Source organism: Cryptomeria japonica, chromosome 9 (genome assembly GCF_030272615.1).
Source record: "Cryptomeria japonica chromosome 9, Sugi_1.0, whole genome shotgun sequence".
NCBI lineage: Eukaryota > Viridiplantae > Streptophyta > Pinopsida > Cupressales > Cupressaceae > Cryptomeria > Cryptomeria japonica.
The window spans coordinates 123,395,113-123,539,291 of record NC_081413.1 but is presented as its reverse complement, the minus strand read 5'-3'; the positions used below and the strand labels follow the sequence as shown (position 1 = coordinate 123,539,291).

The window sequence follows — 144,179 nt, the reverse complement described above, 5'->3', positions numbered from 1 at the left end:
TTAATATTTAACGAAAAAACCCTAGCCTAAAATTTAGGGTTAAGATGTTAGGATTTTAGGGTTTACGGTTTAAAACCCTAAACCCTAAAATTTAGGGTTAGAGTTAGGGTTAATGATTAGGTTAAAGGGTTTAGGGTTAGGATGAAAGAAGTTACAAGAGCTAATAAGGTTTTAGGGTTTAGGGTTTGGGGTTTGGTTTTAGGGTTTATAACATTTAAAGAAAAAAGGGTAGGATGTTAAGGTTTAGAGCGTCAGGGTTAATGATTAGGATTTTAAGAAAAAAACTATGGTTAGTGTTAGAATATTTAATCTTTACTTAGCTTAGGTTTACTTGTATTTAGTTTAGGATATTCCTTTGGAATTCCTACATGTAACTTGTCCTCTAGTACATGTGTGAGGACAAGTCATTTCTTTTATTTTCCTTTATTAAGGAATATTAGATTTCCTCCATAAGAGGATGTGGACACATGGCACACACATTTTATGAATGGTGGCATTCATATATTTGGGAGTTACTTTGTAACTCCTCTCCTCATCTCTATTTAAGAGATCTCTCCTCTCTCATTTCTTCTTAATGACAATATTGTAAAGAGCTTCTTGCTCCCTCTCTCTCTCTCATTTTAGGCATTGCCTCATTCATAATATCACAAGGGGTTTTTCTTTGCTTTTCCCCTTTCAAAAAGTTCTTGTGCCTCCTTCTTCACATTTGGGTGATGCTCCAAGGTTTTTGCTTTTCTCTTGGTAACAATTACTTCATCAATAAACTTTCTTGGATTTTATTTTTCTTTTCTTGCTCTTGTATTTCCTTTCATGGTATCAGAGCAGGTTTCTAATCCTTGTTTTAAGTTGACATTGATGAAGGTTACCATTCTGTGGAGTTCACCTTGTTGGAGGCATTCTTGAGAGGAGAAGAAGTTCTTTTTCTAATATTTTCTATTGTGCAGGTTTTGGTTTCAGATTTTAACTTTTTTTTCAAACTTGTTAACAAGTTTGTCTGCAGGTTTAATCTTCTATTCTAGTTTTTTTTATTAAAAAAAAGGGCTTTGGAAGGCTTGCCGCCAAAGTTTCTTCTTGTTGGTTTAAATTTGTGTCTTTGGAAGGCTTGCCGCCAAAGTTTCTGGTTTTTTTTTAAGTGTGAATAGTTTGGAAGGTTTACCGCCAAACTCAGCCTCCTTAATCTATTTGGTTGGCTTGCCGCCAAATCTGATTTATTATTACATTGCATTAGTTCTCATAATTTGTTTCTTTGAGAGGAAAAATTTAAGTTTTTAATAGTTGTTCTTATCAGAATAACCATTATCTTTAGCTTTGATATCTGTGTATTCTTATATCTCTATTATATTTTGCCTCTTCTGTTTATATTTCAAATCTAATCTGTAACTTTCTCCCCTTAGTCAAAATTTATTTCTTTAAAATATAGCCATTTCACATGACCTCCTGGATTACAATAGTATGGACATATCATATTGAAATTTCTTTCTAAATAACTAAAATCGAGCCATCCATTTCATGAGGACTCCTGGATTACAATACTATTAACAGATCACATCAAAATTTATTTATTCTACTACCAAAGCGGTTTTGAGCCTGATTTATCAGCACTCTTGAGCGTTTTAGCAATCAATTTCTGCGCACGCTTACTATTTGCTTCGACCTTCATACTCTCCGTCCGATTCATTCTTTTTTTTGTGAGAGAGGCTCACACTCTCAACCTCAGGATTCCTCAATATCAGCTTCAGACCTTCGCTCTAGCCACTCTATGTTTCTTGTCTGCACTCTGCGTTTCTTGTCTGCACTCTGCGTTTTTCTCTATCTGCACGCTTCTTGTATCTTTGATTGTGTGGGCCTTCGCTGCCTACACACCAGGTCTGTATCATCTCCACGCTCACAGGTTGTTATCCTTTCTCTCTCAGACCGCCGCCCTAACTTATTTCCTGCTCGGGCTCAAAGCATTGTTTTCCTATTTTTACTTTGTCTCTGCACCTGCGTTTTGTACGTTTCCTGCTTTGAAGAATTGTTTTCCTATTTTTACTTTGTATAATACAAGCATCAAAGAAATTTTAGTTTATTCTTCTTCTCAACTGTACAACGATAGTTGGTAAAATTAGGTTGGTAAAATTTTCAGCTGTTTTGGCTATAAAGATGCTATCTCTATCAGTGATTATAATCTGCTCAAGCAGTGTGTAAGTATGTTTCTCAGTGTTTCATTCAGTTCCAAAAAAATTCCTTTAATATCATGACTGATATTTAAGTTGCAAATCATTATTTATTTGACCATCGTGTAACGTCATATTCCCTGCAAATCATTATAATCTGCATCAAGATTTCTGCACCGTATTATTGTGTAACGTCTCTGCAATCATATTCCCGCCTTGCTCTTATATATATGACAAGTTTAAAAGTTTTTTTTAAACTTATTTTATTTAAATAAAGTTTATCCTTTCTTTAAATTCTTACGTATTTTAGTTTATTTTCAATAAAATTTAAAATAAAGTTTAGTTTAATATTAAATTTTATTGAACTTTTGTTTTTTTGTTTTTTTTAAAAGTTTTTAATTTAAATAGTTTTATTTTGTTATTATTAAGATTTAAAGTTTTTTATATAAAGTTTGCTTAAATAAATTTAATTTTACTATTAAGGATTTGAAAATAATACTTTTTGTTAAATAGTTTTTTAAATTGTTATTTTTAAAAAAAATTATTATTGAATTTTAGTTCAATTTTTAATCAAGGAGGTTAAATTTTTTTTTCATTTTTATCCAAGAGGGCATTTTTTTTCAATATTAAGCATAATTTGTTCATTATTTTGCTATCATGTCTACATTAATTCCGGAAATTAAATTAAATAGTTCCAATTATCATTCATGAAAAACACATATCTCGTTTATTTTTCGTTTCAAACACCTTTTGGATTTTGCGACTGATAAAACCTTTGAACCCGCTACAACTGCTCCTCAAGCCGACCTAGATAGATGGAAGGCTCAAAATGAGGAAGCACTTGGTTTAATTGGTATTTCAATGGTTCCTGATTTGTATGTTTTAATTGGAAATTGTACAAAAGCGCATGAAGCTTGGGAAATTTTAAAAACAACTTATGATAGCTCAAATGAATCCCGAAAAATTCAACTTCAAGATCAACTTCAAGATCTAAGGTATACGAATTTTAAAACTATGGATGAATTCTTATTAAAGTTTGATTCTGTTAATAGTCAATTAACTGGTTTAGGAGTTACTCTTGCTGATTTACGTTTAATTCATCTTATTCTTAAAAAATGTCTTCCTCGTCAATTTCAACAATTTATTACGAATATTCATGCTCAACTTGCTATTCCTAGCTTAGCTACTCAATTAACTTATGATATTTTTCGTAATTTATTGCGTCAAGAGGAAGCTAAATTAATTCAATTTGGTACTCTTAAAAGTAGTGAACATGCTTTTATGTCTAAAAATCAAAATCATAATAATAATTTTAGATCCAATAATAATAAACATAATCATAATCATAATAATAATCATAATAATAATCACAAATCTTCTAATTATCAATCTCATTCTAAATCCTACCATAATAATTCTCATAATAATAATCATAATAATACGTACAATAATCAAAGGAATAATTCTCAAACAAGACCCCATTGCACATATTGTGGGAAAGATGGACATATTACTAATAATTGCTTTAAGAAACAAAATGGTAAAAAGCCCATGAATCAAAATAATCAAAATAATCAACATAAACCTCATTATAAGAAAGGTAATAATAATGGTAATTCATCTCGTCATGCACTTACATGTACTTATAATGTTTCTCAACCACTTGAGTGGATTATTGATTCTGGTGCATCTCAACATGTTACTTCTCATAAAGAATGTTTTGAATCTTTGCATCCCGATACTTCTAATATTCCTGTTCAATTAGCTAATAATCATAGTTGTAAAGTTGAAGCTATTGGTGATGTGAATGTTCCTAATGGGAAATTACATGATGTTCTTTATGTTCCTGAATTAAAATCAAATTTGATTTCAGTTCCTAAACTTTGTCAAGATTATAAGATTAACTTTTATAGGGGCATATGTTATATCATTGATCCAAACACTAATCATGTTATTGCTACTGCTCAAATGGATAGTGATAACTTATTCAAGTTCTATGAATTTGCTCCTCCAAAGTATTCTTTGCTTACTACTATTGATTTTACTATATGGCATGAAAGACTTGGCCATCTCAATTCTGATTATATTTCATTGATGCAAAAAGCAAATATGGTTGATGGATTGCCTAGTATTGTTCCTTCTCAAATTGTTTGCAACGGTTGCATGAGTGGTAAGATGCATAGGGAACCCTTTCCTCATGGTCAATCTTGGAGGGCATACACTAAATTGCATCTAGTTCATAGTGATCTCTTGGGTCCCATGGAGAATCCCTCCATCCAAGGTTCAAGGTATGCACTTACCTTTGTTGATGATTTTTCAAGGAGAACATGGATATATTTCCTTCATAGTAAGGATCAAGTGCTTGATGTGTTTATTGAATTTCATATGTTTGTAGAAAGGCAATCTGGTTCTAAAATTAAGATTCTTCGTACTGACAATGGAAGAGAATATGTCAATAATGCATTTAATGCTTATTTGAAATCTTTTGGAATTAAACATGAGCTTACCGTTCCTTATACACCACAACAAAATGGTGTGGCAGAACGGAAGCATAGGACAATTGTTGAAATGGCTAGATGTTTATTGCATGCTAAAAATATGGATTACAAGTTTTGGGCTGAAGCTATGGCTTGTGCAACTTATTTAATTAATAGAACACCTACCAAAGCCTTAAAGGATAAAACTCCTGAAGAAGCTTGGTCTGGTAGAAAGCCTAATTTGCAGAATTTAAGAATTTTTGGTTCCATAGCTTATGTTCACAAACCTAAGGAGAAACGAAAAAAATTAGATGCTAAATCTTCTCCTTTTATTTTTGTTGGTTATGATGAAAATACTAAAGGTTATAGATTGCTTTTTTGATCCTATTACTAACAAGGTAAAAGTTGCAAGAGATGTTTGTATTGCAGAAAAAGGCATTCATGATTGTTCTAAAGTGGAGGATGATGAACTTGGTCAAACCAAAGTTGTGCTTGTGGAGGACCAACCTCCTTCTCTTAACCCTACTCCTAATGCATCTCTTTCTATTCCTTCTAGTGATAGTGATGATGATAATAATAACTCTACTCCTCATGACTCTTCTTCTAGTGATGAATCCATTACTTCTAAAAGAAGACCTAAATGGATTAAATCTTTAATTCAAGATAGTGATGAATATTTAGCTAGAATGGATAGACTTCAAGCTAGAAGAGTTAATTATTGTAATTATGCTTTAATGACTACTATTATGAATTCTAATGATCCTAAAACATTTGATCAAGCTAAAAATCAACCACATTGGCAAAAAGCAATGAAGGAAGAATATGATACTCTAATTTCTAACCAAACTTGGGATTTAGTTCCCTTGCCTCATGGTAAAAATCTTGTTTCTTGCAAGTGGCTTTATAAAACCAAATTGAATGCTAATAATCAAGTTAGTAAATTTAAAGCTAGATTAGTTGCTAGAGGTTTTTCTCAAATTGAAGGCTTAGATTATACTGAAACTTTTGCTCTTGTTGCTAAAATGCCTACAATTAAACTTGTGCTTGCTTTAGCTTCTAGAATGAATTGGCCTATTCACCAAATGGATGTTAAAAGTGCTTTTCTTAATGGTGATTTACATGAGGAAATTTATATGTCTCAACCTCCTGGTTTTATTAAAGAAGGTAATGCACACTTAGTTTGTAAATTAAAGAAATCAATTTATGGATTAAAGCAATCTCCTAGGGAGTGGTATTCAAAGATTAATGAATTCTTTCTTTCTCAAGGCTTTATTAGAAGTAAAAATGATCCTAACTTGTATATTAAACATAGTGAAGATGATATTATAATTATTATCTTGTATGTAGATGATTTGATTCTTACTTCAAGTTCCAATACTTTGATTTCTGATATTAAGTTTCAACTTAATCAAAAAATTCAAATGACTGATTTAGGTCTTTTACATTATTTCTTAGGAATGCAAATTTGGCAAACCTCTAAAGGAATTTTCTTATCTCAAAGTAAATATGCTCAAGATCTCATAGATAAGTTTAAAATGAATGATGCTCATCATGTTTCAATTCCTATTGAATTAGGCACTAAGTTAATGCTTGATATGCAAACTCCTCTTGTTGATCCTACTTTGTATAGACAATTAGTTGGAAGTTTAAATTATTTAACTCTTACTAGGCCAGATATTGCTTATAGTGTTGGTTTGGTTTCAAGATTCATGTCTAAACCTCAACAAACACACTTTAAAGTTGCTAAAAGAATTTTAAGATATATTAAAGGAACTATTAATGTAGGTTTGTTTTATGATGCAAATTCTCACTTTACTTTAAAAGGTTTTACTGATTCCGATCTAGGTGGAGATCCCAATGATGGGAAATCTACTTGTGGTTATTGTTTTTTTGTTGGTTCAGGAGCAATTTCTTGGAATAGTGAAAAGCAACAATCTACCTCTCTTGGATCCACTGAAGCTGAGTACAAAGGATGCACTAATGCTTCCAAAGAAGTCTTGTGGCTTAGAAGACTACTTGAAGATTTGGGTCTACCTCAACACGAACCAACTCACTTGTATTGTGACAACCAAAGTGCCATTGCCTTGGCTAAAAATCCAGTTTTCCATGCAAGGACAAAACACATTGCTCTCCAACACCACTTTATTAGAGAACAAATTGAAGACAAGCAAGTTTCACTCCTCTATTGCAAGGGGGAAGACCAAGTTGCAGATATTTTGACCAAGCCACTTTGTAAAGAAAAGTTCCAATTTCATTGTAAAAATCTTGGATTACAACCCATTGAAGGGTTTGATGTAAGCTCCCCAAGTAAAGCTTAAGGGGGGGTGTTAGAATATTTAATCTTTACTTAGCTTAGGTTTACTTGTATTTAGTTTAGGATATTCCTTTGGAATTCCTACATGTAACTTGTCCTCTAGTACATGTGTGAGGACAAGTCATTTCTTTTATTTTCCTTTATTAAGGAATATTAGATTTCCTCCATAAGAGGATGTGGACACATGGCACACACATTTTATGAATGGTGGCATTCATAGATTTGGGAGTTACTTTGTAACTCCTCTCCTCATCTCTATTTAAGAGATGTCTCCTCTCTCATTTCTTCTTAATGACAATATTGTAAAGAGCTTCTTGCTCCCTCTCTCTCTCTCTCATTTTAGGCATTGCCTCATTCATAATATCACAAGGGGTTTTTCTTTGCTTTTCCCCTTTCAAAAAGTTCTTGTGCCTCCTTCTTCACATTTGGGTGATGCTCCAAGGTTTTTTCTTTTCTCTTGGTAACAATTACTTCATCAATAAACTTTCTTGGATTTTATTTTTCTTTCCTTGCTCTTGTATTTCCTTTCAGTTAGGATGTTAGGCTTTTAGGGTTAGGTTTTAAAGAAGTTAGGGTTAGGGTTTAGGGTTTAGGGTTAAGATTTAAAGAAAAAACCCCAACCTAAAATTTAGGGTTTAGGGTTAAGATTTTAGGGTTTACGATTTAAAACCCTAAAACCTAAAATTTAGGGTTAGAGTTAGGTTTAAGGTTAAAGTGTTAGGATGAAAGAAGTTACATGGGTTAGGGTTATAACATTTAAAGAAAAAGGGTAGGATATTAGGGTTTAGAGCGTTAGGGTTTTAAGAACAAAACTATGGTTAGGATGTTAGGTTTTCAGGGTTTAGGTTTTAAAGAAGTTAGGGTTTAGGGTTAAGATTTAAAGAAAAAACCCTACCCTAAAATTTAGGGTTTAGGGTTAGGATTTTAGGGTTTACAGTTTAAAACCCTAAACCCTAAAATTTAGGGTTAAAGGGTTTAGGGTTAGGATGAAAGAAGTTACAGGGGTTAGGGTTATGATTAGGGTTTAGGGTTTTAGGGTTAGTGTTTTAAGAAAAAACCCTAAACCTAAAATTTAGGGTTTAGGGTTTAAAGAAAAAACCCTAAACCCTAAACCCTAAAATTTAGGGTTAGATGTAGGGTTTTAGGGTTTAGGGTTTAAAGAAGTTACACTAAACCCTAGTTTTTAGGGTTCATGGTTCATGGTTTAGGGTTTTTTCTTAAAACACTAACTCTAAACCCTAATCATAACCCTAACCCCAAACCCTAAACCCTAATCATAACCCTAACCCCTACAACTTCTCTCATCCTAACTCTAAACCCTTAATCCTAATCATTAACCCTAAACTCTAACCCTAAATTTTAGGGTTTAGAGTTTTAAACCGTAAACCCTAAAATCCTAACATCTCTAAACCCTAAACCCTAAAATCCTATCATACTAAACCCTAAATCTTATGGTAGAATTTTTTCTTTAAATCTTAACCCTAAACCCTAACCCTAAAAGTAACATCCTAACCATAGTTTTATTTCTTAAAACCCTAACATCCTACCCTTTTTTCTTTAAACCCTAAAATTTAGGGTTAGGGTTTAAAGAACCTAAACCTTAAAATTTAGGGTTGTGGTTAGGTTTAGGGTTTGAAGAAAAAATCTATGGTTAGGATGTTAGGCTTTTAGGATTTTAAAAAAGTTAGGGTTCGGGTTAGGGTTATAATTTAAAGAAAAAAACCTACCCTAAAATTTAGGGTTTACAGTTAGGGTTTACAGAAAAAACCCTAAATCCTAATCGTAAACCGTAATCATAAAAGGGTTTAGGAAATTTAGGGTTTAAGGTTTTTTCTTGAAACCCTAAACCCTAAACCTTAAATTTCCTAAATTTTAGATGGGTTTTAGGATTTAGGGTTTAAGGGTAAACCCTTTAACCCTAACTCTAAATTTTAGGGTTTAGTGTTTTGTGACTTCTTTAAACCCTAAAACCTTAACATCATAATCATATATTTAAGGGCTTTTACTTCAAACCATAAACCCTACAACATTAAACCCTAATCATTAATCCTAAAGCTAACCCTAAATTTTAGGGTTAGGTTTAGGGTTTGAATGTAAAACCTAAACCCTCTTTAAACAATAAACCTTAAACCCTAAAGGTTCAATTTTTTTCTTTAAACCCTAAACCCTAACCCTAAATTTTAGGGTTTTGTAACTTCTTTAAACCCTAAACCCTCAAACCATAACATCCTAACCCTAAACCCTCAAACCATAACATCCTAGCCCTAGGTCCTACATTTTAGAGTTCCACCTTGATTATATAGGGTTAGGTTCCCCCTAATCCTAAGTTTTGTAACTTCTTTAAACCCTAAATTTAGGGTTTAGGTTTTTTCCTTTAAGCGCTAACCATAAATCTTAAAACCCTAACCCTAACCCTAATTGTATCCCATAAGAAGGATATCATTCTAACATTAATTCTTTTTAGTGTTATCCCAAGATGTGAAATTCATTTTATTTTATTTATATTTTCTTTTAAAGAATTCAATTATTGTAACATTGATTATTTTTAGTGGTTGAAATAAAGTTCATTAATTCATTATTCAATTGTGATAAAGGATATTATTATAATGAATAATTAAAATGTACTTTTATTTCACCTTTGCAATCACAATTTTCCTTTTCAACATGTATATAATATGAACTAACTTAAATTTATAAAATATTATTTATTTTAAATGAAAATATTTACACATAAGCTTCCCTTGGCTTCAAGAATATTTATTCAAATATTCTCTACTAACAAGGCCAGCCACGTGAAGGTGGAAGCTTCTTTGGCCTCCCCTAATGGACCTAAGACCCCTAGTTGACCTAAGACTCCTAATTGACCTAAGACAACCACAATACGACACAACACACAAACACACTACAAAAAACAACACAACACATTTACATAATTATTTACCTAATTTTAAATATGCAACTTGAATGTGATGATTATGTTAAGTTGTCAATTTTATGTGTTGTTAGTTATGGAATATGAATTGCTAAAATAGTATGAGTTGAAATATTTATTTTATTATAATTATGGTGAAATTCTTATCAATGTGATGATTATGTTAAGTTGTCAATTTTATGATTTGTTGTTAATTATGTAATATGATATGTTAAAATAGTACAAGTCAAAATACATATTTTATTATAATTATGGTGAAATTCTTATGTTATGTAAATTGCATTAGTGATATGAATTAATGTTGTTCAAATGATATATTTGTAAGGGCAATTTATGATTGGTTTCAAGTCATTTACAATAATGTTAAATATGACAACGGTTTTTAAATTGCATTCATAAAGTGAGTAAATTTTGCTTTTGTAAGAGGGTTATTTATGACTATCCTTTGTGCACTATTTTATAAATTATTCATAAACCATTTAATAAATTCTTAAATAAAAATTAAACTAATAAAAAAAATGCAAAAAAAAAGAGATGCAAACCTTAAAGAATGGTCTTGGCCTATTGACCATTCTTTAAGGTGCCAGAAAACACGACCTCAAGGAATAACCATGGCCGATGATTATTCCCTTCAGTCTTTAGAAGGGGTTTTAAACCCCCTTCCAATATTTTTTATTAAGCACTATCTTTGTACATATTACAATGCTATCAAGTCAATATGCTTGACCAAAATTTAACTACATAAGTGATTGAAGCCTAATTCCATCTCTTGTTGCTTTTATACATCATGATGAAAAAGAATTCATATAGCTGCTCAGCTCACTTCAGAATCCTTGTTATCAAACTGCAGTTTTTTCACTGCAACATGCTGCCACCCTGTCATACCAATTCAACTATAAATTAGTCAATGTAATGTAGCAAGTGAAAACAATAATGGAAATAATCACCAATACAAAAAGATTCGGGTATTTTACAACTACCACAAATAAATAAAAATAGAAATCACAAAGGTAGAAATTGTTTGAATTTGAAGACAGTTATAAAAAAAACCAAAAATTCACAAGTGCATTTCCAAATACATGGAACATTTATACACTTTCTTTGTCATGTTTTGTTTCTTCAATATTTTTAGAGGATGCTATTACCAACATTCTTCACAATATCCATTCTTGAATTATGAAAATGTTTTGCATCCCTAAACCCATTTCATGTTCAGCAATCTTGGAGATGAACTTGATGACACTATGGCAGTCAACTCACAACAGACCAAAATATAATATTTTAATTTGACCTCTATTGTTGAATAATGGCCTCTTTGACAAATTTTCAAAATGTTATTAAAAGTAATGAATGTTTTGAATGCAGTCTCTATCTTCAAATCAAGATCCTATTAGACTATTTGCCATTGATGTCAAAATATATCAAAAGATCCAGTACGATACAAATATCCTAATATAGTGCAGATGCAATGATATTGGAATAAAGAATGATTAATGGTTTGTGTAAATAATGGTCAAACAAACTTCATGTAATACATATCTTCATTGTTCTCTTTGGTTGCATATGTTTTGGCTGTACATAGTCGTTCTTATGATTCTGGATCTGTATATTCTTCTGGTTGTACATAAATAAGATTGGAAGATATTATTCTCACGAACATGATACAACAATTAAGGAAATGATAATAATGAATGATTGAAAGAACTATTATACTCAGACCTGCATTGCTGCCTTAATGTTCAGTCATGTTCAGATTTGGAAATGCTTGAAGAGGAGATACGTATTGGTTTCCAGCATGAAAGTTTTCATTGATATAGTTTGCCTTATTTAATATCTTTCTCATTGGTTGATTGGTTATAATGTAACTACTTGAATAAGTTAGAACCATCACAAAGCTTTGTTTTAAAATGCTTGGAGAGAGTCGATAGTTTGTAGAGAATAAAAAGGTGTGATTTGTAATTGAACTGGAGAGAAAAGAATATTATTCTAAAGCATTCGCTGAATTCTAAAGGAATGTAACTGTGGTGGTAGTTCGAATAGAATACATAGTCATCAAGGACGTGGTCTTATCAAAATCATGGATAGTCAGATTGCATAGTAAATGTAATTTTAAACTACCATCAAGGTATCATTTTCTTACATAAGGAAGATAATATTCAGATATTCAGGTTACAATATCGTTGATCAGTTTTATAAAAAGAATAATATACAGATTTGTCTAATATTCAAAAATTTGTGTTTTTATTCACATATGAAAATGCAGTTTGTCTAATGTCTGTTCTAAGTTGAATCACAGGCAAAGTGAAATCTAAAGTTAAGTACTATGGGAAACAAATCCGTATAAATTTGTTGATCACTAAATGCTATTCATAGTTGAAGCTTTCTAAATGTTCAAAAATCAGAAGTTAGAAGTTTAATAAAATATTTATATAATATTAATATTTTGAAAGCTTCAAAAGATGTTATTTATAATCTGCAATTGTTATGAAGTTGAAATTCAGTAATGTACTTAGTGATTGGTATCACAAAAATTTGAGTTGGTGCTCAAAGATTTGAGATTGAAAGTGTTGGTGCACTTATAGAAAGGGGTTTGATTACTTCTTAGGGTTGGTACCTTTAAAGCATTGTAATTGGAATAAATATTGTGAGGCCGGATTAGGATAGTAGATCTTAGTGGCATTTCTCACCATGGTTTTCCCACATTGGGTTTCCACGTAAAATCGTGTGTGTTGTGCTCTTTTTGTTGCATCTTTTCAATTTCAATTGTTGTATCTTTTATATCTTTCAATTTTAGATCAAAAGCTTGATAAAAAGGTTGAAGTTGTTCAAAGGATTAAATTTTATGTACTATTGATTCAACCCCCCCTCTCAGTAGTAGTTCAGTGTTCTACAGATCCCTTTCAATCCAAAGATGTGAGTTATAGAAGATGGCATCATAGAAATCTACACCACCCGGGCTGTTATGCAGAACAAAAATAATGAATTGGGAAGCAAAAATAGTAATGAAAATGACAACATCAATAACAATTACAACTATGAAGACAATAGCACTAATAAATGCAACAAGAAGAATAGCAGTAAAGACAACATGAACAACATTAGCAACAACATAGGGAATACCTCTAATGAATTTGAGCCTAACGAGTTTTGGGAGTCTGTGAGAGAGGTAGTTATATATGTAACTCAGAGGCCATTGACTAGAATTCCTCTATTACCATGACCCTAGTTTTCAATTCTGTTTTGGCTTGTCTAGATGGGGCATGAAATAAGATGATGGCAGCAAAAGCTTATGATATTTATAATGAAGAAATTTGGTCATCTGGTCTATCTATTTATACTCCTGAAACAATCTAGGATGTGGCCAAACCTGAGATCCCAATTTGGGTAAGGGGAATGGTAGGTCTTGTAGTGGTAAACGTTCCTTATGCCAATCCTAGACAGCTAGTCTGGACTATCACCAGTGAAATTGATTTGAAAGAGTTCATGGCCTTGAAGCACCATTGTGGTTGTTTCATAGTTCAAGAAAATTCTTTGTAATGAGTAAAGATTAGCATTGTGTACAATCTGAGGCCATATAACTTAGAACTATGCTTATTCTGAAAAATAAATCATATAGTTGATTCTGTTTTCTCAAATCAATTGTTTCTGTTGTAATTGTGCTTCAAAATGTAAATAAAAACAAGGTTAAATCTTGTTGCTAACTTCTTCAGCCTTGATCATAATAAGATTTTGATTATAGATTGTGCTGGATTTACATTACCATTGTAATTCTTGGTCTATTCAATCTTGTTTAATAAAATGCCTAATCATGGTGAATTTTAAGTTTAATTAAAAAAAATTAGAACAGAAGTTGAGCTTTTAGCAATATCTAGTTTTATGTAGGTCTCTCATCGCTGCCTAATAATGATGACGACCTAAGCATTGATTAACAATGGCAAAGTACATACAAAATTTTGGGAGAACTTGTTGAGATCTTTAGAGTATACTTTCTCCCCTAGGGTTTTGGAAATTGCTGGTATTGAGCTGCAGATTGATTGAGTTGATCATGAAACGAGTGAGTGGAATGGACCTTTTTTGAAGGAGATTGAGATGAAACAGAGGTTGTGAATGTATGAAAAGAATGGTCAATTGGTAGGGTACGAAAAGGGAATTCAATGAAATTTTGGTGAACCGTATATGGTTTCCATGATGAAAGACTGTTACTGCCAATTATGCCATCATAACCGAGAACTCCAACATTCACAAAGACAAGTTCATAGGTATTACCATTGATTGAAATAGGGGATTTGCAAGTCATTTTGCTAAAGCATTTGTCACCAGCACCAAATTCAATACTGATTTGGTGAGGAAACAATTTATCAGGTGGAAAACAATTCCAGTGTGCTACATTTATACCTGCACCAGTGTTGGCACTTGATGGCTACAATCCTACCTTACATTTGAAGGGTAGTTTGTATGCATGGGGCAAAGTAGGTCTACTTGTCAATTATGAGGAAAAATGGTGTTTGTCCATGGAACAAAGATAATTGGCATCCTATAGATTATTGTAATTTGAGGGATGCAGTGAAGGTCAAATATAACTAGATTTTGGTTGTAACCAAGATCCAACCTTGTTGCACCATAGTCATTAATCTATATGTTGTATTCCTCTCTTTTTGGATCAGAAATGGTGGATATTTTATATCCACAAGATTTTCTCATTTCTAGCCTGAATTTTTTCTTTCTAGTTTTGATGTTTCCCCCTTGTAAACACCAATGTTATCCTATGGTGAGATGTTCATTTTTTGAACTACAGCTAGAATTGTCCTCTAAATATTTTCTCTAAAATAAATGCATCTTATATTAGAGATATAAAAATATGACTACTCTGAAAGCCCAATCCTATAAGGCAGAACAAAAGCTAACATTTTTTTACCTTACCGTAAGTTACATACATTCAAATATTGTGAGATACGCTCAAGCTACACTTTCATAAGCACTGCTAATTGCCCTTAAAACTCAACTTTCCTAAGCTTGACATCAAAGAGAAATGCATGTTATATGACATTAAATTACATGATGATTTTGTAAGGTTAACAAAAGGATTACATAGAAAATCACATTGTACAGGAAGTAACCCCAAAAGCTAACCTTGGATTTAATTTTATATTTTGAAGGAGTTTTTGAATAGATCTTCTTTAAAGAAAAACAAAAAGGGGATTTTCCCAAACAAAAGCCAATTTCATAAGAAGATCCAAAGGAACCAATGGTTCACAAATATGACAAACCCTTTAGACCAAATAGAAGTAGCAGAACTAAACCAATATTGTAATTTGAAATTTCTTAGTCGAGAATACCTTATAATTTCATACCTTATAATTTCTCAGTTACTTCTTCTTTTCTTACATTTCTTTACTTTGTAATCAGCTTTGTTCAATTAAAAAACAAGTTGTAACCTTTGTCCCTTAGTCCCAATTGCTAGAAACTCAACATCTTAGCTAAGCAGTCAAATCCTGCTGCTTTGAAATTAATGTCGTTAGGATGAGGGGATAAATCTCATAAAATGTATCTTATATTGTGTCTTCCATTATAGGAGACAAATGGCAAACAACCAAGTTGTATGCCAAAGATTTTTTACACTATGCCTAATCATTTAGGTGCCCCCTAAAGAGGACCTTAACAAAAAAGGGGACATCTAATTACATCGATAAAATCCAGCTTGTAATCCTTTTCAAAATGTCCCTAGCAGAATTACATCTTTAGAAGGCTTGACTAATTTACTCTGCCCGCCACATAAACTGCATAAAAAATCTATTGTACCAGTCCTGTGTGGTCTTGACTTGACTACTAGGCCTTAGTGAAGCATTAGCTACCTCAAGTCTTAGTCTAAGAAAGAACCCTGAAAATTCAAATATTCTATTGGTGCCTTGGAGATCATTCAAACCCCATGGAGCAATAGCAGATGTATGTCTTGCTTGACCATATAAGTCTTTTGTCACATGGTAATAAAAGTGGCTTCCATTGCTCTTCTTCCAACCTCTCCAATAAGTGCCTAATCCTTGAAGATGTAGTTTGAAAATAAAACTTTCAAAATTCACTTTGCAAAGCTCTTGATTATCCAACTTTTATGCCTGAATTAAAATTTGCCTAGTACTATGATTCCAAAATTTCCCCCCAACATGACAACAATTTTCTTTTTCCAAAAATCAAGTTAACAACACAAGCTGTCCTCATGAATCACGTTGAAAGAAATTTCCATATAATGCCTGATCTGACAATCTCACTATCCCTCATTGTGCTTTGAAGTGTGAGTTCTCCTTGCCAAGTGAATTAATTTGCTCAATTGGGATCACAAAGTGAAATGCCTTTTCCTTACTAGTTATGTCACGAAGTTAAAAGGGGCTTGTGACGTAAAGAAAATATGCCTTGAGGCATTACCATCCACTTCGCTTGCCATTTTTTTCCTGCAAAGTATACCCACCTTAGATTTTATTAGGTATTCCTGATCACTTGACCACTTTCCACAAAATTTGAGGACCTAAACACTTTCTTTGTATTGTTGATATAGTCTGATGATCCATTGATCAAATTTGATCATTCAAATTAGTTTTCTGGATTTGATAGTGTGAGCAATGTTTAACCATCAACATTTTGCATCACGTAGTTAAAACATGTGTTGTAAATCTTTCACAAGCTAGTTGTGAATATGATTATGTTAATCTATTGATTGTTTCCATCTTATCCGTTCACACGGAGCCTAAGAAAGGATTGTCTTAAATATTGACTTCTCTTTGCTTAATACCAAGGACATGTTGATATAATCTGTGTTCTATTGTTCTCATTTAATAGCAAGCACATGCATGATAGAGTAGGTGTTTTTATAAATGTAATTTGGGGTGATGCAAAGTTTTTGAATTACATTTTATAGCTTTCTTCTATAGAAATATTATTAAGGTTCAGTTCAATATTGTTGATAGTTTGAATTTTGTGAAAAAATTATTTGATTTTGAAGGCTCTAATGGGAAATAATGGATGGAGCTTTGTATCCTAGCATGGGAGATTGTATCATGTGGAAACAATATCCAACCTCAAGGGAAATATATATGCTGCATATTTGAGGTTGATGGTAGGATCTTCATGCTAAGGCTTCTTCCCTCTGGCTATTTATACATGAAGAGCTCACCTCCCCTTAGTGGCATTATTGGATGGAGAAGAAACTGATATGCTTGATTATTTATGCATAGATTCAATATGGTAGATTGTTCTTGTTGTCATGGCAATTGATGATTTGACTTGCAAGATCATGACACCCAAGGTATTGCTTATGATTTGAAACCCTTTAAGTTGGTCTGTATCTTTCAATTACCTAAAAATTTAGAGAAACAACAAATCTCCAAAAATTGAAAATATTACTCTATTTTATGAAATTAAAAGAAATTAATTTTTGTTTCTGGAATCAATGATGTAGATTCTCTTTGCATTGACATTTCAGATCACACTCCATCTTCCATCATCAAGATGAGAGAGTTGTAGGAGAAATCCTACCTACAACTCTCTCATCCTGATGATGGAGTATTTCTCCTACATCTCTCTCATCCTAATGATGGATCACAGAGTGTGATCCGAAACATTGATGCAAAAAATCCTACACAATTGAATCCAGAAAAAAAAATTAAGAACCACAATAAAGCGTGTCTTGATTAAAAGAACTTGTGATTTTAATACTATTTGATCTCCCTCCTTTGGATTCTTAACCTCATCATGGATAATCTGTGTATGTAGAGATCCATCCCTTGGGGGAAGCGTTGTTGGAAACTCATCACTAATAGCTATTATCACATAGGTGGTTGTGTTTGCAGAACAGTTTCGGGTTACTGAAGTATTTCATCAGGACAATTATAACTACTTTTTCTTTGGTAAGGTAAAACTATATGGAAAGTTAAGTGTACAACTATTGGAAGTTTGTGGGATTGTTTTGCAGGTGACTCAACAAATGCAAATTCTACTTTCATATGCAGATGCAATCATTAGCGCAACTGGCTCCAAGAATAGCTACATGTGTGCTCTAGGCAGTGTGCCTTCCTACATGTGCAGGGCCCCATTATATGTAATATCTCTCCATATGGCCAGTGAATTGATATTGTGGGTCACAAATCCCACCGTGGTTTTTCCTCGTTGAGTTTTTCCATGTATAAATTTTATGTGTTATGGTGTTCTTTTATGTGATTGCATTATTTATTTTAGTTACATGTATTTATGTTTACCAGTTGATGAATGAGTGCTTTGATAAGGCTAAAAACTCATATTCTAGTAGAACAATGATTCAGCCCCCCCTCTCACTGTTCTTGGATTCTAACAATCCCTTCACCTAAGGAATTTTTAATTCCTTTTTATCCCTCAAATTCCCATGCTCCCCTTTTAGAGAATTTTAAAATTCTCCTTCTAATCATCCAAGGAATATTTTTATTCATTTTGTCTTCCCTGGGTGCATTGGGAAGCCTTCCCAATAAACCTTGAGGAGTGTGGAGACAAGAAATACTTTTATGTCATATCTCTTAGACTCCACACTTGTCTTGTCAACCCCTCTTGATCCATGTGTTGGCTCACATGCAATCTTGCCCCTCCATCTTGGATCAATCCTAGCCCTCCTTTTCTTCTCCCCTTCTTCTATAAGTTGAGGACTCCACTCCTTCATTTGACATCTCCAAACTTTGCAAGTTCATGCTACCCTTTTGAATCCAAGAAATCATCCAAGCACCCAAACTATAGCCAAATCAATACTCATCCATCACTTAGCCATTTATCTTGCATACACATTCCATCCTCAATCCATCCATTTCATCATCCTCTAAATCATCTTGTTCACAATTGGATATCCAACCACATTCATTCAAGGAACACATCAAATCAAGTTGGATAAGGGGCACTATTTCAACCTCATCTCGCTCAATCCGAGGAACAAGTGAAGATTTGTGAAGGTATAATGGTGTTTATTAAGATTATTTGAATTTTTTATGCTTATTTGTGCTCAAAATAACCATCTATCTTCACACTAGTTTTCCCTTGGTTCAATCATATTTTTGAACTTTACAATATTTTAGAGGAGAAATAATAATAAATTAGGTTTTGAAGAGCTTTAGCAAGGTTTGGTCTTCCCTAGATGGAGTATAAGGATTAGGAAGCAATCTTATGTCATGTGAAAAATGGTTTTGTTCTTTCTATGAGGTAATGGGGAAGGAGGTGGAGTTGGAAAGGAAGGTAGCAACCCAACACATTATTTATAACAACATGGTGTGACATCCACATGACCCTAATTCCTTACTCCATAAGCCTGAAATCTTGTCTGTTATAATCACAGTTGGAAAACATCTTAAACCAAACCCTATAATGTGTTTCTAACTTTGATGGAGGATGATTCACAAGATAAATTCCAATAATATGTGTTGTCTAATCATATTGAGAAGCATAAAAATAATGAATGGTCGAGAAAGAATTAATCCTTTGATGAGAACATAAATCCTTATTAGTCTCACTCATTCTTTAAATATGATTTAAATAATTAGGAGGTGATTCATTAAGGAACATGATGATATAATCTTATTATGGTATAATTTTTTTTTGAAGTTTATCAAAGCATGGAAAATATAGGACTTATATTCTAGATAGAGTCTCAGATCTAAGGATGAATTGTTTCAAGCCAAGTATGTGAGTGAAATTTGAAGTATAATATGCTAGATAGGGGCATTGGGCACTGAGGTCCTATAGTACTCTAATGTAAAATAAAGCGATTCAAACAATCTTAGGAGATTTGTGGGCTTCCATTGTGTAAATCTTAGCTAAAACCAAATAGATAGAGACACTAGCCACTATATTATTATTCTTTTCATACATTTGAAGTCTACAACTATTATTCAATATCTAACCTATTTGACTATATCACTGTCTCGATTGTAATATTCATATCTAAACCTTCATATGTAAAAAAGAGGAGAAAATGCTTATGCCACATATGGGATTTTTGAATTCAAACCTCATGTAGGTGTTTCCACCTCCACAATACAAGGATGAGTGATAAAGAGTTATTGCCTCAAGGAGTAGAGATAAATAAATATTGATAATGCTAAAATTATAACGATTACATCATATTTGAAGCCTTATCTCAAGGATTCCACATAAGTTGTTTGTGAAGATCATACAAATGTGAGTACATCACATGATGAAAAATTGGAAACAAAATTAATTTAATTGTGCTTGATGATATACTAGATAGTGTTCTCAATTTTTTTTAGGTCTATAGACTTTGATTGTGTGATTTTTGGAGTGCCTAAATAAAGTACTTGAAATTAGTTATTATATAAATTAGATTGATTAACTAGGATTCTAAATGATAGAGGAAGTCACGTTTATATGTGATTTATACCTTTTCATCAATAATTATTCAAAAAGAGGGAGCAAAAAAATACCGCTATTTGACATTCAAATATTAAAATTTAGAGGAAAATTGAGCAGATAGGATCATTGAGCACCCTAGTCAGCATAACTAGGCTACATAAAGGTAAAAGGCACTAAGGGGTGAGACCAATGTTGCCGATTTAGACCTAGCTTGAGCATGTTTGCACCAAATCAAACAAGTTACCTCCAAAATAGGTGCTAAATATAGGATGAAATTGTAAAGGGTATATAATTTATAACATTACAATTCCAAATGAGGGCCTAGGTTTTTATGCATTTTTATGTTTCAAACCATTATGCTGAGCACAAAACATAGTTGCAAAATGAGGCCTTAGCTTTTTTTGTGTTTTCATGTTTAAAAAACATTTATGTTGAGCGTAAAATACACTTGTATTTTGTGCTCACCATATTGTGAGTATTAAAAAAAATAATGGAAATGATATATAAAAACCTACATAACATGATTGTATTATGGCTTGGTATTCCCAAGCCATAACATGAGAATGCTTGAAGTTTTCAAAATAATATGTTCATGTTTTCTTAATTTTTCTACGTTGGCTACTTTTTGGTACACCATTTTAGTTCACAAACCCTATACTAAAATATCTCTTACATCGTGCCTAATCAAATCACCTCATTAATGACATATCTCTAGTAGGTAGCTTTGTTACTCTCAACTCTCTCTTCATTGATGATAACATGATTTTAATTCAAATTACTACTAGTGATGACAATAACCTACATGATACCCTTAAATTTTTCTATGTTGCTTTGAACTCTCAATTAGATATGCACAAAATTAAATTTTGAATGACACATCCCAAGCCTCATCGACCTTTGATCCCAAAATAATAGTGAGAGATAAAACATGAAATGATAATAATATACCTTGGCATTTCTTTTGGAATTAAAGTTTCATCAAAAGATTTATGGAGGTGGTTTTTAAACAAGTTCAAACTCAAATTATTATCTTGGAAAAATAATTTCCTATAAATGGATGAGCATATCAAGGTGGCTAATAAAATACTCTTCTTTGGTCAAGTCTAAATCTCTTCTAGTGGGTTGCCCTCTAAAACTGCTACAATTAGCTAACACAACTTATACAAAGTTTTATTTGGTCCAAATGGGGAGTTAATTATTGGTCACACTATATTCTTCAAAAAAAGTAGAAGGGTGGATTAGGCATCATTGGTCCTCACACAAGGGGTCTTTCTTTTAGCCAAATGTATTGACAGAGGTTTAGAAGGAACTTTGCTTTGTAAACTCTTGATTTGATATTGTATTCAAATGGCTACTACTAGTGAAAACATGGAACACTCTACAATGGAGTGATAAGCTTCTCTTAAGCCCTATATTTTAAGATATATGGAATAGACCCTCTCAACTATATATGTAAAGATTGAAACTAATTTCTCATAAGTTATCTTAGTTTGATAAATCTTTTAGCCAAGGATTGAGCTTTGCAACTTCTTCAATTTAGTGGAATTATCTAATCCAATAAAATAACATACCATTAGCTATTATTCCAAGATTCAAATCGAAAAGCCTCCTCTATAAGGGAATCTAAACATTTAGCAATCTTTGAGATCCCTCATAATTCACTTGATAATCCTAGGGATGAATCAAACTATGTTTCAATTTAAACTACACAAACAAGGTTGATATAATGGAAATCCAACAAATTGTGCACCTCAACTTAGCTATTCTTATTTATTATAATTGTCAATCTTCCTTTTCAAAGTATTGGATGTATTCTAATGTTTGTAGACTTAGAACATTTAATCCCAAAGTTATTGTAGCGTCCTAAAATTGCGACACTTGCAATTTCGACTGCATTTCGGTCTTCACAATGGCGACGCAACACGCAACCTGAATGGAGACCCCAAAACTCGCTCACGACACCAAAAACTGCATTTTTCAAGCACCATTGGCCTGAACCTCCTTGCACCCCGCTGTCCCGGAGGTGGGACCAGAGCGCCCAGCGCCCTGGTCCTCCAGGACCATGGCACCCAGCGCCCTGGTCCCTGGGTCCTATTTTGGGCCCGGTTTCCTAAGTGATATCGGGTCTTTTTTATTGCAATTTGGAAATATACTTCCCTGGTCGGCCTAAGGTCGGGAAAATCAGTCTATCAGCCCTAATTGACAAGTATATAAACTACATTTTTCTCTCTCATTTGAGATAGATGAAGAGGATATGTGCAAAAGCGTGGAAACTATACTCAAACATTCAAGCATTCAAGCATTCAAGCAATTGATCATTTCAAGTCTCCATTCAAGGCTAAGTGTTGCATTCAAGTCAAGGATTCAACCATTGAAGAGGAGATCACATACAACATATTACTACAACATACAACATCTAAACCTTCGCACATAAGGATACCAACATCCTTAGAACAAGGTATTAGTACTTGTTTTACAGTCATTTACATTTACAGCACTTGCTCATTTCTTGGTTAATTCCAAAACCGGGGTTTGACCTAAAGGCAAACCCCTAATCCCTAACCCCCCAATCGTCTTCGCTTTTCTGTGTGTAGGTTGCAGGTACGCGGCTGAGATTGAGGATCTGGAATCCTTGTGCAGAGACGAATAGATCCCCCTTCGTTTCGCGGATTTTTCGGAGGACCGTGGCGCCGGGCGCCATTGTCCCGACAACTTTTTCTCAAATTTGCAGGACAGCGCCGTATCGACATTCTACTGCTAATTCCAGGTCCGCAGCTTCATCCTATAACCCGAACTCAGTTTATAAGCGAATCTTTATGACTTTCTATGCATCCTTAGCTTAATTTCCTTAATCAATATTCTTTACAAAAGAGGGTAGCCTTGCTTTCCTAACCCTTGAAATTCATTTAGCATCCAATCTTACATTGTGTGGGATTGAATCTTATGAGTTTCAACCCCTCTTTTGAATGTAAAGTCTCTCCCCTAAGTGAAAACCCATCGAATCCTAGCGAACCTCCCTTCTCTCTCCTCGGAGTTAGAAGAGGGGAGACCAACTAGGGTTCGACCGTGATTTTCCGCTTTACAATTATGTATAAATTATATCTTTTTCCTATGTCATAACCTTCTTTTTGGACCTTGATATGACTTGCTATTATTATTATTATTATTATTATTATTATTATTATTATTATTATTATTACTATTACAATATTAATTTTATGAGTAATGTTAGAAAGAAACGATAAATTGAAATGAGGTTGGAGTTTTTAAATAAAAAGGAATTTAAGTGGTGACACGCACATGAAGTCATACTTTATTTTAAAATTGCTTATTTTCTCAATATCCTAATTGAACACATGGTGTAGGAGAAATAAGAAGATTCTAGAAAAGAAATTTTAAATTCAAAATATTAAGGAATAAATATTATATTTAGCAAACATATGACATGGGAGTTACAAAATTATTCTATGACAAGAATAATTCAATTTTTGCATGTAACCCCCACTATGACAATTAATCATTTCGTGTGAAATTATTTTGGGAAAAGAATATGGAAATCAATTAATTTATTTTGTAGTAGGAAAATTACTCTCTTTTATATTTAATGAGTTTTAGATTTTCAAAAGGGGGAGTTCATTGTTTTTGAGAAAAAAGTAGTCTTTGAATTCTCTAATTTGTTTTCAAATCATGTTAGTCGTAGGATAAGTTTTGTAGAAATTTTGCATGAGATAGGATTATGGAGATTTTGGAGAAGATTATTTACCAAGTTGTGGGAAGAGGAATGAAGAAGGTTGACTGGAATACCAGAGTCGATTCAACTACATGATTTTATTCATCATCCAGATCCAGATAGGGAAGGAGTGAGGAACGTGTTGTTGACAGAGAGTTTAACTAGATTCGACTCAGCTCTTCCAGAATTTGTTGGGTGGAACACGAAAGCGTGAAGCATTTCAGCTTGGAGCGTGACAAGAATCAGAGCCTAGAAAGCTAGAAGGCGTGATCGACATTCTACAAGCTTGAGAAAGATAGATTCTCCGTTTAGTCGGGTATGTCCATCGAACTTCTGTTGGTGTATGTCTCAAAATCTTATTAGCAAAAAAAAAATAGATGATAAAATAGAATTCGATAAGGAGATGTAGTGAATATTGCTAGGAGATAGATGACTACATTAGATCACTTAGTTTGTTTAAGCCATGTGGATATTTCTTGATTACAATAACTCTTTGATTTATGCCTCGATTTGGAATTTTTATCCCTATCGAAGAGCTCCTTTGTGAATTGGTTGTGTTATTAAAGCATAGGTCCAAGCATCCTTTAATTTTGTTTGCATGACCCATTTCACTTGTCGCGCCATTACCTGTGTATCTGCGTGCATCAAGTCATTCGGTTCCACAAATTTGTTGAATTACCCTTTGATCAGGGAGTTGGGCTAACTTTCCCCAAACTGTATCATTTTACTTTTCTTTTTGTGCTTAAGACATTCAGTAATCGAACCCTATCTGCATTATAGATGGTCTTGCTGTGATCCAGTCAAACCATACAATTGATTGTTGCAGTTCAACAAAATATCAATTTACCAGTAAAAGATTCAAAAAATTATGTCAATATATTTTGTTTTTCTCATAAATTTTTAAGGATTGCTTAAGTTCATTTACTTACCAATCGGAATAAATTGATTGACAATATAATTTTGGTATCGATATGCTCGTATTGAAACATGGTCCACCACAGAACAACAAAAGGTTCACCTACAACATTTCATTTAACAACTGAATTGTTAATTGTTTAGAATGAAACAAAAATGATATATAAACAACCGACTAGCGATGGCGTAGAGACTAAATTCCAGTACATTACAAGGAATGGAAATGTGTTGTTGCAGTGCGATAGGAATGCTTTTCTTTCTTTGCCATTAATTTGCGATACAATAGTTATTTGCTTGAGATTCGATCTTAAAGATTAGAAAAATTTAAAACCTCGTAATAACTATTATTTACAGACAATGTGTTGTTCACATTTTCCAGAAAGTAGCAGTAATCTGAACAAATAAGAATCAATTTCATGATTTAATTTAGAAATTACCGAGGCTGTGCATTCAGAAAATTTAGCTTCAAAATGAGGAAAAATTGGAAATGTTAAGCATAGACATAAATTTTTCTGAAGAGAAGAAAAAAAAATACAGCAAAAATAAAACTTTCAGTATTATTTATGAGATAAATTGAATGTCATTGCATATCATGAGTTTTCTAAATCTATTCTGAAAACTATTTTTATTTCTTAATTTTGATTGGTACAATCATAATTGTTGCTCCTTAAAATTAGAGTGTCACATATATAACTATATATATAAACATTGTCACAACGCCCCTTGCTTCTTTTATATTAGGAAAAACAGAGACCTGTATGACCTCATTTCTCATATATTATTTTGCAAAGAAACCAAAAACAAAGGTTAGCATGGCCCACGTGAAGAGGAGTTGAAAGTCCTTATTAGTTTGTTTATGGATATATTTGCTTTGAATTTCAAGACTTATCCATGAATTTTAGTACACATGGGAAAAATTATGAACTTTTGGTATAAAATTGCCACCAAGTGTAATCAAGAAAGGTTCTTATAATATAGGGTTTGAATTACACTTTATAGAAGCAAGAGATGCAAAAAATCCCCTAAAAATTCAAGAAATGGTTGAACACCCTCAACATCTATTTTAGGAATTCAATGTAACAGGTCTCTATTTAGAGACCATAGTAATGATATTAAATTAATATCAAGAAGCATTTTTCACATTAGACCGATGGTAAGCTATAATCTCAATATTCTCACACTAGAGAACTTTGTAAAGTGGCACGATTAAATTGTAATAATTGTCTTAAATGCAAGTTAAAAGAAGAGCCATGCTTTTGAAATCACACAATTGTTGTCTTATCACTATGTGAGATTTTGTGATGCTAACAAAATCTCACACAGTGAATCTAGAAGGAAGACAATAATTGATATGGATTGAGGAAATATGATTAAATCTCTTAATCAAACAATTGATTGAAGAAGCATAAATCTCCTTACTACAATAACTTATACTTTTTGTAAAGTCCTAGCTCAAGGTTGCAACATTTTCAAAAGTTCAAAACAATAATGAAATGAAAAGGAGATGATGAAAAAAGAAAAGAAAAACATGTAAATGGTTTGCAAATTGGAATGAACTAGGCTAGAAGGGGAGTAGAATGACAATTGTTATCGGGGGCAAGTCAAACTACAATTATGGGGGGATCCAACCAACAATGTCATGATGCATCTTGATGGTTAGATAGTCGTCGCCCTTCCTCTACACTCTCCACACCTCTTCCTTGCATGTGGAGGAAGTGGGTGCCTTTCAAGCAATTGGTTTGTTAGCTATAACTTAAGTAAGAGAATGCACATGGATTTTAAAATCTTTTGAAAGTAACTATTGTCATTATGTCGAGAGGCATCTACAATGACATACAAACATTCTTTAAACAAAAAATTGATTTTGAATAAATTTGACATGTAGATGATAGGTAAATGAATGCATGCTTCAATTTCTCTATAAGTATTATTTTATTACTCTAAATAAAATAGAATCATTGCCACTTGTGTCTAAGTATATAAAACTGTTACATCTTATTTAGCTCTATGTCCTTCTTGACAACTAATAAACATTGAAGACAATTATGTGATATCTCTCGGCATTATTTTACGCATATTTTTTTAGAATATAAGTATACTAGTTGTTATTCACATTTAAATCCAAAAACAGTTGTCTTGTTAAATTTTTTATTGTATTTTATTTGAATTGCTAGGAATCTTTGCCTTAGTTATCTTATATTACATTTTTGATAGCATTGTTTGTTGATTTGATTTATTTTTGTTGGCACAATATTGATAATCTTTCTAATAGTAGATGTTTTTGATTGAATAAGTTAAATGAAAAATCAGTGGGTTTGTGCAGTTGTAACATGTCTTCACTAATAGTTAATCCATCACATCATTAAATATCAATGCTGCCATTGTATGTTGTTTTCAACATTTGATGTTTTCTTCCCCATTATTCTTATATGTAAAAAACTTATTAATAAATCATATAAATACATATAAAAAGAAATATTAATGATTATAACAAATCCACTATAAATCTAAATATGAAAAGTCCTAATTAATATTATAAAAATCATGTACATACAAATTTAATTAAAATAACTAAAACATTAATACCTAGAATAATTTGTTTAAATATTAATACCTAGAATAATTTGTTTAAATATGTATCACTGGTTCATTAAATTAATAAAAAAACCTTCCAAAGAATGTTTGAAACTCGAACAGAAGAAAATTCAGATGTTTTTCACGCCGATGAGAAAATGTCTGAAAATTAACATGGAGCGGGAATGCACAGAAAATAACAGAAAATTCCGATGTTATGGAGCGGAATGCACAGATAATAACAGAAAATTCAGATGTCACGGAGCGGATCAAATTGGAGTCGTTGAGAGAATGCCCTAAAAAAACACGTGAAAAAAAATTCAAATTTCATGGAGCGTAACTAATCGGAGTAAACCATGGTATTCAAACCATGTGAACCACTGTATTTCTCGTACTGAGTTCATTTTAAAGGGAGGGATGGTATTTATTCAAATTTCAAACCAATTGGAGTAACCATGGTATTCCAACCATGTAAACCACGGTATGTAAACCATGTAATTATTTGGGCAAAGGCAGCCGCCATTGTATGTGTCGCATTTGCATGTTTAAGATCATAACCCTAACCTCTGTCAGACCAATTAATGTTCTTTTATTTTTTTCTGCCAGTGCTTTGTTCTGTCTTTCTGTTATTTCTTTCATTATTTTTTTTCCCAGACAATGTTTTTTTCTGTTGTTTCATTATTTCTTGTTTTTCCTTTTTCTAGAGTGTTACAGTGTGCACACTAGTAGTCTGTCTGTCATGATCGATCTTTATCTATTTTTCTTTTCTTTTCTTTTTTTTCATATTTTGTGTGGTAGAAGATGAAGAGGAAAGGCAGAGGAGTTAGGGATCAAGAAATGGCAGCTGATTGAGGGAAAAACTCTTCTTCCAGGTAATTTTTCTTCTAAATTATATCTTTATTTTTTTTAATATTTATTTTTATATTTAATCTTATGTAATATTCTTCTTATATGTACCAGAGGAAGTGGAGGATTTCTTTACCCTGCCAAAATGAATAGGAATCGCAGATTTTTCTATGAAAACTAATGGATAATAGATTGTTTGCCCTGGCGGAATGAAAACTAATGGATAATAGATTGTTTGCCCTGCCCGAATGAATAGATTGTTTATGTATGGACAATTTTTTTTTTTTTGATTAGTAAAATGCAGCCAAAACTGCACAGAATTTATATTAACAAAATTAATATTTACAAGTTTACATTGTAACACTAGCACAGAAGACAAAATTTGTCACTGGGACACGTTTCAGTAACCATAGCTTATCGATTACATGATTTAGATGCCTTATAGTTACTAGCATGGAACAGAGACCCAACAATTTTCGACAGCACTTTCAAACCAGATAATCAAAGCTTCTATTACTTATGTATCATTTGGTACATAAAATTTGTCTTCAGCATTTCCATAAGAGTTGTTAGATTAGAAACCTATGAAATATATGTATTTTCATGTCTGTTTCCTGTGTTTATTTTTGGAGATGGGCACTATTGTCCCGGAAATCTGCTCCCATTACCTTGTCCTTTGCTCCATGATAGTTGGTGCACCCTGGGTGTAATGTCCCCATTTGGGATTGGCCTTTGGTTTAGTCTTTGGTAGTTTTTCTGATTTGTGTACTTGAAACATACTCCACCCTTTTGTGAATTTTTGCTGCTTGTCTGAGCCCTTCAGATTAGATTAAAAATAAAATAAAGTCTTCCCCAAATCTTCTATAAGGTCTTCCAATTCTGATTGAGGGAAAAACTCTTCTTCCAGGTAATTTTTCTTCTAAATTATATCTGTATTTTTTTTAATATTTATTTTTATAGTTAATCTAATGTAATATTCTTCTTATATGTACCGGAGGAAGTGGAGGATTTCTTTACCCTGCCAAAATGAATAGGAATCGCAGATTTTTCTATGAAAATTAATGGATAATAGATTGTTTGCCCTGCCTGAATGAAAACTAATGGATAATAGATTGTTTGCCGTGCCCAAATGAATAGATTGTTTATGTATGGACAAAAACTGCACAGAATTTATATTAACAAAATTAATATTTACAAGTTTACATTGTAACACCAGCACAGAAGACAAAATTTGTCGCTGGGACACATTTCAGTAACCATAGCTTATCGATTACATGATTTAGATGCCTTATAGTTACTAGCATGGAACAGAGACCCAACAATTTTCGACAGCACTTTCAAACCAGATAATCAAAGCTTCTATTACTTATGTATCATTTGGTACATAAAATTTGTCTTCAGCATTTCCATAAGAGTTGTTAGATTAGAAACCTATGAAATATATGTATTTTCATGTCTGTTTCCTGTGTTTATTTTTGGAGATGGGCACTATTGTCCCGGAAATCGGCTCCCATTACCTTGCCCTTTGCTCCATGATAGTTGGTGCACCCTGGGTGTAATGTCCCAATTTGGGATTGGCCTTTGGTTTAGTCTTTGGTAGTTTTTCTGATTTGAGTACTTGAAACATACTCCACCCTGTTGTGAATTTTTGCTGCTTGTCTAAGCCCTTCAGATTAGATTAAAAATAAAATAAAATCTTCCCCAAATCTTCTATAAGGTCTTCCAATTCTAATTGAGGGAAAAACTCTTCTTCCAGGTATTTTTTCTTCTAAATTATATCTGTATTTTTTTTAATATTTATTTTTATAGTTAATCTTATGTAATATTCTTCTTATATGTACCGGAGGAAGTGGAGGATTTCTTTACCCTGCCAAAATGAATAGGAATCGCAGATTTTTCTATGAAAACTAATGGATAATAGATTGTTTGCCCTGCCCGAATGAATAGATTGTTTATGTATGGACAATTTTTTTTTTTTTTGATTAGTAAAACGCAGCCAAAACTGCACAGAATTTATATTAACAAAATTAATATTTACAAGTTTACATTGTAACACTAGCACAGAAGACAAAATTTGTCGCTGGGACACATTTCAGTAACCATAGCTTATCGATTACATGATTTAGATGCCTTATAGTTACTAGCATGGAACAGAGACCCAACAATTTTCGACAGCACTTTCAAACCAGATAATCAAAGCTTCTATTACTTATGTATCATTTGGTATATAAAATTTGTCTTCAGCATTTCCATAAGAGTTGTTAGATTAGAAACCTATGAAATATATGTATTTTCATGTCTGTTTCCTGTGTTTATTTTTGGAGATGGGCACTATTGTCCCAGAAATCTGCTCCCATTACCTTGCCCTTTGCTCCATGATAGTTGGTGCACCCTGGGTGTAATGTCCCCATTTGGGATTTGCCTTTGGTTTAGTCTTTGGTAGTTTTTCTGATTTGAGTACTTGAAACATACTCCACCCTGTTGTGAATTTTTGCTGCTTGTCTGAGCCCTTCAGATTAGATTAAAAATAAAATAAAATCTTCCCCAAATCTTCTATAAGGTCTTCCAATTCTTAGCACAAGATAACTGAAATAACCTCTTTCAAAGATTTGCCATAATCTCGCAAAATGACTCCTTTTAAAATTGGTGTATATAATCTATCTCTTTTATATATGGACAATTGATTATAGTAAGAAAGATAATAGTTAAGAAATAGCCCTCTACCCTTGAAGTTGTAGCCCTAGTTTATTTATCCTTAGAATTATTATCTTTATTGCATTTGGCATGGCTTGCCTACTCTCCATGGTTCTACAGTGACCGTGGTGGGCATTACATTTTAGATATCTGTAGATTGAGACTCTGGTATAATGGTAATAATTCACTTGCTGGAGCGATCTGAGTAATTGCTTTGACTTAATGGTTTACTAGTATGATCGGTGAGCCGACTGCAGATGACTAATTCAGTACCTTCCAGTCAGATATGAGGGCTAGGGTTCTGTGGACGGATCTTGCAATTCTACAAGTCTGCAATCTCCTTATTTCCTGTGTGAAGAGGATTTAAGGATGACAGGTTGCTAGTAACTGGTTTGTCTCTGCCCTGAATGCCCAAGTAAATGTTGGATGTCCTGTCCCTGTAGTGTAAGACCTCACTGTATGATGTGACTACAACCAAGGTGATGAAATTGGCTATCTTGGTTTGCAAGTTTGTTCAAGCTATTTTAATAGCTATCTTCCCACTCTCCGAAATTTGGGAAAATTTTTGCCATCCTCAAAATTGCCCCTTGCCAACATAATTTAACTTCTCTTTTGTAGAATTTAGAAAATCTTTGCACACAGTTCTATGAGGTTGGTTATGAATGTGTTTGGAAGAAATGGGGCATCCATTTAGTTAGAGCATTTTCTTATATCCTAACCTAATTAGGAATAGCAATTTTTCTGGTAACTGATCTTGTAGGTTGACTCATTTGGTATGGCTTTCCTACTCTCCATGGTGTTACAGTAACTGTGGTGGGCATTACATTTTAGATATTTGTAGACTGAGACTTTGGTATAATGGTAATAATTCACTTGCTGGAGCGATCTGAGTAATTGCTTTGACTTAATGGTTTGATAGTATGATCAGTGAGCCGCCTGCAGATGACTAATTTAGTACCTTCTCAGTCAGATCTGAGGGCTAGGGTTCTGTGGACGGATCTTGCAATTCTACAGGCCTGCAATCTCCTTATTTCCTGTGTGAAGAGGATTTAAGGATGACAGGCTGCTGGTAATTGGTTTGTCTCTGCCCTGAATGCCCAAGTAAATGTTGGATGTGCTGTCCCTGTAGTGTAAGACGTCACTGTATGATGTGACTACAGCCAAGGTAATGAAATTGGCTATCTAGGTTTGCAAGTCTTGTTGGAGACTCTCACGCTAGGTCTGTTAAGATGTAGGCATATGCAACCTACTGCTGGGCCCTGCTGGAGTCTCTGAATAGTCATCATAAATTCAGCATATTACTTTTTAAATTTCATCTCCTTTTAGTTTGTTCAAGTTATTTTAATAGCTATCTTCCCACTCTCCGAAATTTGGGAAAATTTTTGCCATCCTCAAAACTGCACTCTGACATCTCCAACCATTGCTAACCCTTCCCTTGCCAACATAATTTAACTTCTCTTTTGTAGAATCTAGAAAATCTTTGGACACAGTTTTGTGAGGTTGGTCATGAATGTGTTGGGAAGAAATGGGGAATCCATTTGGTTAGAGCATTTTCTTATATCCTACCCTAATTTGGAATAGCAATTTTTCAAGTAAATGATCTTGTAGGTTGACTCATTTGGTATGGCTCGCCTACTCTCCATGGTGTTACAGTGACCGTGATAGGCATTACATTTTAGATATTTGATATAATTTAATTTTTTGATGTAATTATTACATTTTTATCTAATATTCATTGATTTAATTTTTTATTATTTTCGTATAATTTAATGTTTAGAATACAAATTTATAGACAAAATGTTTTAGATCTGACCACTTTAAAGGATGCTTTTCTTTTAATCTTAAAGTTTTTACAATGTATACTATTTATCTTGGAAACAAATGTTTTGATCTATTTTAATTTCTAATAGATTGACTCATGTTTATTTTTGTCTTCAGCCGGTCATGGCACTGACAATGGATTCACGGGTGGGACCATTTCTCAGAGTAGGCCTTGCTAAGCTCTTCACAACTCCTTCTGAACCTACTCACTGGTGAGCTGCACCATCAACTTAGACTTTTTCTTTTTCCTTTTCCTTTTCCTATTAAAAAACTCAGGGTGTGGAGCTTTGTCTTTTGCATGTACTTTTTATCCTCTTACAATAGCTTACTATCGCCTACAACTGGTCTTTATGATTGTGAGGCTTTAATCTCTTGACTGTCTCTGACTTTTAATAAGGGTCATTGTGTTTTTCTAACTGTAACATTGTCATAGTCTGTTGTGCAATTGTTTGGACACCTTCCTTAACATTACCAGTCCACCATGTTAGTCTACTCAGTATGTTAATGTGACTTGGCATTATCCTCTACTTGGACTATCCATGTCTGAGAAAGTGTCATACTTGTGTTTGCAATTTAACAACTCAAACTACCTTGCTTACCAACAGCTGACAGTGCCCTGTGAGATATTTAAATTCATAAAATCATTATCACTTCTTTTGTTGACATCCATCTTCCATATCAAGGCTCAAAACCTCTATCGATGAATTTGACTACTTTTTCTCTCTGTATCTAGAAATTAGAGAATTCTGCCTAGTTGATTGACAATATCCAGTGATCTCTACTAGGTGAGGATTTGGAGATAACAAACTAGGGTCTAACAAAACTATTGTCTTCATGACTGTGCTTGCCTTTTGTCTACTCTTTCACATGCATTCATAGGCTCTTTTGAATGATAGCAGTAAGGAACAAAATCTTTTCATCCTTATGGTGCTTCACTTCTAACCTTTCATCGTTCGCAAACCCCACCATTATATAGTGTACAAGCCCTTTGTATTATCACTGAGCTATCATGTATCTTCTATTGTGCACTTGTTCTTGGTACAATATTGGCGCTTAAGTGTTCTTGTCATGAAGATCTATGCTCTTTATCCCTATCTCGTGAGAATCCTTTGTCGTCCCTTGAATGTTCTAGATTGACTTGTGAGCATTGTCTATAACTGAAATATGATAATATTTATGTTCGTACTTTTATCTTGAACACATGCCATATGACTGTCTTCCTTATAGTCAACATGTCTCGCCAATTTTATCACTTCGACCACTCCATATTTTTTAAGCATTTAACTACCTTGCATGATTTAAAAGGTTGTCATTTTTGCAAGACTGTTTTAGTGAACTGGGTTAATAGGTCTTTGTCCAGACCTTCAAAATTGAATCTTTATTACTATCCTTCTTTTTTTGTGTTTGGTGGATATCTTTATTATGTATACCTTTTCTTGATCCTATTGTCATACATATTGGATCATTGTCATCTAGATCATGCTTTACTTTCATATGGAAATCCTTGCACTTAAATTTCATAGTGTCCTTATACGGTCCTCTAAGAACTATGTGTCATCTCTGCACCTTTTACTTCCGTCACAGACAGATATGACAATTTTAATGTCTTATTTCATCCCTAGACTATGTATTAGCTTCCCTAACTTCCATTTATAACTTTTGAGCTCCTATTAGCTTGGATTATACTTTCAGATTACTGACAGGCACAATTAAATTGGTTTACCCAATTCACATGGGTGCAGTCAAGCTTAGAGACATATGGTGGTAGAGACAAAAGTAGAACTATCTTCTTCTGCAAATTTCACAAGTGATGCTGAGTTTTCACTTAGCACAGAAAACAGTGGGGAACTCATGAATTTAATCACTCACAAGTAATGTTGAGTTTCAATTAGCACAAAAAAATTGGTGCAATCAGCCTAGAGATAGAAGATGGAGACAAAAGTTGAACAACCTTCTTTTTCAAAGTTCCTAACTAACAAGTAATGTTGAGTTTTATGTAATGTCCCCTAATTAGTCATACTTTAGATTGACCTAAATTTGCCCAAATCTAAAAGATAGGTAATTAAATTTTATGGGCATAACTTTGTTTACTGGTTTCCTGCAACAAAGATTAGAGAACACCATAATTTAGTTACCAGTCAATTTCCTTAGCCCATTAGGGTAGGCTAGTTGGATAGGGTGTCCAAGAAACCAATCCTCGTAGGCCCAAGGGCAGATACCATATCCCCCTCGGCTCCATACAGAATGTGTTAGGCATCAATCATGGAGTGGCGTACCCAGCGAGTTGTTCTATCGCCGTTCCCCCTCATCACAACCACCTTCTCTCTTAAGCCCAAGACCAGATGCTTCATCCCTCTTGAGTCCAAGTGGCAGGTGTCAGGCATCCACTATGGAATGGCGTACATAAAAGAGAGTCCCTCTTTACAACGAACCATTTATTATATTTATTCAATCCATCACGTTATTAAATATGTATATATCATACTAGCTGATATATACTCTAATGCTAACTCAGGAAATTCATGCTTATACATACCTGACACTGAACTTACCCGTCTTTATCCTTGCTGGCAGACTTCACCATTCCTTGCTTGCTATCCCCCCAAATTGGCACGGGGGGAAGGTATTTATCCTAACCCCCCATCGTGGTGGAAAGCCACGACGCTTCCTATTTGGTAGCACCCCTTTTGAACGGTCGCTACCCTCACACCCGATGGGATCCTCCATTTAATCAAGCCATCATTTTAGAGGAATGGCTATCGGGGACCAGTCAACAAATATAATATATATTTAATAAAATGGCATAATTCCATATTGTTAATGTATATAATGTATATTATTAATATATATATTGTTACACCATTTTAATACAATGTATATTATTAATATAATAACATTATTCAATATATAAATGTAAATTGATAATATGATATCTTTTTTTATATCAATGTAATATAGTATAATATAATTTTAATATGATTTAACATATTCTATGGCAAAAATTATATTAATTATTTCTGCTATAAATGGGGGACATGACAGTCCTCCCTTCCTGAGATTGCTTGTCCTCAAGCAATGATCGTTTTAATTAAATCTTCTCAATGTGAGGATCCCAAACTAGCCCTCGAAGATCTGTAGTCTTAAGATAAGTTTTTTCTCATCAATTGTATTAGTAAGAGCCGTCTTGGTTAGTCTTACGGGTATCTTTTGAGACGAGCAAGGGTGAACTTCCCATCTATTGAGAAGAGGATTAGAAGCGTGACACACATCTATGACCTCAATTGTGTAATGACCATGTTGGCTATGCCATATAAATAGGAGACCTTTAGGAATTAGTTCATTGAATCTCACCGTTTATATGATTGTTGTACCCTAACACAATTGTTTGGAAGGGAGTAAAATGCTATAACATTTGTAAACAAGCTTGATATCGTTTAGTCATACTCTATATGATGTTTCACAATGTGTGATAAGTAGTTAGTGAATAGAAGATCTTTTGGTACAAAGAGTTAAATACCACTTACGATTGCGGAAGTGATTTTGTGGAAGCCCCAAATGATAGATTTTACTCCATTATTACATATTGTTCATGAGAGGAATACATGTCTAAATTTCTTGTTTTATAAGTTGTTGGAGGAATATGTCTAAGTCAATAGTTAAGACATTTAAGCAGATAAATTTCTCAAAACATATAAAGGTTGTATTTGTAGAATGTAAAAGATATTTCATCTTGATTAAATAGGTCTAGATGATGATGTGAAAAGGTTAATAATAGCTATACTTAACTCAACATCAATAGTTAGAGTATAACTAGTCAATGAGAAATCTTAGTTGATAGTGTGAATATCATGGATATCGTAGTTACTAAATAGAAGTAAGTAATGAATAAGATTTCAATTTCTTAATTACAGAAATCTAGCATCACCCCCTTTTTGCCATACAGTTTGTATGCATATAGATTGCTATTGTTGGATATTGACATATTGGTAAACTTAGTTGGTAGATTGAGATCATATGTATCACAAATATATTGAATGGCTAAACATGTGTCCTTTCTCCTTTAATGACAATTTATAGGCAACTTTCTATACTTTTCACTTCATGGTTTGAGCAATTGTACTCTCACACATTCTTCCTTCATATAGGTTTTCATAGTATGGTTATGTTTCAATAATCCCTATGTTGTCCTTCCCATGTTATTATGAATATGAGACTCGTGTTTGCAAAAGAATGGCCTTGGTGATTTAAAACATGCACCTCATCTAGAGTACAGTACTCATAAAGTATACTCATAGAATAAACAATAACCAAGCATATTCAAGGAAGACACACACACACACAAAGGAAGTGATCATGTTGAAACATTTAAGATATGAAGCATCCATTTAAGACAAAAAGCATTCATGCTGAAAATACATGAAGCCATTGCATGAGATACAAAGTGCATCAATGGATGAAGCATGGCCATAAACACATGGAAGGCATGAAGCAATTAAATGCATACATGCAAGGCATGAAGCATAAAATGTATGTAAGACATGAAGCATCCACACAGGGTATTAAGTAATACACACAAATGCACACAAGGCATGAAGTCATGTAAATCTTTAAGCATAAACCTAAATAAGGTATGAAATAATACCCATAAATACATGTGGGTACAAGCATAGACGTCAGACATGTAAGGCATGAAGCAACACACATAGAGGTGCAAAGCATACATGGGAAAGGTATGCACGAATCCAATACGACAAGTATGAATCTGAGTCATACACACGAATACACATAAGTTGTAAAGCACAAAGTATACAAATGAAAGCACACAAGGCAAGAACCATCCACATAAAACATGGAGTATACACATAAGGCATGAATATATGTAAGCATGAAGTGTACACATGAATACACGTAATGCATGAAGTATACAAATGAATTCCCTTAAGGCATGAAGCATACACATGAATACACGTATCATAAAGTATACATGAGGCATGAAGTAACACACATAAATGCCATAGGACATGAAGTCTGCACATAAGACATGAAATAATAGACACATGTAAGGCAAGCAGCAACACACATGAATATACAAAAGGCATGAAGTAATGCACGTAAGGCATGAAGCAGCTACGTAAAGCACAAATCATACATATGAATATTGAGGACATGAATCATAAATGTAAACATAAGGTACAAGCATATATGAGAAAGGTACCCATGGAGTAGACATGCCGAAGACACATTAGTCATGAAGCATACATAAGAAAGGTATTCATGGAGTAGACATGTTCAAAACACCTTATTCATGAAGTAACACATAAATACACAAGATATAAAACACATATGCTGAAAACATGCTAGACATGGTGCAAACACAAGGTATGGATGATGAAAGTGTACATATAAAACACCCATGGATTAGGCATGCTCCAAACACAAATTAGACATGAAGCAATTAAAGGCACGCTCACGAAAATGCAATATTGGCCTGATCAATTCAATTTTTAATTTATTTAAGAAGAGGGCTGAATTATTGGTTCGAACTGAGTAGTCATTAAAGTAGGTTTGTCCAACAGGTTGGCAGAATCAAGCTCTAATACCACTGTAATTTCCGCTAATATGTCATACTTTGGATTAACCTAAATTCGCCCAAATCCAAAAGATAGGTACTTTAATTTTATGGGCATAACTTTGGATACTGGTTTCCTGCAACAAAGATTAGAGAACACATGAAACAATACTTTTAAAACTGAAACATATACCAATGAAATTATGTTAATGATATCAATTCTGCTATATTAGTTACTGTTTATAATTACAATTTGTTGGGTATAATCAGTTTATTATATAAAGTCAGATTGAAAGTCAGTTACCAGTGAATTTCCTTAGCCCATTAGGGTAGGCTAGTTGGATAGGGTGTCCAAGAAACCAATCCTCGTAGGCCCAAGGGCAGATACCATATTCCCCTTGGCTCCATATGATCCCCGTTCCCCCTCATCACAACCACCTTCTCTCTTATGCCCAAGAGCAGATGCTTCATCCCTCTTGACTCCAAGTGGCAGGTGTTAGGCATCCACTATGGAGTGGCGTACTTAAAAGAGAGTCACTCTTTACAATGAACCATTTATTATATTTATTCAATCCATCACGTTATGATAATCAATTACATCTGACATAATTATCATTTTATATTACATTTCAACAGTGCTGTGTATTGGATTGTCTAAAACAGTGCGAGACACGCAATGGATTTCAAAGAATCGATGTTGTTCAATTAATCAAGGAGACAAAGCTCCTTTAAATAGAGTTACAAAGACGATGTTTCTAAAAGAAACAATCGTTAACTAGAGGCGAAATTAGAAACAACTTAAATGACCATTAATAACACAAAGAGAAAGATATTATTCTAATACCCTCCCTTAATGGTCATCGTTCTAACTACCAAGAGAAATAATAGAGAAGGTTGCCCCCTTCTTCTCAGAACACGCTGCAACAGAAGACAAGAGCCTGCCACTAACTCTGTCACTTGAGATGAGTCTGCCACCAACCCTCCCAGAAACTGCAGAACTTCTGGAGATACCCAAAACAACACCAACCGTCCAACCTGATGTTGGAGAACTGTTCCTCCCTGTAACTAGAGACACACCAAGAACAGTTGTCACGATTTTGAGGAAAAAATCGGCAAACCCTCCAAACTATTACAGATGAGCAAGATGCCCGAAAATAGACTGCAAATAAGAGACTACTGCAGATGTTCGCACAACTCCAGGTGCGACGAAAAACAGACTGCAGCAAAGTACAATTTTTTTAGGAAAAAATCATAAACCTTAATGATTTTTTTTTTTTTTTTTTTACAGGGACAAAAAATATTTAAAAACCCACAGATAATTTTTTAGGACAAAACTATTAAAACCCACAGATTTTTTCAAGGGAAAAAATATTAAAACCCATCAGAATTTTTTTTAGGTAAAAAAAATTAAAAACCGAAACAAACATCGATGCCCATAAGCCATCTTCACGCTTTTCGACGCACGAAAATCAAGGTACTAAGAAGATGCTAAGTGCACAAAACCTGACTGCCTTCCAACATCAAGTTGGTCAATGACGCCATCTTGCATGTTTCCCAATGCACGGAAAACGAAAAACTGAGAAGACAAAGCTCCTTTAAATAGAGTTACAAAGACGATGTTTCTAAAAGAAACAATCGTTAACTAGAGGTGAAATTAGAAACAACTTAAATGACCATTAATAACACAAAGAGAAAGATATTATTCTAATATTGTCGTCAAAGTTTCCTGTTAGTGTTACTTTGTATTGCCATTAACCACTTATTGTCATTTCATTATAATCAGTTTGTTATTCCTTATAAGAATTTGCATAACTTGAATCTGATTGTATTATGTATTCCTGAGATTATGTGCAAATGTATATATTTATATGTTACGTCTGGCAGTACTGTTTTTTAATGCTGTTTGAATAAATAGATAAAAGTTACCTTCTTATTTTAATATGATATTAACTGTCGTTGATTTGATGAAGAATATCTTAATTTATATACGATGATGCACAAATCTGAATTTAAATATGTATATCATACTGGCTGATATATACTCTAATGCTAACTCAGGAAATTCATGCTTATACGTACCTGACCCTGAACTTACCCGTCTTTATCCCTGCTGGCAGACTTTACCATTCCTTGCTTGCTATCGCCCCAAATTGGCACGGGGGGAAGGTATGTATCCTAACCCCCCATCGTGGTGGAAAGCGACGACGCTTCCTATTTGGTAGCACCGCTTTTTGAATGGTCGCTACCCTCACACCTGACGGGATCCTCCATTTAATCAAGCCATCGTTTTAGAGGAATGGCTATCGAGGACCAGTCAACAAATATAATATATATTTTAATAAAATGGCATAATTCCATATTGTTAATGTATATAATGTATATTTTTTTTTTTTCGGTAATAGGCCTTGGCCAAATTGATTTTATTAATAAAATATTTTACATCTCCATTCGGTGTGGGCACCGGTAGGGAAGAATGGAAGAAGAAAACCTCCGGTCTTGCCCAGATCCAACTGGATCAGAATTACATAAAGTTTAGACATTTCTTGTCTTTACAATCCTCAATTTCCTTTTGAGGTAAATTACAATTATTTGGCAATTCTGCCCTTATAATTTCCAAACTTTCTGTTGAAAGAGTTCCTCTGTTTTCTTTCCTGCTGCTTGAGACCAATAGATGAGGGTTTCCATTTATGCGTCCACCTTTTATGTCCAAGTGAGCTATTCCGTATTGGGTTTGAATTCTCCTTCTTCAAGCAGATTCTTGTCCTGATCTACCAAAAATCAACCAAACATAGCTACCAAATACTACTAAATGTTAGCAATAACCATTCATTTCCAGATATTATCCTTTTAGAACTGAGCTTTCTTTAATAACATATAGTAGCCTTTTTGGTCTCTCACTTTAACATCCCCTACCCCATAGGAATGATAATGTAAGAGATCATCCAGGCTACAATATTCTTACAGATAAAGAGCTATGGCAATACCCTCAATTCCTTGTCATTTTAGGTCATAGCCTTTCTCAATTGAATATATTAAACAAAAATCTAATTAACTTTCTTATGGAATAGAAATCATAACCTAAAAATGCACATATAATATGCTTAGGCTCTAAAATTTAAATTTGTCTACTACTTCAGAAATAATTGCATGCCATAAACCTTGAGACTGCGTTGTTAGTTACCCTTAGGTTATCCTGTATCCATACATCTGCACTTATATATATATTCAGATGGATATATACATAAGTGTAAATGTATATTAATTACCCCTGAATAAGCATTTTTCGTTATCAATAGACATGTAAATCTTAATCGGTGAATTACATTCCAGAATCCCCCGAAACCATTTTCAGAGTAGACTTTTGTAAACAAACATTACCATGAGAAATTTACCTTACTTCTTTACCTTGTTTGTTTTTATCTCGCCTCTTCTTTTTCCCGTTTTGCCGAAACCTTGGGTGCTACGAATTCTGCCTTAATCCTTCCGTAGCTGACACTGAACTTACCCGTCTTTATCCCTGCCGGCAGACTTTACCATTCCTTGCTTGCTATCCCCACAAATTGGCACGGGGGGAAGGTATTTATCCTAACCCCCCATCGTGGTGGAAAGCAACGACGCTTCCTATTTGGTAGCACCGCTTTTTGAATGGTCGCTACCCTCACACCTGACGGGATCCTCCATTTAATCAAGCCATCGTTTTAGAGGAATGGCTATCGGGGGCCAGTCAACAAATATAATATATATTTTAATAAAATGGCATAATTCCATATTGTTAATGTATATAATGTATATTATTAATATATATATTGTTACACCATTTTAATACAATGTATATTATTAATATAATAACATTATTCAATATATTAATGTAAATTAATGTACATTATTAACATAATAACATCATTCAATGTAAATTGATAATATGATATCTTTTTTTATATCAATGTAATATAGTATAATATAATTTTAACATGATTTAACATATTATATGGCAAAAATTATATTAATTATTTCTGCTATAAATGGGGGACATGACAGTCCTCCCTTCCCGAGATTGCTTGTCCTCAAGCAATGATCGTTTTAATTAAATCTTCTCAATGTGAGGATCCCAAACTAGCCCTTGAAGACTTGTCTTAAGACAAGTTTTTTCTCATCAATTGTATTCGTAAGAGCCGTCTTGGTTAGTCTTATGGGTCTCTTTTGAGACGAGCAAGGGTGAACTTCCCATTTATTGAGAAGAGGATTAGAAGCGTGACACACATCTATGACCTCAATTGTGTAATGACCATGTTGGCTATGCCATATAAATAGGAGACCTTTAGGAATTAGTTCACTGAATCTCACCGTTTATATGATAGTTGTACCCTAACACAATTGTTTGGAAGAGAGTAAAATGCTATAACATTTGTAAAGAAGCTTGATATCGTTTCGTCATACTCTATATGATGTTTCACAATGTGTGATAAGCAGTTAGAGAATAGAAGATCTTTTGGTACAAAGAGTTAAATACCACTTACGATTGCGGAAGTGATTTTGTGGAAGCCCCAAATGATAGATTTTACTCCATTATTACATATTGTTCATGAGAGGAATACATGTCTAAATGTCTTGTTTTATAAGTTGTTGGAGGAATATGTTGAAGTCAATAGTTAAGACATTTAATGAGATAAATTTCTCAAAACGTATAAAGGTTGTATTTGTAGAATGTAAAAGATATTTCATCTTGATTAAATAGGTCTAGATGATGATGTGAAAAGGTTAATGATAGCTATACTTAACTTGTATAACTAGTCAATGAGAAATCTTAGTTGATAGTGTGAATATCATGGATATCGTAGTTACTAAATAGAAGTGAGTAATGAATAAGATTTCAATTTCTTAATTACAGAAATCTAGCATCACCCCCTTTTTGCCATACAGTTTGTATGCATATAGATTGCTATGGTTGGATATTGACGTATTGGTAAACTTAGCTGGTAGATTGAGATCTTATGTATCACAAATATATTGAATGGCTAAACATGTTTCCTTTCTCCTTTAATGACAATTTATAGGCAACTTTCTATACTTTTCACTTCATGGTTTGAGCAATTGTACTCTCACACATTCTTCCTTCATATAGGTTTTCATAGTATGGTCATGTTTCAATAATCCCTGCGTTGTCCTTCCCATGTTATTATGAGTATGAGACTCGTGTTTGCAAAAGAAGGGCCTTGGTGATTTAAAACATGCACCTCATCTAGAGTATAGTACTCATAAAGTATACTCGTAGAATAACCAATAACCAAGCATATTCAAGGAAGACACACACACACACAAAGGAAGTAATCATGTTGAAACATTTAAGATACGAAACATCCATTAAAGACAAAAAGCATTCATGCTGAAAATACATGAAGTGTAATGTCCCCTACTATGTTTTAAACATAATTAATCCATTTCAATATACTTATGACTCACACTGAATATATCAGGAGACATTTCCATCTTAAGTTAGAATCCAATCAGTGATATTCCACTGCTCACTCGATTAACTATAAATAAATCGTTCATCTGTCATACATCCATAATTCTTAATGCAAGTGTCAAACCAACTGTAATGTCCCCAACACAAAAACAGCTCCTTTCCCAAGTTCTTAAACACTGACAGCAGTAACATACTAACAAGGATTAGGCATATGAACATATTCTCCTACCATGTATTATCTTCTGAGCTCTTTCTGATTTACCGTCTAATAAGGTTATTTGTCTGATTAAGACATTATGTGTGTATATAACATTATTGATATTACATCATTACTATATATATATACTTATCCTTATTCCGGTTTGAATATTTACACATAAATAAATATATTAATTAAATAATATAACTAATTATTGAAGTATTTGCTAAATACCTATTATATACATTATTGAAACTATCACTACTTAAAACATTAGTTATGAATATTTTTAATGGCTGGTAACAGGGCAGACAGATCTGGTCTGCCACTGTTAGGAATTAAGTATTACTACTGTACATGTTGCAGTCTATGTAATATTATTATTAAATTCTCCATACAAACATATTCGGGCTACATATATTAAGCATACTTACCAATCACATCCCCTATGCATACCACCCAGAACAGGGATGTTGCTGCCTGTAACTCAATAACAGTTCTGATCTGATCTGATCGATGCTGCCAGATCATATATATTCCCTTTCCTAATCTACTCTAAACTCATAAACAAATCATTCAATTTTCCCATTGTTGTGCCAATTTATGTTTTACCTTACTTTTAATGGTTAAGTGTCTAATATTGCCAATTAATCAGTGATCTCTAAGAGTTGTGTTGCTTGGTACAAATGATTATATGAATATCTAAATATGTTTCACTAATGGCTTAGTAAAGGAATGATGAATTCAATCAATATTATCGCTAAGTGATCTTATGATGCCGAGATCTAAGTTTAATATAGATTCTGCTCTCAGTAAGAAATCTGATATGCATCACAATCTGAGAAAGGGAAGGATGACTAATATATCTACCAATCAATCCATCCTAAACGCCAATACTATGGTGTGGATTTGTGAATGTATATCTATATATGAACAGATCTATGAATTATATAGATAGTCACTGTCTTAGATTAATATTAATGTATTTGTATGCGAGACAATAGTCTCAGTCTAATCGCTATAACTGATTTTAATTCTTAATTCCTGTGAGAAAGATGATGCTGTCTCTTCTTATCGATTTATTTCACGGGTCTTATTGTCTGCAAGGATGGATTCACCACTCTTATTCATCGTCTTTGTCCAGTCAGCTATTGATTCCCCTAAATAGTTAATACCGTCATAGTTCCCGATTTCAGTGACTTCTTATATCTTGCCAGAGAAAGGGTTGCATCCTTCCAAACAGATCGCATCTCCCTATAATCATTCTTCGGTAATTATTATATTAATTAATAATAATTGTTTTATATATATACAACGATCAAGGAGGGGACATGACATGAAGCCATTGCATGAGATACAAAGTGCATCAATGGATGTAGCATGGACATAAACACATGGGAGGCATGAAGCAATTGAGTGCATACATGCAAGACATGAAGCATAAAATGTATGTAAGACACGAAGCATCCATGCCGGGTATGAAGTAATACACACAAATGCACAGAAGGCATGAAGTCATGTAAATCTTGAAGCATAAACATAAGGTGTGAAATAATACCCATAAATACATGTTGGGTACAAGCATAGATGTCAGACATGTTAGGCATGAAGCAATACACATAGAGGCGCAAAGCATACATGGGGAAGGTATGCACGAATCCAATACGACAAGTATGAATCTGAGTCATACACATGAATACACATAAGGTGTAAAGCACAAAGTATACAAATGAAAGCACACAAGGCAAGAACCATCCACATAAAACATGTAGCATACACATAAGGCATGAATACATGTAAGCATGAAGTGTACACATGAATACACGTAATGCATGAAGTATACACATGAATTCCCTTAAGGCATGAAGCATTCACATGAATACACGTAGCATAAAGTATACATGAGGCATGAAGTAACACACATAAATGCCATAGGACATGAAGTCTGCACATAAGACATGAAATAATAGACACATGTAAGGCAAGCAGCAACACACATGAATATACAAAAGGCATGAAGTAATGTACATAAGGCATGAAGCAGCTACATATAGCACGAATCATACATATGAATATGGAAGACATGAATTATACATGTAAACATAAGGTACAAGCATATATGAGAAAGGTACCCATGGAGTAGACATGCCGAAGACACATTAGTCATGAAGCATACATGAGAAAGGTATTCATGGAATAGACATGTTGAAAACACCTTATTCATGAAGTAACACATAAATACACATAAGATATAAAACACATGCTGAAAACATGCTAGACATGGTGCAAACACAAGATATAGATGATGAAAGTGTACATATAAAACACCCCTGGAGTAGGCATGCTCCAAACACAAATTAGACATGAAGCAATTAAAGGCACGCTCACAAGAATGCAATATTGGCCTGATCAATTCAATTTTTAATTTATTTAAGAAGAGGGTTGAATAATTGGTTCTAATTGAGTAGTCATTAAAGTAGGTTTGTCCAATAGGTTAGCAGAATCAAGCTCTGATACCACTGTAATGTCCCCTAATATGTCATAATTTAGATTAACCTAAATTCGCCCAAATCCAAAAGATAGGTAATTAAATTTTATGGGCATAACTTTGGATACTGGTTTCTTGCAACAAAGATTAGAGAACACATAAAACAATACTTTTAAACCTGAAACATATACCAATGAGATTATATTAATGATATCAATTCTGCTATATTAGTTATTGTTTAGAATGCCAATTTGTTGGGTATAATCAGTTTATTATATAAAGTCAGATTGAAAGTCAGTTACCAGTCAATTTCCTTAGCCCATTAGGGTAGGCTAGTTGGATAGGGTGTCCAAGAAACCAATCCTCGTAGGCCCAAGAGCAGATACCATATCCCCCTTGGCTCCATATGGCAGGTGTTAGGCATCCATCATGAAGTGATGTACCCAGCGAGGTGTTCTATCACCGTTCCCCTTCATCACAACCACCTTCCCTCTTAAGCCCAAGAGCAGATGCTTCATCCCTCTTGACTCCAAGTGGCAAGTGTTAGGCATCCACTATGGAGTGGTGTACTTAAAAGAGAGTCCCTCTTTACACAATGAACCATTTATTATATTTATTCAATCCATCACGTTATGATAATCAATTACATCTGACATAATTATCATTTTATATTACATTTCAACAATGTTGTGTATTGGATTGTCATCAAAGTATCCTGTTAGTGTTACTTTGTATTGGCACTAACCACTTATTGTCATTTCATTATAATCAGTTTGTTATTCCTTATAAGAATTTGCAGTATTACCATAATTTGAATATATATTTATATGTTACGTCTGGCAGTACCGTTATGTTATTTTAATGTTGTTTGAATAAATAGATAAAACTTACCTTCTTAACTTAATATGATATTAATTGTCATTGACTTGATTAAGAACATCTTAATTTATATTCAATGATGCACAAATCTAAATTTAAATATGTATATCATACTGGCTGATATATACTCTAATGCTAACTCAAGAAATTCATGCTTATACGTACCTGACACTGAACTTACCCGTCTTTATCCCTGCTGGCAGACTTTACCATTCCTTGCTTGCTATCCTCCTAAATTGGCATAGGAGGGAAGGTATTTATCCTAACCCCCCATCGTCGTGGAAAGCCACGATGCTTCCTATTTGGTAGCACCCCTTTTTGAAGGGTCGCTACCCTCACACCTGATGGGATCCTCCATTTAATCAAGTCATCGTTTTAGAGGAATGGCTATTGGGGACCACTCAACAAATATAATATATATTTTAATAAAATGGCATAATTACATATTGTTAATTTATATAATTTAAATTATTAATATATATATTGTTACACCATTTTAATACAATGTATATTATTATTAATATAATAACATCATTCAATATATAAATGTAAATTAATGTACATTATTAACATAATAACATCATTCAATGTAAATTGATAATATGATATCTTTTTTAATATCAATGTAATATAGTATAATATAATTTTAACATGATTTAACATATTATATGGCAAAAATTATATTAATTATTTCTGCTATAAATGGGGGACATGACATTTTAACTTTTATCTTAGCATAAAAATAGTGTTGAACTCACAAATTTCATCGCTTATAATTAATGCTAAGTTTCAATTATCGGAGAAAATGGTGTAAAAAAACCTTCATAACTGTAGGGTGTGATATTCTATCAAAATGTGATATAGTGTTATGGACAGCTGACTCAACTCATGAAAATGAACTGAACTACCGAGTCAATATCTTGGTTAACAAAAATTCTATAACCGCAGAAACGAATAAGCTATGACTCAAGCAAAACTTTTTGCGAAAGACTAGAGCTTATCACGAAGCAATTGAGGCACCATAAACAAGTTGATCAGTGCATAGAAACAATGGTTTTACCTCTGCCCCTAGGTATCAAGGGGGGGTATGTACTAACTGTACATAATCCCTAGGTGTAGTAGGATAATATTTTACCTTTTATATATCCTTGATACAGTAAAAGCTGAATAGGCATCTAGGAGATGAATTGAACAGTCATTAATATTGATAAATATGTACATTGTATCACATTTTGATGAATGGTTTGCGTTTCATTGAATATTTTGTTGTTGTCCTTTCCAGTTCATCTTGTTAATCTTTTCATCTGCATTTCATTTCTGGGCCGATTTTCTTTTCTTGTTCCCCTTGTAGATAATTTATTTTTGAGGATTGATGCTATTTTTCTCCGTCATGATGGGTTCTATTTTCTAGAGCCTGATGTGTGGTGATTTGATCAAAGTTTTAGATGAATTCGTCACCAATTTAAAAACCAGACAAGCCATTTCACTACACATTACAGAAATATAATCCTTTGATGGCTCATTGATTGTCAAAATGTGACATTGAAATTTCAATTGTAGATCTTTATACTTTTTTGATGATTTTAATCTTGTTTATTTTTTAGTTGCTTTAAAACCAATTTTTGTGAAGGTCTACTTGGTAATTAAAACCTAACAAGATTATGAATCTAGACTGCACATATTGTGACATATTAATGAAAAGAATAGATTTCTTTTTGTAATAAGCATTCAGGTTTTATTGTCATATGTGGATGACGAACCACTTTTGAGTTTGACAAAGTGGTTTGTATGTTTTCAGGGCCAGTTTTATGAAAGTGCTGAGGTTGGACCAGATCAAAGGGAGAATTATCTTCAGTGCCTTCAGCAGGTTCAGCAGCAAGGACACAATCCAAGTCTCTTGGGAGCTCAATTGTCTCATTTATCAGTGGCCAACCAGAAGCAATTTTCGTCTCAGCAACAACAATCTGCACTTTTGCAGCAGGTATATACCTTTTCCTAAGGAAATATATTGCAGATTCTTATGTGAATTTGAATCCTCTTAGTAAAGGTGTTGAATTGTCAGAAATACAATTATTATATCTCTTGGGATTTCAACCACCTTTAAACCCTCCCCTAGGTTCATGTACCCTATTGTCACATGAGTATGATTGTCGTGAACAATAAGGCCACATATTATCTTACTACCCTTTCGATCCTTTCTGTGATATTTGCTGCTATCTTGAGTTTAGAAGGTAACCTCATAGAATGAAACCTTGTTTTCCATAACTAGACTCGTCTATACCCTGCTCGCTGTACCATGATAAACTTTTATTGACTCTAGATAAAGTCTACATCCCAAAATAATAGAAAACAAATATCAATTTAAAATGTGCAAATGTATAAGCTCAACTAATTAATATCGATTAAATTTTGAACTACACAGTTGACAATGGAATAGCAAGGCCAAATAAAGTATACGAACCAAAATCAAGTGTGTAAAATGCAGGATGATATATTTAGGCTTGTGGCTTTCTTTTTGTTTTGTAACTTCTCCTTTTTTTCATATTTATGTTATGAAAACTGATTAGGTGGATGTCATTGTTTTGTTCAAGGAAAAAGCTTGTGGAGTGGGACGTCTTACTTCTTGGTAAATCACAAATGTTTTAGTTCATTGTGTTTAGATTTGCTCTATTTTTTAAGTATTTTGGTCTAGTTTTGGAATGTAATGACTGACAATCAACTATTAGGTTTGTTTGCTGGTTGTCATAACACAAAGAAGCTGCAATCATTGAAGTTGACATGTTTGGTGAGGTTGACATAAATGATTACAAACAGGACCTGGTATGTACATGTGTCTAATGTTTTAGATTGTTTTCATGATTAATTTGTGTGACTACCATGTTTTGTTCTATGCATTTCTTGTGTATACCCACCCTTTTTCTATGATAAAATTTTGAGTGTAATTTTATTGATTTGGGGTCTTTAATGTTGGCATGCATATTGTTATATTTTTCTTTGAATATGAATGCCATGCTTTGTTCTGTGTATACACACTCTTTTTCTATTATGTCAATCATTAAGTATTATTCCTTTAATGTGGTATTATCTTCTCCACACCAATTTTACCCTGATATTATAATACATTTGGAGGTGACTTCTGGATGACTTATTTTATGATGACAACTACACATACTACTAGCTGCCTTGGTTAATATACATTCTCAATCCGGGATAATCTACTAAGCAAAATAAAATTAGGAATTACAAAAAAAAACATCATTCCTATTCATTTTCCTCCCACTCTACTCTTCAAAACCATAAACTGAGTGGTAATACCTTTCCTTGCACTATTTTCCCCTCACGCAATAATATGAACATGATCGAAAATGAAGTAAATAGTATCCTGGATAATCTACTAAGCAAAATAAAACTAGGAATTACAAAAAAACACATCATTCCTATTCATTTTCCTCCCACTCTCCTCTTCGAAACCATAAGCTGAGTGGTAATACCTTTCCTTGCACTATTTTCCCCTCACACAATAACATGAACATGATTGAAAACGAATGTAAATAGTATCTATATATCTGTAGTAAAACTTCCTCCAGGCTGCGAGGATGTATTGGCTTTACATCAGCCACTCAAAATCATTTTAGGCGCTGCAATCGTAGAGATATGGCGGAAAGAGAGATGGTGAAATAAAGCCAAACAAACCAAGGCAACAAACAAAAAAATTTGTTTTTGTTGGTGCTGATTCCAGGTGCTCCTGCACCAACACTAAACTTATAGGAATTTGCGAGCATATTCACTCTTGCGTTTTACCTTTATTTTTTGGTTTATTTGATACTCCCCTACTAGATCAAAACGTTGACTTGGATCTCCCCTTAGACAACCGGATGTGTTTTTTTATGTTCTATACTACTGCAGCCATCATAGAGAGAGAGAATTAGCCAATGCCGAAACTACTTCAGTTTTATACTTGGTATAGGGACTTCAAAAGCAAAATAGAATTAAAATATACATTATATTATACTCAGCATAGCATATTATAATATAATAAAAAAAGAGAGAGAATTAGCCAATGCCGAAACTACTTCAGTTTTATACTTGGTATAGGGACTTCAAAAGCAAAATAGAATTAAAATATACATTATATTATACTCAGCATAGCATATTATAATATAATAAAAAAAAAAAAATCGAGTTCAGATTTTTCGACAGGGATTTTGATTGGAAGATAGACTGCATTCAAAATTCGTTACTACATTTGAAAAATTTAGTTTTAGTCACAACCTGATTGGGCCTAATGGCAAAGGTTGTGTACCCCATATAAGATGAGTAATGTCTTAGGAAACTCATACCAATTTGAAAATCTTTGTTAGTAGGGACTTAACAAACTACATTAACCTTTACTTTTATATGACAACTTGATTGCAATGAAACAAGCAGCTATTTAAATGTGTTAGAAAACTGAAAGAACCCTGGTATTATGATCTAAAATAGGGTATGTAGCTACCATAGTGTTATCAAGTTCATCACCAAGATTGTTGTGCATGAAATGGCTGTTACCATGTACCAGATTAGGGACATTTCAATGATCAATTTATTGGGTGCCACCATGTTGGTGTATTTTTGAAGGGTCATGTCATAAATATCCTTATTGAATAAGCCACTATAGAGTTGGTCCTCGTCTGCTGGTGGTGAGACTTGTTCCAGGAGCAAAGTGTCTTTCGGTGTGTTCAGCTCCTCATCAACATCTTGTGAAGAGACATTCCTCCATGCCTTTTCTTTACCTATCTTTTTCTTTTGCTTCACGCTCATCTAGAGATGAGCTTCAGATGATTCCTCTTCTGATTTCTCTTTTCTTGGAGGTGTAGTCAGTAATCTACCCTTCCTTGATTTGTTGGTCTTTGTTTATGTGGATTCTAGTGGAAGGGTTTCATTGTTGATGTCTTCTGGACCTCCGTAGAGTTGATGTTCTTTAATCTTCAGGTTTTGCCCTAGGTAGGCCCCATAGAATCGAACATGTTTGTTTTCACTAGTCCTCCGTTTATATCCACATGCACCACTTGCTGGCAGTAGAGAAAGAGGAAGTAAAAAACCGAGTTCTTCTATCTATAATGTTGAAAAGAGTGTGGGAGAAGCTAGGTGAAAATACGTGTCAAATTCTTTTGCTCTATAATGTAGGTCTACTGTCAAAGTGTGCAATGTTTTGATATTATGATTCAAGAGTTTGTACTATAGTGGAAGATTAAGCCTACCTAGTAGACCTTCTTGGTTGTGCTAAGCACATGAATTAATTGAATAGATGCCTCTACAATCTACTTGTTTGGGATGCATTTCTTAGTGTGTGTAGAGTTTTTTTACATTAGCACTAAAACACTTGGGTATTATGTGCTGCTTTAGAAGCTAATCGTTGGGATGATGTCTCAGTAATATGAAAGTTGAAGAATGATAAGGGACTTAACAAACATTAACCTTTACTTTTATATCACAACTTGATTGCAGTGAAACAAGCAACTATTTAAACGTGTTAGAAAACTGAAAGAATCCTAGTATTATGGTCTAACATAGGGTATGTAGCTACATTTTGGTCTATTGTGAGGTGATTGCCATAGTGTCATTAAGTTCATCTCCAAGATTGTTGAACATGAAATGGGTGTTAGGGAGATCTGCAAAACATTTTCCTCCCACTTGTATCAATTGTTGGGCAGTTTGGACTTGTAGCAGTTCCATCTATTTCAACAATCATTTCACCAGGATCTCCCCGACATTATTGGATAGCTATTGTTGCTCCACTTGTCCTGCGCATTTAGCTATTCTTGGAACCAATTGCGCCAATGATTGCATCTGCATATGAAAGTGGAATTTGCATTTGCTGAGTCACCTGCAAAACAATCCCACAAACTTCCAATAGTTGTACACTTAACTTTCCATATAGTTTTACCTTACTAAAGAAAAAGTAGTTATAATTGTCCTGATGAAATACTTCAGTAACCCGAAACTGTTCTGCAAACACAGCCACCTGTGTGATAATAGCTGTTAGTGACGGGTTTCCAACAACGCTTCCCCCAAGGGATGGATCTCTACCATACACAGATTATCCATGATGAGGTTGAGAATCCAAAGGAGGGAGATCAATAAGTATTAAAATCACAAGTTATTTTAATCAAGACACACTTTATTGTGGTTCTTAATTTTTTTTTTCTGGATTCAATTGTGTAGGATTTTTTGCATCAACGTTTCGGATCACACTCTGTGATCCATCATTAGGATGAGAGAGATGTAGGAGAAATTCTCCATCATCAAGATGAGAGAGCTGTAGGTAGGATTTCTCTTACAACTCTCTCATCTTGACGATGGAAGATGAAGTGTGATCTGAAATGTCAATGCAAAGAGAATCTACATCATTGATTCCAGAAACAAAAGTTAATTTGTTTTAATTTTATAAAATAGAGTAATATTTTCAATTTTTGCAGATTTATTGTTTCTCTAAATTTTTAGATAATTGAAAGATTCAGACCAGCTTAAAGGGTTTCAAATCATAAGCAATACCTTGGGTGTGATGAGCTTGCAAGTCAAACCATCAATTGCCATGACAGCAAGAACAATCTGCCATATTGAATCTATGCGTAAAAAATCAAGCCTATAAATGTTGGAGACTGATTATCATGTTCAAACCTGAAATAATGCAGAAATGTAAATTTATAACATTACTTGTATGTAAGCCTCAATAAGGTCATCAAGCCCTATGTCCTATCTGCTTAAAGTCTCTGCTATCCATTAGCAACAACCTCTCTGTCTCTGTTCCCCAAGTTCCATGATTGCATCAGGATTTTGTGGAACATAATAACAACTGAATGCACCTTTGTGGATTAAAATCATATTTTTAAGACATTTCATCATTATCATAATCCAAAACAGCATTAGTAAAATAAATAGCTGTTTAGAAAGGATATTGTTTGGATCTATCATCGCATTGTACTTAGTTCCAAGCATATCGGTTTCTTCTCCATCTAATTTCGCCACTAAGGGGAGTTGAGCTCTTCGTGCATATATAGCCAGAGGCAAGAAGCCTTGGCATGAAGATCCTATCATCAACCTCATATATGCAGCATATATATTGCCCTTGAGGTTGGATATTGTCCCACGTGATACAATCTCCCATGCTAGGATACAGAGCTCCATCCATTATTTCCAATCAAAGCCTTCAAAATCAATGAATTTGTTCACAAAATTCAAACTCTCAACAATATTGAACTGAACCTTAATACTATTTCTGTAGAAGAAAGCTATAAATTGTAATTCAAAAACTTTGCATCACCCCAAATTACATTTATAAGAACACCTACTCTATCATGCATGTGCTTGCTATTAAATGAGAATAGTGGAACACATACTATATCAATATGTCCTTGGTATTAAGCAAAGAGAAGTCAATATTTAAGACAATCCTTTCTTAGGCTCTGTATGAACAGATAAGATGGAAACAATCAATAGATTACCATAATCAGATTCACAACACGTGTTTTAACTGTGTGATGCAAAATGTTGATAGTTAAAAATTGCTCACACTATCAAATCCAGAAAACTAATTTGAATGATCAGATTTGATCAATGGATCGTCAAACTAAATCAGCAATACAAAGAAAGTGTTTAGGTCCTCAAATTTTGTGGAAAGTGGTCAAGTGATCAGGAATACCTAATAAAATCTAAGGTGGGTATACTTTGTAGGAAAAAAAATGGCAAGCGAAGTGGATGGTAATGCCTCAAGGCATATTTTATTTGCGTCACGGGCCCCTTTTAACTCTATGACATAACTGGTAAGGCAAAGGCATTTCGCTTTGTGATCCCAACTGAGCAAATTAAGTCCATGTCGAGGAGAACTTACACTTCAAAGCACAATGAGGGATAGTGAGATTGTCAGATCGGGCCTTATATGGAAATTTCTTTCAACGTGATTCATGAGGACAACTTGCGCTGTTAACTTGATTTTTGGAAAAATAAAAATGTTGTCATGTTGGGGGGAAATTTTGGAATCATAGTACTAGGCAATTTTTAATTCAGGCATAAAAGTTGGATAATCAAGAGCTTTGCAAAGTGAATTCTGAAAGTTTTATTTTCAAACTACATCTTCAAGGATTAGGCACTTATTGGAGAGGTTGGAAGAAGAGCAATGGAAGCCACTTTTATGACCATGTGACAAAAGACTTATATGGTCAAGCGAGACATACATCTGCTATTGCTCCACGGGGTTTGAATGATCTTCAAGGCACTAATAGAATCTTGGAATTTTCAGGGTTCTTTCTTAGACGAAGACTTGAGGTAGCTAATGCTTCACTAAGGCCTAGTAGTCTTGAGGTAGCTAATGCTTCACGAAGGCCTAGTAGTCAAGTCAAGACCACATAGGACTGGTACAGTAGATTTTTTATGCAGTTTATGTGGCAGGCAAAGTAAATTAGTCAAGTCTTCTAAAGATGTAATTCTGCTAGGGACATTTTGAAAACGATTACAAGCTGAATTTTATTGATGTAATTAGATGTCCCCTTTTTTGTCAAGGTCCTCTTTAGGGGGCACCTAAATGATTAGGCATAGTGTAAAAGATCTTTGGCATACAACTTGGTTGTTTGCCATTTGTCTCCTATAATGAAAGACAAGATATAAGGCTACAATTTATGAGATTTATCCCCTCATCCTAACGACTAAGATGTTGAGTTTTGTCATATTTGTGAACCATTGGTTCCTTTGGATCTTCTTATGAAATTGGTTTTGGTTTGGGAAAATCCCCTCTTTGTTTTTCTTTAAAGAAGATCTATTCAAAACTCCTTCAAAATATAAAATTAAATCCAAGGTTAGCTTTTGGGGTTACTTCCTTTACAATTTGATTTTCTATGTAATTCTTTTGTTAACCTTACAAAATTATCATGTAATTTAATGTCATATAACATGCATTTCTCTTTGATGTCAAGCTTAGGAAAGTTGAGTTTTAAGGGCAATTTGGCATTGCTTATGAAAGCTCAGCTTGAGTGTATTTAACAATATTTGAGTGCTTCAACAAGGCTAGATCTTGGTTACAGCGAAAATCTAGTTATATTTGACCTTCACTGCAACCCTCAAATTACAATAATCTATAGGATGCCAATTATCTTTGTTCCATGGACAAACACCATTATTCCTCATAACTGACAGGTAGACCTACTTTGCCCCATGCGTACAAACTACCCTCCAAATGTAAGATGCCATCAAGTGCCAACACTGGTGCAGATATAAATGTAACAGATATAAATGTAACACACTGGAATTGTTTTCCATCTGATAAATTGTTTCCTCACCAAACCAGTATTGAATTTGGTGCTGGTGACAAATGCTTTAGCAAAATGACTTGCAAAGCCCCTGTTTCAATCAATGGTAATACCTATGAACTCCTCTTTGTGAATGTTGGAGTTCCCGGTTATGATGGCATAATTGGCAGTAATAGTCTTTCATCATGGAAACCATATACGGTTCACCAAAATTTCATTGAATTCCCTTTTGGTACCCTACCAATTGACCATTCTTTTATACATTCACAACCTCTGTTTCATCTCAATCTCCTCCAAAAAAGGTCCATTCCACTCACTGGATTCATGATCAACTCGATCAATCTGCAGCGCAATACCAGCAAATTTCCAAAACCCTGGGGGAGAAAGTATACTCTAAAGATCTCAACAAGTTCTTTCGAAATTTTGTATGTACTTTGCCATTGTTAATCAATGCTTAGGTCCTCATCATTATTAGGCAGCGATGAGAGACCTGCATAAAACCAAATATTGCTAAATGCTCAACTTTTGTTCTAATTTTTTTTAATTAAACTTAAAATCCACCATTATTAGGCATTCTATTAAACAAGATTGAATAGACCAAGAATTACAATGGCAATGAAAATCCAGCACAATCTATAATCAAAATCTTATTATGATCAAGGTTGAAGAAGTTAGCAACAAGATTTAACCTTGTTTTTATTTACATTTTGAAGCACAATTACAACATAAACAATTGATTTGAGAAAACAAAACCAACAGTATGATTTATTTTTCAGAATAAGTATAGTTCTAAGTTATATGGCCTCAGATTGTACACAATGCTAATCTTTACTCATTACAAAGAATTTTCTTGAACTATGAAACGGCCACAATGATGCTTCAAGGCCGTTGATAGTCCAGACTACCTGTCCAGGATTGGCATAAGGAACGTTTACCACAAGACCTACCAGTCTCCTTACCCAAATTGGGATCTCAGGTTTGGCCACATCCTAGATTGTTTCAGGAGTATAAATACATAGACCAGATGACCAAATTTCTGCATTATAAATATCATAAGCTTTTGCTGCTAGCATCTTATTTCGTCCCCCATTTAGACAGGCCAAAACAAAATTGAAAACCAGGGTCCTGGTAATAGAGGACCTCTGAGTTACATATATAACTGCTGCTCTCACAGACTCCCAAACCTCGTTAGGCTCAAATTCATTAGAGGCGTTCCCTATGTTGTTGCTGATGCTGTTCATGTTGTCTTTACTGCTATTCTTCTTGTTGCATTTATTAGTGCTATTGTCTTCATAGTTGTAATTGTTATTGCTGTTATCGTTTTCATTACTATCCTAATCCGGCCTCACAATCTTTATTCCAATTACAATGCTTTAATGGTACCAACACTAAAAAGTTATCAAACCCCTGTCTATAAGTGCACCAACACTTTCAATCTCAAATCTTTGAGCACCAACTCAAATTTTTGTGATACCAAATCACTAAGTACATTACTGAATTTCAACATCATAACAATTGCAGATTACAAATAACATCTTTTGAAGCTTTCAAAATATTAATATTATATGAATATTTTATTAAACTTCTAACTTCTGATTTTTGAACATTTAGAAAGCTTCAACTATGAATAGCGTTCAGTGATCAACAAATTTAGACAAATCTGTAAGACCACGTCCTTGATGACGGTGTATTCTTTTCGAACTACCACCACAGTTACATTCCTTTAGAATTCAATGAATGCTTTAGAATAATATTCTTTTCTCTCCAAGTCAATTACAAATCACACCTTTTTATTCCTACAAACTATCTCTCCAAGCATTTTAAAACAAAGTTTTGTGATGGTTCTAACTTATTCAAGTAGTTACATTATAACCAATCAACCAATGAGAAAGATGTTAAATAAGGCAAACTATCAATGAAAACTTTCATGCTGGAAACCAATACGTATCTCCTCTTCAAGCATTTCCAAATCTGAACATGACTGAACATTAAGGCAGCAATGCAGGTCTGAGTATACTAGTTCTTTCAATCATCCGTTATTATCATTTCCTTACAAGAACTACTGTGTACAGCCAAAACATATGCAACCAAAGAGAACAATGAAGATATGTATTACATGAAGTTTGTTTGACCATTATCTACACAAACCATTAATCATTCTTCATTCCAATATCATTCTGGATCTTTTGATATATTTTGACATCAATGGCAAATAGTCTAACAGGATCTTGATTTGAAGATAGAGACTGTGATCAAAACATTGATTACTTTTAATAACATTTGAAAATTTGTCAAAGGGGCCATTATTCAACAATAGAGGTCAAATTAAAATATTACATTTTGGTCTGTTGTGAAGTGACTGCCATGCTATAGTGCCATCAAGTTCATCTCCAAGATTGCTGAACATGAAATGGGTTTAGGGATGCGAAACATTTTCATAATTCAAGAATGGATATTGTGAAGATATGTATTACATGAAGTTTGTTTGATATTTATTTGTATCATACACAGGGGCCATTATTCAAAACATTCATTACTTTTAAAATTTGTCAAAGGGGCCATTATTCAACAAACAAAACATGACAAAGGTATAAATGTTCCATGTATTTGGAAATGCACGTTTTTTTATTTATTTGTGGTAGTTGTAAAATACCTGAATCTTTTTGGATTGGTGATTATTTCCATTATTGTTTTCACTTGCTGCATTACATTGACTAATTTATAGCTGAATTGGTATGACAGGGCAGCATGTTGCAGAAGTGAGCTGAGCAGCTATATGAATTATTTTTCATCATGATGTATAAAAGCAACAAGAGATGGAATTAGGCTTCAATCACTTATGTAGTTAAATTTTGGTCAAGCATATTGACTTGCTAGCATTGTAATATGTACAAAGATAGTGCTTAATAAAAAAATATTGGAAGGGGGTTTAAAACCCCTTCTAAAGACTGAAGGGAATAATCATTGGCCATGGTTATTCCTTGAGGTCGTGTTTTCTGGCACCTTAAAGAATGGTCAATAGGCCAAGACCATTCTTTAAGGTTTGTGTCTCTTTTTTTTTGCATTTTTTTTATTAGTTTGATTTTTATTTAAGAATTTATTAAATGGTTTATGAATAATTTATAAAATAGTGCACGAAGGATAATCATAAATAACCCTCTTACAAAAGCAAAATTTACTCACTTTATGAATGCAATTTAAAAACCGTTGTCATATTTAACATTATTGTAAATGACTTGAAGCCAATCATAAATTGCCCTTACAAATATATCATTTGAACAACATTAATTCATATCACTAATGCAATTTACATAACATAAGAATTTCACCATAATTATAATAAAAAAAAGTACTATTTTAACATATCATATTACATAATTAACAATAAATCATAAAATTGACAACTTAACATAATCATCACATTGATAAGAATTTCACCATAATTATAATAAAATAAATATTTCGACTCATACTATTTTAGCAATTCGTATTCCATAACTAACAACAAATAAAATTGACAACTTAACATAATCATCACATTCAAGTTGCATATTTAAAATTATGTAAATAATTATGTAAATGTGTTGTGTTGTTTTGTAGTGTGTTTGTGTGTTGTGTCGTATTGTGGTTGTCTTAGGTCAATTAGGAGTCTTAGGTCAACTAGGGGTCTTAGGTCCATTAGGGGAGGCCAAAGAAGCTTCCACCTTCACGTGGTTGGCCTTGTTAGTAGAGAATATTTGAATAAATATTCTTGAAGCTAAGGGAAGCTTATGTGTAAATATTTTCATTTAAAATAAATAATATTTTATAAATTTAAGTTAGTTCATATTATATACATGTTGAAAAGGAAAATTGTGATTGGAAAGGTGAAATAAAAGTACATTTTAATTATTCATTATAATAATATCCTTTATCACAATTGAATAATGAATTAATGAACTTTTATTTCAACCACTAAAAATAATCAATGTTACAATAATTGAATTCTTAGAAACTAAATATAAATAAAATAAAGTGAATTTCACAACTTGGGATAACACTAAAAAGAATTAATGTTAGAATGAATGTTAGAGCTTAAAGAAAAAAAAACCTAAACCCTAAATTTAGGGTTTAAAGAAGTTACAAAACTTAGGATTAGTTGAACCCTAAAATGTAGGACTTAGGGCTAGGATGTTATGGTTTGAGGGTTTAGGGTTTAGGGTCTAGGATGTTATGGTTTGAGGGTATAGGGTTTAAAGAAGTTACAAAACCCTAAAATTGAGGGTTAGGGTTTAAATATATGATTAGGATGTTAAGGTTTTAGGGTTTAAAGAAGTCACAAAACACTAAACCCTAAAATTTAGAGTTAGGGTTAAAGGGTTTACCCTTAAATCCTAAATCCTAAAACCCATCTAAAATTTAGGAAATTTAAGGTTTAGGGTTTAGGGTTTCAAGAAAAAACCTTAAACCCTAAATTTCCTAAACCCTTTTATGATTAGGGTTTACGATTCTGTAAACCCTAACTGTAAACCCTAAATTTTAGGGTAGGGTTTTTTCTTTAAATTCTAACCCTAACTTTTTTAAAACCCTAAAAGCCTATCATCCTAACCATAGATTTTTTCTTCAAACCCTAGACCTAACCACAACCCTAAATTTTAAGGTTTAGGTTCTTTAAACCCTAACCCTAAATTTTAGGGTTTAAAGAAAAAAGGGTAGGATGTCAGGGTTTTAAGATATAAAACTATGGTTAGGATGTTACTTTTAGGGTTAGGGTTTAGGGTTAAGATTGAAAGAAAAAAAAATCTACCCTAAAATTTAGGGTTTAGGGATGTTAGGATTTTAGTGTTTACGGTTTAAAACCCTAATTTAGGGTTATGATTAGGGTTTAGGGTTTGTGTTTAGGGTTATGGTTAGGGTTTAGTGTTTGGGTTTAGGGTTATCATTAGGGTTAATGATTAGGATTAAGGGTTTAGGGTTAGGATGAAAGAAGTTATAGGGGTTAGGGTTATGATTAGGGTTTAGGGTTTAGGGTTAGGGTTTAGTGTTTTCGTTTAGGGTTATGATTAGTGTTTTAAGAAAAAACCCTAAACCTAAAATTTAGGGTATAGGGTTTAAAGTTTAAAGAAAAAACCCTAAACCCTAAACCATGAACCATAAACCCTAAAAATCAGGGTTTAGGGTTTTGTAACTTCTATAAACCCTAAAACCCTACATCCAACCCTAAATTTTGGGGTTTAGGGGTTAGGGTTATGATTAGGGTTCTAGTTTAGGGTTATGATTAGGGTTTGGCGTTAGGGTTTAGTGTTTGGGATTAGGGTTAGTGTTTTAAGAAAAAACCCTAAACCTAAAATTTAGGGTTTAGGGTTTAAAGAAAAAACCTTAAACCCTAAAATTTAGGGTTGGATGTAGGGTTTTAGGGTTTAAGGTTTAAAGAAGTTACAAAACCCTAAACCCTGGTTTTTAAGGTTCATGGTTCATGGTTCACGGTTTTTTCTTTAAACCTTAAACCCAAAATTTTAGGTTTAGGGTTTTTTCTTAAAACACTAACCCTAAACCCTAATCATAACCCTAACCCCAAACCCTAAACCCTAATCATAACCCTAAACCCAAACCCTAATCATAACCCTAACCCCTATAACTTCTTTCATTATAAGCCTAAACCCTGAATCCTAATCATTAACCCTAAACTCTAACCATAAATTTTAGATTTAGGGTTTTAAACCGTAAACCCTAAAATCCTAACATCCCTAAACTATGGTTAGGATGTTAGGTTTTTACTGTTTAAGTTTTAAAGAAGTTAGGGCCTAGGGTTAAGATTTAAAGAAAAAACCCTACCCTAAAATTTAGGGTTTAGGGTTAGGATTTTAGGGTTTACATTTTAAAACCCTAAACCCTGAAATTTTGGGTTACAGTTAAGGTTAAAGGGTTTAGGGTTAGGATGGAAGAAGTTACAGGGGTTAGGGTTATGATTAGGGTTTAGGGTTAGTGTTTTAAGAAAAAACTCTAAACCTAAAATTTAGGGTTTAGGGTTTAAAGAAAAAACCCGAACCCTAAAATTTAGGGTTGGATGTAAGGTTTTAGGGTTTAAAGAAGTTACAAAACCCTAAACCCTGCTTTTTAGGGTTCATGGTTCATGGTTTAGGGTTTAGGGTTTTTTCTTTAAACCCTAAACCCTAATCATAACCCTAACCCCTGTAAATTCTTTCATCCTAACCCTAAACCCTTTAACCCTAAATTTTAGGGTTTAGGGTTTAAAGAAAAAAACCCTAAACCCTAAAATTTAGGGTTAGGGTTCGATTTATAGCACTTAAACAAAAAAAGGGTAGGATGTTAGGGTTTAGGGTTTAGAGCGTTTGGATTAATGATTAGGGTTTTAAGAAAAAAAAAGTATGGTTAGGATGTTAGGCTTTTAGGGTTTAGGTTTTAAAGAAGTTAGGTTTAGGGTTTAAGGTTAAGGTTTAGAGAAAAAACCCTACCCTAAAATTTAGGGTTAAGATGTTAGGATTTTAGGGTTTGCGGTTTAAAACCCTAAACCCTAAAATTTAGGGTTAGAGTTAGGGTTAATGATTAGGTTAAAGGGTTTAGGGTTAGGATGAAAGAAGTTACAAGAGCTAATAAGGTTTTAGGGTTTAGGGTTTGGTTTTAGGGTTTATAGCATTTAAAGAAAAAAGGGTAGGATGTTAGGGTTTTAAGAAAAAAATTATGGTTAGGATGTTAGGCTTTTAGGGTTTAGGTTTTAAAGAAGTTAGGGTTAGGGTTTAGGGTTAAGATTTTAGGGTTTACGATTTAAAACCCTAAAACCTAAAATTTAGGGTTAGAGTTAGGGTTAAGGTTAAAGTGTTAAGATGAAAGAAGTTACATGGGTTAGGGTTAGGGTTAGGGCAGGCTGTTAGGGTTTAGAGTGTTAGGGTTTTAAGAAAGTTAGAGTTAGGGTTAAAATTTAAAGAAAAAACCCTACCTTAAAATTTATGGTTTACAGAAAAAACCCTAAACCCTAATCGTAAACCCTAATCATAAAAGGGTTTAGGAAATTTAGGGTTTAAGGTTTTTTCTTGAAACCCTAAATCTTAAATTTTCTAGATGGGTTTTAGGATTTAGGGTTTAATAACTCTAAATTTTAGAGTTTAGTGTTTTGTGAGGGTTTTATAATCATATATTTAAGGGTTTTTACTTCAAACCATAAACCCTACAACATTAAACCCTAATTATTAATCCTAAAGCTAACTCTAAATTTTAGGGTTACGTTTAGGGTTTGAATGTAAAACCTAAACCCTCTTTAAACAATAAACCTTAAACCCTAAAATCGTAACCCTAAAGGTTCAATTTTTTTTCTTTAAACCCTAAACCCTAACATTAACCCTAACCCTAAATTTTAGGGTTTTGTAACTTCTTTAAACCCTAAACCCTCAAACCATAACATCCTAACCCTAACCCTCAAACCATAACATCCTAGCCCTAAGTCCTACATTTGAGGGTTGGGTTCCTCCTAATCCTAAGTTTTGTAACTTCTTTAAACTCTAAATTTAGGGTTTAGGTTTTTTTTCTTTAAGCTCTAACCCTAAACCTTAGAACCCTAACCCTAATTGTATCCCTCAAGGATATCATTCTTAACATTGATTCTTTTTAGTGTTATCCCAAGTTGTGAAATTCATTTTATTTTATTTATATTTAGTTTTAAAGAATTCAATTATTGTAACATTGATTATTACGTTTAGGGTTTGAATGTAAAACCTAAACCCTCTTTAAACAATAAACCTTTAACCCTAAAATCGTAACCCTAAAGGTTCAATTTTTTTTCTTTAAACCCTAAACTCAACATTAACCCTAACCCTAAATTTTAGGGTTTTGTAACTTCTTTAAACCCTAAACCCTCAAACCATAACATCCTAACCCTAACCCTAACCCTAACCCTCAAACCATAACATCCTAGCCCTAAGTCCTACATTTTAGGGTTAGGTTCACCCTAATCCGAAGTTTTGTAACTTCTTTAAACCCTAAATTTAGGGTTTAGGTTTTTTTCTTTAAGCTCCAACCATAAACCTTAAAACCCTAACCCTAATTGTATCCCTCAAGAAGGATATCATTCTTAACATTGATTCTTTTTAGTGTTATCCCAAGTTGTGAAATTCATTTTATTTTATTTATATTTAGTTTTGAAGAATTCAATTATTGTAACATTGATTATTTTTAGTGGTTGAAATAAAGTTTATTAAAGATATTATTATAATGAATAATTAAAATGTACTTTTATTTCACCTTTGCAATCACAATTTTCCTTTTCAACATGTATATAATATGAACTAACTTAATTTATAAAATATTCAAGAATATTTATTCAAATATTCTCTACTAACAAGGCCAACCACGTGAAGGTGGAAGCTTCTTTGGCCTCCCCTAATGGACCTAAGACCCCTAGTTGACCTAAGACAACCACAATACAACACAACACACAAACACACTACAAAACACAAAACACAAAACACAACACAACAAAACATAACACAACAAAACACAACACATTTACATAATTTTAAATATGCAACTTGAATGTGATGATTATGTTAAGTTGTCAATTTTATTTGTTGTTAGTTATGGAATACAAATTGCTAAAATAGTATGGGTCAAAATATTTATTTTATTATAATTATGGTGAAATTCTTATCAATGTGATGATTATGTTAAGTTGTCAATTTTATGCTTTGTTGTTAATTATGTAATCTGATATGTTAAAATAGTACGAGTCAAAATACATATTATAATTATGGTGAAATTCTTATGTTATGTAAATTGCATTAGTGATATGAATTAATGTTGTTCAAATGATATATTTGTAAGGGCAATTTATGATTGGTTTCAAGTCATTTACAATAATGTTAAATATGACAATAGTTTTTAAATTGCATTCATAAAGAGAGTAAATTTTGCTTTTGTAACAAGGTTATCTATGACTATCCTTTGTGCACTATTTTATAAATTATTCATAAACCATTTAATAAATTCTTAAATAAAAATTAAACTAATAAAAAAATGCAAAAAAAAAAGAGACACAAACCTTAAAGAATGATCTTGGCCTATTGACCATTCTTTAAGGTGCCAGAAAACACGACCTCAAGGAATAACCATGGCCAATGATTATTCCCTTCAGTCTTTAGAAGGGGTTTTTAACCCCCTTCCAATATTTTTTATTAAGCACTATCTTTGTACATATTACAATGCTATCAAGTCAATATGCTTGACCAAAATTTAACTACATAAATGATTGAAGCCTAATTCCATCTGTTGCTGCTTTTATTAAGATCCTGATCCTTCTTATCAAACTGTTTTTCGCTGCAACATGCTGCCACCTGTCATACCAATTCAGCTATAAATTAGTCAATGTAATGCAGCAAGTGAAAACAATAATGGAAATAATCACAATAATGAAAATAAACTCCAATCCAACAAGATTCAAGTATTTTACAACTACCACAAATAAATAAAAATAGAAATCAGAAAGGTAGAAATTGTTTTGAGTTTGAAGATGGTTATTAAAAAAAACCAAAAATTCACAAGTGCATTTCCAAATACATGGAACATTTATACACTTCCTTTGTCATGTTTTGTTTCTTCAATATTTTTAGAGGATGCTATGACCAACATTCTTCACAATATCCATTCTTGAATTATGAAAATGTTTTGCATCCCTAAACCCATTTCATGCTCAGCAATCTTGGAGATGAATATCCTAGATGTAATATTTTTATTTGACCTCTGTTGTTAAATCATCCTAAATGTTGTTAAATCATGGCCTCTGATGTCAAAATATATCAAAAGATCAATATCCTACTATAGTGCGGATGCAATGACCATTGGAATGAAGAATGATTAATGGTTTGTGTAGATAATAAATAAAAATAGAAATCAGAAAGGTAGAAATTGTTTTGAGTTTGAAGATGGTTATTAAAAAAAACCAAAAATTCACAAGTGCATTTCCAAATACATGGAACATTTATACACTTCCTTTGTCATGTTTTGTTTCTTCAATATTTTTAGAGGATGCTATGACCAACATTCTTCACAATATCCATTCTTGAATTATGAAAATGTTTTGCATCCCTAAACCCATTTCATGCTCAGCAATCTTGGAGATGAATATCCTAGATGTAATATTTTTATTTGACCTATGTTGTTAAATCATCCTAAATGTTGTTAAATCATGGCCTCTGATGTCAAAATATATCAAAAGATCAATATCCTACTATAGTGCGGATGCAATGACCATTGGAATGAAGAATGATTAATGGTTTGTGTAGATAATGGTCAAACAAACTTCATGTAATACATATCTTCATTGATGTCAAAATATATCAAAAGATCAATATCCTACTATAGTGCAGATGCAATGACCATTGGAATGAAGAATGATTAATGGTTTGTGTAGATAATGGTCAAACAAACTTCATGTAATACATATTCTTCTGGTTGTACATAAATAAAATTGGAAGATATTATTCCCACGAACATGATACAACAATTAAGAAAATGATAATAACAGATACTCAGACCTGCATTGCTGCCTTAATGTTCAGCCATCACAAAGCTTTGTTTTAAAATGCTTTGAAGAATGATTAATGGTTTGTGTAGCTAATGGTCAAACAAACTTCATGTAATACATATCTTCATTGATGTCAAAATATATCAAAAGATCAATATCCTACTATAGTGCAGATGCAATGACCATTGGAATGAAGAATGATTAATGGTTTGTGTAGATAATGGTCAAACAAACTTCATGTAATACATATTCTTCTGGTTGTACATAAATAAAATTGGAAGATATTATTCCCACGAACATGATACAACAATTAAGAAAATGATAATAACAGATACTCAGACCTGCATTGCTGCCTTAATGTTCAGCCATCACAAAGCTTTGTTTTAAAATGCTTGGAGAGAGTCGATAGTTTGTAGAGAATAAAAAGGTGTGATTTGTAATTGACTTGGAGAGAAAATAATATTATTCTAAAGCATTCGCTGAATTCTAAAGGAATGTTGTGATCAAAATCATGGATAGTTAAATGCAATTTTAAACTACAATCAAGGTATCATTTTCTTACGTAAGGAAGATATTATTCAGATATTCAGGGGTTACAATATCGTTGATCAGTTTTATCTAAAGAATAATATACAGATTTGTCTAATATTCAGAAATTTGTGTTTTTATTTACATAAGAAAATGCAGTTTGTCTAATGTCTGTTCTAAGTTGAATCACAGGCAGAGTGAAATCTGAAGTTAAGTACTATGGCAAACATATCTGTATAAATTTGTTGATCACTGAACGCTATTCATAGTTGAAGCTTTCTAAATGTTCAAAAATCAGAAGTTAGAAGTTTAATGAAATGTTCATATAATATCAATATTTTGAAAGCTTCAAAAGATGTTATTTGTAATCTGCACTATGGCAAACATATCTGTATAAATTTGTTGATCACTAAACGCTATTCATAGTTGAAGCTTTCTAAATGTTCAAAAATCAGAAGTTAGAAGTTTAATAAAATGTTCATATAATATCAATATTTTGAAAGCTTCAAAAAATGTTATAATATCAATATTTTGAAAGCTTCAAAAGATGTTATTTGTAATCTGCAATTGTTATGAAGTTGAAATTCAGTAATGTACTTAGTGATTGGTATCACAAAAATTTGAGTTGGTGCTCAAAGATTTGAGATTGAAAGTGTTGGTGCACTTATAGACGGGGGTTTGATAACTTCTTATGGTTGATGCCCTTAAAGCATTGTAATTGGAATAAAGATTGTGAGGCCGGATTAGGATAGTAGCTCCTAGCGACATTTCTCGCGGTGGTTTTCCCGCATTGGGTTTCCACGTAAAATCTTGTGTGTTGTGCTCTTTTTGTTGCATCTTTTCAGTTTCAGTTGTTGTATCTTTTATATCTTTCAATTTCAGATTAAAAGCTTGATAAAAAGGTTGAAGTTGTTAAAAGGATTAAATTTTATGTACTATTGATTCAACCCCCCTTCTCAGTAGTAGTGTTCTACAGATCCCTCTCAATCCAAAGATGTGAGTTAGAGAAAATGGCATCATAGAAATCTACACCACCCGGGCTGTTATGCAGAACAAAAACAATGAATTGGGAAGCAAAAATAGTAATGAAAATGACAACAACAATAACAATTACAACTATGAAGACAATAGCATTAATAAATGCAACAAGAAGAATAGCCTAACGAGGTTTGGGAGTCTGTGAGAGCAGCAGTTATATATGTAACTCAAAGGCCATTGACTAGAATTCCAAACCTGAAATCCCAATTTGGGTAAGGAGAATGGTAGGTCTTGTAGTGGTAAACGTTCCTTATGCCAATCCTGGACAGGTAGTCTGGACTATCACCACTGAAATTGATTTGAAAGAGTTCATGGACTTGAAGCATCATTGTGGCTATTTCATAGTTCAAGAAAATTCTTTGTAATGAATAATGAATCCAGTGAGTGGAATGGACCTTTTTTTGGAGGAGATTGAGATGAAACAGAGGTTGTGAATGTATGAAAAGAATGGTCAATTGGTAGGGTACCAAAAGGGAATTCAATGAAATTTTGGTGAACCGTATATGGTTTCCATGATGAAAGACTATTACTGCCAATTATGCCATCATAACCGGGAACTCCAACTTTCACAAAGAGGAGTTCATAGGTATTACCATTGATTGAAACATGGGCTTTGCAAGTCATTTTTCTAAAGCATTTGTCACCAGCACCAAATTCAATACTGGTTTGGTGAGGAAACAATTTATCAAGTGGAAAACAATAACAGTGCTACATTTATATCTGCACCAATGTTGGCACTTGATGGCTACAGTCCTATCTTACATTTGGAGGGTAGTCTGTACGCATGGGGGAAAGTAAGTCTACCTGCCAGTTATGAGGAATAATGGTGTTTGTCCATGGAACAAAGATAATTGGCATCCTATAGATTATTGTAATTTGAGGGATGCAGTGAAGGTCACATAACTAGATTTTGGCTGTAACCAAGATCTAGCCTTGTTGCACCATAGTCATTAATCTATATGCTGTATTCCTCTCTTTTTGGATCAGAAATGGTGGATATTTGATATCCACAACGATTTTTCTCATTTCTAGCCTGAATTTCTTCTTTCCAGTTTTGATGTTTTCCCTCCTGTAAACACCAATGTTATCCTATGGTGAGAATTTTTGAACTACAGCTAGAATTGTCCTCTAAAATAAATGCATCTTATATTAGATCAAAGAACGTGAAAATTTCATTATATGACTACTCTGAAAGCCCAGTCCTATAAGGCAGAACAAAAGCTAACATTTTTTTACCTTACCATAAGTTAAAGAGATTCAAATATTGTTAGATACACTCAAGCTGAGCTTTCATAAGCACTGCCAAATTGCCCTTAAAACTCAACTTTCCTAAGCTTGACATCAAAGAGAAATGCATGTTATATGACATTAAATTACATGATAATTTTGTAAGGTTAACAAAAGAATTACATAGAAAATCACATTGTAAAGGAAGTAACCCCAAAAGCTAACCTTGGATTTAATTTTATATTTTGAAGGAGTTTTGAATAGATCTTCTTTAAAGAAAAACAAAAAGGGGATTTTCCCAAACCAAAGCCAATTTCATAAGAAGATCCAAAGGAACCAATGGTTCACAAATATGACAAACCCTTTAGACCAAATAGAAGTAGCAGAACTAAACCAATATTGTAATTTGAAATTTCTGTCACTTCTTCTTTTCTTACATTTCTTTACTTTGTAATCAGCTTTGTTCAATGAAAAAACAAGTTGTAACCTTTGTCCCTTAGTCCCAATTGCTAGAAACTCAACATCTTAGCTAAGCAGTCAAATCCTGCTACTTTGAAATAATGTCGTTAGGATGAGGGGATAAATCTCATGAATTGTCTTTCATTATAGGAGACAAATGGCAAACAACCAAGTTGTATGCCAAAGATCTTTTACACTATGCCTAATCATTTAGGTGCCCCCTAAAGAGGACCTTGACAAAAAAGGGGACATCTAATTACATCGCTAAAATTCAGCTTGTAATCCTTTGGAAAATGTCCCTAGCAGAATTACATCTTTAGAAGACTTGACTAATTTACTCTGCCTGCCACATAAACTGAATAAAAAATCTACTGTACCAGTCCTGTGTGGTCTTGACTTGACTACTAGGCCTTAGTGAAGCATTAGCTACCTCAAGTCTTAGTCTAAGAAAGAACCCTGAAAATTCAAATATTCTATTGGTGCCTTGGAGATCATTCAAACCCCATGGAGCAATAGCAGATGTATGTCTCGCTTGACCATATAAGCCTTTTGTCAAATGGTCATAAAAGTGGCTTCCATTGCTCTTCTTCCAACCTCTCCAATAAGTGCCTAATCCTTGAAGATGTAGTTTGAAAATAAAACTTTCAGAATTCACTTTGCAAAGCTCTTGATTATCCAACTTTTATGCCTGAATTATAATTTGCCTAGTACTATGATTCCAAAATTTCCCCCCAACATGACAACATTTTTCTTTTTCCAAAAATCAAGTTAACAGCGCAAGCTGTCCTCATGAATCACGTTGAAAGAAATTTCCATATAAGGCCCGATCTGACAATCTCACTATCCCTCATTGTGCTTTGAAGTGTGAGTTCTCCTTGCCAAGTGAATTAATTTGCTCAGTTGGGATCACAAAGCGAAATGCCTTTGCCTTACCAGTTATGTCACAGAGCTAAAAGGGGCCTGTGATGCAAATAAAATATGCCTTGAGGCATTACCATCCACTTCGCTTGCCATTTTTTTTCCTGCAAAGTATACCCACCTTAGATTTTATTAGGTATTCCTGATCACTTGACCACTTTCCACAAAATTTGAGGACCTAAACACTTTCTTTGTATTGTTGATTTAGTCTGACAATCCATTGATCAAATCTGATCATTCAAATTAGTTTTTTGGATTTGATAGTGTGAGCAATTTTTAACCATCAACATTTTGCATCACACAGTTAAAACATGTGTTGTGAATTTGATTATGGTAATCTATTGATTGTTTCCATCTTATCTATTCATACAGAGCCTAAGAAAGGATTGTCTTAAATATTGACTTCTCTTTGCTTAATACCAAGGACATGTTGATATAGTATGTGTTCCACTGTTCTCATTTAATAGCAAGCACATCCATGATAGAGTAGGTGTTCTTATATATGTAATTTGGGGTGATGCAAAGTTTTTGAATTACAATTTATAGCTTTCTTCTACAGAAATAGTATTAAGGTTCAGTTCAATATTGTTGAGAGTTTGAATTTTGTGAACAAATTCATTGATTTTGAAGGCTCTGATTGGAAATAATGGATGGAGCTCTGTATCCTAGCATGGGAGATTGTATCACGTGGGACAATATCCAACCTCAAGGGCAATATATATGCTGCATATATGAGGTTGATGATAGGATCTTCATGCCAAGGCTTCTTCCCTTTGGCTATATATGCACGAAGAGCTCACCTCCCCTTAGTGGCGAAATTAGATGGAGAAGAAACCGATATGCTTGGAACTAAGTACAATGCGATGAAAGATCCAAATAATATCCTTTCTAAACAACTATTTAGTTTTCTAATGCTGTTCTGGATTATGATAATGATGAAATGTCTTAAAAATATGATTTTAATCCACAAAGGTGCATTCAGTTGTTATTATTTTCCACAAAATCCTGATGCAATCATGGAACTTGGGGGACAAAGACAGACAGGTTGTTGCTAATGGATAGCAGAGACTTTAAGCAGATAGGACATAGGGCTTGATGACCTTATTGAGGATTACATACAAGTAATGTTATAAATTTACATTTCTGCATTATTTCAAGTTTGAACATGATAATTAGTCTCCAACATTTATAGGCTTGATTATTTATGAATAGATTCAATATGGCAGATTGTTCTTGCTGTCATGGCAATTGATGGTTTGACTTGCAAGCTCATCACACCCAAGGTATTGCTTATGATTTGAAACCCTTTCAGCTGGTCCGAATCTTTCAATTACCTAAAAATTTAGAGAAACAATAAATCTGCAAAAATTGAAAATATTACTCTATTTTATAAAATTAAAACAAATTAATTTTTGTTTCTGGAATCAATGATGTAGATTCTCTTTGCATTGACATTTCAGATCACACTTCATCTTCCATCATCAAGATGAGAGAGTTGTAGGAGAAATCCTACTTACAGCTCTCTCATCTTGATGATGGAGAATTTCTCCTACATCTCTCTCATCCTAATGATGGATCACAGAGTGTGATCCGAAACGTTGATGCAAAAAATCCTACACAATTGAATCCAGAAAAAAAAATTAAGAACCACAATAAAGTGTGTCTTGATTAAAAGAACTTGTGATTTTAATACTATTTGATCTCCCTCCTTTGGATTCTCAACCTCATCAAGGATAATCTGTGTATGGTAGAGATCCATCCCTTGGGGGAAGCGTTGTTGGAAACCTGTCACTAACAGCTATTATCACACAGGTGGCTGTGTTTGCAGAACAGCTTCGGGTTACTGAAGTATTTCATCAGGACAATTATAACTACTTTTTCTTTAGTAAGGTAAAACTATATGGAAAGTTAAGCATACAACTATTGAAAGTTTGTGGGATTGTTTTGCAGGTGACTCAGCAAATGCAAATTCCACTTTCATATGCAGATGCAATCATTGGCACAACTGTTTCCAAGAATAGCTACATGCGCAGGACTAGTGGAGCAACAATAGCTATCCAATAAAGTAGGGGAGTTCCTGGTGAAATGATTGTTGAAATAGATGGAACTGCTACAAGTCCAAACTGCCCAACAATTGATACAAGTGGGAGGAAAATGTTTTGCAGATCTCCCTAACACCCATTTCATGTTCAACAATCTTGGAGACGAACTTAATGACACTATGGCAATCACCTCACAATAGACCAAAATGTAGCTACATACTCTATGTTAGACCATAATACTAGGATTCTTTCAGTTTTCTAACACGTTTAAATAGTTGCTTTTTTCACTGGAATCAAGTTGTGATATAAAAGTAAAGGTTAATGTTTGTTAAGTCCCTTATCATTCTTCAACTTTCATATTACTGAGACATCATCCCAACGGTTAGCTTCTGTATAAATATTTACTAATGTAAAAAAACTCTACACACACTAAGAAATGCATCCCAAACAAGTAGATTGTAGAGGCATCTATTCAATTAATTCATGTGCTTAGCACAACCAAGAAGGTCTACTAGGTAGGCTTAATCTTCCATTGTAGGACAAACTCTTGAATCATAATATCAAAACACTGCACACTTTGACAATAGACCTACATTATAGAGCAAAAGAATTTGACACGTATTTTCACCTAGCTTCTCCCACAGTCTTTTCAACTTTATAGATAGAAGAACTCGGTTTTTTACTTCCTCTTTCTCTACTGCCAGCAAGTGGTGCATGTGGATATAAACGAAGGACTAGTGAAAACAAACATGTTCGATTCTATGGGGCCTACCTAGGGCAAAACCTGAAGATTAAAGAACATCAACTCTACGGAGGTCCAGAAGACATCAACAATGAAACCCTTGCACTAGAATCCATATAAACAAAGACCAACAAATCAAGGAAGAATAGATTACTGACTACACCTCCAAGAAAAGAGAAATCATCTAAAGCTCATCTCTAGATGAGCGTGAAGCAAAAGAAAAAGATAAGTAAAGAAAAAGCATGGAGGGATGTCTCTTCACAAGATGTCGATGAGGAGCTGAACACATCGAAAGACACTTTGCTCTTGGAACAAGTCTCACCACCAGCAGACGAGGACCAACTCTATAGTGGCTTATTCAATAAGGAGATTTATGACATGACCCTTCAAAAATACACCAACATGGTGGCACCCAATAAATTGATCATTGAAATGACCCTAATCTGGTACATGGTAACAACAATTTGATGTTCAGCAACTTTGGAGATGAACTTGATAACACTATGGTAGCTACATACCCTATTTTAGATCATAATACCAGGGTTCTTTCAGTTTTCTAACACATTTAAATAGCTGCTTGTTTCATTGCAATCAAGTTGTGATATAAAAGTAAAGGTTAATGTAGTTTGTTAAGTCCCTACTAACAAAGATATTCGAATTGGTATGAGTTTCCTAAGACATTACACATCTTATATACAATTCAATGAGGCATGCATCCTTCACACACCTCCAAATTTGAACATGTGTTCCTTGTATGGAGTACACAACCTTTGCCATTAGGCCCAATAAGGTTGTGACTAAAACTAAATTATTGCTCAAAAATTACTCTTCCCCCTTTTAATATTTCAATTTGACCTTTGTTGCTAAATCATGGCCCATTTGACAATTTTTCAAATGTAGTAACGGATTTTGAATGCAGTGTATCTTCGAATCAAAATCCCTGTGGAACTCGAATTTTTTTTTTTATTATATTATAATATGCTATGCTGAGTATAATATAATGTATATTTTAATTCTATTTTGCTTCTCAAATTTTTTTTTTTATTATATTATAATATGCTATGCTGAGTATAATATAATGTATATTTTAATTCTATTTTGCTTTTGAAGTCCCTATACCAGGTATAAAACTGAAGTAGTTTCGACATTGACTAATTCTTTCTCTCTATGATGGATGCAGTAGTATAGAACATTAAAAAACACATCCGGTTGTCTAAGTGGAGATCCAAGTTAACATTTTGAACTAGTAGGGGAGTATCAAATAAACCAAAAAATAAAGGTAAAATGCAAAAGTGAATATGCTCGCAAATTCACGTAAGTGTAGTGTTGGTGTAGGGAATATGCTCTACTGAGTATCATATAATGTATATTTTAATTCTATTCCACTTTTGAAGTCCCTATACCAGGTATAAAACTGAAGTAGTTTCGGCATTGGCTAATTCTCTCTCTCTATGATGGCTGCAGTAGTATAGAACATAAAAAAACACATCCGTTTGTCTAAGGGGAGATCCAAGTTAACGTTTTGATCTAGTAGGGGAGTATCAAATAAACCACAAAATAAAGGTAAAATGCAAGAGTGAATATGCTCGCAAATTCCTATAAGTGTTGGTGCAGGAGCACCTGGAATCATTATGTTTGTTGTCTTGGTTTGTTTGGCTTTATTTCACCATCTCTCTTTCCGCCATATCTCTATGATTGCAGCGCCTAAAATGATTTTGAGTGGCTGATGTAAAGCCAATACATCCTCACAGCCTCGAGGAAGTTTTACTACAGATATATAGATACTATTTACATTCGTTTTCAATCATGTTCATGTTATTGTGTGAGGGGAAAATAGTGCAAGGAAAGGTATTACCACTCAACTTATGGTTTTGAAGAGGAGAGTGGGAGGAAAATGAATGGGAATGATGTGTTTTTTTGTAATTCCTAGTTTTATTTTGCTTAGTAGATTATCCAGGATACTATTTACATTCATTTTCGATCATGTCCATATTATTGCGTGAGGGGAAAATAGTGCAAGGAAAAGTATTACCACTCAGTTTATGGTTTTGAAGAGTAGAGTGGGAGGAAAATGAATAGGAATGATGTTTTATTTTGTAATTCCTAATTTTATTTTGCTTGGTAGATTATCCCGGATTGAGAATGTATATTAACCAAGGCAGCTAGTAGTATGTGTAGTTGTCATCATAAAATAAGTCATCCAGAAGTCACCTCCAAATGTATTATAATATTAGGGTAAAATTGGGGTGGAGAAGATAATACCACATTAAAGGAATAATACTTAATGATTGACATAATAGAAAAAGAGTGTGTATACACAGAACAAAGCATGGCATTCATATTCAAAGAAAAATATAACAATATGCATGCCAACATTAAAGACCCCAAATCAATAAAATTACACTCAAAATTTTATCATAGAAAAAGGGTGGGTAAACACAAGAAATGCATAGAACAAAACATGGTAGTCACACAAATTAATCATGAAAACAATCTAAAACATTAGACACATGTACATACCAGGTCCTGTTTGTAATCATTTATGTCAACCTCACCAAACATGTCAACTTCAATGATTGCAGCTTCTCTGTGTTATGACAACCAGCAAACAAACCTAATAGTTGATTGTCAGTCATTACATTCCAAAACTAGACCAAAATACTTAAAAAATAGAGCAAATCTAAACACAATGAACTAAAACATTTGTGATTTACCAAGAAGTAAGACGTCCCACTCCACAAGCTATATCACATTTTGATAGAATATCACACCCTACAGTTATGAAGGTTTTTTTACACCATTTTCTCCAATAATTGAAACTTAGCATTAATTATAAGCGATGAAATTTGTGAGTTCAACACCATTTTTATGCTAAGATAAAAAGTTAAAATGTCATGTCCCCCATTTATAGCAGAAATAATTAATATAATTTTTGCCATATAATATGTTAAATCATGTTAAAATTATATTATACTATATTACATTGATATTAAAAAAGATATCATATTATCAATTTACATTGAATGATGTTATTATGTTAATAATGTACATTGATTTACATTTATATATTGAATAATGTTATTATATTAATAATAATATATATTGTATTAAAATGGTGTAACAATATATATATTAATAATATACATTATATACATTAACAATATGGAATTATGCCATTTTATTAAAATATATATTATATTTGTTGAGTGGTCCCTGATAGCCATTCCTCTAAAACGATGACTTGATTAAATGGTGGATCCCATTAGGTGTGAGGGTAGCGACCCTTCAAAAAGGGGTGCTACCAAATAGGAAGCATCGTGGCTTTCCACCACAATGGGCAGTTACAATAAATACCTTCCCTCCTGTGCCAATTTAGGAGGATAGCAAGCAAGGAATGGTAAAGTCTGCCAGCAGGGATAAAGACGGGTAAGTTCAGTGTCAGGCACATATAAGCATGAGTTTCCTGAGTTAGCATTAGAGTATATATCAGCAAGTATGATATACATATTTAAATTCAGATTTGTGCATCATTGAATATAAATTAAGATGTTCTTAATCAAGTCAATGACAGTTAATATCATATTAAGTTAAGAAGGTAAGTTTTATCTATTCATTCAAACAACATTAAAATAACATAACAGTACTGCCAGACGTAACATATAAATATATATATCTCCACATAATCTCAGGAATACATAATACAATCAGATTCAGGTTATTCAAATTATGGTAATACTGCAAATTATTATATGGAATAACAAACTGATTATAATGAAATGACAATAAGTGGTCAATGCCAATACAAAGTAACACTAACAGGATACTTTCATGACAATCCAATACACAACATTGTTGAAATGTAATATAAAATGATAATTATGTCAGATGTAATTGATTATCATAACGTGATGGATTGAATAAATATAATAAATGGTTCATTGTAAAGAGGGACTCTCTTTTAAGTATGCCACTCCATAGTGGATGGCTAACACCTGCCACTTGGAGTCAAGAGGGATGAAGCATCTGCTCTTGGGCTTAAGAGAGAAGGTGGTTGTGATGAGGGGGGATGGTGATAGAACACCTCGCTGGGTACGCCACTTCATGATGGATGCCTAACACCTGCCATATGGAGCCAAGGGGGATATGGTATCTGCCCTTGGGCCTACGAGGATTGGTTTCTTGGACACCCTATCCAACTAGCCTACCCTAATGGGCTAAGGAAATTGACTGGTAACTTACTTTCAATCTGACTTTATATAATAAACTGATTATACCCAACAAATTGTCATTCTAAACAGTAACTAATATAGCAGATTTGTCTTTGTTGCAGGAAACCAGTATCCAAAGTTATGCCCATAAAATTTAATTACCTATCTTTTGGATTTGGGCGAATTTAGGTTAATCTAAATTATGACATATTAGGGGACATTACAGAGGTATCAGAGCTTGATTCTGCTAACCTGTTGGACAAACCTACTTTAATGACTACTCAATTAGAACCAATTATTCAACCCTCTTCTTAAATAAATTAAAAATTGAATTGATCAAGCCAATATTGCATTCTTGTGAGTGTGGCTTTAATTGCTTCATGTCTAATTTGTGTTTGGAGCATGCCTACTCCATGGGTGTTTTATATGTACACTTTCATCATCTATACCTTGTGTTTGCACTATGTCTAGCATGTTTTCAGCATATGTGTTTTATATCTTATGTGTATTTATGTGTTACTTCATGAATAAGGTGTTTTCAACATGTCTACTCCATGAATACCTTTCTCATGTATGCTTCATGACTAATGTGTCTTCGGCATGTCTACTCCATGGGTACCTTTCTCATATATGCTTGTACCTTATGTTTACATGTATGATTCATGTCTTCCATATTCATATGTATGATTCATGCTATACGTAGCTGCTTCATGCCTTATGTGCATTACTTCATGCCTTTTGTATATTCATGTGCGTTGCTGCTTGCCTTACATGTGTCTATTATTTCATGTCTTATGTGCAGACTTCATGTCCTATGGCATTTATGTGTGTTACTTCATGCCTCATGTATACTTTATGCTACGTGTATTCATGTGAATGCTTCATGCCTTAAGGGAATTCATGTGTATACTTCATGCATTACGTGTATTCATGTGTACACTCCATGCTTACATGTATTCATGCCTTATGTGTATACTACATGTTTTATGTGGATGGTTCTTGGCTTGTGTGCTTTCATTTGTATACTTTGTGCTTTACACCTTATGTGTATTCATGTGAATGCTTCATGCCTTAAGGGAATTCATGTGTATACTTCATGCATTACGTGTATTCATGTGTACACTCCATGCTTACATGTATTCATGCCTTATGTGTATACTACATGTTTTATGTGGATGGTTCTTGGCTTGTGTGCTTTCATTTGTATACTTTGTGCTTTACACCTTATGTGTATTCATGTGTATGACTCAGATTCATACTTGTCGTATTGGATTCGTGCATACCTTCCCCATGTATGCTTTGCGCCTCTATGTGTATTGCTTCATGCCTTACATGTCTGACATCTATGCTTGTACCCCACATGTATTTATGGGTATTATTTCATACCTTATTTATGTTTATGCTTCAAGATTTACATGACTTCATGCCTTCTGTGCATTTGTGTGTATTACTTCATACCCTGCATGGATGCTTCGTGTCTTACATAGATTTTATGCTTCATGCCTGCCATGTGTTTATGTCCATGCTCCATCCATTGATGCACTTTGTATCTTATGCAATGGCTTCATGTCATGTCCCCTCCTTGATGGTTATATATATATAAAACAATTATTATTAATTAATATAATAATTACCGAAGAATGATTATAGGGAGATGCGATCTGTTTGGAAGGATGCAACCCTTTCTCTGGCAAGATATAAGAAGTCACTGAAATCGGGAACTATGACGGTATTAACTATTTAGGGGAATCAATAGCTGACTGGACAAAGACAATGAATAAGAGTGGGGAATCCATCCTTGCAGACAATAAGACCCGTGAAATAAATCGATAAGAAGAGACAGCATCATCTTTCTCACAGGAATTAAGAATTATAATCAGTTATAGTGATTAGACTGAGACTATTGTCTCGCATACAAATACATTAATATTAATCTAAGACAGTGACTATCTATATAATTCATAGATCTGTTCATATATAGATATACATTCACAAATCCACACCATAGTATTGGCGTTTAGGATGGATTGATTGGTAGATATATTAGTCATCCTTCCCTTTTTCAGATTGTGATGCATATCAGATTTCTTACTGAGAGCAGAATCTATATTAAACTTAGATCTCAGCATCATAAGATCACTTAGCGATAATATTAATTGAATTCATCATTCCTTTACTAAGCCATTACTGAAACATATTTAGATATTCATATAATCATTTGTACCAAGCAACACAACTCTTAGAGATCACTGATTAATTGGCAATATTAGACACTTAACCATTAAAAGTAAGGTAAAACATAAATTGGCACAACAATGGGAAAATTGAATGATTTGTTTATGAGTTTAGAGTAGATTAGGAAAGGGAATATATATGATCTGGCAGCATCGATCAGATCAGATCAGAACTGTTATTGAGTTACAGGCAGCAACATCCCTGTTCTGGGTGGTATGCATAGGGGATGTGATTGGTAAGTATGCTTAATATATGTAGCCCGAATATGTTTGTATGGAGAATTTAATAATAATATTACATAGACTGCAACATGTACAATAGTAATACTTAATTCATAACAGTGGCAGACCAGATCTGTCTGCCCTGTTACCAGCCATTAAAAATATTCATAACTAATGTTTTAAGTAGTGATAGTTTCAATAATGTATATAATAGGTATTTAGCAAATACTTCAATAATTAGTTATATTATTTAATTAATATATTTATTTATGTGTAAATATTCAAACCGGAATAAGGATAAGTATATATATAGTAATGATGTAATATCAATAATGTTATATACACACATAATGTCTTAATCAGACAAATAACCTTATTAGACGGTAAATCAGAAAGAGCTCAGAAGATAATACATGGTAGGAGAATATGTTCATATGCCTAATCCTTGTTAGTATGTTACTGCTGTCAGTGTTTAAGAACTTGGGAAAGGAGCTGTTTTTGTGTTGGGGACATTACAGTTGGTTTGACACTTGCATTAAGAATTATGGATGTATGACAGATGAACGATTTATTTATAGTTAATCGAGTGAGCAGTGGAATATCACTGATTGGATTCTAACTTAAGATGGAAATGTCTCCTGATATATTCAGTGTGAGTCATAAGTATATTGAAATGGATTAATTATGTTTAAAACATAGTAGGGGACATTACACTTCATGTATTTTCAGCATGAATACTTTTTGTCTTTAATGGATGTTTCGTATCTTAAATGTTTCAACATGATTACTTCCTTTGTGTGTGTGTGTGTCTTCCTTGAATATGCTTGGTTATTGGTTATTCTACGAGTATACTTTATGAGTACTATACTCTAGATGAGGTGCATGTTTTAAATCACCAAGGCCCTTCTTTTGCAAACACGAGTCTCATACTCATAATAACATGGGAAGGGCAACGCAGGGATTATTGAAACATGACCATACTATGAAAACCTATATGAAGGAAGAATGTGTGAGTACAATTGCTCAAACCATGAAGTGAAAAGTATAGAAAGTTGCCTATAAATTGTCATTAAAGGAGAAAGGAAACATGTTTAGCCATTCAATATATTTGTGATACATAAGATCTCAATCTACCAGCTAAGTTTACCAATACGTCAATATCCAACCATAGCAATCTATATGCATACAAACTGTATGGCAAAAAGGGGGTGATGCTAGATTTCTGTAATTAGCATACAAACTAGCCTACGAGGATTGGTTTCTTGGACACCCTATCCAACTAGCCTACCCTAATGGGCTAAGGAAATTGACTGGTAAGTGACTTTCAATCTGACTTTATATAATAAACTGATTATACCCAACAAATTGTAATTCAAAACAGTAACTAATATAGCAGAATTGATATCATTAATATAATTTCATTGGTATATGTTTCAGTTTTAAAAGTATTGTTTCATGTGTTCTCTAATCTTTGTTGCAGGAAACCAGTATCCAAAGTTATGCCCATAAAATTAAAGTACCTATCTTTTGGATTTGGGCGAATTTAGGTTAATCCAAAGTATGACATATTAGCGGAAATTACAGTGGTATTAGAGCTTGATTCTGCCAACCTGTTGGACAAACCTACTTTAATGACTACTCAGTTCGAACCAATAATCCAGCCCTCTTTTAAATAAATTAAAAATTGAATTGATCAGGCCAATACTGCATTTCGTGGGCGTGCCATTAATTGCTTCATGTCTAATTTGTGTTTGGAGCATGCCTACTCCATGGGTGTTTTATATGTACACTTTCATCATCTATACCTTGTGTTTGCACCATGTCTAGCATGTTTTCAGCATATGTGTTTTATATCTTGTGTATTTATGTGTTACTTCATGAATAAGGTGTTTTCAACATGTCTACTCCATGAATACCATTCTCATGTATGCTTCATGACTAATGTGTCTTCGGCATGTCTACTCCATGGGTAACTTTCTCATATATGCTTGTACCTTATGTTTACATTTATGATTCATGTCCTCCATATTCATATGTATGATTTGTGCTTTACGTAGCTGCTTCTGCCTTATGTGCATTACTTCATGCCTTTTGTATATTCATGCGTGTTGCTGCTTGCCTTACATGTGTCTATTATTTCATGTCTTATGTGCAGACTTCATGTCCTATGGCATTTATGTGTGTTACTTCATGCCTCATGTATACTTTATGATACGTGTATTCATGTGTATGCTTCATGCCTTAAGGGAATTCATTTGTATACTTCATGCGTTACGTGTATTCATGTGTACACTTCATGCTTACATGTATTCATGCCTTATGTGTATACTCCATGTTTTATGTGGATGGTTCTTGCCTTATGTGCTTTCATTTGTATACTTTGTGCTTTACACCTTATGTGTATTCGTGTGTATGACTCAGATTCATACTTGTCGTATTGGATTCGTGCATACCTTCCCCATCTATGCTTTGCGCCTCTATGTGTGTTGCTTCATGCCTTACATGTCTGACGTCTATGCTTGTACCCACATGTATTTATGGGTATTATTTCATACCTTATTTATGTTTATGCTTAAAGATTTACATGACTTCATGCCTTGTGTGCATTTGTGTGTATTACTTCATACCCTGTGTGGATGCTTTATGTCTTACATACATTTTATGCTTCATGCCTTGCATGTATGCATTTAATTGCTTCATGCCTTCCATGTGTTTATGTCCATGCTTCATCCATTGATGCACTTTGTATCTCATGCAATGGCTTCATGTATTTTCAGCATGAGCTTTTTGTCTTAAATGGATGCTTCATATCTTAAATGTTTCAACATGATCACTTCCTTTGTGTGTGTGTGTGTCTTCCTTGAACATGCTTGGTTATTGGTTATTGGTTATTCTATGAGTATACTTTATGAGTACTGTACTCTAGATGAGGTGCATGTTTTAAATCACCAAGGCCCTTCTTTTGCAAACACGAGTCTCATACTCATAATAACATGGGAAGGACAACATAGGGATTATTGAAACATGACCATACTATGAAAACCTATATGAAGGAAGAATGTGAGAGTACAATTGCTCAAACCATGAAGTGAAAATTATAGAAAGTTGCCTATAAATTGTCATTAAAGGAGAAAGGACACATGTTTAGCCATTCAATATATTTGTGATACATATGATCTCAATCTACCAACTAAGTTTACCAATATGTCAATATCCAACCATAGCAATCTATATGCATACAAACTGTATGGCAAAAAGGGGGTGATGCTAGATTTCTGTAATTAAGAAATTGAAATCTTATTCATTATTCACTTCTATTTAGTAACTATGATATCCATGATATTCACACTATCAACTAAGATTTCTCATTGACTAGTTATACTCTAACTATTGATGTTGAGTTAAGTATAGCTATTATTAACCTTTTCACATCATCATCTAGACCTATTTAATCAAGATGAAATATCTTTTACATTCTACAAATACAACGTTTATACGTTTTGAGAAATTTATCTGTTTAAATGTCTTAACTATTGACTTAGACATATTCCTCCAACAACTTATAAAACAAGAAATTTAGACACGTATTCCTCTCATGAACAATATGTAATAATGGAGTCAAATCTATCATTTGGGGCTTCCACAAAATCACTTCCGCAATTGTAAGTGGTATTTAACTCTTTGTACCAGAAGATCTTCTATTCACTAACTACTTATCACACATTGTGAAACATCATATAGAGTATGACGAAATGATATCAAGCTTCTTTACAAATGTTATAGCATTTTACTCTCTTCCAAACAATTGTGTTAGCGTACAACAATCATATAAACGGTGAGATTCAATAAACTAATTCCTAAAGGTCTCCAATTTATATGGCATAGCCAACATGGTCATTACACAATTGAGGTCATAGATGTGTGTCACGCTTCTAATCCTCTTCTCCATAGATGGGAAGTTCACCCTTGCTCGTCTCAAAAGATACCCATAAGACTTACCAAGACGGCTCTTACGAATACAATTGATGAGAAAAACTTGTCTTAAGACTACAGATCTTCGAGGGCTAGTTTGGGATCCTCACATTGAGAAGATTTAATTAAAATGATCATTGCTTGAGGACAAGCAATCTCGGGAAGGGAGGACTGTCATGTCCCCCATTTATAGCAGAAATAATTAATATAATTTTTGCCATAGAATATGTTAAATCATATTAAAATTATATTATACTATATTACATTGATATAAAAAAAGATATCATATTATCAATTTACATTTATATATTGAATAATGTTATTATATTAATAATATACATTGTATTAAAATGGTGTAACAATATATATATTAATAATATACATTATATACATTAACAATATGGAATTATGCCATTTTATTAAATATATGTTATATTTGTTGACTGGTCCCCGATAGCCATTCCTCTAAAACGATGGTTTGATTAAATGGAGGATCCCATCAGGTGTGAGGGTAGCGACCCTTCAAATGGGGTGCTACCAAATAGGAAGCGTCGTGGCTTTCCACCACGATGGGGGGTTAGGATAAATACCTTCCCCTCGTGCCAATTTGGGGGGATAGCAAGCAAGGAATGGTGAAGTCTGCTAGCAAGGATAAAGACGGGTAAGTTCAGTGTCAGGTACGTATAAGCATGAATTTCCTGAGTTAGCATTAGAGTATATATCAGCCAGTATGATATATATTATACATATTTAATAACGTGATGGATTGAATAAATATAATAAATGGTTCGTTGTAAAGAGGGACTCTCTTTTAAGTACACCATTCCATAGTGGATGCCTAACACCTGCCACTTGAACTCAAGAGGGATGAAACATCTGGTCTTGGGCTGAAGAGAGAAGGTGGTTGTGATGAGGGGGAACGGCGATAGAATAACTCGCTGGGTATGCCACTCCATGATTGATGCCTAACACATTCTGTATGGAGCCAAGGGGGATATGGTATCTGCCCTTGGGCCTACGAGGATTGGTTTCTTGGACACCCTATCCAACTAGCCTACCCTAATGGGCTAAAGAAATTGACTGGTAACTAAATTATGGTGTTCTCTAATCTTTGTTGCAGGAAACCAGTAAACAAAGTTATGCCCATAAAATTTAATTACCTATCTTTTAGATTTGGGCAAATTTAGGTTAATCTAAAGTATGACTAATTAGCGGACATTACATAAAACTCAACATTACTTGTTAGTTATGAACTTTGAAAAAGAAGGTTGTTCAACTTTTGTCTCCATCTTCTATCTCTAGGCTGATTGCACCAATTTTTTTGTGCTAATTGAAACTCAACATTACTTGTGAGTGATTAAATTCATGAGTTCCCTACTGTTTTCTGTGCTAAGTGAAAACTCAGCATTACTTGTGAAATTTGCAGAAGAAGATAGTTCTACTTTTGTCTCTACCACCATATGTCTCTAAGCTTGACTGCACCCATGTGAATTGGGTAAACCAAGCTAATTGTGCCTGTCAGTAATCTGAAAGTATAATCCAAGCTAATAGGAGCTCAAAAGTTATAAATGGAAGTTAGGGAAGCTAATACATAGTCTAGGGATGAAATAAGACATTAAAATTGTCATATCTGTCTGTGACGGAAGAAAAAGGTGCAGAGATGACACATAGTTCTTAGAGGACCGTATAAGGACCCTATGAAGTTTAAGCGCAAGGATTGCCATATGAAAGTAAAGCATGTTCTAGATGACAATGATCCAATATGTATGACAATAGGATCAAGAAAAGGTATACATAATAAAGATATCCACCAAACACAAAAAAAGAAGGATAGTAATAAAGATTCAATTTCGAAGGTCTGGACAAAGACCTATTAACCCAGTTCACTAAAACAGTCTTGCAAAAATGACAACCTTTTAAATCATGCAAGGTAGTTAAATGCTTAAAAAGTATGGAGTGGTCGAAGTGATAAAATCGGCGAGACATGTTGACTATAAGGAAGACAGTCATATGGCATGTGTTCAAGATAACAGTACGAACATAAATATTATCATATTTCAGTTATAGACAATGCTCACAAGTCAATCTAGAACATTCAAGGGACACCAAAGGATTCTCACGAGATAGGGATAAAGAGCATAGATCTTCATGACAAGAACACTTAAGTGCCAATATTGTACCAAGAACAAGTGCACAATAGAAGATACATGATAGCTCAGTGATAATACAAAGGGCTTGTACACTATATAATGGTGGGGTTTGCGAACGATAAAAGGTTAGAAGTGAAGCACCATAAGGACGAAAAGATTTTGTTCCTTACTGCTATCATTCAAAAGAGCCTATGAATGCATGTGAAAGAGTAGACAAAAGGCAAGCACAGTCATGAAGACAATAGTTTTGTTAGACCCTAATTTGTTATCTCCAAATCCTCACCTAGTAGAGATCACTGGATATTGTCAATCAACTAGGCAGAATTCTCTAATTTCTAGATACAGAGAGAAAAAGTAGTCAAATTCATCGATAGAGGTTTTGAGCCTTGATATGGAAGATGGATGTCAACAAAAGAAGTGATAATGATATTATGAATTTAAATATCTCACAGGGCACTGTCAGCTGTTGGTAAGCAAGGTAGTTTGAGTTGTTAAATTGCAAACACAAGTATGACACTTTCTCAGACATGGATAGTCCAAGTAGAGGATAATGCCAAGTCACATTAACATACTGAGTAGACTAACATGGTGGACTGGTAATGTTAAGGAAGGTGTCCAAACAATTGCACAACAGACTATGACACTGTTACAGTTAGAAAAACACAATGACCCTTATTAAAAGTCAAAGACAGTCAAAAGATTAAAGCTTCACAATCATAAAGACCAGTTGTAGGCGATAGTAAGCTATTGTAAGAGGATAAAAAGTACATGCAAAAGACAAAGCTCCACACCCTGAGTTTTTTAATAGGAAAAGGGAAAGGAAAAAGAAAAAGTCTAAGTTGATGGTGCAGCTCACCAGTGAGCAGGTTCAGAAGGAGTCGTGAAGAGCTTAGCAAGGCCTACTCTGAGAAATGGTCCCACCCGTGAATCCATTGTCAGTGCCATGACCGGCTGAAGACAAAAATAAACATGAGTCAATCTATTAGAAATTAAAATAGATCAAAACATTTGTTTCCAAGATAAATAGTATACATTGTAAAAACTTTAAGATTAAAAGAAAAGCATCCTTTAAAGTGGTCAGATCTAAAACATTTTATCTATAAATTTATATTCTAAACATTAAATTATACGAAAATAATAAAAAAGTAAATCAATGAATATTAGATAAAAATGTAATAATTACATCAAAAAATTAAATTATATCAAATATCTAAAATGTAATGCCTACCACGGTCACTGTAACACCATGGAGAGTAGGCGAGCCATACCAAATGAGTCAACCTACAAGATCATTTACTTGAAAAATTGCTATTCCAAATTAGGGTAGGATATAAGAGAATGCTCTAACCAAATGGATTCCCCGTTTCTTCCCAACACATTCATGACCAACCTCACAAAACTGTGTGCAAAGATTTTCTAAATTCTACAAAAGAGAAGTTAAATTATGTTGGCAAGGGGCAATTTTGAGGATGGCAAAAATTTTCCCAAATTTCGGAGAGTGGGAAGATAGCTATTAAAATAGCTTGAACAAACTTGCAAACCAAGATAGCCAATTTCATCACCTTGGTTGTAGTCACATCATACAGTGAGGTCTTACACTACAGGGACAGGACATCCAACATTTACTTGGGCATTCAGGGCAGAGACAAACCAGTTACCAGCAACCTGTCATCCTTAAATCCTCTTCAAACAGGAAATAAGGAGATTGCAGACCTGTAGAATTGCAAGATCCGTCCACAGAACCCTAGCCCTCATATCTGACTGGAAGGTACTGAATTAGTCATCTGCAGTTGGCTCACTGATCATACTAGCAAACCATTAAGTCAAAGCAATTACTCAGATCGCTCCAGCAAGCGAATTATTACCATTATACCAGAGTCTCAGTCTACAGATATCTAAAATGTAATGCCCACCACGGTCACTATAGAACCAGGGAGAGTAGGCAAGCCATGCCAAATGCAATAAAGATAATAATTCTAAGGATAAATAAACTAGGGCTACAACTTCAAGGGTAGAGGGCTATTTCTTAACTATTATCTTTCTTACTATAATCAATTGTCCATATATAAAAGAGATAGATTATATACACCAATTTTAAAAGGAGTCATTTTGGGAGATTATGGCAAATCTTTGAAAGAGGTTATTTCAGTTATCTTGTGCTAAGAATTGGAAGACCTTATAGAAGATTTGGGGAAGATTTTATTTTATTTTTAATCTAATCTGAAGGGCTCAGACAAGCAGCAAAAATTCACAACAGGGTGGAGTATGTTTCAAGTACTCAAATCAGAAAAACTACCAAAGACTAAACCAAAGGCAAATCCCAAATGGGGACATTACACCCAGGGTGCACCAACTATCATGGAGCAAAGGGCAAGGTAATGGGAGCAGATTTCCGGGACAATAGTGCCCATCTCCAAAAATAAACACAGGAAATAGACATGAAAATACATATATTTCATAGGTTTCTAATCTAACAACTCTTATGGAAATGCTGAAGACAAATTTTATGTACCAAATGATACATAAGTAATAGAAGCTTTGATTATCTGGTTTGAAAGTGCTGTCGAAAATTGTTGGGTCTCTGTTCCATGCTAGTAACTATAAGGCATCTAAATCATGTAATCGATAAGCTATGGCTACTGAAATGTGTCCCAGCGACAAATTTTGTCTTCTGTGCTGGTGTTACAATGTAAACTTGTAAATATTAATTTTGTTAATATAAATTCTGTGCAGTTTTTGTCCATACATAAACAATCTATTCATTTGGGCAGGGCAAACAATCTATTATCCATTAGTTTTCATTCAGGCAGGGCAAACAATCTATTATCCATTAGTTTTCATAGAAAAATCTGCGATTCCTATTCATTTTGGCAGGGTAAAGAAATCCTCCACTTCCTCCGGTACATATAAGAAGAATATTACATAAGATTAACTATAAAAATAAATATTAAAAAAAATACAGATATAATTTAGAAGAAAAATTACCTAGAAGAAGAGTTTTTCCCTCAATCAGAATTGGAAGACCTTATAGAAGATTTGGGGAAGATTTTATTTTATTTTTAATCTAATCTGAAGGGCTCAGACAAGCAGCAAAAATTCACAACAGGGTGGAGTATGTTTCAAGTACACAAATCAGAAAAACTATCAAAGACTAAACCAAAGGCAAATCCCAAATGGGGACATTACACCCAGGGTGCACCAACTATCATGGAGCAAAGGACAAGGTAATGGGAGCAGATTTCCGGGACAATAGTGCCCATCTCCAAAAATAAACACAGGAAACAGACATGAAAATACATATATTTCATAGGTTTCTAATCTAACAACTCTTATGGAAATGCTGAAGACAAATTTTATGTACCAAATGATACATAAGTAATAGAAGCTTTGATTATCTGGTTTGAAAGTGCTGTCGAAAATTGTTGGGTCTCTGTTCCATGCTAGTAACTATAAGGCATCTAAATCATGTAATCGATAAGCTATGGTTACTGAAATGTGTCCCAGTTACAAATTTTGTCTTCTGTGCTAGTGTTACAATGTAAACTTGTAAATATTAATTTTGTTAATATAAATTCTGTGCAGTTTTGGCTGCGTTTTACTAATCAAAAAAAATAAAAATTGTCCATACATAAACAATCTATTCATTCGGGCAGGGCAAACAATCTATTATCCATTAGTTTTCATAGAAAAATCTGCGATTCCTATTCATTTTGGCAGGGTAAAGAAATCCTCCACTTCCTCGGGTACATATAAGAAGAATATTACATAAGATTAACTATAAAAATAAATATTAAAAAAAATACAGATATAATTTAGAAGAAAAATTACCTGGAAGAAGAGTTTTTCCCTCAATCAGCTGCCATTTCTTGATCCCTAACTCCTCTGCTTTTCCTCTTCATCTTCTACCACACAAAATATGAAAAAAAAGAAAAGAAAAAAAAAATAGATAAAGATCATGACAGGCAGACTACTAGTGTGCACACTGTAACACTCTAGAAAAAGGAAAAACCAGAAATAATGAAACAACAGAAAAAAACATTGTCTGGGAAAAAAAAATAATGAAAGAAATAACAGAAAGACAGAACAAAGCACTGGCAGAAAAAAATAAAAGAACATTAATTGGTCTGACAGAGGTTAGGGTTATGATCTTAAACATGCAAATGCGACACATACAATGGCGGCTGCCTTTGCCCAAATAATTACATGGTTTACATACCGTGGTTTACATGGTTGGAATACCATGGTTACTCCAATTGGTTTGAAATTTGAATAAATACCATCCCTCCCTTTAAAATGAACTCAGTACGAGAAATACAGTGGTTCACATGGTTTGAATACCATGGTTTACTCCGATTAGTTACGCTCCATGAAATTTGAATTTTTTTTCACGTGTTTTTTTAGGGCATTCTCTCAGTGACTCCAATTTGATCCGCTCCGTGACATCTGAATTTTCTGTTATTTTCTGTGCATTCCGCTCCATAACATCGGAATTTTCTGTTATTTTCTGTGCATTCCCGCTCCATGTTAATTTTCAGACATTTTCTCATCGGCGTGAAAAACATCTGAATTTTTTTCTGTTCGAGTTTCAAACATTCTTTGGAAGGTTTTTTTATTAATTTAATGAACCAGTGATACATATTTAAACAAATTATTCTAGGTATTAATATTTAAACAAATTATTCTAGGTATTAATGTTTTAGTTATTTTAATTAAATTTGGATGTACATGATTTTTATAATATTAATTAGGACTTTTCATATTTAGATTTATAGTGGATTTGTTATAATCATTAATATTTCTTTTTATATGTATTTATATGATTTATTAATAAGTTTTTAACATATAAGAATAATGGGGAAGAAAACATCAAATGTTGAAAACAACATACAATGGCAGCATTGCTATTTAATGATGTGACGGATTAACTATTAGTGAAGACATGTTACAACTGCACAAACCCTCTGATTTTTCATTTAACTTATTCAATCAAAAACATCTACTATTAGAAAGATTATCAATATTGTGCCAACCAAAATAAATCAAATCAACAAACAATGCTATCAAAAATGTAATATAAGATAACTAAGGCAAAGATTCCTAGCAATTCAAATAAAATACAATAAAAAATTTAACAAGACAACTGTTTTTGGATTTAAATGTGAATAACAACTAGTATACTTATATTCTAAAAAAATATGCGTAAAATAATGCCGAGAGATATCACATAATTGTCTTCAATGTTTATTAGTTGTCAAGAAGGACATAGAGCTAAATAAGATGTAACAGTTTTATATACTTAGACACAAGTGGCAATGATTCTATTTTATTTAGAGTAATAAAATAATACTTATAGAGAAATTGAAGCATGCATTCATTTACCTGTCATCTACATGTCAAATTTATTCAAAATCAATTTTTTGTTTAAAGAATGTTTGTATGTCATTGTAGATGCCTCTCGACATAATGACAATAGTTACTTTCAAAAGATTTTAAAATCCATGTGCATTCTCTTACTTAAGTTATAGCTAACAAACCAATTGCTTGAAAGGCACCCACTTCCTCCACATGCAAGGAAGAGGTGTGGAGAGTGTAGAGGAAGGGCGACGACTATCTAACCATCAAGATGCATCATGACATTGTTGGTTGGATCCCCCCATAATTGTAGTTTGACTTGCCCCCGATAACAATTGTCATTCTACTCCCCTTCTAGCCTAGTTCCTTCCAATTTGCAAACCATTTACATGTTTTTCTTTTCTTTTTTCATCATCTCCTTTTCATTTCATTATTGTTTTGAACTTTTGAAAATGTTGCAACTTTGAGCTAGGACTTTACAAAAAGTATAAGTTATTGTAGTAAGGAGATTTATGCTTCTTCAATCAATTGTTTGATTAAGAGATTTAATCATATTTCCTCAATCCATATCAATTATTGTCTTCCTTCTAGATTCATTGTGTGAGATTTTGTTAGCATCACAAAATCTCACACAGTGATAAGACAACAATTGTGTGATTTCAAAAGCATGGCTCTTCTTTTAACTTGCATTTAAGACAATTATTACAATTTAATCGTGCCACTTTACAAAGTTCTCTAGTGTGAGAATATTGCGATTATAGCTTACCATCTGTCTAATGTGAAAAATGCTTCTTGATATTAATTTAATATCATTACTATGGTCTCTAAATAGAGACCTGTTACATTGAATTCCTAAAATAGATGCTGAGGGTGTTCAACCATTTCTTGAATTTTTAGGGGATTTTTCACATCTCTTGCTTCTATGAAGTGTAATTCAAACCCTATATTATAAGAACCTTTCTTGATTACACTTGGTGGCAATTTTATACCAAAAGTTCCTAATTTTTTCCACATGTACTAAAGTTCATGGATAGTACAAAAAAACACTTTCACATTTTGACTTTTAATGTTACTAGTTAATTTTAGTGCATGTAGTGTCTTTATTCTATTTGATGCTTGTAGGGAGATAGTAGTGTTTTCTTTTTTCTTAAGTTTTATATCTTCTTCTTTTACAAGTACTTTTCTCTCTTCTTCAACCTCATTTATTTTCTCACTACTAGAATAGTTATGACTCTTTGACCCTTTTCTATCACAAGTGTCAATCTCAAATGCTTGACATTATTTTCAGCTAAATCTATTAATTGTTTTAAATTTTTATTTGGGTAAAATAGCTTCCAACACATGGTTTTTCATAAAAAAGGTTGTCAATTCTTTACTAAATTATTTCCAACTAAACATTTGTCCTTGTTTATCATTTGTCTTCCATCAATACCATTGGTAAGGTCCCAATTCAAAATATGTAAGGCAATGTCAACCAAAGAACTATTTGGTATATTATAAAATTTGAATTGTCTTTCTAGGAGTCTATCCATAAAATTACATTTCTAACACCATATTTATGAATGTTTATTTTTTGTGGGTATGGTTCTCCTATCCCTCCATTTGGTTTATTATGGTTGTACCCATCTTGGTGGCTTCTTTGGGACTTTAATTCTAATAATAATTCTTGTGTACACTTCTTTTACACCCTCATTAAAAAAATTTACAAATTGGTTAAGCATTTTATCTTTAATGAAATGTATCATTGTTTCATATCCTTGTGGAATTCTTTCTTCAATTTTAGGTGGTTGAAAATACAATGGTCCTTGATTTTGTCTATATAATAAGGTCCTCTAATTCTAAAGATGGCATGGTTTCAATTATATTTTTATTTTAAATATTAAGGTACGAAAAGATTTGTATGAGAGAATGTGATGTTTAAATTTGGACCAATTTTGACCACTAAATTAAGGAATATATTAAGTATAAAAGTAAAGAACTAGCCATACCTAACTTTTTATAATCTTTCTAAACATGTAAAAAAAATTCAAAAAATTCCAAAGATTGCAGTCTATAGAGAAAATTGAATGGAATTGTTGAGTAAAGTTTGAACATTGAATTGAAGGACTTATTTTATGTCAAAGAATATATTACAAAAAGATAACCCTATTTGATTTTTAATAAGCTTTCCAAAGATATAATTGTTTTTTAAAAAAATCTAAAAATATCATCTTATAAAATAATTGTAGAAAAAATAATTAAATAGCAATAACTTTCATAAAAATTTATCTTCAAATTCTAATTATTTTTAGACATTACCTAACACATTCCTCAAAATCCAAAAACAACATCCAAATACACACTGGTTTAGAAGTTATTAGGAAACAAAAATGTTGGCTCAAATCATAGCTTTGATGCCACTTGTTATGACATTTCTTGTAAATATTTATATAAATAAAAAATAAAGATACCCTATTGAGGAGGCGACTTCCAATAATTATATTATAAAATCTTAATTCAATATTTTATGATGATGATATGGGAGAATGTTCTCATCCTTTTTTATAGGCTCAACTATGTAGGGACATACCCCTTCATCTTAATTAAGAGGGATTAGTGTATTAGCTAATGTTTATGACAGGGTTAATCATGCAACGAGTGATTAACTTATTAGTCATAAGAATGTATAATATATACTTAGGAATATATATTATGATCATTACATAATGTCTTGTTTTTATAATATTAAGTATTTTTTGTTGTGTTCAATCATTGGGTCATTTGTGTTGGGACATTAATAAAAATCTTCATTCTTGAGCAAATCCTTCCCACAACCACCATTAGTGTCGATTGTGTAAGCAAAATTATTGTAGCTAATTCATCTAAGATTACATCTTGAGAGAGAGTTTAGTCAATGAGAAATGGGAAAGCTAGGAAAAAGATATAATTTATACATAACTTTGGGATTAATGTTATAAGTCTACAAACATTAGAATACACCCAATACTTTGGAAAGGAAGATTGACAATTATAATAAATAAGAATAGCTAAGTTGAGGTGCACAATTTGTTGGATTTCCATTATATCAACCTTGTTTGTGTAGTTTAAATTGAAACATAGTTTGATTCGTCCCTAGGATTATCAAGTCAATTATGAGGGATCTCAAAGATTGCTAAATGTTTAGATTCCCTTATACAAGAGGCTTTTCGATTTGAATCTTGGAATAATAGCTAATGGTATGTTATTTTATTGGATTAGATAATTCCACTAAATTTAAGAAGTTGAAAAGCTCGATCCTTGGCTAAAAGATTCATCAAACTAAGACAACTTATGGGAAATTAGTTTCAATCTTTACATATATAGTTGAGAGGGTCTATTCCATATATCTTAAAATATAGGGCTTAAGAGAAGCTTGTCACTCCATTGTAGAGTGTTCCATGTTTTCACTAGTAGTAGCCATTTGAATACAATATCAAATCAAGAGTTTACAAGGTAAAGTTCCTTCTAAACCTTTGTCAATACATTTGGCTAAAAGAAAGACCCCTTGTGTAAGGACCAATGATGCCTAAACCACCCTTCTACTTTATTTGAAGAATATAGTGTGACCAATAATTAACTCCCCATTTGGACCAAATAAAACTTTGTATAAGTTGTGTTAGCTAATTGTAGCAGCTTTAGAGGGCAACCCACCAGAAGAGATTTAGACTTGACCAAAGAAAAGTATTTTATTAGCCACCTTGATATGCTCATCCATTTATAGGAAATTATTTTTCCAAGATAATAATTTGAGTTTGAACTTGTTCAAAAACCACCTCCATAAATCTTTTGATGAAACTTTAATTCCAAAAGAAATGCCAAGGTATATTATTATCATTTCATGTTTGATCTCTCACTATTCTTTTGGGATCAAAGGTCGATGAGGCTTGGGATGTGTCATCCAAAATTTAATTTTGTGCATATCTAATTGAGAATTCAAAGCAACACAGAAAAATTTAAGGGTATCATGTAGGTTATTGTCATCACTAGTAGTATTTTGAATTAAAATCATGTTATCATCAATGAAGAGAGAGTTGAGAGTAACAAAGCTACCTACTAGAGATATGTCATTAATGAGGTGATTTGATTAGGCACGATGTAAGAGATATTTTAGCACAAGGTTTGTGAACTAAAATGGTGTACCAAAAAGTAGCCAACATAGAAAAATTAAGAAAACATGAACATATTATTTTGAAAACTTCAAACATGCTCATGTTATGGCTTGGGAATACCAAGCCATAATACAATCATGTTATGTAGGTTTTTATATATCATTTCCATTATTTTTTTAATACTCACAATATGTTGAGCACAAAATACAAGTGTATTTTATGCTCAACATAAATGTTTTTTAAACATGAAAACACAAAAAAAGCTAAGGCCTCATTTTGAAACTATGTTTTGTGCTCAACATAATGGTTTGAAACATAAAAATGCATAAAAAACTAGGCCCTCATTTGGAATTGTAATGTTATAAATTATATACCCTTTACAATTTCATGCTATATTTAGCACCTATTTTGGAGGTAACTTGTTTGATTTGGTGCAAACATGCTCAAGCTAGGTCTAGATCGGCAACATTGGTCTCACCCCTTAGTACCTTTTACCTTTATGTAGCCTAGTTATGTTGACTAGGGTGCTCAATGATCTTATCTGCTCAATTTTCCTTTGAATTTTAATATTTGAATGTCAATGTTGAGCCCGTAATAGCGGTATTTTTTTGTTCCCTCTTTTTGAATAATTATTGATGAAAAGGTATAAATCACATATAAACGTGACTTCCTCTATCATTTAAAATCCTAGTTAATCAATCTAATTTATACAATAATTAATTTCAAGTACTTTATTCAGGCACTCCAAAAATCACACAATCAAAGTCTATAGACCTAAGAAATTTGAGAACACTATCTAGTATATCATCAAGCACAATTGAATTAATTTTGTTTCCAATTTGTCATCATGTGATGTACTCACATTTGTAGGATCTTCACAAACAACTTATGTGGAATCCTTGAGATAAGGCTTCAAATATGATGTAATCGTTATAATTTTAGCATTATCAATATTTATTTATCTCTACTCCTTGAGGCAATAACTCTTTATCACTCATCCTTGTATTGTGGAGGTGGAAACACCTATATGAGGTTTGAATTAAAAAACTCCATATGTGGCACAAGCATTTTTTCCTCTTTTTTATGTATGACTTGGTTTAGATATGAATATTACAATCGAGACAGTGATATAGTCAAATAGGGTAGTTATTGAATAATAGTTGTAGACTTCAAATGCATGAAAAGAATAATAATATGGTGGCTAGTGTCTCTATCTATTTGGTTTTAGCTAATATTTACATGATGGAAGCCCACAAATCTCCTAAGATTGTTTGAATCGCTTTATTTTACATTAGAGTACTCTAGGACCTCAGTGCCCAATGCCCCTATCTGCATATTCTACTTCAAATTTCACTCACATACTTGGCTTGAAACAATTCATCCTTAGATCTGAGACTCTATCTAGAATATAAGTCCTATATTTTCCATGCTTTGATAAACTTCAAAAAAAAATTATACCATCATAAGATTATATCATCATGTTCCTTAATGAATCACCTTCTAACTTTTGAAATCATATTTAAAGAATGAGTGAGACTAATAAGCATTTATGTTCTCATCAAAGGATTAATTCTTCCTCGACCATTCATTCTTTTTATGCTTCTCAATATGATTAGACAACACATATTATTGGAATTTATCTTGTGAGTCCTCCTCCATCAAAGTTAGAAACACATTATAGGGTTTGGTTTAAGATGTTTTCCAACTATGATTATAATAGACAAGATTTCGGGCTTATGGAGCAAGGAATTAGGGTCATGTGGATGTCACACCATATTGTTATAAAGAATGTGTTGGGTTCCCACCTTCCCCTCCAACTCCACCGCCTTCCCCATTCCCTCATAGAAAGAACAAAACCATTTTTCACATGACATAAGATTGCTTCCTAATCCTTATACTCCATCTAGGGAAGACCAAACCTTGCTAAAGCTCTTCAAAACCTAATTTATTATTATTCCTCCTCCAAAAGATTGTAAAGTTCAAAAATATGATTGAACCAAGGGAAAACTAGTGTGAAGATAGATGGTTAGTTTGAGCACAAATAAACATAAAAAATTCAAATAATCTCAATAAATACCATTATACCTTCACAAATCTTCACTTGTTCCTCGGATTGAGCGGGATGAGGTTGAAATTGTGCCCCTTATCCAACTTGATTTGATGTGCTCCTTGAATGAATGTGGTTGGATATCCAATTGTGTACAAGATGGTTTAGAGGATGATGAAATGGATGGATTGATGATGGAATGTGTATGCAAGATAAATGGCTAAGTGATGGATGAGTATTGATTTGGCTATAGTTTGGGTGCTTGAATGATTTCTTGGACTCAAAAGGGCAACATAAACTTTCAAAGTTTGGAGATGTCAAATGAAGGAGTGGAGTCCTCAATTTATAGAAGAAGGGGAGAAGAAAAGGAGGGCTAGTATTGATCCAAGATGGAGGGCCAAGATTGCATGTGAGCCCACACATGGATCAAGAGGGGTTGACAAGACGAGTGTGGAGTCTAAGAGATATGACATAAAGTCATTTCTTGTCTCCACACTCCTCAAGGTTTATTGGGAAGGCTTTCCAATGCACCTAGGGAAGACAAAAGGAATAAAAATATTTCTTGGATTATTAGAAGGAGAATTTTAAAATTCTCTAAAAGGGGAGCATGGGAATTTGAGGAATTAAAAGGAATTAAAAATTCCTTAGGTGAAGGGATTGTTGGAATCCAAGAACATCGAGAGGGGGGGTTGATTCATTGTTCTACTGGAATATAAGATTTTAGCCTTATCAAAGCACTCATTCATCAACCGGTAAACACAAATACATGTAACTAAAATAAATAATGCAATCACATAAAAGAACACCATAACACGTAAAATTTATACATAGAAAACCTCAATGAGGAAAAACCACGGTGGGATTTGCGACCCACAATATCAATTCACTAGCCATGTGAAGAGATATTACATATAATGGGGCCCTGCACATGTAGGAAGGCACACTGCCTAGAGCGCACTGCTCATCACCAAGAGTCTCAATGACTACAATCACTTTCTGATACAAAACTGCAAAACTGAACTCATATAATGCATCTACTATGCCTGATTGAGTTCTGGTTAAGGCTCTGACTGTTCTAGTTCTTAAACCCTAAACCCTTGCCGGAATAACATACACCTTATGAGTACCATATAAATCATCTACAAATCATTATAGAACATTGTTTTCACATACATAAACTTCGCATTTCTAATCTTATCATGAATTTTATATCTTAAATGACCTAATAGACTGACTTATATACCTTTACAAACATTTATGCCATATGTCGACTTACATACAAAAAGATAATACATGTTAGCTCATTACAAATATATATGAATTATAAAATGATTTGTCAGATACTACCCTTTGCCGGATCTACAAGTGATGTTGGCTTCCCATATCGATACCTAGTTTGTCTGTTACCTTTGAAATCCTTGATGTTGATGAAGAGTCTGTTGGATGTTGGTGAACCAAAATATGTTGCCAATGTTGCCATCAATGACAACAAAAGAAATCGAATGGGTGTCAATTGCCAAAAATCCCCCCTTTGGCATTGATGACAACACTCATGTGAAAAATGGTTTCTATCTGCCCTGTTGATCCTAGAATGTGATTTTTCTTCCCCTGAGCTATATATACCATCTAAAATCTGATTCATACATATTTCTCCTTTCTATTTTTCACATACATCACTCCCCATTTGGCATCAATGCCAAAAATTGGTACAAAGAATGAATAAATCAAAGAAATTTTGTACAGGGGAATGTCTCTCAAAATCCTTACTAGAGTTGAATGAACTTGAAGATTTCTAGGTAAGCATTCTTCAAAAACTCCAAGTATGTGTCCCAACTAGATTTGAATGTCCCTGAAATTGACACAAGTCCATTTAAGACATAGGCATGAGATTCTTGTTCCTTGAGTTCTATAGGTGTGAGCTTTCCCATCATATCTATACACTCATTCTTATGTACATACAGTGTGTCCAATCGGGGACTCACTAACCCTCTAAGATCCTTAGCTCTCCATATGATTTTATCTTTGTCTCTTTCAAGAGCTGAAATCTAGACTTCTAATATCAAAATTTGACAATCTATAGATGTGGTTAAAGAATTTACTCCATCAAAGTTATTTACAATGCCTGCAATTGTATTTTGAATATATTTAATGCTTTTGTCTATACCTATTGCAAGTAAACTTGAATTGCAACATTCCCAATAAATATTTGTACATTGCCTCAAAGAATCATCTATCATTTTTAATCTATCAATTAATATGTACTTTATCCGATTCAATCAACTGATCAAAAGTGGCCTTCTTGGTCTGAGGAAACCGGTCCAGAGTATGCCAGTTAGAGATTTGTTGTAGTGATTGAAATTCCTTTGAAATATTCTCTATTAGCATTTTGAGCTTGTCGAATGGACTTGATCCCTTATCAATTTGGCATTCTAGGACTAACTAGTGCAGAATTGGAATGGAATGATCAATTCTTTGTTTTTCCTTAGTCCCTTCCTTGATCATTTTCTTAGCTACAATCATCATGAGTTCGGTTGAACTCATCTTTGTTATGCTCTTTTGCTTAGCATTTGCAATGGTAATTGCCAACAATGTAGTTTTGGTTGTTGGTTCTCTAATGGATTCCTCTCCCTTTTTCTCTGATGATGGTGCAACAACACTTATCTCAGTTTGAACTTCCTTTTCCTTCTCTCCTTCCTGATTTTTCTCTTTATCTTTCTCCACTAGTTTATTTTCTCCAATATCATCTTCTTTTGCACTGGTTGCTTTGCCACTTGGTGCAACATCTATTATTGGCGGCTCCACATTTGTTGTATCCACGGCCTAATCATTTTGATCCAGAGGACTATTGTCCTCAACATCTATAACCTATTCATTATGTACACTAGCTTTTTCTATTTGTATCTCCTCTTTATCCTATCTATTTGCTTCTGTCAAAGATTCTGCATTTAATTCCTCGACATCTTTCAAAATTATGGATGGGCTATCCACTACACCTTTGCCTTTTCCATCAACCAGGATGTCTAAAATGTCAAACATAGGATTACCTTCCGGTGATGTAAAGAAATCAGGGTTGTCAATAAAGAATTTAACCCATGCCTCGTTGGTTTCACTAATTATTTCTTTAACTCTACCTACCATAAGGCTAACTGTCTTGTGCCTGCTTCAGAAAATTGTTCTATTAGTAGTTTCAAGACACCTATCCATCTCCTTAGGGGTAATTGAACCACATTTAGTTAATAATGCTTGAATCTTTGTGTGTCAGTCTTCCTCTGCAATGAATAATCTTCTAGCATTTAGATTATTATATAATTATGTTGGTATTTGCTTTGCAATCTCTAATAAAGCCTACTTATATATGTCTAAGTGTAACAAAACTGCTTCCTCAATTTCTTTTTGCTCATCATCATCCAAATGTTCATAATAATGTTGAATGTTCTTTAACATACCATCCTTTGTTATCTCATCTATTAACTCAACACAAGACATAGGTGGAATAATAGTTACATTACTGGTTTCAATAGCTTCATCTATGCCTTACTTCTTCTTTCTTCTTGCCAAATGATGCAGGAGTTTCTTTCACTAGCCTGTTCTTCTGAGTAGACTTCCTTTCAGCTGGCTGACTTGCCGGTATCTTAAAGGTTACCTTCCTTGCCGACTACTTCCTTGTCTTCTCAGCTTTCTCCTTTGGATCTTCTACCTTCTTTCTTTGCACCCTCTTGAAAGATAGAGGAATCTCATCCTCAATCTCAGTATCTAAAGTAATTGGTGCAATGAGAGCTTCAAGTTGTTTCCTCTTCTTGACTTCTTTGGCTGATGAGGCTTCAATTATAGTCTTAATATCTTTCGAGACTTTTTACACAAATTGACTTACTTTTCTCTGTTGCCTCTCTTTCTTCTTCTGATTAAATTCTATTTTAACTTCAGGTTCTTTTTGCTTAGCAGTTCCAAACGATTTTTCAGATTCATCTATCGGTGCATCTATAAGCATCTTAGAATATGCATCCAAAATGCTTGCATCTACCTCATAACCCATTTCCTCAATCCATATCTTCAGGGGTATCACAACTTCCATAAGAGTTTCATCCTTTTTCACCATGAAACATATTCCAGTTGAGTATTTCTCAATTACGTGCTTTGGAATTCTTTCCCTTGACTTCATGGCTTTCTGAAATGATTTGAAGTATCCCCAAACTTTTTCATATCTTTGGCTCCCCAAACCAGTGATAGAACCCTTAATCTACCTACCTACCTACCGGTATATCAAAGGCCCATTGCCTTTTTCCCAAACCCGGTATCTCATTCATAAAGAAAAGCAGTAGACACACTATTAGATTTCCATACCGGAAAAATCCTTTCTTTTCTCCCTTGATCTTGCCTAAGTTCATAATCAACTCCTCTTTCATCCATTCACACATATCATACTTTTCATCCTTCTTCAACATTTGATAAGCAACAAAAATGTATGAGCTAGAAACACAGTTAAGTTGGTTAGATTGGGTTACCTTGTAACCTATAATCACGCTGCCAAATTTGAAATCCTTGACAATAATGGTACTGGTTCTCATTGATCGACTATCAGAGGTTGCACCTGTGAGATTTTTGATCTGACCATTTGATATATTCTTCTCTGGTTTCTGACCTATTTGAGGTAAGCTAGTGATATCCCTAATTCCTTTATTGGTGATCTTGTGGGGTCTATCCAACCAAATAAATTCACCATGAACTCTACTCAGTACGTACTAGATTATTTCATCCTAAAACTCAAGAATATCCAAGATTCCGGTTAACCCTAGGTCTGCAATATGCTTGAATTCAGGCTTGATGATTCTGGAGTCATTCAACAATTCAGATATGTACATTGATTTGATCTCAGTTGTTTCCAAGTCCTCTAGATTGCAGTGGATGTAAGCTCTGACATCCTCAACATCAACAACATCTTTTGGAACCCTCGAAAAAGCATCAACCGAATCATCTAGAGTTGCAATATGAGGGCATCTTTTGGATATTGGTCTCGGACAGTCCTTAATCTATATTACAGTGGGATTTGCAATGAAAGTGGGGACAAAAGAAGAACCAACTTCCATTTCGAATGATTGAATTGCAAAAAATACCCAGAAATAGTCCTCGGTGACAAACCCTAGATATCTCCTTTGAATATAGCTGAAATCGTTGATGGTTGCTTCTAATTTCTATGAATCGCCTTTGACTCATTCTGTGTCGCTCTGAATGCAAGGTGAACATATTGAAGTGAATTCTTCCTTTTATTCTTTGAAAAACCCTAATTCACCATCAACATAAATGCCTTCTGGTGAGACATATCGGATCTTGATTCAACATATATATACCAGATAAACTTTCTCATATGTTTGAAACTTCCTTCTAGATCTCTTTCCCAAGGAATATGCAGGTTTTTCATGAAATTTTCCTACCCCTAAGGCATCTGCATCAATTTTTGGATGAGCTTCCTATCGGTGCAGGAACATTTTGTTATGTCGGTTGAGTAACCAGAGCAGTTTCATCTCTCGATTGATCATCTGACTTCCCAACCCATCTCTTGGTATTATCATGTCGGATCTCATTGATCTTTTTTCTTTCCTTTATCATTTGATCCATCATTTCTAACTGGTGGATTTTTGCTTCTACAAAACTTGGCTATGTGTCTAATCTTGTTGCATGCATAGCATGTAACATTATTCATTTGAATTACTTTGCTATATCCGAGATAATTTCTTGACCTGCACTGATTAGTCATATGTCCAAACTTTCCACATGCATAACATTTTACATTCATTTTGCAATCTTCTATCTTATGACCATACTTATTGCATTTTGAACATTGACCGAGGACAAAGTTATAATTCTAATTTGCTCTATTTCTACATTGTCTAGCTATATGATCAAATTTATTACAAAAAAATCATCTACCATTAAATTTGTGAGCATTAACTTGTCTTACCAGTGTCCTTTGGTTTTGGTTGTTCTGATCATTATGCATATCAGAGGTATGATCTTCATTTGTAGTACTGGAGCTCCAACCTTGTTCAAATCCAAGTCCTCTGGAGTCTTTATTCTACCTTTGGCTCTCCAATAATTCATTTATCTATGTTGAACTAGCCTTTAATTTGTCCTTATACTCATTTGCAATAGTATGATCATCTCTTAGGGTTGTCATCTATATTTCAAGTTCGTGTTCATTGTTTTGGAATTGCACTAATTTTGTTCTCAACACATCATTTTCATGAGACAACCTGATGCATTCTTCAGATCTGTTCTTCAATGATCTAGCGAGGTCTTCCTCTATTTTCTTTATGTCTTCAATTTCTTTTGCCATCCTCATAGCTAGGGCTTGTGTTTCATTTTTTATAACTTAATTTTCTTGACTCAACTTCTGGCACAGGTTCTTCAAAGTGTCCTTTTCTTCATCATCTTGATCTTGCAATTGTTCCCACAGTTCCTTCCTTTTGTATTGAGCATTAGATATCTTTTCTTGCAGAGTGATAATGAATTCTTTTGTAGATCTAAGTTCATCTTCCAGCTTTATGTTCTTAACGTTTTCAGCTTCAAAATATTCAAGGGCAACTTCAAGTTGTTGCCTTAAACACATATCCATGGATTCTGAATTCAATATCTCCCTCAAGCTATTAGGCTTCCTCCGAGGCACAAGGCTCTGATACCAATTGTTGGAATCCAAGAACATTGATAGGGGGGGTGAATCAATGTTCTATTGGAATATAAGATTTTAGCCTTATCAAAGCACTCATTCATCAACCGGTAAACATAAATACATGTAACTAAAATAAATAATGCAATCACATAAAAGAACACCATAACACAAAGAATTTATACATGGAAAACCTCAATGAGGAAAAACCACGATGGGATTTGTGACCCACAATATCAATTCACGGGCCATATGAAGAGATATTACATATAATGGGGGCCTGCACATGCAAGAAGGCACACTACTCATCACCAAGAGTCTCACTAACTACAATCACTTTTTGATACAAAACTGCAAAACTGAACTCATATAATGCATCTGCTACGCCTAATTGAGTTTCGGTTAAGGCTCTGATTGTTATGGTTCGTAAACCCCAAACCCTTGTCGGAATAACATACACCTTATGAGTACTTTAGAAATCATCTACAAATCATTATAGAACATTGCTTTTGTATACAAATGATCTCGCACACATAAAATTGGCATTGCAGATCTTATCATGAATGTTATATCTTAAATGACCTAATAGACTGACTTATATACCCTTATAAACATTTATGTCACATGTCAGCTTACATACAAACAGATAATACATGTCGGCTTATTATAAATATATATAAATTATAAAATGATTTTCCAGATACTACCCTTTGTCAGATCTACAAGTGATGTCAGCTTCCCATACCAGTATCTAGTTTGTCGGTTACCTTTGAAATCCTTGATGTCGGTGAAGAGTCTGTCGAATGTTGGTGAGCCAAAATATGTTGCCATCAATGACAACATAAGAAATCAAATGAGTGTCAATTGCCAACAGGGATACCTAGAGGAATGTGAGATTTTTGAAAATATGACATTCACCTAGGAAAAGAGCATTTAAGGAAGGTAGTTGGATGGGGGGATGCATAGAGAGATGTGAGAAGAGCATTTAAGGAAATTGATCGAGTGTGGGGACAAGGAGTTGACTTTGTGGCTAATCATGGGGATTAGCCACTAGCAACCCATTAGAAGAGAGATTAGAAGAGGGGTTAGGTGGGATTAGACCAAGTGGGATTCATAGGAGAATTGTACTAGGAAAGATAATGAGTGGAGGCAATTAAAAATAATGAAATAATGGTAAGTGGGATTAAGAGAGTTTCTAGAAGGATTAATTAGGATAATGATGGATTAGAAAAAGGTGATTTGTAGGAATCATAAGGATTAATTAATTAATTAAAAGGGGAGATCAAGAGCAATTAATTTTTATTGCCTTAGAGGAAGAAAGAGAAAATTGATTTATTAAATAAATCAATCATTGGACTATAGTGACAATATTAATTAGATTAAATTTAATTAATATTGAAAAGGATAAGGATCAACATAATTAAATAAATTAATTACGTGAGAGAGTTATATTAATTAAAATAATTAATTTAAGTGTCTACAATGATCACATATAGATCACTTTCTTTGTTTGAATCATCACATGATTAGCCATCCCACTAGTGATTGTGAAGCATTTAAGAAATAATTTTGCAAGATTATTTGTGATGGTATTATTCACATGATAAGTGTCATTGAGTTTCTTCATTGCCCTATATCATTATTGATTAAAACCTCGTCTATTACATTTCTCCTCACTATGTTAAATTACTAACTCTCTATGGGGGCTCATTATCATTCATGGTGGTAAAACCTTATGAAAAATCATACTTAATATTTAGTAGAAACATTATATTCTATGGTATTCTCATTACTTACTTTACACTAAGGGGAAGGATAAATTTTGTTGGGGGGGTATGTATCCTTGTTTAAGAATAACATCTTATTTAATGGGCATGTATTCTTGTGTAAGAATTTTATCTCACCTGAGGGGTATGTATAAATTTTTAAGGATCTCTTTTCCTTGTTTGAGGGTTATGTATCTTTGTTTAAGGTTTGACTCTCCCTTTTTAAGGGGTATATAGACTTGTTTAAGGATCTCATTTGGATGTTTGATGGATATATGTCCTTGTTTAAGGATATCCTCTTTTTGTTTTGGGGGTATGTATATTTGGTTAAGGATCTACTCTCCCTTTTTTGGATGTGTGTATCCCTTCTAAGGATCCCCTCCCCCTTATTGGAAGATGTAGCATTAACAAGAATCTATTACTTATTCTATAGGTGTGTATCTCTACCACTCTCCCTTATTAGAATATGTATCCTTGTTTAAAGGTATCTTCCTTGTTTTGGAAGAGTGTATCTGCGATAAGAATCCCCTTCCCCTTATTGGAAGATGTATCATTTTTTAAGGATCTCTACGTGTTTTGGAGGTGTGTATTCTGGGTGAAGATCACTTCCCCTTTATTAGAAGATGAATCCTTCATGAGAATATCTTCATTGTTTTGGAGGTGTGTGTCCTTATTGAAGATCTCCTCCTTATTGTTGGAATATATCCCTAATAAGGATCTTTTCCTTGTTCTAGAGGTGTGTATCCCTAATAAGGTTCCACTTCCCCATTGGAAGATGTATACTTGATGAGGGTAACTTCCTAGTTTAATGGTGTCTATCCCTACTAACCCCTTGTTGGAAGATGTATCCCTGGCGAGGATCTCTTGTTTGGAGGTGTTTATATTTGTTGAGGATCCCCTCCCTTTGTTGGTGTGAATTTGGTATTGTACCTAGTAAGTTTCACACTTGGGCCTTTATCGCACATGTTACTTAAGTTTACTTAGGAACCACATAGGATTATTCCCACTTTATTTGGAATTCCCACTTTTAGTGGATAGTTATCACATTATCACTTTTCCCCCGTAAGTGGATGATAAGTTATCACTTTATATATGAAGTCATTATTTTAGGACACATGTCATAATCTTATTCCATTGTATGTTCATCTTGGCTTATATAACTAAGGGGCCCCCTTTGAATGATTAATTCTCATTGTTGATCCCTCTTGTGCTCTCATCGAGTGCCCAAATCTTGGGTGGCTATAATATTCAACCAATATTTTATGGTGGCTATTAAAGCTTGTTGAATTTCTTCTTGCTTGTCTTATTTGAGAGGTTTAGATTACAAATATTGGTACATTTTGGGTTTTTTATTTTTACAGTTTTATATTTTACGTTAAAATTGGATCTTATTGGTGTAAATTTAAGGTCACCATTTAATTCAATATGTTCAAGAAAGTCATTTTTGTGTTTTATTTCATCCATATTGGACATGAGAGGTTCCTAACATTATAGAGAAATTTCAGCTAAAAAGGACCTCACCATCTTGCTCAGAAGGCCTGAGAGATGAATGTTGACTATTAATTCGTCAATTTTGGAGAAAGTTGATTTTGTGGAAAAATAATTTAGTAGGGTTTGAAGTTGGGAGGTGATTATTAGATCCAGGTAGTTCCTGACATTGTAGATAAATTTCAGCCAAGAAGGACCTCACCATCATGCTTAGAAGGCTTGAGAGATGAACCTTGACTATTAATTGATCAATTTAGGAGAAAGTTGATTTTGGGGAAAAAATTAGCAAGCTGAGCCATACAATTTGATCTATCAGTTTGGTACAATTTTTCAAAAACAAAATTGTAAATTATTTTAAAAAAAATTATTTAAAATATATAATTTTTAGTTTTTTATTGTACATTAAAATATATATATATATTACAAAGGTCACCTAACATGGACCCTATGCAAAGGCCTTGTCAGGCCGCACACACCCTTTTCATAAAGGTTGTAGCCTTTTTAGATAGCTAGCTACCTCTTTTAAGCAACTATTATAGGGTGTGGCCCCATGTGTCCCCCCACAATATTTTCTTATCATTTAAAAATAATAATTCAAATTAATTAAAGTTTTGAAAATAAATAAAAAATTCAAAGAATATTTCAAGTTTATTAGAGATTCTTAGAGAACATTCTCTACTGATGTTAGCATGATGTCAATAGAGCCTTTGAATATTTGCTTTCACCCTCTCCATTGATAGCTTTTAATTTGAAGGCAATTTTGAAATGCTTATAAATTTGTCTTAGATTATCTAATTTTCAAGAACTTTTTTTTATTTGGTGAAGACGATTTCTACTTTTAACACATGGGTACATTTAATTTTTTATAAGGTGTTGTTGAGTAATCCTCATTTTTGGAACTATTGAGGCTTGGTTATGGTTCATGCAGACTCCTTTTTAGGTGCATATAAAAAAAAAACGTTCATAATTTTTCATGTTGTTCATATTGGTGTTATTAGTTTGTAGTCATTGTAAGCAAAAATCGTACTTCACATAGAATTTTTTTGGCATATTCGGGCAATTATATTGCATAAATCATAGTTTGATCTTTTGCTTGTTGATCCTAGTTTGATATTTTGCTTGTTGATCCTAGTTTGATATAGCATGATCGTGGCAACTTCAAGCTTTGATATTTTTTGGTAGGTGGTGACTGATCATGCTAGTATACTTAAATTTTGGTGAATTTGTCAACCATATTTTCCTGACAAATAAATTTATGGGAGAGTGCAAGGGATAAGAGCCCCTCTTGCGGGCCTCGGGTGTTGTTATATGGAGCCAAATCAAGCTCGAAAGCAAAATTTTCCCTACTTCTATTAGCGCAGTTTCTCCCCATATTATTTCAATGGGAGTTTGGGGGCATCGCCCCCAAGATGGGATCAAGGGGCAACACCCCTTGCGGGGTCCAAGGGCAGACCAAAAAGAGTTTTATTATTTTATAAAGGCATTGGGTGTTATTTTTCTATTGGCTGACATGTTGTAACCCTAATTTTTGTAACCGACATAAGTCTTGATAAAAAGGCTAAGGGTTAGGGTTTTCTGTAGGGAATTTTGTAGCATTTGGTAGCAGTATTAAGTTGCAAGGGGATTGCTGGTTGTAATCGGTTTTGATTTATTGGATAATAATATTGGACTCACTGTTTGGTGGATGTGCCCCGAGATGAAGTGAACCACATTAAATATTGTGTCTTCATTGTTATTATTTTTGTGTTTTTCATTCCTATGTTTAATATTTATCTACATATAATTGATATTTTCTACACGAAATTCCTAACATCAGGGGCTCATCCCCTTGATAGAGCCCAGAGTAGGGGTTTGGGGTCAATGCCTCTAGTAGGGGCTATTGGGGAAAACACCCCCAACCAAGGGTTTTGGGAGAGCGATCCCAAAGTAAAAATTGCCCATTAAGAATCGACTATTGTTTTGGCATGTAAACCAACCTTTATAAACCACTAAAAAGGCTTATAAATATGTGATAGTCTAATGTGAAATATCATATTGTAATTTTCTCTTCACTAGATGATAGAAAATAAGTGGATACTATATCCCTGGTGGATGTAGCCCACATTGGTTGAACCAAGTTAAATATTTGTGTTATTGGGATTTGTTATAATTGTTTCTATTTTATGCATTATACTTAATATTATTTATTGTTTGGTATGATTTTAAACTCCAACAAAATCAAAAGTCTGCTTAACCTTTATTTTACAAGTGGAAATTATAATCATAGTAATCATAAAGTGTCATGATTCTATATTGTTGAGGGACCTTTTATTGAATGAATTTTGGAAGATTATTCTTGTGGTTGTGGTTGCATTCCTCTTTATTTATGTTTTTGTTTTACCATGAAGAAATCTCCAATTCCACTTCTAATACCTTACAACTATCCTAAATGGAAATATGAAATGAACAAATTGATAAGAGTAAAAAGATTGCAAAGGATAGTTCATGGGCTTGATGTCGAACCAAAAGATGATGAAGATAAAAAGAATAAATGTTTGAATATTTGTGAAGAATTTATTAGCTATATATGCAAGTATGTATCTCCAAGTTATTGTTTCACATTGAAAGATTGGATACACCTATTGTTATGTGGAGATAAAATTTGTTTGGGAAAATAAATGAAATTCAAGGAAATATGTTGGAGAAATGAATTAGCAAGTCTCAATCCATGCAAATTTACCACATACAAGAATTCATAAAAAAATTCAAGTCACTAGAAACACAAATGAAGGATTGAGAAATTGAGAAAATAGATACATAATTGGTGCTAAGTGTTCTTTCAAATCTAAGACATAAATTTTTAGTGTTTGTGTGTACTTTCTATGCTACAAATAATGCCTTTGGGATTATATTTTAATTTTCTCATTTTAAAGACTTTGATATGCAACTTGCTCAGGATCGAGATAAGCTTATTCAAATGGGTGTCATGAATTCTTTGAATTTTCATTCTTTGATTGCAAGGGATGAGAAGTCTTTATGTGGAAAAGATAAGAAAAAGAACAATCCTAAGAAGAACACACATCCACACCTAATTCCATGGAAGAGAATAATAATTCCTCTCATAAAAGGGAATAATTTATAAAGAAGAAGCCTACTTGTGCATATTGCAAGAAAAAAGGACATGAAGAACACTATTGTTATCAGGACATTGATGAATTGAGACATCTTCTTAAGAAGCATAGAGCTAGTTTTCCTTATAGAATATCTACTTCAACTTCTTCTTCTCCTTGAAAACAAATAGAATTTTATAAGGGAAAAAGTTATACTTCTAAGACAAGTAAGAACAAAGAAAAATCTCTTCATGCTACTACAAGTAATGAATTAGGGAGATGGATTCTAGATTCGAGAGCTTCTCATTATATGGCATCTGATGAACTTATAAATTGACCATCCTATTTCATGTTTTATGATACTTTACCTCACATTTATAATTTCATTTCAAGTCATTTTCAAACATTACCATGGTTTTTTATTTGGGATAAAAAGATTGTGTGTAACATTAGGTCTTTGGTAGAACTATGAATAGAACAATTCGGATTTGAAATGGAGCTGGGCGGGAGTCTACTGAGCAGGAAAGATGCTGGGGCTTGGTCAGGAATCTTTGCTCACGGGCTGCATGCTTCAGACAAATCTATGGGTGATATTGAGGATGGGGATTGCAACACGAATGGGGACCCTCATCTTGTGGACCCTCCTTTTGATCCTGGGGAAGGCCAATATTCACAGGTCCTTGGGTGTTGTGGAAAAATTTCTTCGAGAGGGGAATCTAAGCTGGAATACAACATGGTTTTCCAAGGCCCCCTGAAATCTTAGGCTAGCTTATTTGGTATGAAATCTACAGGTAAGTCTGCCTTTCCTAAGGTGAAATATATTTCAAATAAGATAGAGGGAAAGTTTGCCATCTCTATTCTGGATGTTGTGACTGAGCATAATATATCCTTAATGGCTTTCACTTTGGTGGGTAAATTTGTTGGTCCAAGGCCTAATATTGAGAATGTAAGGGTCTTTGCTAAAAAGAAATGGCATCTGAAAGGTCAAATTGATATTTCAGCTTTTTTAACTTCTCATGTTCAGAAGATTTAGAGGGGGTGCTCTGTGGAGGCCCATGGATGTTTGGTAAAACCTCCTTGACTTTAAGAAAATGGTCCTCAAAGCTGGAGCTAAAAGATTCATCCTTTTTTGATTCAGCTTCGATTTGGGTTAGATTGCCTGGTTTGCCTTTGGAGTTTTGGTTTAAAGATGTGTTAAAAGGGATAGATAGTTCTATTGGGGAACTTCTTGCTACGGATCCTATGACAGCTGCAAGGAAAAGGTTAGTCTATGCTAGAATCTATGTGAATGTATGCCATAACTCAGATCTCCCTTCGTCCATTGATATCCTCTCAAAACTCGGGAGATGGGAGCAGCCTATCAAATATGAATCTCTGCCTTTTGTGTGCTTTCATTGAAAAAAGTTGGACATTGGGATAGAGGATGTCTGAGCAATCTGAAGAACGCTTCTAAGAACATAGGGGTTGAAAAGAAAGTCTGGAAAGAGAAACCAGGTAAAGATGATAGGTGGTCTAATGGTCTGAGGTTGCAGGTTCCAAAGATCCCCGTTGTTGGGAATAAGGTAAATAAGGAAGGAGAACCTGGTGAGGATGATCAGGTGGATCCTAATAATGTTGAGTTGCAACCTAGTGGTGATAGTCCAAAGATGCAACTAGAAGAAGGAGAGATAGATGAACCAGTGGCAAATGGGGAGGTACCTTCAAAGGAAGACAAGGTGGACAATGAAAGTATGGATTACTTTGAGGTACCTAAAATTGATCATGAAAAAGATGAGGAGCCTATTAGTCCCATGGGATTAAGTTCAGATTCTTGGGATTCAGTTAGTCAAGGAGCTTTGAAGATTTGAAAAGATAATATAAGTACCCTAAATCACCAGCTGAAGAATCAAAATATGAAAGACTTCAAGGATGATGATGGGGGTGGGGACTTCCTTATAGTGGGAAAAAAGAAGAATAAGAAAATAGGTAATTCATGGGTATCCAAACCAGGACAAGAGTTAAGGCTGATGTTGGCAATTCCAAATATTCCCTGAGTAGAAAATCGGCTAGGTGGCACATAGAAAATTAAAGTAAACAGAACATAGCTGATGGAAGTCAACGATCCATCTTGGAGATCTATTCTCCCCTATCTAAATGAAGGTGACATCTTGGAACATAAGGGGTCTAAATGGCCCCCATAAATAGGACATATTAAGGAATCTGGTTAGAGACCATAAACCAGATGTTGTCTTATTTCAAGAAACTAAGATGAGTAAAAAAATAGTGGAAAAAATTAATGCTTTTGCTTTTGGAGGGGTTGTTGGTAGTAGCTCTAAAGGGGCTTCGGGAGGTGTTGCTATCTTCTAGAATAAGAAGGTTATCGAGGGTGAAGTGATCCAAGCTAAAGGTAACTTGATAAGCATTAGATTTAAGCATATTAAGGATGATTTTATTTGGGTCCTTTCCAACATCTATGCTCCAAAAGTTGCTAGATCTAAATTTTGGAAAGTTGAGGAGGAGAACATAAAAGGCTTTCAACATGATCCTTGGTTGATCATGGGTGACTTTAATACTCCCCTATATGATTCTAAAAAGTATGAAGGATCTCAAATTCTCCTGGATAGCAAAACTGATCTTATGAACTTCATTACTAACATGGCTCTCACTAATGTGGAGATGTGTGAGGCAATCTTCACTTGGTCAAATAGGCGAGATGGTGATGAGCTGATTCGGGATAGTTTGGATAGAGTGTTAATCTCCAATGATTGGTTCACTAAGTACAACAACTCTTTATCTGTCATCAATAGAATTGGATCAGACCATTTCCCTATTTATTTTGTGGTTGAACCTCTTGTTAAAAGGCGTTGCTTCCCTTTCAGATTTGAGAAAATGTGGTTATCCCACCCAACCTTGGAAAATAATATCAAGCTATGGTGGAATATTTAAGTGGAAGGATCTGCAATGTTTAGAGTTGTTAAGAAACTTAGGCATGTTAAGGATAAAGTTAGGGTCTGGAACAATGAATTTTTTGGAGATATTTTTGTTATGAAAAATGCTTTAAAAATAGAGTTAAAATTAATCCAAGTTACTATCCAAAAATATGACTATAACTCTATCTCAAGGGATAAAGAGAATGATATCCTTGCTAAATATCATAAAATCATAGCCAATGAAGAAGACTTTTGGAGACAAAGATCAATGGCTCTTTGGCTATCGACTGGAGATAAGAATATTCAATATTTCCATTTTTCCACTGTTAGACACAAAGATACCAACATGATTTCCTAGTTAGTGGTGGACGACAATATCATTAAAGAAAATAATAATATTTCTAAGGAGTCCGCCCGCTTTTTTTCTGATCTCCTATTAGTTGATTCTAACCTTTGTAGAGAAGATCAAGATTCCCTATTGGGGAATATTATGAAGGTTATTGGATTGGAGCAGAATAAGGTTTCATGTGCAATTCCCTCTTATGATGAGATTAAAAGGGTTGTTTTTTTAATTTTCAAGGAGATAAATCTCCTGGGCCTGATGTGTACCCCATGTTCTTTTTTCATCACTTTTGGCATATTGTTGGGAAGGACATTGTTCAAGCTATGAAATAATTTGTTGAAACTAAATCATTTCTTAAGGAGGTGAATTCTACTTTTTTGGTTCTTATTCCTAAGCAACTTGGTGCGGACTCTATGGATAAGTTCAGCCCTATAAGTCTCTATAATTCTCTTTCTAAAATTATCTCAAAGGTGGTGACCTCCAGATTGATCACTTTTCTCCCTTTGCTTATTTCCTTGCATCATAATGGATTTGTGCCAGGAAGGCAAATTTTGGATTCTATAATTCTAGTTCATGAGAACATTCTATTGGTATTTTGGATATGTTGGTATGATTTTGTCATTGATGTCAACATTTGTCAACACTTATCAGCACTTGGAGATTCTTGATTATGTTCACCGTCATGTTCAGTGACTTATGCACAGTCACCGGTATCTGGTTCACCGACATGTTATATTGTTCATCGGCACTTGGAATGACTTGGAGATTACTTGGTTATGTCAAAGACATTGTTTGGACACTTTGTTTTGGTGATTTTTTCATTGATCTAATCGGGTTTGCAAGTCTTCCTCTAGTCATAACACCTTGATACTTGTTCCCAATTATCAGACTTTCAGAGTGATTCAATCTTACATACCGGGGTGTTTTTACTTGTTGTTGTTCTTTAGTCACCATGGAATTATAAGTTGATGCCGGTGTGACTGGATCAACATTCTGTACCGATGTACTCATTGTAGGTTCATTTGATATTATCTCTATTGTCGGTTCAGTGTCCATGTACCTTGAATTATCTCTAAACTATTCATCAATATTCACATTTGCACTCTCAACAATTTTCTGCAATCTCTTATTAAAACATTTATATGCCTTGCTCTTAGATGAATAACCAAGAAATATTCCTTCATCACTTCTAGGATCAAAATTGCCAATATACTCATCTCTCCTAATATAACATTTACTTCCAAATATTCTGAAATATTTAAGAGTAGGAGTATTACCAAACCATAGTTCATGAGGGGTCTTATCGATTTCACCTTTGTTGTGAACTTTGTTGAATGTGTAAACTGCTGTACTCATTGCTTCTCTCCAACATACATGAGGTAGATTTTCTTCTGATAACATACTTCTAGCTGCATCTAGAATAGTTCTATTTTTTCTTTCCACAACTCCATTCTGCTGGGGTGTCCGTGGTGCTGATAGCTATCTCTTGATTCCATTCACTTCACAAAATGTATTAAATTCCTTAGATGTGAATTCACCTCCTTGATCTAGTCTCAAACATTTGATTTTATTACCGGTTTCATTCTTTACCATCACCTTAAATAGTTTGAATTTCCCAAGTGTTTCTGATTTCTCCCTGAGAAAAGTAACCCAACACATTCTAGAATAGTCATCAATGATTAGCATAAAATTCCTATCTCCTTGTAAACTTCTAGTTCTTGTTGGACCACATAAATTAGTATGAATTAAGTCAAGAACATTATTGGATTTTTCTGGAATACTCTTAAAAGATTCTCTAACTTGCTTTCCAAATTGACATTCCTTACATACCGGATTGTGGGGTTTAACAATCTTAGGTAAATCTCTTACTGCCTTAGTTGTACTGATTTTCACAATGCAATCAAAATTTACATGATAAAGTCTCTTATGCCATAACCAACTTTCATCAATATGTGCAACCAAGCATGCTTTCTCATTTTTATTCAAATGAAAGATATTACCTCTAGTCTGATTACCGGTTGCAATTTCTAAGGAAGTTTTGTTCATGATTTTGTATTTACCATTCTTGAATTGTAACTGAAATCCTTTTTCAACTAATTGACCAACACTCAAAAGATTATGCTTCAAACCTTCAGCATGGTAAACATTATCAGTATTGTGCTTACCATCAAAAGATATAGTGCATTTTCCTTTGATCAAACAAACTTTATCATCCCCAAATCTTACTAGACCTCCATTGTATTCCTGAAAGGTTAAAAATTTACTTTTATCACCAGTCATATGATGTGAACATCCAGAATCAATGATCCATTCATCCTTATCTTCAATTTTAGCTGCCAGGGCCTGCTCTACTGGTTAAATAGTAGGTGTCGGTTGATCTTCTGTTATAACAACAAAAACCCATCCATTGTCTGCTGATTCTTCATCAAAATCATCAGTAACTCCTTCATCAACATAGTAACAAGATTTGTCTCTATTCTTCTTAAATATGTATCTTTGATATTCAGGGTTAGGTTTATATGTTCTTTTAGCTTCTTATTTCAATCTTGCATGTCTATCAGGACACCTAGATGCCACATGACCAATTTTATTGCAATTAAAACATTTAAATGGTGCTTTACCTTCATACTTACTTCCAACTGGACCTTTAGGAATTTTCCTTGCAAATAGTGCTTCAAGCTCTTCCAATTCTTCACTCTTTTTTGATTTCTTCAAGTTCTCTTGCATAAAATGCTTTCCAATCAGATTTTTTAGATGATGATGATGTCTTGAAAGATAAATCTGTCTTTATTGTAGCAAGGAGACCAAATTCCTCAAGTTCAAAAGCTGAAAGTTTTCCAACCAAAGTATCTCTAGATACTGATGCATTAGGCATTGTTCTCAATTCATTTATAACAGTTACTTTCATTTTATATGCCAGTGGAAATGCTCTTAAGACTTTAGAAACAATTTCATCTTCACTTAAGGATCCTCCACAACATTGTATACCCAAAATAATTTCATTCTCTTTCCATAAAAGCATAAATCCTTTCATCTTCTTCCATTTTCAAATTTTCATACCTGACTCGGAAGTATTCTAGTTTTGCAATTTTGACTGGGGTATCACCTTCATTCAATGTCTCCAATTTGTTCTAAATAGCTTTAGCAGTAGATCTATTTGATAATCCCATGATTTGTTGATCTAACAATGTGCTCAAAAGTGCTTCTCTTGCTTTGCAATCATTTTCTTCATCTTTAGCCAAGGTTGGTGGAATAGGTTGACCTTGAGTAGAAGCAACATAACCATTCTTAGTAACATCCCATATGTCCTTACCAGTGCAATTCAGACGTGTCTCCAATATGGTTTTTTCCCATTAGCAATTTGTGGATGATACTATCCTCCTTGGTGTTGCCTCTATTCTTGAAGCTAGATCTTTTAAAAGTGCTCTTCAGACTTATTCTAGGGCCTCTGGCTAGCTAATCAATTGGAACAAGACTTCTGTTTTTTCATTAACACTCCTCCTTGCAGTCAAAGAAAGATTGTAGTTATTATCAGATGTTTTATTGAGTCATTCCCCTCAATTTATTTGGGGTTGCCTTTAGGGGTCTCTCCTCCTGATTTCTTTTGGAGTTCTATCGTGGATAGATTTTTCAAGAAATTGGCTTGGTGGAAAGGGGCTTTACTAAGTCAAGCAGGGAAGTTGCAGCTTTTGAAGGCTTCTCTTCAAAATCTTCTTGTCTATGCTCTTAGTATTTTTAAGATCTCCTCTAAGTTTGTTGATGCTATAGAAAAACTTCAGAAAAGATTTTTATGGACTGGGGTTGAAGAGAAAAAAAGACTTCCCTTGGTTGCTTGGGAAAGGGTGTGTAGTCCTAAGTGTTATGGGGGCCTTGGTTTAAGGACCATAAAAGACTTTAATAATGCTTTGTTAGCTAAACAAATTCGGAGGTTTTTTGGTGACAGAAAGGACCAGAACTTGGTTTGGTTTAGTAAGTATCTTTAGGATGTTCTGAATATTGCTTCCTTCCTTCAATCCAACCACATCCCTAAGAGTTCAACTATTTGGAATAGCACCCTCAAGGCCAAACAAGTTGTTGATGTCGGTGTTGGGTGGGTTCTTAGAAAAGGTAACAATATCAGGTTTTGGGAAGATGTTTTGTTGTTTGATAGACCCCTATACTATGATGATAATTTGGTGCCTTTTATAGAGATTTGTAAAGAAAGATTTGGCTTCCTGGTTAGTCATTATTGGCAACCATCTTCTTTGGTTAGGCTGGAGGATATTGATGACATATTCTCACCTCTCCAACAAGATTTGTTGTCCTTTTATGTGGGTCGGGATCATGATGATCTTTTTACCTGGAAGAAGACTTCAGATGGTTCTTTCTCGGTTGCCTCTACCATCAAGGTTATGAGTCCTCCAATTCCACATCCTCTTGTGTGGGCCAAAGCTTGGTCTAAGATTCTTATTCCAAAACTCAACATCTCTTTCTAGCTTCTTCTTGAAAATAAAATCCTTAGTCTTGATAACCTCATGAGGAGAGGTTTTCAACTTCCGAATAGGTATTTTTTGTGCCTTAATGCTACTGAATCTATTTCACATCTTTCTCTCCATTGTCCTTTTACCTCTGATATGGAGTAGAATCCTTAATCTCTAGAGTATTGATTGGGTCTTTCCTAAGAAGGTGGGATATTTTTTAACTCAATGGAAGCACCCCTCTTCTAACCCCATTTTGAAACATCTTTGGTCTGTGTTATTGCCTTTTGTGTCTTGGCAGGTGTGGAAAGAAAGAAACAATCATATATTCATAAATGTGACTTGTTCTTCTGAGATTGTTTTTTAAAAAATTTGCAGAGCTGCTAGAGAGAACTTGAACCTATCTATTGGTGGTGCTGGGCCTATTTCTTCATCCTAGGTCAAGGAGGAGGATAATATTGTTGCTAGGAAATGGGGTCTTCAAGTTGACATCAATAACTACAAAGTTAAAAAGAGTAGGGATGGTATTGTCTGGTACTACCCTCCAAAAGGATGGATGAAAATTGACTTTGATGGTTCTGCTAAGGGGAACCCTTGTGAGGCAGGATGTGGGGGTTTAATAAGAGATTCTAATGGGATTTGGGTGGCTGATATCAGTTCTCCATTAGGGATTCAATCCAATCACATAATAGAGGCCATGGGAGTTTTGGAAATCCTCAAAGGTGCTAGACAATTAAAAATTAATTAAGTTTTGATTGAAGGGGACTCTTTAAATATTATTAGATGTCTCAAAAGACTAGACATGCCCTCTTGGAATATTATGAATATCATTCTTAATTCCCTTAATATTATTGATGACTTTGAGGAATGTATTATAACTCATATTTTTAGAGAAGCTAACAGGTGTGTGGACTTCTTTGCTAACTTTGGAGAGCTCTATCACCTCTTTTTCGTGGCAAAATGAAGGATTGTTACCTTTTGAGGTGAAGGGGAACTTATTGTTTGATCGAATTAATGGTATCAATTCTTCCTTATCTAATAATGATTAACCTTAACAAGAGAAGGAATGAAAATTATTATTTTGATAGGGGGAAGATTTCAGGCAGGATGATCTGGCTCTTTTCGCACACTTTCTGGGTTGTTTTATCCACTGAGTTTCTTAACGTTCATTTTCCCTGTTTTCACTATCAAGGTTTTTAGTTTGTGATTGCGATTGATATCTTTGGGCTGGTCATCACCATGGGAGGCAATATCAACTAGATCAAACCCCCAAGCTGCTAGGCTTGGAAGAAGGAAAATAAAATCTAAAGGAGGCTACAGAAGGGAGGAGTGGCTAGTTTCATGGAGAAATTGCATGGTAAGAAGGATCATGCCTCCAAAGCCTTTGCTAAGGGATGTTCTAAGAAGAAAGTCACCTTGTTCGGCCAAACTATCAAATTGGAAGAGGAGTTAATTGCGAAGGTGACGGGTATGTCCATGGAAGGCGTGAAGTTCTTTAGGGATAGAAAGTTGTCTGACAGTGCCACAAAGACCTTCCCTAAATCTGATGTAGAGAGGAATAATCTGGTAAAGTTAAACAAATCTTACTTTACCCCTCTTCAAATTAAACTTTTTTGGAGGAAAATGCTTAGGGCAATTATGGAGTATGTTACTGTCGATGGTATGTTTACAAAAATCTACAACTATCATTTTGTCCTTTTATACCATTTTCGCCATGGCATTAAAACTTTTGTGCCTAATTATCTCGCTTGTTCTCTGAATGATAATGTGGTAGATTTTATTAAAAATCCTAAAGCTATCCCTCTTGCCCATCAAGGTCTTATCCTCCTGATTTATGAGTATTGTAAGGTTAGGGATAAGCAAATTTAGAATGACTCTGGTGATGATAAGGAGTATGAACCAAGTGATGACCTTGAGGAGTCTGACTCTGAGGAAGAGAAGAATGCCAGTTCACCTCCTAGATTGAGGGCTAATTCCATGGATTATATGTCTGATCTTGAGGAGGAGGGTAAGTTATCTCTGCATGAGTATGAAGATCGAGATTCTGAGCTAATGGATTTAGACTCAAAGGATTTACAGGACAAGCTGGAAACCCTAATTGACATATTGGGCACTGCTAGAAGCTCCTCGGTTGATCTTTACCATTTTAACAAGTGGACTTTCCATGAAATTAAGACTCTGAACTTAAAAATTAGAGCCACAAATGCCAAAATTGAAGAGGGTGATCTTAAGCAGGACAAAGATAGGTAGATGGCGAATAATAAGAGGGCGGCTCAGGATACAAAAGAGCATGCTACTTGGACTATTGGGGAAAAAAGTATGATGTTAGAGATTTTAAAGAAGAATGGTGAGGCAATTGAACTTTTAAAGAGCAAAAATGATCAGAAGAACAACGAGATCAACCAGAAAATGATGCAAATTGAGGAAGGTATGAAGAAAATTATGGAAAATAGTGTTGCTATGATGAAAGTTTCTGCAGTCAATATGAACGCTCTAGTTTCCAGTCTTGAGAGAATTCATAATGAGAAGAATGTTGTGGATTTGGAAAATGAAGCTGGGGCCTCGAGCTCGAAGATGACTCCTCACACTACTAGGAGAACAAGACAACACTAAATTGGTGGAAGAGTCTCTTCCACAGGACCTATTGGATCTTAAGAAAGTTGCCAAGGTTATGCTGCTGCTTGAGAAGGAGGCCTCCCGGGATTTAGACATTTTAAGTAGGTGGTCTATATTTTTTGTTTTAGCCAGCATCTCGTTGGCCTTTTGTTGGTCTTTCTGTGGCTGCTAGGTTGTATTGCTTTTGGATTGTAGCCAGTTTTGTTTCTTAGACCTAGGTTCCCTTTTTATACTCTAATGCTTTATCTTTAACTCTTTGATGTAAGGGGTTTTGGGTCTCATCAAAACCTATTTTTGCTTAATAAAAAATATTACCTTGGTTTTATGAAGCATTGACTATGATTAATGGTGTATGATATGCATATGTGTGTCTAGCTAGTTGATGTTAAATAATGATAAAATATTATAATAAATGGTTATTATTGAATGTAAAGTATTTAAGAAGTATTATCATGTTGTTTTTGAGTGGTTTGAGTCGTTCATAGAACTAATAAAGGAGGAGCAAGTTGGCAATTGATAGATGTAGCAGTTGATTGAAAGTACATAAAAAGTGAAAAAACTAATTTTAGTAAAATGGGTACATCTCACTCATTTCTTAACTAAATTTAGATTTACAAAATTATTTGGAAAGATTAAAAGGGTATCTAAAAACCCTTTAAACTGTGTGAGTTCATTCATAATAGTTAATGAACAACATTCACTAGAAGTTGACTGAGACAAAATGACAGATTTCCAGACAACAATTAAGGAATGAGTTCTAGTTCAATTTGGACTCTATTACCTCTTCACGAGTTCATGTATTTGGAGTTATTTAAGTCAAGGAAAATTGGATAATATTATGGAAATAATATTTTGTGGTTAATAAATAATTATAACATGTTTCATGCACATTTTCAACCATGACTGCATTTTATAGTTGTAGAGTTTGAAGAGGATTAGAACTCTCTCAACTCTTGTTAGTTTAGCCTTTATTGTCAATAATGAATATACTAAGTCATATCCTTGATATCCTTGATATCCTTGAGTTTATAATTAATCCAACTCTCAAGTCTCAGGCAAAAATCTGAGATCATTTGTAGTTGTGAGTTAGTAGTGTTGATAGTTAGTGTAGAGTATTGAGAGTGTGTAGAGAATATCCAGTTAGTGTTGAGTCTTGTTAGTATCATTCATTTTCAATGAGCAAGTCTAATACATGTCCGTGTAATTGTATGCGGGAAAATGCGGTGACAAAAACAAATAACTCAAATCCAAAAGACCCACACACCAATGAGACTCTTGGTGCAAGTATATGAACTAATTCAATTAGTTCAATTCCCAAGGGGTGTCCCATTGTTCTCTATCTCACAAGATCCCTAAAGTTAATGTTTTGCTCTCAGATCATTGAGCAAGTGACTTAGGAATGACAAATCCAAGAATGAGTGATGTTTGATTTATATGCATGAATGCATTCTAAGATATATATGATGTTAAAACTATGATGATTAAGATACTATGAAGACGATGACATGATAAAAGATTAGAAAGTTATACTAGCATGATATACTATCCTAGCATGAATATTCTATGATATGAAAAATACTCCTAAATCCTATGTGTTGGTATTTTGGATGTGTTGCACTGGTTTTGTCATTGATGTCAACACTTGTCAACACTTATCAACACTTGGAGATTCTTGATTATGTTCACCGACATGTTTAGTGACTCTTGCACAGTCACTGGTATCTAGTTCACCGACACTAAGGATGACTTGAAGATTACTTGGTTATGTTGAAGACATTGTTCAAACACTTTGTTTTGGTGTTTTGGTCATTGATCTAATCGGGTTTTCATATTTGTTGTTACCGGCAAATAGGTCTAGGTTATGGACCGACAAGCGTTATTCGCTCCAGATCAGCATGACATGTTATGAAGATGATTTGTTATTATTGTAAATGCATTGAGCCGACATGATGCATCACATATTGATTCATTTATAATTGATTTTATTGTAATATCTTTAGTGAGCTGACCTACTCATTTGGTCTTAGGATTTGGTATATATGTAAGATCTCATTTGTGAGATTAATGTGTGTGTGGAAGAGGAATATAATAAGGTATATGTGAATATAAGAAGAACTATACATGCAGGCATAATTCAAGATTCAAGGAGGTTTTGAAGAAGGCAAATAAGAACTTAACCGGTACTAAATCCACCATATGAAGATGCTATTTTGAGCAGTATATTATCATTGGATTTAACCATCCAATTGTAGTCAACGTGACTCCCATTTTGTGGTTAAGTATTGAGCTCTAGGAAGTTGGCCTTTCTGCATGTGCAGACTCCATATTGTACACACATACTATCTACAGTAGTATCATCTGATTGTGGGTAAGGTTTCCCATCGTGGTTTTTCCCCTTACAAGGTTTCCACATACAAATATCTATGTTATGTGTTGTGGATGTTATTTGTCTTTCTATTTCATGCATTAAACTTTACCAACATTGCAATTAACTGTTAAAACTGTTTACCAACATAAAGTTTGGTTTACCGGTATTATGCATTAAGATTGGTTAAGTTAGTTTTGGGTTTGAAATTATTTGACAACTGATTCACCCACCGCCCCTCTCAGTTGTCTCTGGGACCTAACAATTGGTATCAAAGCCTAGTCCTCTTTTTGCAGAAGTTTAACAGCTTGAGGAGATCCTATGTCTACTAACTATTTTAGGAAGGATAGTCTGAAACTTGATGGAACCAACTATGGTATATGGAAGATCAGAATGGAGACACATCTGAATTGCATTGGAAAGGACATATGGGATGTTACTAAGAATGACTATGTTTCTCCTACTCAAGGTCAACCTAATCCACCAACCTTGGCTAAAGATGAGGAAAATGATTGCAAAGCAAGAGAAGTACTTTTGAGCGCATTGTCAAATTGACAAATCATGGGATTATCAGACCGATCTACTGCTAAAGCTATTTGGGACAAATTGGAAACATTGAATGAAGGTGATACCACAGTCAAAATTGCAAAACTGGAATGCTTCCAGGTCAGGCATGAAAATCTGAAAATGGAAGAAGATGAAAGTGTCATGCTATTGTGAAGTGTACCTGTACTTGCAAACACAAAACACTCAATAGGTCATTACAAGCATGGTTAATGAATTTGAAGCAAAGGAAGACAAGACCATAGCTAATCGATCTATTGCCTCCTAGTAAATGCGAGTATGAATTTTGCTCTCAGATCTTGTTATGCAAATTCCAGTGACTTGACTACACTTAGATGGAGGATTTGAATGAAGATGCATGATCTAACAAGAATAGCATGATTTATCTAGCATGATTAAGCTAAGATTTAAGCTAAAATTGAGCATGATAACATTGCTAAAATGATAAACTAAAAGCTAGATGCCTATAGTAACAATGCATAAGATGAATCAAAATTGGGACCCTTTGTGCTCCAAAATGAGGTCTATTTATAGGATTTCCAAGGCTAGGGGTGAGGTGGTAGGATTCAACGGTCAAGATTGATATGAAGATATCAATGGTTAAATTGGAGGAGGTTGGCAAAGGGGGTTGGATTAAAGGGAACATCTGTCATCTCCATGGTGACAAGTGTCAAGAGGCTTCTACAAGAGGTTAGATGAAAGGGAACACTTAGTGACAAGTTTCACAAAGGTTCTAGAAGATGTTAGATGAAGGGGAACATGTGGGTAGGTAGAATGGGTTAGGTTTAGGGATGGTTAGGTTAGTTGGTTAAAGTTAGGAGAATTTGAATTTAGAAATTCAATTAATAGGGAAAGGCTAATTAATTTCAACAACTCATTGATTTGATTTGTTTTAATTAATTAGAGGATTAGAAGAAATGATTTTGATGGAGAAGAATTAATTAATTTGAATTAATTAATTAAAGGGGATTATTGAAATGAACTTATTAAATAAATCCTTAGATTTATTAATAAGTAGATGAAAAGGGATATTTAATCAAATTGTTGATGAATTCAATTAAATTGGGGAGGAAGATTAATTAAATAATTTCTTATTCAATTAATTATCTTCAGACCATTTTTAGGTGTATACATTTTGCCCCTCTTTGAAGTGAGGTGTGATGATGCGTTGATTCAAAGAATAATCTCATTTTGATGATGATATTGGTTTGATAGGATGCCCCAACTCTTGATTGCTAAATTTTGGTATCATGATGCCCCCTCAGGAGATCAATTGAGATAATTGATCTTTGGAGTGTTTGTGAGTTTGATATCCCGATATATTTGATTTGATTTATGTACTGTGGTTGATGAGAATGCGAGTTCTTAGATTACCTTGATTGATTAGATCGATAAGATTGAAAAATCTTGATTGATTATATTCAGTCTGGTTTCAAGAAGAATTCATCCTGTATAAGACAAAGAATGATCACATCGTCTGGTTTCAGGAAGGATTCATCCTATACAAGACATGATCAGAGCGTCTGGTTTTAGGAAGGATACATCCTGTATAAGACATGAATTAGAATCAGATTGTCTAGTTTCAGGAAGGATACATCCTATATAAGACAAAGATGATCAAAGCGTCTGGTTTCAGGAAGGATTTATCTTGTATAAGACATGATCAAAGCATCTAGTTTCAGGAAGGATACATCCTGTATAAGACACGATAGAATCGATTAGGTTTGATTGATTAATTTGATTTGATTAGGTTGATTAGATAAAGAACTGATAGTTTGTTGATATTATGTTGCATAAATTTTTGGATATGCTGATTGTTGATTCTGTCGAGAGAGATAGCATAAGATTGTTGTTGGGTTGACAATATCTGAAGAGATATGAGTCATTATTTTGATTGCGTATACGCTTGTGATGATACTTTGATGATTCCTGCGATAGATTCAACCTTGGATAAAAGGAGCATGTAGGATCCCATGCAATAATGAAATGCAAGCTAAAATGCAAATGAAAATGCAATGGAATGCAAAGCTACGACCAGACCAGTCACTGAATTATTTTGCGTTTTTGTCATCATTGAGCTTTTGAAATGTGGGAAGTGAGTGCAAAAATCAATGGTATAATTAAACCATGATGACTTGAGCACTATTTTCCTGGATTTTGATATAACAAGTTAGCACAAGCATTGAGGTATAATTGAACCAAGATGGCCTAAGTGTTGCTTGCGTAAAACAGGTAGTATTAATCATTTTAATATGCAAATCAAAAATGTCTTCAACGATACTCCGATGATCATGTCCTGAGACAAATTTGCACATATTAATGATTAATTTTCAAACAATAGACAAGAAAATATCATGTTCCTTCCTTGTTCCTCTAGTCAATGACATCCTGGAGTCACTCAGAAATCATGATAGTGAAAAGCAATATAAAAAAGTTGAACAATCATGTTAAAATCATTATCTAAAAGATATTATCCACTGAAAAAGTGTGTGATGTGCTTAGATTGACTTCGTGATAGCTTGATAGTTGATAGTTTGATCTTGTGTTCAACGTTGGATGTGTCTTAGTTTTTGCTTGATAAGAGTTGTATAACTATTGTTCTACCTATTTGATTAAGCTCAAAATGATCAAGAGTTTGCCCACAACTAGGTGTAGGATTTTGCCCCAAGCCTAGAAACAAAGTTGTTATGATATATCCAATGATCCAAACCATGACAAGAAGCCACCTAGGATGTCTGTGTATGTACAAAGGCATTATGATGATCAACACTGATTGAAAATGATTGGATGCAAGCAGAAAAATGGATGAACTAATAGATGGAAGAGCTAGCAGACAGATAGTGCCTGTTTGCCAGGTTTTCACCGTCTGTTTTTATTTCACTTTTTTAATATTTTATTTTATATATTTTTTTTCTTTTTCACTGTTTTTGATTTTTTTGATTTTTCATTGTTTTTGATTTTTTTGATTTTTCTCTATTTTTGATTTTTTTGATTTTTCATTGTTTTTTATTTTTCTCTATTTTTGATTTTTTTGATTTTTCACTGTTTTTGATTTTTCTGATTTTTCTCTATTTTTGATTTTTCTGATTTTTCAGACGTAAAACTTCTTCAGATGCATGATATTGATAGGCTCCTCGAGCTGATCCTCATCCTGTGTTGATAGCTGATATGCTCCTGACCCAAATACTGTTGTGACCACAAATGGATCTAACCAGTTTGGTTCAAACTTTCCTTTCTTTTCTCGATCTACCTGGTTGCATGGATTTTCCTTTAATACTAGTTCTCCAACTTGAAGTACTCTTGGTTTAACCTTGTGATTATAACTCTACGACATTCTTTGCTAATATACCTTTAAATGATCAAAGGCATTTTGTCTTCGTTCATGAATCAATTCTAACTCTTGCAATCTAGATACTCTTTGTTCTTCATTTGGAATGAGGCCTTTTAGTGATACTCGTAGAGAGGGTATCTCTACTTCGATTGACACTATGGCTTTTGATCCATATACAAGAGAGAAAGGTGTGACACCTATTAGTGTGTAGATACTGGTACAGTAGGCCCATAGAGCAGGGTTTAGTTGAATATGCTAATCTCTGCCAGCATCATTCACTGTCTGTTTGAGGATTTTCATAACAGTTTTATTAGATGCTTCTGCTTGCCCATTTCCCTATGGATAATAGGGTGTGGAGAATCTGTGCTCGATTTTGAACTTCTCACATAGCTCTTGTACATCCTAATTTTTGAATGGTCGCCCATTATCAGTGATAATGGTTATTGGTATTCCATAGTGACAGATGATGTAATTCAAGATAAATGCAACAATTTGTTTTCCTGTGATGTTGGTGAGAGGTACAACCTCAATCCATTTTGTAAAATATTCTATAGCTACAAGGATGAATTTATGTTCATCAGATGAGGAAGGGTTTATCTTTCCTACTAGATCCAGACCCCATTGACAAAAAGGCCAAGATGTTGCAAAAGCATGAAGTTCTTGGGCTGGTGCATGAATCAAATTCCCATGGATCTGACATTGTTTGCATGTTCTAGCTATCTGAAAAGAATATCGTTCTATAGTCGGCCAATAATAGCCCAAGCGTATGAGTTTTTTCGAAAGGGTAAGACCACTTGAATGAGTGCCACAAATGCCGTTATGGACTTCATGTAAGGCCTTCTTAGATTCTTCTTGTTCGAGACATCTTAAGAGAGTACCATCTAGACCTCGTTTAAAAAGGGTATCCGTGACGAGAGTAAAATGGGAGGTTTGGCGAATAAAGTTTCTCTTTTGGTTTTTCAATAAGTCGTGAGGTAGGGTGTTGTCTTTCAGGTATGTTTAAGTTTGGCCATAGTAGGAGGAATCATGTCCGACAAGGTGATAAATAGTTTGGGAATTAGGACAATTATGAGTAGGGTAAAACAATTCTTCCACCAAGAATTCATAACGCTTTTGATTTTCCTATGTCTAAAGGAGAGAAGCAAGTGTAGCCATGACATCTGTTGCTTTGTTGTCATTTCTTGGAATCTGATAGAAAGTTATTTATACAAAGTACTTCTTGATATCATCCACCATCTTTTTTTAAGGCATCAATTTTTCGTCCTTTGTTTGATAGTCATCATTGATTTGATTGATGATGAGCTGAGAGTCTCCAAAGACTTGTAGTTGTGTAATGTTCCATTCTATAGCCATTTTGATACCTGTAACCAAAGCTTCACATTCTGTTGTATTATTGGTGCATGGAAAGCTTAATTTGTATGTGTTTGGGATTGTATGACCTTGTGGTGTGATGAATAGAATGCCGGCTCCTGATTCGTGCTGTGTATATGAACCATCGAAGTATAATTGCCATGTTTTTGTGGTGACTGTTAGGATATCAGCATCGGGAAACTCAATGTGTAAAGGATGATCATCTTGAAGTGGTGTCTCTACTAGTTGGTCTGCAATGACTTGTCCTTTGATATCTTTTCTGTCAACATACTCAATATCAAACTCACTTAGAATCATGATCCATTTTGCTAGTCATTCTATCAATGTTGCTTTGTTGAGTAAATACTTTAGAGGATTGATTTTAGCTATTAACTTGATGGAGTGAGATAGTAGATAGTGTCGTAATTTTTTGAAGCAAAAACTACTGCCAAGCATGCTTTTTATGTTGATGAATAGTTGATCTCGTATCCTACTAGTGTTCTGTTGATATAGTAGATGGCTTGTTCTTTTCCTTGATTGTCCTGTTGTGCGAGCAAAACTCCTAATGATGTTTTCGTAGTTGATACATAGAGTAATAATGGCTTTCCTAGAATTAGTGACATTAGAATAGGTGGTTGCATGAGATATGCTTTGATCTTGTTGAATGCTTCTTCACATGGATGGTCCCATTTGAAATTAACATGTTTGTGCAGTAGATGTGTAAATGATTGACATTTATCTGCTAGTTGAGCCATAAATCTTCTGATTGACTAGAGTCTTCCTTGTAGTGATCTTAGTTGACTGATATTCTTGGGAGATGCCATTTCCATGATTGCTTTAACCTTAGCTGGACCTACTTCACTTCCTCTTGTTGAAACAATGTATCCCAATAGCTTTCCTGAAGTTATACCAAAGGCACATTTCTTAGGGTTTAGTCGTAGCTTGTATTGTTCTAACCTGTCAAAGATCTTTTCCAGTATCTCTATATGTTCTTCTCTGTTATATGATTTAGCCAATATGTCATCCACATAGTCTTCCATGAATGTGTGCATCATGTCATGAAATATAGTTGTCATAGCTCTTTGATATGTAGCACCAACATTCTTTAGTCCAAAAGGCATGACGTTCTAGCAGAAAGTACACCATGGACATGTGAAAGCTATCTCTTATTGATCTTCAGGTGCTATTTTGATCTGATTATATCCAGAGAAACCATTCATTAGAGAAAACATGGAGTGTCCAACAGTTAAATCTACAATGATGTTGATGTTAGGCAAAGGAAAGTCATCCTTTGGACAGGCGTTATTAAGATCTCTGAAGTTTGTGCATATTCTGATGCTTTTATCTATTTTTGAAATAGGAACAATGTTGGATACCCATTGAGGATAAGCTACTGGTTTGATGAATTCAACATCTAATAATTTCTTTAGTTCTGCCTTGACTAGAAGAGCAATATGAGGATGCATCTTCCATAATTCCTGTTTAACTGGTTTGGCTTCTGGATTAACATTTAAGTGATGCATAATAAGCTCTGGATCTAACCCTAACATGTTTGCATATGACTAGGCAAAATTGATTTGCTGTCGTTTGAAGAATTCCATATATTGTTGCATTTCTTTCTCAGACAAAGAAGTTGTTGGATGTAGAATCTTTGGTTGCTCTGTTGTGCCAATGTTAATTGCCTCTATTGGTTTGATCAAAATGGATGATCTTTCTTGATAGTGCTTAGGTAAAGTGTCAAATCTCCCATCTTCTAGCACCTTGAGGAGGTTTTCACCATTAGATATGTCCTTTGTTTTTACTCTTTCTTGGTCTAATGTTGCCAAGAGATGCTTTTCAGCATTAGACCTGATATTGTTTTCTTTATTTTCATTTTTGCAACTAGGAGATTTGGCACCACTTGACTGGAAGATGCGTTGCTGAGATTCCTGGTGGAAGTTGTTATGGGTTCTATTGCATTAAGATATATAGATATGGCATGGTCATTTGGAAAGGTATCAATGCCAGTATGTCCTTCATTTTCCCAATCAATAAGCTCAAGGTGTATTAGAGGTAAGGGATCTTGGTTGAGATGTCTAGAGGGTGTTTAGGGTCATGATTGATGTATCAAAGTTTTCAGTATGTATTTCGATTTCTAGAATGATACTCTCATTAGAATGACCTCATATAAGAAGTTCCTGATCATCCTCGATTAAGTCCAAGTTAGCTGAATGTGATTCTAATTCAAGTGAACTAGTTCCTGACGTTTATCTTGCATACGTGTGAACTACATTGACTCCTACATCTTCTTCAGAGCAATTTTCTTTAGTTGATTCTTCAGAGTGATAGGAATCCCATTCCCAATCATTAGAATCTATATCACTTGCAGCCTATAATCTACAGATTTGGTCATATAGCGTTTCTTCTGCTTCTTTGGTTATATCTTTCCTTCTTTCGTATTCAACTTCTTCAGGATTGAGATTGAGTTATGTCAATCTTGCTATGAGTTCTCCTTGATCAGTACTAGGTTCATGTCTGTTTTGATTGAGATTTGATGTTGCTTGACAGATTCTTTTAGTATGTTTTTCTTGTTGATTTGAGGATTGCTTCTTTTGCCACTTCATGTTTTCTTGTGCTTGTTGTTTAGCTGATTTTTCTTCCCTGTCAATTGTCAGTTGTTCTTGTCTGTTTGCATACTCCTCTTGTTGTTGACTAAAAGATGCATCTTCTGGTAGGGTGACATATCCTAAACCTGTTTTGTCTATAGTCTACCGAATATGAGGTTGGATGGGTTCTGAGATACCTTCTTTTCTATTTTCTATAGGTCCTGTTCTGGAGTATCCCATCCTTTGAAGGATGTTGAATCCTTTTCCATATTTTTCTGTAGGTATTCTGACATTGTTGACCTTTTGTTGAACTTCTTCATCTTTGTATAGCCATTGTAGCACATCTTTGTCTTCTGTCTCCTCTGATAAGGTTCCAACACTAATGAATGTTCCATCAAATATTGGAAGATGTTTCACAATTGGTTGTTGTTTAGAGTTTGATGGTTTTCCAAAGGATTTAGGAGAAAGTGGTAATTGTGATATTGAGTATTCTCCATTCCCCCGATCTCTTAGTTGCATTTGTTTTTCCATGCTCAATAAAATAGATGCAAATGATTGTTCCTTGGATTGTGTGTTTGATGTTGTTGCCTCCCTATTATGTGGAACAATTACTTCTTGACCCATTTTTAGATTGCTGCAGTATTGGAATGGATTTGCATCTACAGAGATTGTGATTTCTTGTCCCTCATAGAGAAATTTGACACATTGATGATATGTTGATGGTACAGCTTGTAAGTCATGTATCCATGGTCTCCCGAGGAGTACATTATATGATAAGTGCAAGTCTAGAACTTGGCATGCTGTGTCTTTTTGTAGAGGTCCCACTCTGATGGGCAGTATCACAATTCCCTTGGAGGAATGTTCTTCTTCATCATAGGCTTTTATGGTGATCCTTTTTCAGACATCAACTGCATCTTTTGAATATCCTAAGGAACGAACAAGACTCAATGAGAAAATATTTAGGCCAGCTCCACCATCTATTAGAACATGCTTGACTCATGTTTTGTGAATGAGGACTTCAATGTGTAAGGGAGTGTTGTGAGGGTGTTGCAAGGACGTGGCATCTTCTTTAGTGAATGACAAGCAATGAGGGGTTGTGAGGTATCCCACCATGGTTTGGAATTGGTCGATATCAAGATCTTTAGATACAGTGGTATCTACTAATGCTCGTTCAAGAATTTCTTTATGTGCAGGTGAAAGTTTTAAAAGATCCAAGATGGATATTTGTGCAGGTGTTTTTTGCAATTGTTCCACTAGATTGTTGTGTTTTGTTGTAGCAGATGATGCGTTTGTTGTAGTACCTAGAAAAACAACTTTGTATTTGCTTCTTGTTATAGCATGAGCATGTTCTTGATTTTGTTTTTCCTTAACTACAATCACATTCACCACATTGTCATATGTATGAGCGTAGTTTACCTTCGCTTTACCCTTACCATTGTTTGTTGTTGATGATTCCCCTTTCTCATAGTTTGGAAGCAGAGTCTTAAAGGCGGTATGAGATTAATTTGTTGTATGTCCATCCACAGTTATTATGCCATTATCAATTAAGTCTTGTATGACATGTTTCAAATTTTGACAATTATTTGTGAGATGTCCCTTGTTTCGATGGAAATCGCAATACTGAATATCATTCCACCAAGGTGGTTTTATTTGAGGTTCATAGTTCCTTTCTTCTAGTAAAGAAATCACTTTGTTTGCAATAAGTGTTTTAATGCTGACCCCAGGGGTTCACCAATGTTTGTAAATTGTCTTCGAAAGAAAGTTTTGATAGTAGCTCTTTGGTGATTGTTGTTTTATTGTGCCACTGCTAAGTGAGTAGATAAATTGAAAACCAGTTGTTTTGGTTTTACATTGTTGTTATCTACTATTCCATCATTGACTACATTCCGATTTCTATTCCAAAACTTTAGTTTATCATTGTGATTGTTGTTATTGTTGTTGTTAGGAGGATAGACTCCTTCTTTGTATACTTTCAATTCACCTTTCTTTATCATGGCTTCTTCCATTCTGATTCCATTATCAACCATTTTTCCAAAACTTTGATTTCCTTGCATTTTTAAGTAATAACTCATTTGATCGTTTAAGTTGTCATTGAATATGTCCATTTTTTCATATTGTGGCACGGTACTCAAGGATACCGTGAAGCTAGCCATCTCCATCGTTGTAAAAATGTCATGAAGGGTTCTCCACTCTTTTGTTTAGCATTACATAGGTCTAGCATTGTTACTTCATGTTGTATGTTATAAGAGTATTGTGAAACAAACTTATCCACCAATTCTGAAAATGATCTGATTCCAGGTGGAAGTTTGGAGAACCATTCCATAGCTAGTCCAGTTAAGCTATTTGGAAATAGTCTCATTAAGTATGTATCCTCATGTCCAAACTCCATACTCATTGTGCAAAATTCTCGTATATGATCTTGAGGGTTAGTGCTTTCGTCATATTTTTTGTATCTAGGAGTTTTGAAGCCTATAGGAAATGGTATCATGTTTAGATTTCTGTCGAATGGATAAGGACATATTTCTTGAAGTGAGTATCATCTAACATTTCCTCTTTGCATATCTTGAATTTATGTTTGCATTGTTTGTAGTTGTTATGTGAGAGTCATGATAGGATTAGCAACATGATTTGTTCTCGCATAACCCTGATTTTGTATTCTAGGAGGATCTCGATCTCTTCTTGGTTCATCCCTAGTTCTTCTTGTATCTTCATTGAGTTGAATGTTATTCAGGATTTCTACTTCATCTCTTTTGGGGATGTAAGTCTCTTCATTGGTTATGGTGTTATGAGGAATTGATGTGTCATTCATTTTGAGACCAAAGATATCCTCATATTGTTTGTTATTAAGAGGAGGATCACTTTTCTTTTGTGTCAATTTATTTATATCAAAGTCTTGAGGAAGTGTAGCACCAGATTTGGCTAACATTAGAAAATATTTTTCTTTTTCTTCCTCCAACAATTTTTGCATAAATTTATCAAATTGAGGATCCTTTTTGATGTCTCTGATGTTTTGTTCTATTATTTCTCCTTCAACTTGTATTTCATCTTCATGTTCCATGATTATATTTGTTTCTAATGTTTCAATTTCGGTCTCTGCGATTTTTTGTCTCTGAGCTCTAGTTAGAATGGGCATATAGGTGATGATTTAAGCATAGAACAATAGATAACAGGTATTTATGAATACTACAAATTAATCAAGCAGACCGTCAAACCTGAAAAAGTCATGCAAATTAGCTACTCTGGATTGATAAAAAATAGAGACTTGTACGACACTTGTTCTTGAACCATACGACAAAAGATACAATAACAAACGACAAATCAAAAGTTTCCTTTGAAAAAGTAGAATCTCGTACGACAGAACTTCCTAAACCACATGAGAAAACAACTTCCTCCTATGACAAAGAGCATGACTTGTATGATAGAGAACCTGAATCATACGAAAGAGAACAAAGTAGAGATAAAAGTGTTTGCTTTGCCGAATTTGGATTTGTGAATTTTGGTATTTTGCTTGTGTTTTCCAGTTTGATATGTCTAATTTTTCAATTTGGGGATGAATACATAGCAAACACAAGATGTGATAAATGACTCCAATCACGCTAAACCCTAAGGAAGTTGGATGAGAATGAAAACCTTTTCTTGCTAACTTAGGTACACACCCAATAGCTAATCAGAATATGACCACTGAGTCTCACCCAATGGATCTCAATGCCGCATTATCCGACTCCAAACGCTAATGGGGGCATGATATGGCAAGTGTCTTGGGAGAGTTACTATCTCTCTTGCACAAAGATTATCACCCTTTTGGAGGTGAATCAGGTAGCTTATATTTTAACCGACACTAGTAAGGGATCCGTTCGGCGCGTCAGGGTATAATACTCAATTAAGAGGTCTCCCAACCTTGAAAACCAAGGTTTGCTATACCCAAAGGTACGAAGGAGAGCTATTCCCGAGCACTACCATTGACTTGACTATCATCAAATCATGTTTATTTTATAGTGGGTTGAATTACTTGGCGTTAGTCGTTCCCACTTAGGTCGTTCCGCTCACACCGGCCGTAATAGCTTTAAGAGTTGTTTAAGCTCCTCGGGAGGGCAGGCCTGCTAAAGAAATGTACTAATAAAAGAAAAAGACGAGTCTAGCTTTTTGATCACCTAAGAAAGGTGAGAGAATACTCGCTTATCATCAAAGACACAAAATACATGGTTGTTCATTTTTAGCCCAAAATCAAGTGTGCCTAGAAATTTAAATGAATACACCAAGTTTAGTTGAATTCATAGGCAACCTGTAATAATTTCGTTAGTAGTCATGATTTGTGTTTTGGATTATGTCTTTGACAAGTGTATCTTCGTAAATCATTCTATAGAAAAGAGTTCGGCTGCCAAAAATCTCATAAACAGATTAGAGTTAGCATTAGAAAATCTCAGATTAAAACCAGAAAACCCTAAAATGCAGTCTGTTAAAAATAACAGAGACAAAGACTCGTACGACACAATTTTCCACTTAGTAAGACAAAACTTTATATTTCGTATAGAGACCAAAATGAACTCGTACGACATAGGATTTAGCAGCCAGAAATTTGTACGACACACATTTAGCTCTCGTATGACAATGCAAATCAGTTCGTACGACATAGGATTTACTAGCCAAAAGTTCGTACGACATGCATTTAAACCTCATACGACAAGGGAATGAGCTCGTACGACATAGGATGAGATTTCATACCAGACCAAAGGGTAGTTCGTATGAGTTAGAAAATCAACTCGTATGACATTTTGATTCAGGTCTGACAGAGATAGATGTTTGTTGAAGCTTGAGAGGCCAAAAATGATGATTTATGCCCCACGGTGGGTGCCAAAATGTCGTGCTATTGTGAAGTGTACCTATACCTGCAAACACAAAACACTCAATAGGTCATTACAAGCATGGTTAATGAATTTGAAGCAAATGAAGACAAAACCATAGCTAATCGATCTATTGCCTCCTAGTAAATGCGAGTATGAATTTTTCTCTCAGATCTTATGCAAATTCCAGTGACTTGACTACACTTAGATGAAGGATTTGAATGAAGATGCATGCTCTAGCAAGAATAGCATGATTAAGCTATATGAGTTCATGATTGATCTAGCATGATTAAGCTAAGATTTAAGCTAAAATTGAGCATGATAACATTGCTAAAATGATAAACTAAAAGCTAGATGCCTATAGTAACAATGCATAAGATGAATCACAATTGGGACCCTTTGTGCTCCAAAATAAGGTCTATTTATAGGATTTCCAAGGCTAGGGGTGAGGTGGCAGGATTCAACAGTCAAGATTGATTTGAAGATATCAATGGTTAAATTGAAGGAGGTTGGCAAAGGGGGTTGGATTTAAGGGAACATCTGTCATCTCCATGGTGACAAGTGTCAAGAGGCTTCTAGAAGAGGTTAGATGAAAGGGAACACTTAGTGACAAGTGTCACAAAGGTTCTAGAAGATGTTATATTAAAGGGAACATGTGGGTAGGTAGAATGGGTTAGGTTTAGGGATGGTTAGGTTAGGTGGTTAAAGTTAGGAAAATTTGAATTTAGAAATTCAATTAATAGGAAAAGGCTAATTAATTTCAACAACTCATTGATTTGATTTGTTTTAATTAATTAGAGGATTAGAAGAAATGATTTTGATGGAGAAGAATTAATTAATTAAAGGGGATTATTGAAATGAACCTATTAAATAAATCCTTAGATTTATTAATAAGTAGATGAAAAGGGACATTTAATCAAATTGTTGATGAATTCAATTAAATTGGGGGGGGGGGGGAGATTAATTAAATAATTGCTTATTCAATTAATTATCTTCAGACCATTTTTAGGTGTATACAGAAAGGATTTATGCTTTTATGGAAAGAGTAAATGAAATTGTTTTGGGTATACAATGTTGTGGAGGATCCTTAGTGAAGATGAAATTGTTTCTAAAGTTTTAAGAGATTTTCCATTGGCATATAAAATGAAAGTAACTGCTATAAATGAATTGAGAACAATACCTAATACATCAGTATCTAGAGACACTTTGGTTGGTAAACTTTCAGCTTTTGAACTTAAGGAATTTGGTCCTGTTGCTACAATTAAGACATACTTTGCTTTCAAGACATCATCATCATCTGCAACATCATCATCATCATCTGAAAAATCTGATTGGAAAGCCTTTTATGCAAGAGAACTTGAAGAAATCAGAAAAGAGAATGAAGAACTGAAAGAACTTGAAGCACTATTTGCAAGGAAAATGCCTAAAGGTCCAGTTGGAAGTAAGTATGAAGGTAAAGCACCATTTAAATGTTTTAACTGCAATATAATTGGTCATATAGCATCTAGGTGTCCTGATAGACATGCAAGATTGAAAGAAGAAGCTAAAAGAACATATAAGCCTAACCCTGAATATCAGAGATATAGATTTAAGAAGAATATAGACAAATCATGTTACTATGTTGATGAAGGAGTTACTGATGATTTTGATGAAGAATCGACAGAAAATGGATGTGTTTTTGTTGCTATAATAAAAGATCAATCGACACCTACTGTTCAAATGGTAGAGCAGACCCTGGTAGCTAAAATTGAAGATAAGGATGAATGGATCATTGATTTTGGATGTTCACATCATATGACTGGTGATAAAAGTAAAATCTTAACCTTTCAGGAATACAATGGAGGTCTAGTAAGATTTGGGGATGATAAAGCTTGTTTGATCAAAGGAAAAGGCCCTATATCTTTTGATGGGAAGCACAATATTGATAATGTTTACTATGTTGAAGGTTTGAAGCATAATCTTTTGAGTGTTGGTCAATTAGTTGAAAAAGGATTTCAGTTACAATTCAAGAATGGTAAATGCACAATCATGAACAGAACTGGCTTGGAAATTACAACCGATAATCAGACTAGAGGTAATATCTTTCATTTGAATAACAATGAGAAAGCATGCTTGATTGCACATATTGATGAAAGTTGGTTATGGCATAAGAGACTTTGTCATCTTAATTTGGATTGAATTGTGAAAATCACTACAACTAAGGCAGTAAGAGATTTACCTAAGATTGTTAAACCTCACAATCTGATATGTAAGGAATGTCAATTTCGAAAGCAAGTTAGAGCATCTTTTAAGAGTATTCCAGAAAAATCCAATAATATTCTTGACTTAATTCATACTAATTTATATGGTCCAACAACAACCTAGAAGTTTACAAGGAGATAGATATTTTATGCTAATCATTGATGACTATTCTAGAATGTGTTGGGTTACTTTTCTCAGGGAGAAATCAGAAGCCCTTGGGAAATTCAAACTATTCAAGGTGATGATAGAGAATGAAACTGGTAAGAAAATCAAATGTTTGAGATCAGATCAAGGAGGTGAATTCACATCTAAGGAATTTAATACCTTCTATGAAGTGAATGGAATTAGGAGACAACTATCAACACCTCAGACACCCCAACAAAATGGAGTTGTGGAAAGAAATAACAAAACTATTTTGGATGCAGCCAGAAGTATGTTATCAGAAGCAAATCTACCTCTTATATATTGGAGAGAAGCAGTGAGTACAACAGTTTACACATTTAACAAAGTTCACATCAAAGGTGAAACTGGTAAGACCCCTCACGAACTATGGTTTGGTAATACTCCTACTCTTAAATATTTTAGAATATTTGGAAGTAAATGTTATATTAGAAGAGATGAGTATATTGGCAAATTTGATCCTAGAAGTGATGAATGAGTATTTCTTGGTTATTCATCTATGAGCAAGGCATATAGATGTTTTAATAAGAGATTGCAGAAAATCGTTGACAGTGCAAATGTGAAGATTGATGAACAGTTTAGAGGTAATTCAAGGTACATGAACTCTGAACCGGCAATAGAGATAATATCAAATGAACCAACAATGAGTACACCGGTACAGAATGTTGATCCAGTCACACCAACATCATCTAAAGATTCCACAGTGACTGAAGAATAGTAGCAAGTAAAAAAACCCCGGTATGTAAGATTGAATCACTCTGAAAGTCAGATAATTGGGAACAAGTATCAAGGTGTTATGACTAGAGGAAGACTGACGAATGAAGAGGTATGTCTAATTTCTCAAATTGAACTAGCATCAGTTAATGAGGCATGTGAAGATAAACACTAGATTAAAGCTATGGAAGATGAATTGGAACAAATTGAAAAGAATAACACATGGACATTGGTTCCCTGGCCTAAAGACAAAAATGTAATTGGAACTAAATGGGTATTCAGAAATAAACTTAATGAAGATGGTAAGGTGATTAGAAACAAAGCAAGATTAGTGTGTAAGGGATATTCACAGAAAGAAGGAATTGATTATAATGAAACCTTTGCACTGATAGCTAGGAATTGAGGCAATCAGATTATTCTTAGCTTTTGCAGCACACAAGAACTATAAAATAAATCAAATGGATGTTAAATGTGCATTTCTAAATTGTGATCTTGAAGAGGAAGTTTACATTGAACAACTTGATGGATTTTCATTGACAAATGACAAAGATATGGTTTGCAGGTTAAGGAAAGCTCTATATGGACTGAAGCAAGCTCCTAGAGCTTGGTATGCTAGATTGGAAAAATATCTTTTGAAGATTGGTTACACTAAAGGAAATGCTGACAACAATCTATATTTCAAAGTGACTAATGATGACATCTTGGTTATAGAAGTTTTTGTTGATGATATAATTTTTGGAGGAGAAGATGGATTATGTAAAGACTTTTCTAATAAGATGCAGGAGGAATTTAAAATGTCTATGATTGGGGAGATAAAATTCTTTTTAGGATTGTAGATTTCACAAACTGATAAAGGTATATTCATAAGTCAATCAAAGTACTTGAAGGAATTACTAAAGAAATTTGGCATGGAAAACTCTAAACTGATAAGTACACCTATGACTACAACTGATAAACTATCATTGAAGGATGAATCAACACCTGTTAATCCTACTAGATACAAGTCTATGATAGGAGGTTTACTGTATTTGACACAAACAAGACCCGATATTATGAATGCAGTATGTATTGTTTCAAGATTTTAGAGTAATCCTAAAGCAAATCATGAATCAACAGTGAAAAGGATTTTTCGGTATCTACAAGGCACAACAAATCTTGGTTTATGGTATCCTAAAGATGAAAATTCTAATTTATGTGCATACACAAATGCAAATTGGGTAGGAGATGTAGATGATAGAAAAAGCACCACTGGCATAGCGTTCTTTCTTGGTAGCAAATTAATTTCTTGGTTGAGCAAGAAACAAAGTTGCACATCTTTATCAACAGTAGAATCAAAATATGTTGCAGTGGCAACAAATTGTACCCAGGTATTATGGATCAAGTAAATGTTGAAGGACATGAAGATTGCAGATATTTTTACTAAGCCTTTGCCTAAGGAAACTTTTGAATATCTCAGAGAGCAACTTGGGGTTATACCCCCACTGGTAGAGACTTAGATAGTTGATGCTTGGCATCAAACTAACAAAATTAATAGAGAAATCTTTTTCCATCTTTGATGAGGAGAGCTACTTCTCAGGGGGAGTAGTTGGTTAAATTAAAAAATTGGTAATTTGTAATAAGTTCTATGATCTATTTGAATCTGGTTTTTGTATAGCTTTGACATTTGATGTCAAAGGGGGAGAGATATCTATGAAAAAACACATTATATTTTGGGGAGAAATTATTCATTGGGGAGAGATTGTTACTCTCTATATCTATATTTTGATTTCTAGTTAATAATCTCTTTTGGAGATTGTTGGTTTTTGGTTTTTGGTATTTCTGTTTTGGCACTTAGATGGTTTTTCCATCTTGTGTTGCCATCAATGCCAAAGGGGGAGATTGTTGGTATTTGGAATGTGTTGCACTAGTTTTGTCATTGATGTCAACACTTGTCAACACTTATCAGCACTTGGAGACTCTTGATTATGTTCATCGACATGTTCAGTGACTCTTGCATAGTCACCGGTATCTGGTTCATCGACATGATATATTGTTCACCGACACTAAGGATGACTTGCAAATTACTTGGTTATGTTGAAGACATTGTTCAGACACTTTGTTTTGGTGTTTTGGTCATTGATCTAATCGGGTTTGCATATTTGTTGTTACCGGCAAATAGGTCTAGGTTATGGACTGGCAAGCGTTATCCACTCCAGATTAGTACGACACGTTATGAAGATAATTTGTTATTATTTTAAATGCATTGAGCCGACATGATGCATCACATATTGATACATTTGTAATTGATTTTATTGTAATATCTTTAGTGAGCCGACCTACTCATTTGGTCTTAGGATTTGGTATATATGTAAGATCTCATTTGAGATTAATGTGTGTGTGGAAGAGGAATATAATAAGGTATATGCGAATATAAGCAGTGCTATACACACATACATCATTCAAGATTCAAGGAGGTTTTGAAGAAGGCAAATCAGAACTTAACTGATACTGAATTCAACATATGAAGATGCTATTTTGAGCAGTACATTATCATTGGATATAACCATCCAATTGTAGTCAGTGTGACTCCCATTTTGTGATTGAGTAGTGAGCTCTAGGTAGTTGGCCTTTCTGCATGTGTAAACTCCATATTGTACACACATACTATCTGCAATAGTATCATTTGATTGTGGGTAAGGTTTCCCACCGAGGTTTTTCCCCTTACAGGGTTTCCACGTACAAATATCTGTGTTATGTGTTGTGGATGTTATTTGTCTTTTTGTATCATGCATTAAAATTTATTGGCATTGCAATTAACTGTTAAAACTGTTTATCGACATAAAGTTTGGTTTACCAGTATTATGCATTAAGATTTGTTAAGTTAGTTTTGGGTTTCAAATTATTTGAAAACTGTTTCACCCCCCACCTCTCTCAGTTGTCTTCGGGACCTAACACTATGATGATATTCTAACAAAGAGAGGCCAAAATGCTTAGTAAATTAGACTATAATGTAGATGCATCAAATATTGTTGATATGAAAATGAGGAATGAGAGATCTATTTATAGGGAAAATAGGGCAATGGATGGTTAAGATTGAATAATCTTAACAAGGGCTAGGATTGAAAGTTAATCAATCCATGTTTACAATTCTCACCAATGAAATGGTGAGAATTGTCAACAAGAGGTTGCTTGGGAGGAGATGCAAGAATCATTAAATGCTCGAGAAGACATGAAAGTTACCCTAGGAGGTAAGGGTTAAGGTTAGATAAGGGTTATCCAATGGATAAATATTTTACCCAAGGGGTAAACTCTCGTGCAAGGATTAATAGGATAACCAAGGTTAAAGCCATGAATGCTTGATGAGACCCTAGGGTTAGATGAGGGTTAAGTTAGAGAGAAAGTCTCTAACCATGCAATAAGGTTGAGTTAACCATTAATGGTTAGGAAGACTTTGAGGGTTAACTTGTTGAAGACATAAATCCTTTAATGCATTTCAAAGACTTTGGAGGCTTTGAGAAGTGACTTTCCTTTGCTTAGGAATGTGACAATAATTAGCATATGAATTAGGCTAAATTGAAAGTAATTAGAAGAATTTAGAAGGGGTTTAGGAGGCAAGTAGGAGATGCAGAAAAATGCAAGTGGAGGGAAAAGGATTTTTATTTAAAATAAAATTGTTTTATTTCAACTAAAATAGATGCAACTTGCATAAATACAAGTAGGGGGATTTAATAAATAAATTAGATTTATTTATTTGCAAGGATCAATTTAATTAAATGCAAATTTAATTAAAAGGGCAGAAAGGGGAATTAATTAAATAGTGTGATTTTATTTAATTAAAGGCTAGAAAAGGTTAAGGTGAATTTAATTAAATAAATTGAGTAATTCATTTAATCAAAATAGATGAAAATGAAGAAATTAATTAAATAGAATTTAATTAATAATAGGAATGGGAAAGTGGTCATATTTATACGTCTATAGTAATATTTGATTTGCAATAAGAAGATTATTTGATCATCGAAGCTTGTCTATTGAAGATGGAATGCTATTGACAGATTGAAGCAACTCAAGCAAGGGCCACTTGAGGAACTCTGACTCCATCATAGTTTAGATTTTTATTCATTATGCTTTAATTTTATTAGTGAGCTAGTTATGATATGTTTTGTTTTCATTTCACTAGTTTTAGAACAGCCAACCTACAACCACTTTTG

General features: G+C 33.9%; 1 protein-coding gene and 1 long non-coding RNA gene across 2 annotated transcripts; one reads left to right on the top strand and one right to left on the bottom strand.

The window, feature by feature from the left end:
* Positions 1 to 30,052: 30,052 nt before the first annotated feature.
* LOC131062756 (uncharacterized) lies at positions 30,053 to 59,837 on the top strand. Its single transcript, XM_057996478.2, has 6 exons — positions 30,053 to 30,071; positions 32,948 to 33,042; positions 49,231 to 49,413; positions 50,000 to 50,058; positions 50,159 to 50,252; positions 59,456 to 59,837. Exons 2-5 carry the CDS (start codon positions 32,954 to 32,956, stop codon positions 50,230 to 50,232), a joined length of 405 nt encoding a protein of 134 aa, XP_057852461.2. The 5' UTR covers positions 30,053 to 30,071; positions 32,948 to 32,953; the 3' UTR covers positions 50,233 to 50,252; positions 59,456 to 59,837.
* Positions 59,838 to 65,745: 5,908 nt separating this feature from the next.
* On the bottom strand, positions 65,746 to 91,558 carry LOC131858190 (uncharacterized). Its single transcript, XR_009358955.1, has 4 exons — positions 90,795 to 91,558; positions 87,823 to 87,917; positions 76,701 to 76,794; positions 65,746 to 66,036 (listed from the first exon to the last, which is right to left on the bottom strand). It is a non-coding gene; the product is annotated as an uncharacterized LOC131858190 (long non-coding RNA).
* Positions 91,559 to 144,179: the final 52,621 nt, after the last annotated feature.

What these genes read in the sequence shown, in the direction of transcription:
- LOC131062756 (XM_057996478.2), top strand. Translation starts at nt 32,954, where the DNA reads ATGGCACTGACAATGGATTCACGGGTGGGACCATTTCTCAGAGTAGGC. An exon ending in CCTTCTGAACCTACTCACTG is followed by an intron (nt 33,043 to 49,230) that starts GTGAGCTGCACC and finishes GTATGTTTTCAG; the next exon opens with GGCCAGTTTTATGAAAGTGC. An exon ending in GTGGGACGTCTTACTTCTTG is followed by an intron (nt 50,059 to 50,158) that starts GTAAATCACAAA and finishes ATCAACTATTAG; the next exon opens with GTTTGTTTGCTGGTTGTCAT.